The 144,179-nt window shown below is 36.4% G+C and overlaps 1 protein-coding gene and 1 pseudogene across 1 annotated transcript; one reads left to right on the forward strand and one right to left on the reverse strand.

Annotated features, from left to right (window-relative positions):
* Positions 1-35,853: 35,853 nt before the first annotated feature.
* LOC149144763 (NAC domain-containing protein 75-like) lies at positions 35,854-87,567 on the reverse strand (annotated as a pseudogene).
* A 28,601-nt stretch (positions 87,568-116,168) lies between these two features.
* Positions 116,169-116,588, forward strand: LOC149144764 (uncharacterized). Its single transcript, XM_089452264.1, has one exon. It carries the CDS (start codon positions 116,169-116,171, stop codon positions 116,586-116,588), a length of 420 nt encoding a protein of 139 aa, XP_089308390.1.
* Positions 116,589-144,179: the final 27,591 nt, after the last annotated feature.

The following is a 144,179-nucleotide window of genomic DNA, read 5'->3' on the forward strand; positions in this document are numbered from 1 at the left end:
CCAGACCCAAACTTTCTGATCTAATACCTCTCGCTTTGAGTAATGACATATTTGCTACCAAGCCTGAAATTATGTCATTATTGGTGACACCCTTTACCTTCATGGTATCAATACGATCTTACGAAGGTTCCTCACACTTGAGTAGGCCAAGAAAGTCTTAAATGAATGCCACTCGAGGGCATGTGGCGGAAATTTATCTAGTTATGCTACTGCCCAAGAAACTTTTAGGTGTTGGTTACTTCTAGCCTACCATCTTTTGATATTGCATCCTTTTTGTCCAAAAATTTCATGCATGCCACATATATTATCGTAAGACCCATGCTCTACCCACTCCATTTGATCTCGTTATCATTGTTGGTCCCTTTACGAAATGGGGTATCGACTTCGTGACATGTAACTCTCACTCGACCGAGTGGAATGGTTATATTATTATCGATGTTGAATACTTAAATAAGTGGGCCAAGGCGATGCCTAAATTTAACAACACTAGAGAAATGACTACATACTTATTTTTCAACCACGTCATCGCATGAATTGGTGTTCCACAAGCAATAGTTGTGGATCAAGGAAAAAAATTCTAGAATCATATGATGACCAAACTAACTGCTAAGTGGGGATTTTCCCATGAAATTTTCACTTACTATCGTTAGGCTAATGTATAGGTTGATGCCATCAACAAAGTTCTTAAGATGATTCTTCAACACATGATAGGGGTCAGCAAATCGGACTAGAATTTACTCATTTACGCTACTTTGTGGGCATACCAAACCTCAATCAGGATGGCTACCGGATTTACAACCTTTCATTTGTTATATGGTCTGGAAGTTATCCTATGAATTGAAAGCAAAATTCCTTCATTGAAGCTAGCTATCAATCTTCTTCCTACCATTTACGTAGAGGAGGAGTGTCTTTTACATCGGAATCATTTAGATGAAACTCAAAGCGATGTTGCTATAGCTAACGAAGCTCACAAAAGACGCATCAAAGCGTAGTATGTCAAGAGTGTCAAGCCTTGTGTATTCTTGGAAGGATACCTTTTCCTATTATATGACCAAGAATCTGATAAAGTAGGTTTTGGAAACTTTCAACCCATGTGGTTAGGTCCATACACTGTCAATCGAGTCCTTGCAAAAGGGGTCTATGAGTTAGTATATTTTGATGAAGTTCCATTTGCGCAACCTAGAAATGGGTTGTACCTTAAGAAATACCATGCTTGATCTCATGTGTAGTTTTCACTATGTACACACTATCTATAGGTGTGCTGAGTGTGTTTGCAGTGTGTCTTTTCAGAGTTTTACATGGTTTTTTTTGATTTCCTTTTACGTTTGGTTTTCAGATGTCGGTATCTCTTAAAAATTTCATCGGTTATCCTGATGGTGCCAGTCGTAGCACTCGGAACTTATCTTCCGCAACATGGGCTATCTTTGCTCCAAATGGCGAGTTAATGAGTCTGCAAGGGATCTGTATTAGTCGCTCCACCAGCAACATCATTGAGTATAACGCAGTGGTAGAGCTACTATCTGATGCTATTAAACATGGTATCCATCGTTTAATTGTCATACGTGACTCACAACTCGTAGTACTACAACTTGTTAGTGTCTATTCAATTAGAATTCCCACCATCTTATGCATGGTTTTAAGAGTTTTCCTTCTAGATATACATTTCAATTTCATACAATATGAAGACATTTCTAGAAATCTAAACACATTGACAGATGCCCTAGCTAGTCATGTTTTAGATAGACGTTTGTAACGAATGTAATTAATTTTCAATTCACATCACATCATATTGAAAATACAATAGAAACAAAAAAAAAATTGAATATATATATATATATATATATATATATATATATATCAGTTTGGTTTTACAAAAATTCATACCTGAGATACTTATGGCATACATCGCCCATATAAAAAACTACATGCAAGATCTAAGTAGACAAATCAAAGGTGCTCATGATAGAATGACATTGCATGAGCCATCTTGCATAGTAGTCAACAGATATGAGTAGGCACTCCTATGGTTTATCGCTGAAGTCATAGTGGAAATTAGTCGACCGCAGTATCATCAATTCCATGTGTCAACCCTTCCATGTCAAGCTCCACCTCTGATAGGACCTATGCTACATCTGGATCCCATAGCATATCTCGTCCCACTACAACAATCCGTGCTAGTTCTACTACCTCCTCCTATTGTCATTCCTCTGCACAATGGAGATATGAAGCACCAATAGGTAAAAATGGTCCCACATTTGCATGAAATGTCAATGGTTTAGTCTCAAAAACATAAAAAACACAAAAAATGTTAAAGTTTCAAAACTTAAAATGTTGAAATTTCTTACCTGCAGCACCACATTCCTCACCCTTAGGAAGCATGAGCTCAGGATCATCACGGAAATCCATGCCTATGTAAGGATAGTCGTTGATCATGATAAACTGTCTGCACCATCCGAAGAAGGCTGGTGAGAAGTTGATTGCCGACAGCCCTTCATGTTAGGACATGTAATCTATCTACCTCCTCATCCATGGTACCCTCATATTGATAGGCTCAAGTGTGATATGCTGAGGCTGAAGTAATGGAACCTACTCTAAGGCAAAGGAAACTAAGATCACATCGTATCCAAAGTTCTTTAGTTTTTCTTATTTTGCTTTAGTCAATTGTTCTTTCATATTGACCAGAACACCCTCGCTCTAGTTGAAGAGTGTTGGCTCCAAACACTCCAATCCATATTGCATATATGATATGCTTGCCACATGCAATGTGGAGCTACCTGCCAATCTTGTGATAATGAATAGGATCATTCTCAAAGGTAACTGGGTCACATCTTTTATATTGATATTTCCATCCTTTGTTGGTTGGGCTCAAGGTCTAAAATAGTTGTTGATATATTCTTTCATTGTCTCCCTACCACTTCTCCCACCTAGGAGAGATATGGGGGCACCCCTCATGGACAGTCCTGTCAGAAAGTAGATATCCTCTATATTTATCTGGAGTATATGCTCCCCAAACCTGAACACTTGTGCATGAACATCCCATGAATGGACAAGGTATTTCAACAACTCCATTTGTTGCCTCATACTAGGAAGCCAAAAGAATTTTAGTAAACCATATTTCTTTAATGCCTGGATGGTAGGAGGATCATTTGCTACATTTAAATCCTATTCCTCATGTTCTCTTTCTCTTCATATGGAAGCCAATTTGTTTTATGAAACCCTAAAAAATCAACAAGATATTCATTAGGATCCTTTTCATGCAAAACACTTGTCAAATTTTAAGGGAAAACTAATAAACAAGCTTTAGATTTGCGTCCAACGCACCCTAGAAGAGAAAACCAGAGTGTTCAACCTATGTCTATAGTACATGAATACCTAGGTGCAATGCACTTTTCGACCCTCTAGGCCTACGTTGGTCCTATGGAAAAAATTGGGAACCCCAGGGCCCTCAAAAGCTCATAAATTTTCCCTGAAATCACAAAATGGGACGACTGAAAGAAATAGAAAGGTTTTAGATCCTACCTAGAAGCGATAGTACTCGAAATCATCCACTGGATTAGATGTAATCAACTGCAAAAGATTGAGGGAAAAAGTACTCAAAACACTCATTGTTAGAGGTAAATGTGAAATCGTAAAAATGAATGGTAATTTTGAGTATATATGGTCATATTGTTAATTGTTTTATTCATATATAATATTTTGACCTAGTGATGATTCATTTTTACTATGAAATATGTATGTTTAATAATTTTGTGTTGTTCTGAGTAGGTCGACAGTTGTTAACAAATTTTGTTGTGCTTTACACAAGTGATTTTTGTTGAAAAATATGCAACAAGAAATGTTAAATTTAGAATGTGCTAAAAATAGGCCTGCTAAAAATAGCATGTCTAAAAATAGCAGTTTGGCTAGTGAGGTCATTGGCCACATTGGGTGAGAGGTGAAACTGCTAAAAATAGAAAGTTCTAAAAATAGCATTTCTGGGTCCCTTCCTATTTATAGTAGTCCCTAGTCTATCTATAGGAAGTAAAATTAATTTTGGTCTTACCAGTAGTTTGGAATATTAATTAATTAATTCTCCATGAGTTAATTAGTTAAGGAAAAGCAAACTTGAAGTCTTTGTGAGAACATGCAATTATTTCTCCACTAATTGGGGAATGTGTCCTTGATTTGCTCCATTGATTGAGGAATTAAGGATGAGTTCTATATTGAGAGGATCAATTGACTTAGTTTAACTTAGTCAAGTTCAGTTAGATTAATTTAACAAGTTGTTAAAATAATAAAATATAGTTTGTTAATGCTTGCATGCATGTGAAAACTATTATTTTAGATAATTGAGAATTCACTCATGGATAACTGTTGCATATTAGTTCTGTCAAAGACCCAGTTGAGATCAGATGTGGGACATTGTACTATTAGATGCTTGGATATTTCTAGTAAGTATTCCTTGCATGGAGAAGGATCTATTATAGGAGATTGGAGGACTTGTGGCCTATATATTGAGGCCTAGGTAGCCCATGATTTTTATCTTCTGATTGAAGAGCATTAGAGTACAGAGAGAGCAGGATAGCTTGAGAGCTGATTCGTTTTGTATTGTGAAGAGGATTTCCACTTGATTGATAATACATGGTTGGGGTTTTATGCTAGTGCTTTCCCCTGGATATATCTTGTGTTATGTGTGATTAATTCTCTTGATCAGTTATGCATGTTTCTACTTGATGTTGCTCATGAATTTGATTATGCTTCCGCTTAATGTTTTGTAGAAGTAGAACAAGTATTATGCTTTAGGACATTGCATATATCATTTTGTTATACAGGTGAAATTTCTACGGTATCAAAGCTAGCTGATTTGCAGAAAAATTCTACGGAATTTCTACAATTTTGACCAAAAAGTACACTTTTATCTCTTTTTCAGGCTCCTAAACCTATGAAAAAGGAACCCCTTGGAGTCCTCTTTCAACCCTTTTCATATTCCCAAAACATGAAAAGATTGTCGAGCACTTTTCTTTTCGAACTCGTAAAAGCAAATGAAAAGATGTCTACGCAGTATAAGCTTACCCCTTTTCTAGACTGAGATATACTAACTAAGAAAAAGGAATACCTTAGTCGAACATGTCTAAGAGGTTCTCTTGGGTATTGTTTTCTTCCTTTTCAGACCTAAGGGACTACCTACAAAAAGGGACATCTGGAGTTTTATTTTTTGCCTCTTTGTCAAACTCTCTAAACATGAAAAAGATGTCGAGTTTTACCTTCGCTACACTCGTTAAAACATCAAACAACGATGGACTTGTCGAACATGAAAAGACCGAACCACTCCTTCTCTAGGTTTGTTAAATATACTCAGATGGATTCATCCAAAGGATGGACTTGCAAATCAAGCATATGTTATCATGCTCAATCTTGTTAAAAAATAAAGAAAAACTGACCAGCATGTTTGGGGAAATTGGGAAAATAGGGTACTCCATTTGTTAATGGCAATGAGTAGGTCTCAAACACGAAACTCTTCCACTTCATCTCCATGGTTGTTGGGTTAGCTAATCTTCTTGTCTTTTGGTTCATCATACCTTCACAAAACATCCATTTTGGTTTTGGGTCAATGCTTCCAACTCCATTTCAGTGTCACCGATGTGTTCAAGAGAAGTCATTTAGTTGATATCTGTTACAATACTCTTAAGCCTTCATTCCATGTTTATCTTTCCTAATCTAGTTCCATATTAGCATCATTCGTTGATGGGGGATACATCAAGGCCCTCTTGCGATGGGTCTTTTCTTGTTGACATCAACACATTATCCAGGAATTTGACTGAGAAACACCCATTAATACCTTGGTGCTTTCATACATCAATGGCAAGTAACCTCAATCTCGATGAAAGGTTTACATAATTGGCCTTCGATTGAAAGATTTTGTGTGGTGTTCGACATGAACTCATTTATTCACACCATATGGATTGTACTTGAGTACATTGAGAGCCATTAACATCATCGGTGGTTTCTCTCATGTTTGTTAATGGATTACATCATTGGTTGGTAATCATATGGTGTCTACCGTGTTCGACTTCATCACATTGATTCACATGATTAGACTTGTACATTGGTTAGTCATGTGGACGATATAGATTAGCCTGGATCTAGTTTCTGCCATCCAAGCTACGATTTCAGGATTATACAAAGATCACTATGTATGATGGCTATGATCATACTAATAGTCATCCAGTCATGGGTCCACCATTAGTCATCAGTGGACACGTATTTTGATCATTGTACATGTTATGTACTCAGTATGGTTATGCCTCGCTCAATAAAAGAATGTCATGATGTAAATGTGTTGTGACAAAAGGCGATCCCACCAGTTGTTCTTGATCCCAACTTGTCACAAGTTAAAGAACTTTATTCATCAGTCATCATCTCTAACTTTTCACTTTAGGGAGAAATTTTTTATTGGATATTTTGTCTTATCTGATCAGTAAGCCTCCTAATGGGATCATTCACATCATATTCCCCCTTTACATCATCATTTCATAAGCCCTATGCATGACTCTCTCATCCCCACATTTTCTGCCATGAATTGCATCATCTGAACCAGTTTTAGGACCAACGCACCCTAGACTCTTGTTGGACAGTGTTCACCTACAAGTTTCTCCAATGTGGCATGTGTTGATCACCTATAGGTTTCTCTCCTTGCACCTGTGTTGGTTCTAGAAATTTAGGAAAAAGAGAGAGAATCCCAAAGCCTCCATTTCCAAAAGCTTTTAGGATCTGTTGTAACCATTTACCTCAAATAAAAATTTTGAATGTTATCCTATCTTACATTGGAGTTTCCATCCCTTATCCTTATATCTCATCCTCCCATCAAGAGTGGATCTCAATACCAAGATTGGTAAAAGGATAAGAACTCCCAATTGACCTCACTCCTCTATATATTTACAGCCTTCCATATGTAAGGGGTTGGATTTTGGTGAGTGATTCTACCCTTATGTTGTTGTTGTGAGAGTTATCCTTTCATGCATTTAGGGTGATTAGAGGCATAGTTTCTGACAAAGGAAGAACAATTCAACAACTTGGAAGAGCTCCTCTACAAGATCGACAACTATTTATGGTTGTAACTCACTCAATTTATATCAATACAAAGAGTTCTTTTGTTTTCCTATATGTGATGTCATTATTTCATGTATTTCAATACCATGTTGATCTGTTGAATGAAGTAGATAGATGATGCTACATAAATCTCATAGTTTATTGGCTTGTGTTGTCTAGTTGTGCAGGTTCTAATTTTGTGCAGGTTCTAGGATTGGAGCATTCAAGCCAAAGAAGGAGCAAAACATATGATAGATTCGAAGTAGGTTTCTTCCCCTCATATACTTACTTTAAGGAAAACATTGGGTCCTTTGTCATTATGTTATTCTTGGTTTGCCACCAAACCTAGGGGAGATATTTATGTCTGCAGTTATAAATCCCGCATAACACCCCTGATCCATAGGAATATGGTTGGATAAGACCTAGAATCCAATGATGAAAGGAAACATTACACTGTGTGCGTGCAGAAACAAAATATTTTCTTTCCTATTTAAATAAGACGAGGATAAAGATGTTATCTTCTGAAATGGACATTATTTCTTTGTATTTTGTGGTAGGTACCTAAACAGATGGTCCTTGGATTTTGAGCTAGATGAATATATTCCAAATGTAGTCCCTATATGGGTTAAACTCCCTCGATTATCACTATCTTGTTGGAGCAATGATTGTATGTGATCAATTAGAAATGGAGTAGAAAATTACTTAGATAGGGTTGAACCAAAAGGATCTCAGTTTGCATGTGCTAATATCTTTGTGAATGTAGATTTGGAGAAGGGTTTGCCTTCATAAATAGATCTGACTCAGGGAGGATGGATTCATTATGAGAGCCTTGATTATAAGTGGATCCCATTCAAATGTTTAATATTCCATGAATATCACCATTTTGCATGAGATTGCAAAAAGGCCCAAGCAAATAAGGGATCAGACCAGACTACTGGACAAGAGGAGAAATGGAAAACTCAAAAGAGAGGATGGAATAAGGGAAAATTAGTAGCAATTAAACCCCAAAATGCACAAGGGAAAAATGGTGCATCAAATTCAACAAATAAATTCAATGTCATGCAGAACTAAATAGAAAATGACCAGGAGAAAAAAAATACAAGCAAGAAGAAAGGTGCTTCTGGGGAAGAAATCATAAATCTAAAAGAATGGGAAGGGGAGATAAAAAATATGTAGAGGAGATGTCAAATAAAGAGGACAAATCAAAACTGTAAACCTTAGATTTGACCCTTGTTGAGATTCAAAATGCACTAGAAATCAATATTGCTAGCTTGTTTCCCACACATGGTATTGAAGAAGGATGTTTATCTCGTAAGTTCAAAGGACATCCTTTGAGGATGATAAGAAATAACATGACACAAACCCTAAGCTGGGTAGATGAGGTCAACAGTCAAGAGATATAAAGTAATAAGAAAAATAAGGGAGGCCTTTCAAAAACTGCTCATGATTTCATTAGAGAAATTTTGAGGTCTAAAATGGACCTCCTAAGGAATATTATAAAATAACAGTGGAAATAATAAAATAAGGTTAGATTATAGCATCAAATTTTAGAGGGAAAAAAGAAAAAAAAAATATTTTTCAACTCGTATTTTCAACTTATCTCCCTACGATTTTACTCAAATTTCAAGAAAGAGCACTCATTGTATTCATAATTTAATTCCTCATCCAAGGATTACCCATGTTTCATACTTTTGATGGTCCCTGCTACACGAAGAATGAGAAATACATGAAAAAACATGATTGCAATCATGTTATTCATGTATTTCTCGGTCTTCATGTAGCATGGTCCATTGAAAGTATGAAACATGGGTACTCCTTGGACAAGGATTTAAATCCTGCATCCAACAAGTGCTCCCACTCAAAATTTGAGTAAATGTGTAGGAAGATAAGTTGAAAAAATAGTTTTTTCTTTTAACTCTTTCTACTTTTTTACTTGAAAAATGGTGAATCATCCCCCATGGTTGACATCAACATCTTGAATCATATTGGTTCTTGTAAATTTGATTTTGGTTGTACTTTTTTGTTTTGAGACCCATTTTAGACCTCAAAATTTCTCTTATGAGAAGTAGAGCAAAATAAAAAGTTGGGCAATCACCTAGAAATCACAAAGATTATTAAACCAATGGCATCTAAAGGACCAGAATTAGTACAAGAAGGAGGAATTATCCACCAAAACCCTCATAAAAAAGGATGAAAATCTTATCTTGGAATATCAGGGGTTTTGGAAGCCCCATAAAATCCCTATCAGTTAAGGATATGTTGAAATGGGAGTAGTCTTGGATTCTCCTCATTTAAGAAACTAAGCTCAAGGAAAGGGAAGTTACGAATGAAACTAATACTTTCTAACAAGATATAATTGGAGTTGCTCAATATTCTAGATGAGCCTTTAGTAGAATAGGTATGTTTTGGTCAAGTTCCTATTTTAACTTGATAGATTGCATTAAATAACATTTTTGGATGATGGTACTTTTAGAAATAAAATACATGGGTGATCAAATACCCATTATCAATGTATATGCATCAATGTTGTATGGGGAGAAACCATAATTTATGGATTCACTCAACACTCTTAAAGAGAGATTACGACAAAATAATTGTATTATAGGGGGGATTTCAACACAATTCTCAAGTCCTTAGAGAAGAGAGGGGGAACCTAGTTCGTGATCCAGTAGGAGAGAAAATCGAAGATCTATCCTCTGAATGGGATTTAGTGGATATCCTCCCTAAAATAGGTAAATACACCTGGTTGAATTGAAGGAATGGGGATAATCATATTGCTAATCAACTAGATCATCTTTTTATTCATAGTAGTTGGCTTATAAAGGGGATGGATTGCACTTCATCAATCTTATCACATGGCGAGTCCAATCACCACCCAATATCCTTGGTTATGGACACATGGAAGATCTAGGACCAATTCCATTCCAATTAAACTTTGCATAGTTAAAGAAGGATGGAGAAGTGGAGCTAATCAAGAAGACATGCATGGATCCAATTAATGGATCTCCTTCCTATGTTTGGGAACCCAAATTGAAAGTAGTAAAGAAGGTGTTAAGAAGATGGTTGAAGGATACTTATGAGCCCCCTAGGGAAAAAAGGATGGAATTACTTAAACAATTAGAAGCTCACTAGAGTCTGATTGAAAGTAGTCAAGTGGAGACTTGGAATATTACAAAAGAAAAGGAATTAGTGAGGCAAATATTTTCAACAAGTAGGCAGGAAGAAGAATTGTGGATATTAAAGTCGTGGAGCTTGTGGCTTCAAGTTGGAGATAAAAAAACTTCCTATTTTCACAAGAAACAAAAGGCTCGGGAGGTTTGAAACAGAATAAAGGAGATAGCTTATGAAGGAAGGCCGAGATTGACTGCATTTTAGGATATTGAGCAAGAATCATTCCTCCATTTCAAATCTCAATATCAAGAGGATAGAGAAGTAGACATGGTGAAAAATCAAAAGTTTCTTCATTGTATTCCCTCTATTGTTTCATAATTGGCCAATCATCTCCTTGTTAAAGAAAAAGAGGAAGAAGAGGTAATGGAAGCTATTTGGGACGTGGATCTAGATAAATCCCCTAGACTGAATGGATTTTCTATAAGTTTCTATATAGCTTTATGGAACTTGATTAAAAATGATATGTTACACATGTTGAATGCAACGATAAGTAAAGAGAATATTGGGGGAAGCACAAGCTCCTCCTTTCTCACCCTTATTCCTAAGGGGTCAAATCTTGTAAAATTCTTATGATTTAGACGTATTTCTCTTTGTAATTTTTTTTACAAAATTATCACTTAAATCATAGCTTCAAGATTGAAGTAACTCTTGCCCAAGTTCATCTCCAAGAACTAAGAGGTCTTTATGTAGCAGAGACAAATTTTGGATAATATAATATTAGTATAGGAGGCCATTCACTCTAGAAAGCAAGTGGGATAATCTAGCATAGTCATTGAAATGGACATGAGAAATGCATATGATTGGGTAAGGCACTCTTTTCTTTACTCAATGATATAAAAATTGGTATTTTGCAATGAATTTACTGGATGCATAAAATCTTGTATTGGGTCCCCATGGATTTTGTCGCTTGTAAATGGTCATCCCATTGGTTTTTTGTTGTTTCAAGGGATCTTAAGCATGGTTTCCCCATGTTCCCTTTGTTATATATTATAGTAGCTAAAATCTTAACCAAGAATCTAGAAAAGGAAAGGTAGGAAGGAAATCTAGTTGGTTTAAGTATAGCAAGGAATGTTAAAGGGTTGAATCATTTACAGTTTGCAGATGACACCGTACTCATTGTACATGCCTCCAAAATAATTATGAACCACTTCAAAAGAATATTGAATTCATACCTTAGCATGTCCGAAGGAGTGGTCAATAAAAAGAAAAGTCAAGTTTTGTAGGTTTTAACCCCGTACAGACATTACCTGCATACGAATTCTAAAAACAAAAAATAAACAATGGCAAGAGCATAAACCATAAAATATATATACATAGAGATTTTCCCCTAGATCCCAAAACCAGGACTACTAGATTGATTTTTCATTATATTCCTTTCAATGTTACAATACATATATATACATGTTGAAGCATCCATAAACCCAAATCAATTAACCCTGGATTAGAACATAATTGTAGTTCCGTTGACCGGATCTACAAAATACCATGGGCAAAAAACCATCATGCCCAAAACCATGTGCAAAAACCATGCATAAAACCATAGGTAGGTCCACCCACCTAATATAGGGTCCAAAAAAATTTCCAAGGGGCGCTTCCCTAGACCCTGTAGAGGGGGGCTACCGCCCCCCTCAAACCCCCCTGCTGCACCTAGTGCAACGAACAGGGAGGGCTATCGCCCTCCCCCCCCCCCGTGCATGGGGCTAGTCATGGAAAGAATATAAAACACACCCAACATTCTCCCACTTGTTGTTTTCTTTCCATGGGGGGCCACAAGAGAGCTTAGTCATTGGTCCAGCCCTACAATGCCCATTGTTTCTCTACACCAAGAAAAATTCTCAGTGCTCACAGACTTCGTCAATGCATCTGCAACATTCTTCAAAGTGTCCACCTTTACCAGCAACACCTTTTTGTCCTCAACCATATCCCTTATAAAGTGATACTGAACATCAATGTGCTTTGTCTTTGAATGATAAGCAGGGTTCTTTGCCAAGAAAATTGCACTTTGGCTGTCACAGTCTATCCTTATAGCTCATTGTACCAACCCCATATTTGAACACAGTCCTTGCAACCAAACTACATCCTTTCTTGCAAGAATGGTTTCCATGCATTCTACCTTTGTAGTTGAAAGTGCCACTACAGACTGTCTCTTTCTCATCCAATTGACTGCACCTCCAAACAGGTTAAATACATACCCAGATGTAGATCTTCTATGATCCAGATCTCCAACCCAATATGCATCAACAAATCCATGGATGTCCAAAATTTTATCCAATCATGGCCTTCCTTGGTAACACAGACCATAATCACTAGTGCTACGCAAATACCTAAAAACCCACTTCACTATTATCCAATGCTCCTTCCTTGGTTTTTACATAAACCTACTCAATACTCCCATTGCATGTGAAATGTCTGGTCTAATATAGACCATTGCATACATCAGGTTATTGACTACACTTGCATAAGGAACACGAGACATGTCATCTTCCTCTTCTTGTGTCTTGGGACACTATTCAGGAGATAACTTTAAACCTATAGGACTAGGAACCTTCACTGGTTTACTATCCTGCATATTAAACCTCTGCAGTATTGTCTTAACATACTTTCTCAGGTTTGGCCAGAGCTTCCTCTTTGTCTGATCTCATTTAATTTCCATGCCCAAAATATAGTTTGCAGCACTAAGATCTTTCATGTCCAATTCAGAGGACAATTGCGTCTTCAGGTCGTGCATAATTTCTTTGTTATTTCTATTAAACAACATATCATCCACATACAAGACCAAATAAATAACACGGTCACTAATTAATTTAAAATACACACACTGATCTGATTTTCTTCTGGTGAAGCCAAGTCCTCGCATATACGTATCAAATTTCTGATACCACACTCTTGGTGATTGTTTTAACCCATAAAAAGACGTTTTTAACCTGCATGCCAGTTCTTTCTTACGCTTCATTGCAAAGCCTTCAGTTTGCTTCATGTAGATCTCTTCTTCCAGAACACCATGAAGAAATGATGTCTTCACATCCATTTGTTCTACCTCAAAATCAAAAGCAGCAACAACAAATAAAATTAATCTAATAGAAGCTACCTTGGCAACAGGAGAAAAAAATATCACCAATATCAATTCCAAGCACCTGGGAATAACCTTTTGCTACCATCCGAGTTTTGTATTTCTCCACCTTTTCTTCTGCATTCATCTTCTTCTTAAACACTCATTTTCTTCCAATGGGTTTCCTTCCAACCAGCAACTCCAGCAGATCCCAAGCCTCATTTCTGCGCAAAGATGCCATTTCATCAACCGTGGCCTCTTTCCAAAGTTTTTGACCCTCTGAATCTACTGCTTCCCTGACAATTCTGGCATCATCATTAGTTACAGTAGATAAAGAAAATTTTGAACAGAAATTAGTTGAACTATACATTTTTGGTTGTCTTCTTTCTCGAACTAATCTTCTCATAGCTAGAGTTTGTGGCTCTTCATCTTCTAATTCCTCTTATATGTAGAGTCATATTCCTCATCCTTTAGCTCAAACTCTATCTTCTCAGGTTCCTTTGGTAGGACTTCATGTTTAATAACATTTTTCACCTCTCTAAACACCACATTGTGGTTGTACACAACCTTCCTTGTTTCTGGGTTCCAAAGTTTATAACCTTTTAAACCATCCTTATATCCAATAAAGATGCACCTTTCAAATTTACTATCCAACTTGGTTCTTTTCTCCTTTGGAATATGTACATATGCATCACATCCAAATACCCTCAGATGTGAAAGAGATGGTTTCTTACCAGTCCATACCTCTTGTGGAGTCTTATCCTCCAACATTGATGAAGGTGATATGTTGACCAGGTAACATGCAATCTCCACTGGCTCTGTCCAAAATTCTTGTCCTAACCTGACACCACTGAGCATGCTTCTTGCCTTTTCCATCAACGTTCTGTTCATTCTTTCTGCAACTTCGTTTTTCTGATGTGTGTATGGAGTAGTCTTCTGCCGTGATATACCACACTTCTTACAGAACTCTTCAAATTACTTCTTACAAAAATCTCCACCGTTATCTCTCCTCAGCACCTTTATCTTCTTCTCTATCTAGTTTTCCACCAAAGCCTTAAATTCTTTAAGCCTATAAAAGACATCATATTTCTTGCTGAGGAAATATATACATGTATTCCTTGAGAAGTCATCTATAAATGATACATAGTACATAGACTTACCCAGTGATGGAACTGACACAGATCCAAACACATCATTGTGCATAAGCTCTAATATTTGTTTTGCCCTGTTAACACCAAAGGGGAAACTCACACGATTCTACTGCCCATATACACAATTTTCACAGAACTCAAAATCCAAAGAGAAATTAGATATACCTTCTATCATACCATTACCATGAAGTATGGGAAGGCCCTTCTCTACAATATTTCCAAGCCTTTGATGCCATAGCATGGTATTTTCTCTAGAGACCACTAGATTTTATGCTCCACTTTCAGGAACCACAGAACTGTTGCACTCATCAATAACAATGCTACCCTGAAGCTTGCACATGGTTCCAATCCAAACTCCTTGCATCAATACCAGTGCTCCCCGAACCATATTGCAAGTATCATTCCTAAACACTATTTTTACACTAGCATCATCTAGCTTGCTTACATAGATCAGATTTCTAGCCAATGTAGGAATACACAGAACACACAAAAGTGTTCTAATATTTCCACCTTACAACTTCAACTTGACTTTTCTGTAACCAACAATTCTAGCTTTCCTATCATCCCCTAAGAAGACATCATTTCCATCATATTTATCATACTCACATAACCACTCGCTTTGGGGAGTGAAGTGAAATGATGCACCTGATTCAATCAACCATGCCTCATGATCTACATGTGTACTTGAAGACGAAGACAAGTACACATCCCCACCTTCATCTGAGGTGGTTTTCTCCTCTACAGAAGGAGCATCATTAGATCCATTTCCTTTCTTAGGAGATTTAGATCTATAGTCCTTTTTGAAGTGCCCTTCCTTTATACATTTCCATCACACCTTTACAGGTTTTCCTAGAGATTTAGATCTCGTTCTAGATTTAGATCTCCCACTTGAGGATTTATTTTGTTTCTATTCTGGGACCATCCTTGTACATACAAGGCATCACCATTCTAGCCCTCCGTATTTTTCCATCTCATCTCCTCCGAGAGCAACGATGAGATTATTTCATCAAACTACAAAGCAGATGCATTGCTACCTATTGTAACAACCAGACTATCCCATGAATCTGGTAGAGAACACAACAACTGATGCACTGATATTCATTTGAAATTTTCATATCAACAAATAACAACTGGCTTACCATAGTATTAAAGGCGTTCAGATTCTCTATCATCGAGTCTCCATCCTTCATCCTTAGGTTATACATATTTTTCCATAGGAATAATTTATTCACTAAAGACTTAGATTGGTACAAAGTCCCTAACTTGTCCCACAAAGCCTTCGTTGAAGCCTCCCCTGATACATTCAACAATATTGAATATAAGATACACAACCATATTGTTCCCTTTTCCTTCCGATCCAACTTCGCCCAATTTTCAGCTGATATTGTCATTGGTTTAGTACCCGGATCTATTGCGATCCATTGATCTTTATCCACCAACAAATCCTCCATTTTGAGTTTCCACAACTCAAAACTCTAACCATTAAATTTATTGATCTCTATCTTTCCACTGCTTGCCATCTTCTTTCACCACAAGAATCCATCCCGCAAATCTCCCACTGAACAGGGTCTACCACAAGCCCAAGAAAAACTCCTCAATAGCAAAGGCATCCCCTTGAAGCCAAAATAGCTTTGATACCAAATGTAGGTTTTAACCTTGTACAAACATTACCTACATACGAATTCTAAACACATAAAATAAACAATGGCAAGAAAATAAAACATAAAACATATATACATAGAGATTTTCCCTTGGATCCCAAAACCAGGACTACCAAATTGATTCTTCATTATATTCCTTTCAATGTTACAATACACATATATACATGCCGAAGCATCCATAAACCCCAATCCATTAACCCTAGATTAGAGCATAACCGTAGATCCCTTGACCAGATCTACAAAATACCATGGGTAGAAAACCGTCATGCCCAAAACCATGTGAAAAAACCATGCACAAAACCATAGGTAGGTCCACCCACCTAATATAGAGTCCAAAAAAAAAATACCTGGGGTGCTACCCCAAACCCCGTAGAGGGGGACTACCGCCCCCCTCAAAGCCGTCGGTAGGGGGGCTGCCTCCCCCCCTGCTGCACCCAGCGCAACGAACAAGAAGAGCTATCACCTCCCCTGTGACCCCCCTCCCCCCCCGTGCGTGGGGCTAGTCATGGAAAGAATATAACCCACACCCAACAAATTTATGGATGGAATTGTTCAATTGCAATGTTAGATGAGATCTCAAATATATTAGAATTTCCAGCTGCAAATGACTAGAGATTTTTTAAATATCTAGGTTTTCCAATATCTCTTAGTTACTTAAATGCCAAAGAATGGGAAGAGTTTCTGCAAAAACTGAAAAAATAATTCAATCTTAAGGGTGCAATGGTTGAATGTTATGGGAAAGGTTGTTTTGATTAAGATTGTATTTTCATCTCTTCATGTTTGCATGGGATCAGTTCTGCTCACTCTAAAAGGGGTAATACATCAAATCAGTAGCCTTATCTGAAAGTTTTTCTAGCAAGGAGGTAAATAAATGAGAACATGTTTCATTTAGTGAATTGGAGCACAGTTCAACTTTCCAAATTTTGTGGTGGATTAGAGATCAAAACTCCCTTGTTACTGAATCTTGCCTTGGGAGCGAAAATTGTGTGGCACCTTCTTTCATACTCGAAAGAGTGGTAGAAGCAAGCCTTTGTTCGAAAATATTTTCATAAAAATAAGATTGTTAGAACTAAGAAAGAAACATGGCTAGAGAAAGGCTGAAAATCCTTGAAATTGTGCAAAAGGGTGGCGCTTATCATACTATACCAACTAGGGTGGAAATATGGAAATATGGTATGCATCAAGATCTAGGAAGATTAACTTCCATCTGCATTATTGACAGCTAAGAATGAGGGAGTTAAGGAGCTCATGTGATCCAAATAGGATCCTAGAACACTCTCTAAGTTTTCATGAACTCTATAAAATTCATGCCAAAGTTTCAAAGTCTTATAAAGATCAAGCTATTAGAGATATCCTCGTAACAGTTGCAATTTGTGGTTAGCGCGAAACAACGAGGACCCTCGGTCAAGCGCGCAAACCGTTGGCCCATGGTAACGCGCGCTATCACAAATTAGCAAAACTAGAGGCCAATTCGAGAAATGGGGGCAATTTCTAATATGCGATTAGCGACAAGTCGCTAATCCCATATCGCAGGGAAAACCCCTTTAAGAAGGAAGGGGCGTAAGCCCCCGGACCCGAAAAATCATACAGTGTAATGGATATCGTTCCGATTCCGTCAGAAGCAGGGTCCCACAAAAACTGGCAGAATATCGGAAGGGCTTCAAGTGATAAGCAGTTTCAACTGAGTCCCGCCCGATGCCACACAATGGGTGCCACGCATTCGGTGGAAGAGAGAGAAAACTGCTCACATCAAATAGGTAACCTTCATGTTACTTAACTGCCCGATGTGGATGATGACCGTAGGATTTGGAGGCTCCAGGTCAACGGCGGAGATGTGTTCCAATGGATGATCGGACCTAATGAGGTAAACAGACAGAGTTGTATAGGATTTGAAGTCTGATATGGACGATGCATTAGCAAAAGGTCGTGTTTTGTGGGCATTCTTGTAGAAGAAATGTATAGAGAATTTAAGAAAGGTAGAGATGAATATTCATCAAACTCCAAACAAGATAAAGGAGCAGAAGAATCTCTCCTCCATGACCATTCTAAAGGCAAAGGGAAAGAAGAAAAGCTTCCCACACCTCCTAATAGCTCTGAAAATAAAAAGAAAACATCTTTGATTAAATTAGATGTTAAATTTGATTTTCCAATATATGATGGAGCGTTGAATGTAGAGAAGCTGGATAACTGGATTAGACAGATGGATGTGTATTGCAGGGTGCAGAGCATTGATTCAGACAAAAGTAAGATTTAGCTGGCCAGCTTACACCTTGGAGGCACTGCCTTGGTATGGTGGGAAGGCAGGACACAAGCTGACATGAAGAAGCATGGTAAAATTCTTTTTGCCTAGAGTGAATTTGTTTCTGCAATTAAAAAGAAATTCTATCCACTAGCTTATATGTAGCAAGCCATGATGAGCTAGCAAACTCTTCACCAATTAAAAGGGCAAAGCGTACAAGGCTACACTCAAGAATTTAGAAAAAGAGCTTTGATTCTAGGAATTTTTTTAGACTCACCTGAAACTTTGCTAAAGTATATAGGTGGTCTACACAGCTATTTAAAGCACATCATTATCATGTTTAATCCCACTAGCATATATGAGGTATCTATTCAGGCTACACATCTAGAGGCTAGAGGAAAGAATGTGAACCCGGAAGTTGGGGGATCATCAAAACCACTGCAAGTAAGAACAAGGAAAAGAGAAAGCAGAAATGGAAAGAGAGGAAGACAAATGTTGTACAAAAGACAAAACCTTCATGCACTCACTGCAAGAAGGATGGGCATGATGATGAACACTGCTGGATTCTGCATCTAGAGCCGAGACCCAAGAAGTTCGATGGAAAAAAGAAGAAGACTATTGTAGCTATTCAAAAAGATTTGGGGTCAGACTCAGGGGATGAAACAACAATCGCAACACAGGTATAAAAGGTAAAAATTTTGAAGCATCTACTAGTAATTCTGCACAATCTACTGATAATGAAGAAAATGGGAGGAAAAGACATGAGCTTTTTCATATTCGAGTTATTTCCAAGCATCAAGATTGATACTTTGTTTAATAGTGGCTCACAAGTAAATTTAATTTCTGAAGCAATTGTAAAGAAGCTGGGATTACTAACCACACCTCACAAGAAGCCATATCCATTAAGATGGTTATGTGACAAAGAAAAGCTACAAGTGACTAGACAATGTAAACTTAGGTTTTCTTTTCTGTCACCATTTATAGATGAGGTTGAGTTAGATATAGTTCCTTTGGATATATGTGGAATTGTTTTAGGAAGTCCTTACTTGTATGATAGGAAAGCCATTTTCTATAGAGCTGAAAACAAGTATCAACTCATTAAAGATGGAATCGAATATATTGTAAGAGCTCATAAACTCAAGAATAATTATACTCTCATAAACTCAAGGCAGATGAAAAGAATTTTAAATTCATGCAAACAATTTTTACTAATGGTTGTAAAGGAAAAGAAACCTGATAAAACCAATATATTTGAGGGTTGTAATGCTAAACAACAAGCTGATTTAGAAAAAGTTGTTTCAAAATATGATATACTATTTCAAGAACCTAAAAGTCTGCCACCCCAAAACGAAATAGTACATGATATTAATTTGTAGAAAGATGCTCCATTACCTTACATCGGAATATATAGGTTGTTTGCTTTAGAGAATGAAGAAATCAAGAAGCAGGTACAGGAGTTGCTCGAGAAAGGGTTCATAAGACCTAGCACATCACCATGTGGGTCTCCAATTGTCTTGGTGAGAAAGAAAGATGGCTCATGGAGAATGTGCATTGATTACCGAGCACTGAATAAGATAATGATCAAAAATCATCATCCCCTTCCTCGCATAGATGATATACTAGATCAGCTGAAAGAAGCTGTTTACTTTTCCAAGTTGGACTTGCATAGTGGCTACCATCAAGTTAGAGTTGCAGAGCAAGATGCATGGAAAACTGCTTTTAAAACAAAGCAGGGATTGTATGAGTGGTTAGTTATGCCTTTTGGCTTAACTAATGCTCCTCCTACTTTCATGAGAGTAATGAATGATGTACTCAGGCATTTTATTGATGATTTTTTCATTGTATATTTAGATGACATTCTTATATTTAGTAAAACATGGGAAGAACATTTGAAGCATGTCAAGCAGACTCTAGATGTTTTGAAAAGATAAAATCTCTATGTTAAGCTATCGAAATGTGAATTTGGCAAAACATCTTTGAATTATTTGGGTCATATTGTAGGGGGTGGTGAATTGAAAATAGATCCCTCTAAGGTTGCAGTCACTGTAAACTGGCCTAAACCCAAATATACTATAGATTTTAGAAGCGTCCTAGGAGTAGCACAGTATTGGAGAAAGTTTATTGCTAACTTTTCCTTGATTGCAGCTCCCTTACATGCTTTAACAGGATTGAACAAGGTGTTTCAGTGGGGAGGAAAACAGCAAAAAGCCTTTGACACCTTAAAAGAAAAGATTAGTACAGCACCAATACTAGCACTGCCCGATCTTCAAAGACCCTTTGAGATTGAAACGGATGCCAGTGACTATGTCATGGGAGCAGTGTTGATGCAACATGGTAAACCCATATGTTATCATTCTAAGACATTTAATTCTGCGGTAGTTAATTATCCCACATATGATAAGGAATTGTATGCATTAGTACAGAGTGTGAAAAAGTGGAAACATTATTTAATGAGCAAAGGGACAGTTATACATACTCATCATCAACCACTTCAATATTTACACTCCTAAACTAAGTTGCAGCAATCAAGACACTATAGGTGGATGGGTTTTCAACAACAGTTTCATCTTGTCATCAGATATAAAAAGGGAATACACAATAAAGTTGCAGAAATGTTGTCCAGACCAATCATAAATGCATCTACTATACTTAAACATAATTCTTTATTGCATGAAGGCTACATTGAACAGTATGCTCAAGATATGGATTTTAAAGATGTATATGCAACTTTAAGTCATGGCAAACAAGTAGAAGAATTGGATAATCATGTTAAGGACCAACTCTTGTATCATTTTGGAAAGTTATGCATTCCACAAACTGAAAGGGTAAAGATAATTCGAGAAGCACACACTTCTCTAATATCGTGTCACTTTGGTGTAAGTAAAACAGTTGCACAACTGCAAAGATTTTGTTATTGGCCAAAAATGAATGAGACGGTTTCTAGATATGTAAGAGGGTGTACTATGTGTGCTAAAAGCAAGCCCAGAAATAGAAAAGTAGGCTTGTAAACTCCATGACTAGTTCCTTCTCATCCTTGGGAAAGTATTTCCATGGACTTTGTTGGGGGACTGCCTAAATCTAGAATAGGTCATGACTATTTATATGTTATTGTGGATAGGTTCAGCAAAATGTGTATTTTAATACCTTGTAACAAACAGATTACAGCTAAACAAACAACAAAGTTGTTCTTTCAGTATGTATGGGTTCATTTTAGATTACCCACTTCCATTGTATCTGATCGAGATTCCCGATTTGTTGGGAATTTTTGGTCGAGTCTTTGGGAATTGATGGACACCAGACTCAAGAAGAGTGCAGCCTTTCATCCACAAACAGATGGCCAAACAAAAGTGGTCAATAGGACAGTGATCCAGTTGCTCAAAGGCTATTGCAACAAGCATCCCAAGCTTTTGGATGAACATTTGTGTTATGTGCAACATGCTTACAACTGTGCTAAACATTCTTCTACACAAAGATCTCCTTTTGAGACCTGTTTTGGTTTCACACCAAGGTCTCCCTTGGATTTTGTCTTTGGTAAAGACATAGCAGTTGATGGACACAGTGATGTGGACAAGGAAACCAAGTTCATTGAACAAATCCAAGAGATTCACCAGGCAGTACAGGAACAACTAGAAAAGAGCCAAGCCAAGTACAAGGCAAGGCATGATAAGCATCGGATTGAGCATAGTTTCCAAGTTGGTGATCAAGTCTGGCTGTATATCAGCAAAGACAGAATGCAAGGTGAAGGTAAGAAGTTGAAGCCAATAAGGTATGGACCTTTCAAGATACTTGAGAAAATTGGTGAGAATGCTTTTCGCCTTGATTTGCCAGCTTACATGCACATCTATTCGGTAGTTAATGTAGAAAGATTGAGACTATTTGAACCTTCATTGATTGAAGATCCCGAAGAGCAGAGTCAATTGCCTTCTATTAATGATCTGTTACCTGAATATTTCAATGAATTTCAAGAAGATACAATTCTGGACAGGAAGGTGAGAACTACATGCAGAGGGGATGTTGAGTACCTCAGGATTGGACTCAAAGGTTCAAAACCAAGCAGTGCAAAATGGATAGAAATTGGGCAAGCGATGAATTTTTACCCTCACTTGATTGATGCTTAAAAACCAAATTTTGTTGGTCCAAAATCTTTTTCAGTGGGAAGGTCGTGATCCAAATTGGATCCTAGAACACTCTCTAAGTTTTCATGAACTCTGTAAAATTCATGCCAAAGTTTCAAAGTCTTATAAATATCAAGCTATATGAGATATCCTCATAGCAGTTGCAATTTGTGATCGACGTGGAGCAACGAGGACCCTCGGTCAAGCACGCAGACCGTCAGCCCATGGTAACGGGTGCTATCACAAATTAGAAAAACCAGAGGCCAGTTCGATAAACGGGGGTACTTTCTAATATGCGATTAATCGCATATCGCGGGACAAACCCCTCAAAGAAGGAAGGGTCATAAGCCCCCGAACCCAAAAAACCATAAAGTGTAATGGATATCGTTCTGATTCCATCAGAAGCGGGGTCCCACAAAAACCGGCAAAATATCAGAAGGGCTTCGAGCAGTAAGTGGTTTCAACTAAATCTTGCCCGATGCCACACAATGGGTGCCACGCGTCCAGCAGAAGAGAGAGAAAACCGCTCACATCGGATGGTAACCGTCAAGTTACTTATCTGCCTGATATGGACGATGACCGTAGGATTTGGAGGCTCCAGGTCAACGGTGGATATGCGTTCCGATGGATGACCAGACCTGACAAGGTAAACAGACAGAGTTGTATAGGATTTGAAGTCCGATATGGACGATGGGTTGGCAGAAGGTTGTGTTTCACAGGAATTCTTGGAGAAACAGAATAAACAACCATGTCCAAGAGAACTGACACTCATTCATTATGGAATAGGTGGCCACCTCCCTGTGAAGCGTTATACAATGACTGATGACGCAGGACAGGGGAATTCGAACAGACAGAGGCAGGGGAACCAAAAAGCCAGGAAGCGGAAACGAATAGTCAGAAAGCAGACTGGCTTTAAAGCCACGAACTGACAGAGAGAGGGAAGCAAGTTAAGAAAACTAAGAGTAGAGAATAGAGAGAGAAGAAGTCAAGCTGACCTGCAGAAGCAAAGGCAGCATCGAGACAGAGACAGAGAGAGTCAGAGAGTCTGTGTACTCCAGAAAGGGCTTGAGAGGTTCAAGCGAACTCCTCTGTATATGCTTGTCATGTATTGAGTCTCAGATTGGACTCATACCATTGTGACCAATAGAGGTCGTGATTCAGTAAGGAGAGTCTGTATACTCCAAAGACTTTGGGGATCTAGGTAGGGTCTTGCTAATTTATGTTTGTTGAGTGAGACTCAAATTGAGCTCACTGTTGTAAAAAAAATCTGCTTTGAAAACATAATAGAGAGGCCACCACTGAAGGCTGGACCTGGAGATGTAGCCCAGGAGTATTGGGTGAACTCCTTATTAAACTTGTTGTGTCTATATGTTTGCCTATTTTGTTTTCTTTAACTGCTTCAGTGTCTGTGTATTTCCCAATCTTATCGATCCGTTGCATAAAATAACATGGACACATCCATGCACATGAGTTTGTAATACCTTATTAATTGGCTTGGATCAATTCCAAATCATCATGAATTGTATGAAGTTCAATGGATATAATATACTAGTTGGTATCTCGCAACAGGATGTTAATGGATATTGGAATGGGTGACATTACCAAGATCTTCCTGTGAATTTCCAATCCCATTGGATTTCACTAGTTAATTCATTAAAAGGATATTCTCTAGTTGAAGTCTCTAGATCAGATCGGAGAACATGGATAGGAAACAAGAAATGATTTTACACAGCCAATGTGGGATATGAATTGTTGGTTCAAAATTTGCTTCACCCTCCCCTAGATAAGATATGGGGCATAATATGGCACAAGGATGGCCTACCAAAAATCAATACATTTTGTTGGGAGTTAGTCCATGAGAATATCTTAATGGTGGAGAACCTTAGAAAAGGAAACATACTAGGGTCATCTAGGTGTGCCCTATGTGAGACGATAGAAGAAGACATCCTTCATATGTTTTGAGCATGCAAATTTACACTATAGGTATGGAAAAAATCATTAGGAAATATCATGGATATAGAAAATATCTCAAACAAATGATCCAACATGTTCGTCATTTGGAAAGATAAATTCCCATGGCATGGAAATTCCAATTTTGTCTCCATGCATTGTTGGATGGCTCCTCGCAATTTCTTTTGTTGTGTAGTCTGGCCAGAGCATAACAAAGCAATTTTTGAAGGAATATTTCCAAATGAAACCATTGTGGCCATCAAAGTGATGAATTTACTCTTTGAATCTATAACATCCCATGGATATGACTTGGGAGAATTGGACGAATTGATGCTGAGTGAAAAGAATGGATCAAAATTGGTAAACAACCACATCAGGCTAGCAACTTCAATTGTAAACCATCAATTAAGAAACCCTTTTGTATAACAATGGATCCTAAAGAATTTCGATATTGGAGGATCAATAAAGGGAAATTATCTCTCTTTTTTGATGGAGCATCAAAAGGTAATCCAAGGGAGGCTTGGGCAAGAGGGGTTATCTATCATGTCGATGAAGAAATGGAGTTACAATATTCATGGGGGTTGGTGAATGCTTATAACAATCAAGCTGAATTTTTAGCATTGTGGCATGGAAATTCCAATTTTGTCTCCATGCATTGTTGGATGGCTCCTCGCAATTTCTTTTGTTGTGTAGTCTAGCCAGAGCATAACAAAGCAATTTTTGAAGGAATATTTCCAAATGAAACCACTGCGGCCATCAAAGTGATGAATTTACTCTTTGAATCTATAACATCCCATGGATATGACCTGGGAGAATTAGAAAAATTGATGCTGAGTGAACAGAATGGATCAAAATTGGTAAACAACCACATCAGGCTAGCAACTTCAATTGCAAACCATCAATTAAGAAACCCTTTTGTATAACAATGGATCCTAAAGAATTCCGATATTGGAGGATCAATAAAGGGAAATTATCTCTCTTTTTTTATGGAGCATCAAAAGGTAATCCAAGGGAGGCTTGGGCAAGAGGGGTTATCTATCATGTCGATGAAGAAATGGAGTTACAATATTCATGGGGGTTGGTGAATGCTTCTAACAATCAAGCTGAATTTTTAGCATTGTGGCAAGGATTGGAGTTAGTTATCTCAATGAATATCCGACAACTAATGGTATTTGTGCATTCTATGATAATCATTCAATAGGTTTTCAAGCTCTAAGAGAATGTTAATGAAGTTAACCCCGCTATGTTACAAAGAGTAAACATACAATTGGGAAATTTTGAGAATTTAATTTTATCATATCAAAAGGCATCTAAACTCAAAGGAGGATGCATTGTCAAATAACAGAGCAATATTAGAACAAGGAATATTGATTAAGGATGAAATTATTGGTTCTTATTCTCCTATACCATGATCCTAGTAATCAATAATCAAAGATCTAGAGATTTATTTGAATTAAATGTTCGTAAAGGAGGATTGATGGGGTAGGTGGCCCAATGTCCTAGCGTCATCCCACTCCCATGCTTTGAGAAACATCAATATAATTGCCTTCCCAAATGTTGGCTCTATTCTCTTGTTGGGATTTGGACAAATGTAAGAAAGATCATATTGTTAATAAATGTGAGGAGGTATGTTTTGATATCCTCATAATTGAGGAATTTTATTCATGTTTTAGGTAAATAGACTTAATGGAGATCAGCGAGCTTTGTAGTGAAATCAACTTCGAAATTGAGTGTTTGGTCAAATGGAGGTACGTCACAGGTGAACACACTGAAGTTGAAGAGAAAATAAATGGCTTGACTATGGAACTTTGGTCTGGATGTAAGGCATGATGGTGTATCAACTTCTTGACTGCAATGGGAATTTGGTTGTTCAATCGTAGGGCGGAGGGAACAGTTAATTGGGAGGTTGTAACCATGGGAATGTCATCGACGATGGAGAAAGAGGAATTTAGTAGCCATATGGATTATCTCATGGCTACAACAGAACATGTTTTGTCTCTTTTGAATAAAAAAGGGGATACATCAATGTCCCTTGATCTTCAGATCTTGCAAGTGGCTCGACCTCAACACATCCATTCGCACTTCGCAAGATGTACTCGGGTACCTTGGCACTCATTGACATCAATGGTGAGTTGCCTCGCATTGGTTAATGGCATACATCAATGGCTAGTAATTCAATGATTTCTATTCATGCTCGACATCGACACATTGTAGGATTGGAGGTAAATGCCCAACTAAACATGTTGATCCAAAAGATTAATATGCTCCAGAGAAAACTTGAGAGGCTTCAGTTGCACTGATTTGTTGGATCTCCGACTTGCTAAGTTAAAATTTGTGGGAGGAAAAGCCTCAGAGGAGAGCAATTCATGAGAGAAAGGAGGAATACCAATCAAGGTGAGCCAATCAATAGATTCAGAACAGGTAGGAAACGCAAAAGTGTTGGCGGATGTGCCCCAAGATCTAGATCCAAGTCAATCTAGTCAAGCAAACATGGGAAAGGCCCCAAGATCTAGATCCAAGTCAATCTAGTCAAGCAAACATGGGAAATCTTGAAATCAACATGGCAATTGGAGAGGTCAATGTAGAATTATCCATATATAAATTATGCACTGCAAATATGTTTTAATTTTTGGAGTTTTCTAGAGGGTATATATAGAAGATATCAGTTTAGAATTTTTGTATGTAGGAAGTGCATTAAGAATTACAATGGTTTTTTGGACATCTTTGAGCTTAATAAATGAAAATCTAATTGCAAATGTAAAATGTTTTGGCTTTAAAACAACTCCAAATTAATATAAAAAAATAATTTCCATTTAAATAATAATAATAATAATCATAGCCTCAAGAGTTAGCTCAATCGGTCAAAATCAGTGCCTCACCAATCGGGTGGTCATAGGGTCAATTCCCGAAATCTCTTGGGCTCAGCTCTAAATATAGGCCGAGGGGTGTGATCCCATTCGGGTCGATCTACCCAGGTGTGATCCCCTTCGGGTTGATACCCAGTTCTTACCGTGGACGTAGCGGCTACCAAGCAACCATGGGTATCCATGAACCACACGTGAAAGAAAATAATAATAATAATAATAATTAATTTTAAAGTCAAAGAAAATAGATGTTAATTTAATATGACACCACTTTAATATGACACCACTTTGTAGAATAAGTGACTCCTTTTATATAGTAATTTAAGAAGTTGTCTTTAGTGACTTTTTGGAGTTTCCCGTGTCAGAATCTAGCGTTTAAATTTGTGGTGAAATCTTGACTTGTGTTATTTAAACTAGTTTTTTTAGTGTATATATGGATTCAGCACCCTGAAATCTTGATTTTAGAGAAATTAGACCAAAAAAATCCACCAGAAAAACTTCCAAACACTCACATTAAAAACAACTACATAATCTAACTCTTAACCTAACTTAGGTCTTTCAAATTTAAACTTATATTAAACTTTATTTCTTAAACAAAATAAACATAGCTTACCCCTGATGAATTTAAAACTATACTAACCTTTCAAAAAAAACTTTATTCTGGTTACTTTAATCAGAATAGAGAACAGTAGGTTCCAGAAACTTTATTTCTTAAACAAAATAAACATAGCTTACCCCTGATGAATTTAAAACTATACTAACCTTTCAAAAAAATAAAACTTTATTCTGGTTACTTCAATCAGAATAGAGAACAGTAGGTTCCAGAAAAGTTCTGAAACTACCAGACTTGTATCTCTAGCTCCAAAAAGTACAAAAGTTTAATATCGAAAACAACAAAAAGAAGCCGTACTGTCATGTTTTCAGTGCAGTGTTACCTGAGAATACTAAAATGGTGTTTTCATTCTATGTTAGGCGCACTGCTGTCTGACTTTGCGTTTGGGAAAGGTTTGGAATCCCTAGCATGCAAGTTATTCTTGCCTTTCTTTACAGAAAAATACAGGAGATAAATAAGAGAACTGAATAAATCACCTTTTTTTTCTTTCTAAATCAAATTTCAACCAATAATGTCAGAAGCTCTGGTTTAACGGTCTCTCCCATCAGAAGATTACACGTTAATTTGATATTAGCAGCAGACTGCCAATAAACGATATCAGTCAGAAGGAACCACTGACTCTGCGATAAAGCTTCCTGCACCTGCACGCAATGATAATATATTTAATTATTGATCATGTCCCAGGAGGAATAATTGCCCTCTGCCAAATATATAATTTATAATACTAATCCTGTTCAACTATCATACCTATTTTGTCACGGAATTCCAGAAGATTTCCGCGCATTATTTTTTCCTGTAAACCCAACTCTACTGCTTGGGCGTTCAAGTCGAGGCTCCCACGACGTTGAAATTTTGCGTTGGAATAAAGAGTAGAATGTTGAAATAATAATTAATCTATTTGAAAGAAAATACTGATTTAGATGGCAGGGATTTAAATTTTAATAAATATTATTTCATTTATAATAATATTATTTTCTGTTATTGGGATGAATTTGTATGATTTTTTATGTAGTGAAAAAATTATCATAATTTAATTGTCAAATCAGCAGTCAGGATAATTGATATCTGTGAATGCTAGCTAATTCATCATCCTTATTCAAGGAAAACTAGTCTATCAGGAATGGCCTACTGGTGGTCCTTAAGGGGCAGGTTTTCATTCTTCCATATGGTCTTGGACCATTAACCTGTTTCCTTAGGGTAGAGGAAGAAGCGCTTTTAAGCAAGTAAAAACAATTAATAAAATAAAATAAGGTCCTGCTGGTGGTCTTTAGGGTCGAGGAAGAAGAGCTTTTAGCCAAGCAAACACAATTAATAAAAATAAAATAAGGACCTGCTGGTGGTCCCTTAAGGGCAGGTTTTCACTCCTCCATATGGTCTTGGACCATTAACCTGTCTCCCTAAAGTCTAGAAAAAAGAGCTTTTAGCCAAACAAAAACAATTAATAAAATAAAATAAGTACCTGCCTATTGTCCTTAAGAAGCCAGGTTTTCACTCTTCCATATGGTCTTGCACCATTAACCTGGTTCCCTAAATTGAAAAAAAAAAAAAAACTTTTAACCAAATATAAATAATTAAATAAATAAAATAAAAATAAAAGTATTTATTATAAGAAGAAATTTCTGCGTAAATTAGATTCAGAGAATCGACTCGTTTCGAACCAACCAGTGTGGTTCATCGTAGGACCAGTTGAAAAATCAGATCTATCTTTGCCAATTAAATACTTTGAGCAGAGCTTCCAACGGCTAACTAGGACAACGTCTAAATTTGATTAGAGACCAGGGTCAAACAAATGAGTGATAAATTACAAGTAAACAAAAGACCTATATAAAAAATTAATAATAATAAATGTTAAATAAGATAAATAAAAAATATAAATATAAGTATATAATTATTAAAATTATAAATTATTTATTTAATTATTTAATATTTATTATTATTATTATTATTATTATTATAATAATAATCATAATAATAATAAATAGAAAATATAAATATTAGTATATAACTATTAAAATTATAAATTATTTATTATTATTATTATATATAGAGGTACCTTGTTTACTTGTAATTTATAACTGATTTGTTTGACCTTGGTCCCTATTCAAATTTAGGCATTGTCCTAGTTAGCCGTTGGAAGCTCTGCTCAAAGTATTTAATTGGCAAAGATAGATCTGATTTTTCAACTGGTCCTAACGATGAACCACACAGTGGTTGGTTGGTTCGAAACGCGTCCGCAATGATTTTCTGAATCTGATTTACGCCGAAATTTCTTCTTATAATTGTTATAGATCACATAAGCCTCCATTCAACCAAAAATATTTATTTTTATGATTTTTTTTCTAAAATTTATGCCTATTTACATCTACTCACCATTTAATATAACCAGTACTAATATTATTATTGTGATTACAAAGTTTAACTGACTCAGATACTTTTATTGCGATGCAAGTCAACTATTGCATCGACAAAAACTAAGAGTGCAACGGGTGCTTTGAGGGTTCTCTGACTATGATTCCCTGTCGAGCACGACTGTGGCGCAAATGAGATGAATTGAAAAAGCCTGAACTTTCAACTGAACAGGTGTTCTATGTTACCAGAAATGGGAAAGGCTTCGATGCGGATATTTTTTTTTTTTTTTTTTCTTTCCATATATAAATGAAACCGTCTTCCACGGCAGTTTATCCGTCAATTGCATTAATGTTTTCAGTAATATACTGACCATTTCAAAATGAGCTGTCTGCTTCAATTTTCACCAAGAGATCAGACTTTTTAACAATCCCTTTAAATAAATTAAAAAAATCTAATTGTTTTTAATGAGTATTTTTGATTTAATTATAAAAATTTATTGAAATCACAAATTTGATAAGTAATCTTCTTACAATAAAAATGTCCTAAATTTTTTCATTATGCTAAATCTATATATACCATAAAAAAAACTAATTTAAATAACACCAATCAAAATTTCTTTCAAATTATTAGACATTAAAAACTTCAAAAAAATTACACTAAAAACAACTAGCATCAAAATATATAACCCAATTATATTTGAAATCCAAACTCTTTAATAATCTTTTAAATTTAAAAAAAAAATATTGCACCTATTGATATTAGAAAATATAGATGAAATGAGCAATTTTGACAAATCGTCAAAATTTACTGCTGAATTGGTCAAGGCACGTATACACTTCGGGGATTAGATTGCCGTGTCGTTTAATCTACTTGGGATCAGTAAGCTGGATCAATGGTTCAAGTAATCTTTGATTCTAAAAAACCGTTTAGTTTAGAAAAATTAATAAGTTATTAAAGACTATGTTTTTTTTAAGATAATTATGAAAGAATGAGTTTCAACATCAAATAAATTTTTGGAAAAATTAACTTGAGTCTATCTTATGGAAAAATTAAATTGAGCCTATCATTTGTAATCTATGCAAGAAGATTGGTGAATTAAATATTTATTTTTTAGAATGTTTATTTAGGTCTAAGAGGATCACTTATAGATGAGAATTTCTTTATTAACTATTTTTAAATTTACTTCACTAAAGAATCACTAAAATATTGCGTCTTAGTTATTCTAGTTCTCTGAAAAAATTGAGGGATAAACACAATTTTAGAATCTTTGAAGATGCTCTCTAGCCCACATTCAATATATCATAATGTTGACCGTTATTTCTTATTATAAGTCCAAGACCTTATTAGTGGAAGACATTCCTATTTCTTATTATAAGTCCAAGACCTTATTAGTAGAAGACATTCCTATAAATAAACTGATGTCTAGGAGCTTTTTTGAAGTGACTAGTTAGAGGAATTGGATTTTGTTTTGCATTTCTTGAACTTTCACTATGAGATTGAATTCAATCATTATGTGCTTTTTAAAATGCGTTATTAACTTATTTTTGTAAGTTTATGAGGACTCCAAGTTAACAATTAAACAGACCACTCTTTCATGAATTGTTTAACTTGGGTCTACTTCATATAACACAACAATTGAAAATGTGCTATTAACTTATTTTTGTAATTTTATGAGGACTCCAAGTTAACAATTAAACGAACCACTCTTTCATGAATTGTTTAACTTGGGTCTACTTCATATAACACAACAATTGAAGACAATCTCATTACAATTTCAAAGCATACTTCATATAACACAACAATTGAAGACAATGTCATTACAATTTCAAAGCATTACATTCAAGCACATTTTCCATGAACGAAACATTAATGTTGATATTCTATCCAATGATGCATTACTCATTGATATTATACAAACAATCATTAATATTATATAAAAAAGTTAATTCGATAGAGATTTTGATGAAACATTAATGTTGATATTCTATCAAATGATGCATTACTCATTGATATTATATAAACAAATTAATTCGATAGGGATTTTGATGAAGGACAATTGTTCCATAGGAGGGAGAGACAATTATGGGATGCTATTGTTATTTAAGGTCATTCTACATTATAGCTTTGGTTATAAGCTTTTTCGTCACTTTGAATAGAACAAAATGCCTAAAAAATATACTTATATATTTTCGAAATAAAAATATTTTTTGAGATAGAAAAAAATACAAAAAAATTATATACATTTTACAATTAAAAATTACTAATATCATTAATAACACAATTGTAAAAATAATACTTACTAATAAATCAATTAAAAATCTCATTTCATTTTTATAATGAAAAATTATTAATAATATTATTAATAATATAAAATATTAAAGTATCAATCAATTATACATGTAAATCAAATCATAATCCAAATCAGTGATGCATATTTAAAAATAATACTTACTAATAAATCAATTAGAAATCCCATTTCATTTTTATAAATAAAATTATTAATAATATAAAATATTAAAATGTAAATCAATTATACATATATCATAATGCAAATCAGTGATGCATATATCATAATGTTAAAATTAATTAGCTTTAATTTATATTAGTAATAATATCATATAACAATACCAATATAAAAATGTTTATTAAGTTTCTTAAATAATAAACTCATTACATACGATTTATATATTTATAATTAATTTTTTTAATTTAATTATATATTTTTTATTATTTAAATTTTATTTTAAATAAATTATAATTATATATATATATATATATATATATATATATATATATATATAACTAACTTAAACATAAAAATGTTTATTAAGTTTCTTAAATAATAAACTCATTACATACTATTTATATATTTATAATTAATTTTTTTTAATTTAATTATATATTTTTTATTATTTAAATTTTATTTTAAATCAATTATAATTATATATATATATAACTTAAACATAATTTTTTTTAGCGAAACTTAAATAAAATTTATTAAAAAAAATTAATAATATTGACCAAATTAAAAATAAATAAATAAATATGGACCAAATTAATAATATTATGATTTCATACATTGACATTTTCTTAAAGATTCCTTACGAATGTATTGACCAAATTAATAATATTATGACCGCCTTTGCAGCATTTCGCCCAAAATAATAATATTATGAATTACTTTGTAATATAAGTTCTTACGTGCCGCTTCAAAGCTAGCCCATCGTCATCTGAGTGATCACTGTAAACACATATCTAATTGGGTTAAAAAATGGTTAAAATTTGAGTAAACAAATAAAATCTTGATTTGAGTCAGAAGACATCAAATCTTAAATGTTTTGCAATGTACCAGAAGGCCCAGAAACCTGGTTTGGCTGAAAAAAATCCCCAAATTTTAAGCAAATCTCAAGGCTTTTCTCAGTTACAAAAAGGATTTTTCCCATAAAGGAATCTCCATTCCAATCTTTTACCCGAATGAAGATCAAATAATCAAAACAGAAAACTCACAAACTTTTATTAATCTATTTGTTCAATTACATCACACTTATATAGGAATAACACCTAACCACTCATAACTAATTCTGTTCAACCACCTACAACTAATTCAGTTCAACCACTCATAACTAAATCTATTTCTGCATTATTCTCACATCCTCCCTTAATGGAGAAATGGATTTTCTACAATACCTAACTGACTTCTAGAACTTGTACTTTGAACATCTGCTGTATTCTCTAGATTGATCTAACTTTCTCTAGATTGATCTAACTACTGCATTAACAGAGGGTAGTTGGAATTAATACCTTCCTACCACTCCCCCTTAATTCCAACTATATATACTATAACACGATATATAAGAAACTATATTCTTAATCATGACGACTTAAACTTTAACTTGCCTGCTGGTCTAAGTCTCAGCTAGGCTTACAACAAAACATTTCATTTTTGCCTTCTTATTAAAAGGTCCATGCTTGTTCCTTTTCCATTGCGGGTGCAGTTTCGTCTTCACCTTTTTGGGTTTCCTTATGAAATTCTTTTGCTCCTTGCTTACATACTTAACGTCAACAACCTCTTTTGGATTGAGAGGCAATGCAAGATCTCGAACGAGGTAATTTAATTCATGTTCTCCCCACTTTCCATGGGGAACCAACGAAGGAGTCACCAAAATGCAGTCATCTTTGAAAGTAGATCCAATAAAACTTCTAACAACCGGGCAAGTTTTAATCTCAGTGATTTCTTCAACAGTGTGATCCTCAACAACATGAGTGATTTCTTCAGAGACATGATCTTCAACAACATGAAACTCTTTGTCAATGGACTCAAAAACACTGCTAATCCCAAATGGGTTCATGAGAAAATGATCATTAAAAAGATCATTGTCTAAAATAATAGACATATCAGTTAGCTTTATCACCTGTCACAAACGGTGCTCACTAACAGCACTCTCTTGAACAAGACCCACTTACACGATTTTTGCAACAAAACAAAGAAAACCGGGCCGACTGAAAAAGAATATGACCACGGCACAACAGTTTCTGCAAAGAACACAACAGTTTCTGCAAAGAATCACAGATGGTATCTATTGGAAGTTTCGTTAATGAAACCACAGCAACGCACAACGGCACAACGGTTCTCTCTTCACAATGGCGGCAGCGGACAGCCTCTTCACAGCAATTCGCAGGCTCTGTGCCTTTCTTTTTCTGTTTTAACACCGCAGGTCTCAGTTTTAACACCGCAGGTCTCAGGGAGGAGGTCCTTATCCTCACGCAATCACGCAGCAAGTCTTTATTGTTTTAACACGCAGCGAAGAACAAAAAAAACGGACGCAGGGGAGGTCGCCTTTCACGCAGGGCTGACCCTTGGTACTCGAGCTGAGAGAAATAAAGAAAATACCTCTATTCCGACAAAGTGGAATACAAACAAGATTCCACAGAGAAGTACCGTAAGAGAAGTACCGTAAGAGGGCCACAGTACTCCAACCGAAGCCAATCATGAAGATTCCAGAGCTCTTGTACGAGGTTCAAAGGGCTCACGTCTGACAGTGGACTTTCAAACAAACAAGAAGACGGTGGATGAGATTGGCCGCATTCCAACTAAGCAACTCAGAAACAAAATCGCTGGCTATTCAACTCATTTAATGAAACGTATTCAGAAATGTAAACAGGCACATAAGGATTCAAACGATCCCAAATAAACAGGCACATAAGCTGGCAGCACGCGAACGGTTCTTGATACACACTACAGCAACTGCTACCCGAGTTCTTGACTGGGGTCTTGGCAGCACATACGCACAACAGCGCAGATCTTGCCTCACGCAGACACCACTCGGCCTTCCTCACCTGCGCTCTCACCCCAGCTCAAACGCTGAGCTCTGATACCAAATCAAAACAGAAAACTCACAAACTTTTATTAATCTATTTGTTCAATTACATCACACTTATATAGGAATAACACCTAACCACTCATAACTAATTCTGTTCAACCACCTACAACTAATTCAGTTCAACCACTCATAACTAGATCTATTTCTGCATTATTCTCACGCAAATCATGGAGGTGGTATCATTATTTAAGATTTTGGAATGCTTTTCTACCAAAAACCAGTCTCCTTAGGTGCTGTTTCTGGTTTTCAGGGTTAAGTTATTCAGTAATGCTCACCCGATCACTATTTTCTAATCTGGATTGGCCTAGAGATAAATCATAGGAACAGTGGGTGATTTTCGTTTGTTGTTCCAAGTGATTATAAATATGCCTGGCAGTGGAACTAACAGTTTCTACAGCTGTGCATCTCTCTGAAACTTGAGTTGCTTCTGTGACACTAACCATGTGCGTATCCCCGCCATCTGTAACCTTTTCCCAATTGCATTGCCTCGGCTGTGTCTGATAGAAGATCTTGGAAACCACCAGCTCCCCTTCCTTCTCTTCTTCCTGTGAACCCAAATGATATTGATGCATCACCCAATTTGTTTTCTCGGGTTTCTTGTGCTTCCCAAAGTTAGTGTACAGTACTAAGATTTTCTTGCACCCTTTCTGCTTGCCATTAACCAGCACTGGTCTGGTTTTACCAGTCTTGTGCCATCTTGTTTCGCCTTCACTGCTCTCATCGCGGGCTGTTTGTATCTTTCTCCCATATTGATTTTCAAAATGTTTATCTGCAATTATCACTTCTGAACTGATAAGAATTTGTTCTGAAAGAAAGGATGTTTTACTTGTTCTTTTGCATCCTGACTAGCAATGCTGCAAAGAGAAAATGGCGGTACTGGTACTAGGCTACAAATGATGATATTCTCCTTTCCTTTTTAATGACATCTTCTTCTCATGTCTTGAAATGTGTTATTGCTATTCATGTCCATCATTTAGGCACTCAAATTCTATAACCCATTTTTCCATCCATTTGGAAACATATTTGGTGTGATTTTTGGTTGTAGAGTCTGATGATTCTGAGCACTACTAGCTGCTAAAACGGGTTTATTTCCTAGTTTTTGAATGATGGATTTATGGCTTAAAGTATTTGTTGAATGTTTTTTCCTTTCTCGGTATCTGCAAAATAGAGCAGGGCATTATTTCCTTAAATTTTATAATGTGAACTCAATTTGCTCAATCTTCAAGACCATTTAACTGCAAATCTTAGCTAAATGACACTGAAAGTTATCTGACCATGACACCCTATGGGATGTGGCCTTTTCTAGGGTAAACATTTATGGCGTGGAACCTTTTTCCAGTATATTTTAAATGCATATACTTTGTGATGTCCAAGATCTGATTCATTAATTTTATGCTTAAAATCCAAGTATGTCGAGTCAAGACATTGTAAGTATTGTTCTAACAAATTTTTTATTTTTGGTTTGGGCTGACGGCAGCCTTCTTTATCATTCTTCCTGATAAAATAACCACACTTAGAAACCCCATTGGTATTCAGTCCAATCGTAGAACATGTCATGCCAACAACAATGTTCATCCAGAAGGAAAAACTAAAATATCACATATGGGTATTATTGCAAGAACACCAAGAAGTTATGTAAGGGTTACAACATGGAGGTACCTCACATGTTATTTTCATTTAAATCCAAGGAAGAATAATGCTCCCCTGTCTCTTGCAAATAGAGAAAAGAGATGAAGCTTCTACTCATCGTGTCTCATCTTGTCTCGAGAAACGAAAAACTAGACACTAATGCAAGCTATGGCAGATATGATGGGATATTGCCCAATAAACAAATTCTATTTTATGGTAGGGTCACATGGATCAGTCTTCAAGTGTGGAAAAACGAAAAACTAGACACTAATGCAAGGTATGGCAGATATGATGGGATATTGCCCAATAAACAAATTCTATTTTATGGTAAGGTCACATGGATCAGTCTTCAAGTGTGGAATCTAAAGTGATGGTTGCTCTAGATTTGGCAATGACTGAGCAAACTTCATCCAGATTGGCTGACATGAATAATCTTCAAAAGTGGGAGTCCTCCAAGATTTTACGACGAAGCTATCATCACAACACAACACAACATAACAATGGAGATTTTGTATGCCTTGTGTCTCAGACATTTTGTTCAAGCCAAATCAAAGCAGGGGTAGTCTCACGAGAAAATTAATTGATCATTTGTGACCTTAAATCCAGAGACTCAAAGTGCTTTATTCTGAAATTTTTTCCTAGTTTCTTTTGTAATTTCTTACTTCCAATGATGGTGCTTCATTTCATGCACTTATTTTCATTGTAATCTGATTCTCGCTTGTAAACAAAAATTGCTCATTTGAATTAGATATTGGATTGGTTTATCATTTTAATTGCTTTTTTCTAATAATCACTCTTCACATAGGATAACAAATATGAATTCGTAATGGCCTGTAATTACACCACACAGGTTGTTTGAGATTGGTGTACTTATGTGATCCTAGGTCACATCTCATGCATTTACTTCCAAGAGAGTTTCTACAACTATGCCAAGTATCTAGGATGTTAACTCTCATTGTTTTATTAAATAGATTTTGTTAGTGTAACAGTTGTGTTCTTCAAATTAAATTTTCAGCTTTGTACTGTTGGAACATGTACAGTGAAAAATACCCTTTCTAATTTTATCTTCATTTAAGCAATAGGGTAGGTCCTTTGGGATCAAACTAAAGATATTATTTTGTCATATATTTAGGTTTTGTTTAATGTTTTTGTGAGAAACACTATGGGCATTCGTTTGGAAGTTTTTGGAAATTTAATGTTTTCGAAGTGAAATTTCTCTGTGAAATTAATACAACAAAATGGGAAGTTGTTTCATTTGGCTGTTGAAACTTTAACGACCTGCATCCTTGTCTTCTTCTTAAGACTTAAATATTATGTAAAAATGTCGGATGAGCCAAAGTTGTCAAGTACATTCACAAAATATAACTCTTAATTAGTGTTATCAGTGTGGTCCAATGATCCACAACCCAACCTTTGAGTTTGCAAACGGGGATTGTGGAGGGGCTAGGAAAGTGGAAACACAATTTGGGAAGAGTAATTCTTAAAGCTATGATAAAATGAAGAAAGAATATTAGATCTTATGCAAAAGAAACAAAGGTGTTTCATCACTATCACTATAGTGATGGTTTTCATTTTTTCAATAACAAAGAAACTTATAATACCAATGTATTGCAATGTTATTATGTAAAACAGTATGTGAAACAATTTGGATGACGACAATACCATAGTAATAATGGTTTAATTTTAAGGTCATAGCTATTCGAGATACCAAATTGGTGTATGAGACTCTTTTGTTTATCGAATAAGGGGATTGTCTCTTCACGGTGATTTGACTACTAAAGTCTATGAAAATGTACATATTATACCCCACTCTAGATTTGAGCCTATGACCTTTCAAGAAGAAACATGTATTATTAACCATTAAGTCCACTAAATTTGTAAAATGGTAAGAGTACCAAGACGTATTAAATTAGAGTTGAACATGTGTATAATCTCACTCAATTATATGAATACAAACCCAAACTTGAGCCATAAAAGATTGGGCAAGTTGAGTGGGGACTGTGAAAGAGAAATTGTAACATGATCAACATGGAACAATAGATTTTTTTTTTATCAACAAGAAAAACATATGCCTAGAGAGAGTTTTCTCCAAGTAGTGGAACCCCCTCTCTTATCTCCCTATGGTGCAAAAACAAATCCAAATAGATTCTAAGAAACAATTTCATGTTGAAGGTAGGACAATATGTCAGATGCATAGAAATGTACTAATGGAGTTCTCTTTATATGGTCCTAACGTTATGGAATACAATAGAACAATACAAACTAATCTAACCATTTCATGTTGAAGGTAGGACAATATGTCAGATGCATAGAAGGCCCAACAATCTCAATAGAGATGATGGCTGGAAGATCAGTAGCTATTGGATCCCTACCCTTTCATGCTAGTCTTTCGTTTCCTCCCCCCCATTTTTTTATCTTTTTCAAGCTTTCGTTGCTCCCCCTGGAACCTTCCTTCCTCCTAGGATTTATCCTTCTTGCTCTGTGGTTTTTATTGGCTTTTTCCTGTCCTTCTCCTTTTTTTTTTTTTACTTGTATTTTTATCATTATTTATTTATTTATTTATTCTTAATTTTATTTATTTATTTTATTTATTTATTTATTCTTTAATTATTTAGTTATTTATTTATTTTATTTTATTTTATTTTTATTTATTTATTTATTTTATTTATTTATTGATTTTTTTTTAAACTAACTTTTACCTTTAATAGCTAAGTTCTTAATTAAATTTATTTATTTATATTTTTATATATTTATATATTTATTTATTTATTTATTATTATTATTATTATTATTTATTTTTATTTTTATTTGTTTTCGTTATAATATATATTTATTCTGAGTAACTATTATCTTAAAAGTACCTTATATATATTTTTATTGAAAGAAAGGTCTTCCATATAACTAAATCCTATTTAATTTCAATTTTTAATTATTAAATGATAACTTTTTAATTAACTATTAACTTAAGCACCAATTTAAATTATTTTATTTATTAAAAAAAAAATATTTATATTAAGGGTATGGTCACCGAATATAACTAACTTTCTTTAAACTATATATTTGACTTTATGACTCTGGTCCCTTAGTCAAAATTAGTCGTTGGTCTAGATAGCCGTTGGAGGCTCTGCTCTGACTATTTAACATGCAAAGCTGAATCTGTTTCTTCAACTTGTCCTGACGATGAACCACACTGGTTGACAAAGGTCTTTCTACATGTGATTTACGCTGAAGTTCTTCTTACAACTTTTATGGATCACAGAAGCCTCAATTCAACAATGCATAGAAACGTACTAACAAAGTTCTCTTTATATGGTCCTAATGTTATGGAATACAATAGAACAGTACAAACTAGTCTTTCTCGAGTGGACCACACAAAAAAAATCAATATTGAAGGCAAAAATGTATATATATGGCCATAAAACATGTAAAAATAGGACAAAATAGAACAAGCCAGTGTCAATAACTGTAAGATCTAGGTCAGGCGAGCAAACAAACTAAATCTGCAGCCTAATCAGAAAAGAAATAGAGTCAAATGTGGGGGCAAGAGATAGCAATAATACAGAGACTTGGACCAAGTCTGAGAAAAACGTGTTACAACCATAATAACAAAATTGGATGTTTTGTTTACAGGGGCCAGTTTTTTTCGCTCCAAACCTCAAACTAGGGCTAGAATCAATTGTCTTAATGCCTGTAATATTCGATAAACTCATAACTATCTTTATTTCATAGTTACTATTAACAAGGCTATAGGGTGGACATTATGTGTGTTACACCTCATATTGTATGGATTTTCACACTGTTGTTTATCAAATTGATGCAGATTTTTAGCTGGTTTCTTGGAGCATTGGAACAACCTAACGGGATACATCTTCATAGAGCTCTTTCTCTACATGGCTTGGATCATTTGATGGATGTTTTTAGTTTCATTTAGCCTAGCTTCTCCTAGCACCTGCTTGGACATAAACCTTTTTGAAATCAATCAGTTGCTTATTTGGGGCATGGGCTGTAGAGAAGAGAAACAATACATGCCTGACATCTCTGTTACCAACGTTATTACATCAACAACAACTTGCAAGGACATGTTCTCACATTTAGTGTTAGTCATGCTGACAGTCTCACAGGATTCTGGTTTTGTGGGAGAACATTTGTATTTTCCATCTAGATGAACAAAGATAAGTTTGGGTGCATGGACTATAGTGATGTTGAAGCTTATGTAGCTCATTCCATCTCTCAAGGTGAAGACAATTTGTCCACTTGGGCTTGAAACACTGAACTTGAGGGTACACATAATGGATGCCATGAGAGGTGGAGACATTAGTTCAATGAGCATGTCCATGCCCAATTTTTCTTTAGTTTCATCATCAGATTTTGATACAGAGGTAATTTGACGAGATCAATTTTGGATTTTTCTATGAATATGCATTTGGAACTTTCAGGTTGAATTTGCCTACAAAATGTTTGAATTCTGGAGAGAGATTGACTGGCATGTTTCTAGAGTAGAATAGTTGTATACTGTTCAATGTTTTGAAGACAATTCAGGATTAAACTTAACTGCAATGATTATTATGAACCTACATTGCCCTGGGTATGGATATTTGATCATTACTTCCCATCCAATTCTTATTTCCTTTAGTTCTCTATCAGGTTATAATTTGTCTCTTAGCCATATAGATCCTTGTGTATTGATAAGTCTAAGGACTATTTTTATTTTCGTTGGGTAGGGTTTATTTGTCATTCAGTGCATGCAGAGAAGAATTAATGGAATTTTATTATTAAGTGCCCTTAGAGCCGCGGTGATTTAAAGAGTTTCCTGGGTCACTAGTACAGTTGTGACCGAAATATTTTAGAAGCACATGTAGACCTCCCAAGGCACAATAAGAACATGGGTGTCCACTAAGTTGAAGCCTTGAACTTGACCATCTCAAACTCAAAGTCAAACCTGTATGTTGCAAATCATAGTATCATGAACTTCATTGGAATTGAATATTTAACATCATATCATTCTAATTGGTTTATTGGACATGGTACAAATAATCTATCTTGCATTAAAAGGTTCAATTTCCTTCCAAGTGTGAGGATTTTTATAATGAATTTCTACTGTGTATTGGTTTTTTAAGTGTCAAGCATTTTTTAGCTTACGGGATGTGTGATACAAGTATGTTTTCTCTAGTTTCGTCATATGTTAAATATCTCCTTATTGTATGTTGTTGATACTCAAAATTTACTTGAGTCACAATATTCACAAATCATTTTCTCCCATATTGTTTTTCAAAATGTCTATCTGCAATTATCACTTCTGAACTGGTAAGAATTTGTTCTAAAAGCAAGGATGTTTTACTTGTTCTTCTACATCCTGACTAGCAAGTTTGCAAAGAGAACATCACAGTACTGGTACTAGGATGCAATTGATGATATTCTCCTTTCCTTTTTAATGGAATCTTCTTCTCATGTATTGAAATGTGCTATTGTTATTCCATGTCCATCATTTAGGCACTCCAATTCTATAACCCATTTTTCCATCCATTTGGAAACATCTTTGGTGTGATTTTTGGTTGTAGGGTCTGATGATTCTGAGCACTCCTAGCTGCTAAAATTATTTTATTTCATATTTTTTGAGTGATGGATTTATTGCTTAAAGTATTTGTTGAATGTTTTTTCTTTTGCCTGTATATGAAAAATAGAGCAGGGAATTATTTCTTTAAATTTTATATTGTGAACTCAATCTACTCAATCTTCAAGACCATTTAATTGCAATTCTTAGCTAAATGACACTGAAATTTATCTAACCATGACACCCTGTGGGATGTGGCCTTTTTTAGGGTCAACATTTATGGCGTGGACCCTTTTTCCAATATAGTTTAAATGCATATACTTTGTGGTGTCCAAGATCTAATTCATTAATTTTATGCTTAAAATCCAACTATGTGCAAGTCCAGACATTTTAAGTATTGTTCTAGAAATTTTTTTATTTTTGGTCTAGGCTGGTGGCAGTCTTCTTTATCATTATTCCTTTGGTATCTGGTCCAATCGCATAACACGTCATGCCAATGACAATGTTCATCGAGAAGGAAAAACTAAAATCTCATGGATGGGTATTATTGGAAGAAAACCAAGAAGTTATTGAAGGGTGACAACATGGAAGTCCCTCACAGGTTGTTTGTCTTTAACTCCAAGGTAGAATAATAGTCCACCTAGCTCAATTGATGCAGTAGCCTCAAGCATCAACATCCTCTCAGGCCGTCTCTCAGCAACCTGCCCAACCTGCTCAACCCTCTCAGCAGTCACAACTTGCACCAGAATGGTTACAACAGCAAGCATAGCTTCAGCAACAATTTCAAATACAGCCAAGACCTCGACAGCCTACTACAATGTAGCAAGGATCTCAAAGAGACAATAGATAATATAAAATACATCAGCAAAGGCAGCATGGAAGATAAAAGACGATTCACTAAAGGACAAAGTAAGAGGCAACTTTCCTAATACATTTTGTTTCAAAATTCTTTGTTGTTTTAATGTAAAAAAGGGCTAATTGGCCTATATAAGGACCAATTCGACTCATTGTTAGGGTTGATCATTTGGAGGAGCGAAAAAAATTGTCTCTTAAAAGTAGGAAACCACTGTGTATTGTAATTTAGGGTTTTTGAAATAATAGATTTGTGCTTATTATTTGTAAGGAAGTAAGGCCTTGGTAGATTAGCATCTTAGCAATTTCAATAGTTCTATCATAAATCTTAGATTCTGATAGCCATTGGGTTCTTGTTCGAGTTCTAAAGGATACCCATCCTACCTCAATTTCGACATCTTCCATAAACAACTCCCGCAGCAATCTAGATGATCACTATATTATGCAATAGGGCTAGAATCAATTGTCTCAATCCCTATAATATTCCATAAACTTAGAACTGTCCTTATTTCACACTTATAAGGCTATAGGCTGGAGATTATGTGTGTTACACCTCATATTGTATGGATTTTCACACTGATGGAGATTTTTAGCAGGTTTCTTGGAGCATTGGAACAACTTGAGAGGATACATCTTCATAGATCCCTTTCTCTTCATGGCATTGGATCATTTGATGGATGTTCTTGGTTTCATTGACTTTGGCTTCTTCGGGCACTTTCTTGGACATAAACCTTTTTGAGATGAATTAGTTGCTTCTTTGGGGGATGGGTTGTAGAGAATAGAAGCAATACATGTATGTCATCTATGTTACCAACGTTATTACATCAACATCAACTTGCAGGGACATGTTCTCACATTTATTGTTAGTCACGCTGACAGCCTCATAAGATTCATGTTTTTTGGGAGAACATTTGTATTTTCCATCCAGAGGAATAGAGATGAGTTAGGGTGCATGGACTACAGTGATTCGAAGCTTGTGTAGCTCATTCCATCTTTGAAGGCGAAGGAAATTTGTCCTGTATAGAATCTATAAGTCCTGCCAGGGTAACTTATGGTAGGATCTGCCCTCATGGTCATGTTGGTCATGTTAACATTGTCAACAAACTCATCTGGATACCAAGTCACAAGCAATCTACCACCTACAGCAGTGTAAGCCTCTTGGACTACAGGTTGCAATTACGCATGCCCACCAAATATTCTATGAATTTTGTACTATGATCAGATGACACTGACCTAGACGGTATTTCGGGCATAGTTATTTAAGGTTGTGTGTAGAATATTTCAAGAGAAGCTATGCATGACAAATTTGATTTGTTCAATGTAAAGATATTAATATTTTTCAAATACAATGAGCTCACAATATTTTTGGAGTTGGCATTTTCCTTCTGGTCTAGAGGCCATAGTAAGTCTATATTTATTGGACAAACTTCTGAAGCATGTTATTTATGAGATCTATAAGTTCCTACTATTTGGGAGGTTCATTTTCCATTGAAGCATCTATTTGTGGTTACCTTATTGTTAGTACAAAGCTCCTCTAGTTAACAAATGTACCTAGTTGTGAATGTTGTCAGTATTAGCAGAATTGTGGAATTATTCCCAGTATAAAAATTAGAGATTGATCTAAACTCTAGGTCCATGGAAGCAACTAGAATCGTCTCAGATTCGTTTTTTGAGTAAATTCAAAAATGACGCTTATTTTTGGTGAATCTAGCTCGCTAGAATTTCCTTGGAAAAGTTAGGGAAGATGTATTATACAATATTAAACGTGAAGAAACCTAACTGCAGATGGTGATTACCCATGTTCTTATTTAATGGCCATGCCCTCATTTCTGAATCACCATGTTCTTCTTTCTTCTTATCATGTTGTAGCTTGAAGTTGGGTGGAATTCATTGTTAAGTTCAACCAATGGAGGTGTTCTACAACTTTGTTGAAGGTTGTTATCCTGAGTAGCTTGATTCTCAAGGACAAGGCTATAGGTCAGGAGATTATGTGTGCTACACCTCATATTGTATGGATTTTTACACTCATTTTTATCACATTGATGGAGATTTTTAGCTGGTTTCTTGCAGCATTAGAACAACTTGAGGGGATACATCTTCATAGAGCCCTTTCTCTTCATGGAATTGAATCATTTGATGGATGTTCTTGGTTTCAGTGAGTCTAGCTTCTCCTGGCACCTACTTGGACATAGACCTTTTTCAAATCAATTAGTTGCTTCTTTATATGTCACAATTTTTCTCGAATTTATACCTTATGGTGTTTCCATTGCAACATTTGGTGCAATTGCTAGTCATAATACTGTGTGTAGTTCAATAACTGAGAGACGTTGTCGTAACGTTATATTTATAAATAATAAAGTAATACTTATATTAACAAATTAAAAGTATAAATAACCAAAAAATTGATGTGGACCATAAATAAAATACTTTAATTTCCACCTTAATTTCACATTAACTTTGTATAAAGAGATAAATTAATTGAAAGTAGAAAAAGTAATTTACTTTTTAGAATAAGGGAGAAATGTACTTTCTTCACTATTTAATATGGAATTGACGGAAAATAATATTATTGATTTTCTTCACTATTTAATATGGAATTGATGGAAAATAATATTATTGATATTATATGATGTTTAATTCATTTTACATTTAGTTTAAATATATATATATATATATATATATATATATAGATTATGTTGATTTCTCAAGTTATCAAGTGAGTTCATTAGTTAGGATGAATAGGTTCTCAAATTCTCAAGCTTCTAAATATTACTTGAATATTTTAAATGCAAAGAACTTCCTTGTAACTCACTTGTACTATTACTGGAAAAAGAATCAAAGATGGCGAAGGTAGGTTTTGATCCGGGAACCCTAGGCCCTAGGCCTAGGTGATGCAGGATTCTGCAGAATGACACGCAGGTACGGGGTTTGCAGCGCTGGCGGACTCATCGAGCTTTGGTTACTTTCGTGGGTCAAACGGGTTAGTGACGGTTGGGTTAAGGAAACTTTTCTTTCAGGCTGGCGGTTTTCCTGTCTCGGTCGAGGGTTTGTGAGAGCGGTTTCCTGAATTTTAAGCCCGTGAAACTTCCTTGGAGTCTTGCTGTCCCGGTCTAGTTGCATAGCCTGCCTCCTTTGTCTGCAGGCGGTTTTTCAGCGTTTTTTCTCGGGTAACGGTTGCGAGGAGGCATTGCTATTTACGGACTTTTAGCTTTTTACCATGGTAATTGCAAATGAGTCGGTGGAGCTTGACCCATCTCCTGAAGACTTACTCACGGTATGGGGGAAGGAAATTAATGCGCAGAACCTTGGTGAGCTATTTGGAAAGCCTGATGGTCATGGAACTGTTTCGGTCTCGGCTGGTGTTTCAAGAGTTTCAAGTTTTGCAAAAGGTCTATTGGACGAGAGTTGGGACCTGTCAGGCAACCTAGGCATCACTTGCAAGGGCCCTGAGAAGGAAAACCCTAAAGCAGAGCTGAGCACTTGGGGAGACAAGGGTTTCGCTTCGTCGATTGGTAAGTCATTATCCCCATCTAAAATTTTCTGTCCGTCCGGAGGTTTAGAGGATATCATCAATTCAGTGCATAACATAGGGGTATGGAGGCCTGTAGGGGGACTCAAAGATTCAGGGAATGAGGCCAAGGGAAGTTCTCACCTGTTGGCTGTTAACAGAGGACTTTTCTCTAAGGACTCTACTCAGAGTATCGTAGGGTCGGAGGGTTTGGTTATCGAATCTGGTAGGCAAGCAAAGCAGGGGTTTGTATCTTCATCTCTTGGGGCAGGTAAAGGACTAGAGAAGGGCCCCTCGGAGGAAGGGGAGGTGGGCAGTCCAATCGAAGGGCTGGTAGAAACCCCGACAAGTAATGGGGGTGAACATGCAGCAGGGCCTGAAGATGGGGCGCAAAGGGGACCTGGAGAACAAATCCCAGATCTCGGTGACAAGAATGCAGAGCCGGAGTTGAGAAGGACAGGGGAAAAAAGAAAGAAGACAAAACCTCTGAAGACAAAGCGCTTTTCGGAACTGGTTCTGGGTATGGATGTGCAGGTGGAAGACGTTCTGGGGGTGGCTGAGGTCACGCTCGTGGGCAGGATCAGAGGGCGGCCTGTATCAGGCAAAGCCCTCAGGCAGTGGGCGGAGAGTCAATGGTTGGGTACCCCAGCGGCCTCTTTCAAAACAAACTCTCTGGTTAAAGGATGGTTCATGGCCAGTTTCGACAGTAAGGAGGCATTGGAATGGGTCGAGGGGCAGAATTGGGAGTACGGGAACCGGCCGGTCTTCTTCAAAAGATGGACACCGCTCTTCGATGCCGCCAAAGAAAAGGTCGACGAGTTCCCTGTCTGGGTTAGGGCTCCAAGCTTACCTCCATTCCTCTGGGCGGATTCTGTCTTCAAGTCTATAGGGAACTTGTTGGGTACCTATCTGGATGCCGATAGGTCGTATCTTCATACTTATGAGAAAGCAGTGGCAAGAATAGTGATGAGACTCAACCCCAAGGATGGCCTGGCAAAATCTATAACTTTGCGCTATAAGGAGTATGTCGTAGAACAGCCTTTGGATTATGAACTCCTTCCGTTCCGCTGCCATCGATGCCATGAGTATGGGCATCTGGCGAGGGACTGCTCGTTGGGAAGGAGAACGAGGAGGACTCAAAGAGATGAAGAGGAGTGGGAAGGGCCTAGGAGGCATGTTGAGAGCCTGCTGGAGGAGTCTATTCCATTTGGGACTGCTGCGGAAGAGCACCTGCATCAGTCAGAGGAAGGAAAGCCCAAGGAGGATGGAGGCCCACTGGTTTCTTCCGATGAACAACCGATGTTGGATCCTCCTACTCCTGTTCCGGCCGCCGTCAACGAAGATGAACAAACGGGTATGCAGTCCTCTCAAAAAAATCCTGCCTTTATATCTGTATCTATTATCGGGGGTAGTTCTCTGTTAAATAATTGTAAGGATGTTATGCAAAATATTGATAATCTCTCTGCCGAAATGCCCTCCTTAAATCTGAACTGTGAGGATTTTCCCCCATTGGGTAAGGGTGCTGGGCCTTCTTCTACTGCTCGCCATTATAATCTTAGATCACTCAGCAAAAAGTCAGTTTGTTCAAATGAGATTATGGAGCCTGTAGGTGGGTTAGGGGCTGAGACTCCTAAGACTTTTTCTAAGAAGGGTAGAGGGCGAAAATCCCTGCTTTCAAAAACTCAAGCTAAAGCCATTTATGATGTAGCTGATGGGAAACATATGACAATTCCTGGGGTGCTTAGAGCAGCAAAACCCCCTGAGATGGTTATTAAATGATCTGTTTTTCTTGGAATTGCAGGGGTTTAGCTAGTAAACCCAAAAAACTAGCTCTAAAAGACCTAATTTCGCGTAATAACCCGGATATAGTTTTTCTTCAAGAAACATTGGGCAAAAGTATGGATATTGAATCGTCTCTCTGTTCTATCTTACCGGGTTGGGTCTTCATAGCTGCTAATGCTTCAGGTCACTCGGGAGGGCTTGCCATGGGTTTTAAGAAAGGAAGACTGAAGGTGTTAAATTCCTGGGGATTACCAAATGTTTTGGGATTGGAGGTTGTTTCCCCTGATTTTGATATCCCTTTGTTGTTCGTTAATGTTTACGGCCCTTGTCAGGGAAGGGTTTCTTTTTGGAATGATCTCCTCTCAAAAGGTCTGATTAAAGATAAAAATCTAATAATTGGGGGAGACCTTAATTTTTCTTTGGGGATCGCCGAAGCTTGGGGGCCTCTTGCGAGGGAGGATCCCCTGACAGATTTCTTTTCAAATGCCCTTCTTTCTCATCAGCTGATTGATGTAAATATCATAAAAGCAAAACCAACCTGGAGGAACAGAAGAACGGGGGATGATAGAATTTCGAAAAGATTGGACCGGTTTCTTATCAGTGAAAGGTTGGCGTCCAATATTCCTTTGTTTCGGCAATGGGTGGGTGAAGGTGGAAACTCGGACCACTTCCCCATCCTGCTGGAATTCTCAAAACCCCCTCCAAAACCGGCCGCTCCTTTCAAATTCAATGCCTCTTGGCTTCAGGAGGACTCTTTCATAAAACTTTTCAATGAAACTCGGAGACATTCGGGTTCGGAGCAATCAGAGAATAAAGCAGGTCGCTTCATGGATAATCTTAAAAGACTTAAGAAAGCAGCGATTGAATGGGCTTCAGCTAGAAGGAAAAAACAATTTGAAGAGCTAGTCAGCATTGATGAGGCTCTGGGGGTTCTTGAAGACCCAGAGACTGATGCTTATGCATCTCAGGAATCAAAAGAAAGAATTATGGCTCTGGAAAAGAGAAGAGCGAAGATCTTATTGGATAGAGAAGAGGAGTGGAGATTGAAAAGCAGAGCTATTTGGTTGAAAGCAGGGGATGAAAATACAAAAATTTTTCATAATTATGCAAAAGGGCGGAGGAATGCAAATACTATCTGGAAGCTGAGGGACTCTGAAGGCAGGGAGGCCTCATCATTTGAAGATCTGTCTTCTATGGGAAAGAATCGTTTCCAGTCTCTCTTCTCCGATCCTGGGGGGATATCATTGCCTGAAATAATCAGAACTGCCCAGGCTTTTCCTCAGTTTGTGGAGGAGGAAGAAGCTGAAGATCTTTTTAGAGAAGTGACAAAGGAGGAAGTAGAAAGTGTAATAAAGTCTATGGCGAAAGATAAAAGCCCAGGGCCCGATGGATGGACCATAGAACTCTTTACACACTTTTTTGATTCTATCGGGGCAGAAATTACTGAAGTTGTGGAGGAATCTAGAGTGAAAGGAGAAATCTATGGTCCATTCAATGCAACCTTCATAGCCCTTATTCCAAAAAAAGAATACCCTGGTTCTTTCGAAGATTTCAGGCCTATCTCTCTGTGCAATACCATCTACAAGATTATAGCAAAGATCATTGCGGTTCGCCTGAAACCCATCTTATCTTGGTGTATTTCAAAGGAGCAATTTGGTTTCCTGGACGGGCGACAAATCCATGAAGCTATCGGGGTAGCTCAAGAAACTATTCACAGTATCAGGCAAGCAAACAAAAAGGGGGTAGTGCTCAAAATAGATCTATCCAAAGCCTATGATAGGGTCAGTTGGACGTATTTAAAGTTGCTCTTGACACATCTGGGCTTCCAGGTGGGCTTCATAAATTGGATCATGGGATGTATCACAAATGTAAATTTTGTTGTCCTGATAAACGGAGCTGCTTCTCAATTCTTTAAAAGTCAAAGAGGGCTGCGTCAAGGGTGTCCGCTCTCCCCCCTGCTTTTCCTTCTTGCTGCAGAAGGCTTGAGCAGACTTTTTGCAAAGGCAAAAAGTTCAGGTTTGGTAAAAGGTTTGGAAGTTGCTGTTAATCTGTTCATTACACACCTGCTTTTTGTCGATGATATTCTTTTGTTTTCAAATGGGAACTTAAATGAAATTTTAGAGATTAAGCGCATTCTTGATCAGTTCCTGAAAGCTACAGGGCTTCAATTAAATGAAAGGAAGTCTCAATTAATCTTTGAAGGCTTCAATAGACAAGAGGAGACTATGATTGTTGCTCACCTGCCCTTTGGAACCTGTAATATGGAGCAGCCGTTCAAATATCTTGGTTTTTGGCTTAAACCATCCTCTTACAAAAAGCAGGACTGGAATTGGCTAATAGCGAAGATTGAACAAAAAATATCCCATTGGAGTTTCAAGTGGCTTTCTAGGGCAGGAAGACTTACCTTGGTAAATTCAGTCCTTCAGGCTATACCAATTTTTTGGGCAGCATTGACCTGGATCCCAAAAGGGATTCTCCACAAAATAAAGCAGATTTCCAGTAGGTTTCTGTGGTCTGGGTCCAAAGAGGAATCTGTCCTCCCCTGGGTGGCATGGGATAAGATCGCAAGACCAAAAGACTGGGGTGGATGGGGTTTGAAAAGTCCCACTGACTTCAGCCTAGCCTTAGCAGCTAAATCAGGTTGGAGAATCATTTCCATGGAGAATCTCTGGACGAAGGTAGTTAAAAGAAAGTACATTGACCCTACTCCACTCGAATATTGGATTAGAACCCTAAACAAAAAAGGAAGAAACTGTTCTGTCATCTGGAAAGCCACTGTTGAGGCTTTTAAGGTAATTGAACAAGGTCTGGCTTGGCGGGTTGGAAATGGAGAAAGTTTGAGGATCGGTAGGGATCCGTGGGTAGGGTGTAGTGAGGGCTTTGCTCTTTCTCCTGGAATGCTCACTCACCTGGATGATATAGGAATAAGAAGCTTAAGGCAGATTGCAAATATGGAGCAGTCATCTATATGGGGGCAGGCTTGGAAGTCTGAAGCCAATCTAGGAATAGATCTCACCTGGAGAAATGAATGGCAGCTATTCCTTCAGGAGCTTAGAAGATCTAATGTAAGAATAAAGGACAGGCCGGATTCTCTGGTTTGGGCACATGCTGAGACAGGGCTATATTCTCCAAAGGCTGGCTACAATTTCTTGATGAAGAATAAAGGCTGGAATCCTCCTGTTTGGTGGTCAAAGCCTTTGTTCAAACTTAAGTGTCCTAAAAAAGCTAGAATCTTTTTTTGGTGCGCCTTAAATCATAAGATTCCTACATGGGAAATTCTACAAGCCCGATTTAAGCAGGGACCTGGAAGATGCCCTCTGTGTTTTGCTGATTCAGAATCCATTCACCATCTTTTCCTATCATGCCCTTTTACAAAGCAGGTCTGGAATGAAGCGGAAAGGCTCTTAAATGTAAAATTAAGGTGGGAGGGAGATAGTATGACCACAGCTTGGGAATATTGGTGGAACCATTTTCAAGAGAGGAACCTGAGGAATTTGCCTCCCATCATTTGCTGGGGTATTTGGATTGCAAGGAATCCTAGTATTTTTAGAGAAATGTCGACCCCTGTGGCTGCTATTGCCATTCAAAGCAATGCCATTCTTGATAGCATTCCTGTAAAGGAGGATCCTGCAAAAATTGATCTGCGGAAGGAGCTTCGCATTAGAGATGGGATACCGTGGGCTTTCTTTGACGGGGCAGCCCAAAACAATTCCACGGGTGCTGGGTTGTGCATACATCTTAGTGATTCTCACTCACTAAAGGCCTCTGTGGGAATCGGGATGGGAACAAATAACTTTGCTGAACTCACTGCCTTAGAGCTGCTCCTTTGTTGGCTCATCCACAAAAATATTCTTACAGTTCAGATTTATGGAGATTCGATGAATGTTGTTAACTGGGTTAATGGGAAATATAGATGCCAGCACTACATGTTGATGCCTTTACTAGAAGAAATACAAACCTTAAAACAACAGTTTAATGTTTTTTCTATTGACCACATCTACAGGGATTGCAACGAGGAGGCAGATCAGCTTTCTAAAGAAGGTCTGCAGCAAGCTATGGGCACTTGGAGAGTAACAGAACAGTTTCAGGATCAGATCCGTGTGTCGGATCTCCCTCCAAATATATAATGTTTTTTTTTCCACTTATATGCACTAGATTATCTGTGTTTCATAAGATATCGGTGGCATATGTCAAATGTGTTTTTTCCTTTTATATACTGTTATGCTCTGGATTGATAGAGCGGATTGTGAACTGTTTACTATATGGGTTTTTTCTGGGTTGTTTTCCTCATGAAAGGAGACCCAGGAGACACTGTGGACTTCAGCTCTTTTTTGGTTATGGCTTTTCAGGCCGAGTACAGGAGACTTTGTTTAGCGCTCTGTAGGGGTGCTGATGATCTTTCTCAGAGGAGCCTTTGCTCCTTATCAGGCAGTTTTTTGCAGAATGTTAACTCATATGCTTTGTAACTTTTTTATTCCTTATAAAAAAGTTCGCTTTTTTTCCTTGGAAATATATATATATATATATATATATATATATATATATATATATATATATATAATCAAAAGAATTATTATCAATCATAAACAAAATATTTCAATGTCCATATTAAAGAAAAACAAAGTAATTTAAGTTAAAAAAATTCTTATATATCACACTTCCGACTACTAAGGAGACTTGTAATTTATTTCAATTTTAAGATGGAGTTGATATATAAGATTTTAAAAATAAAAATAATAAAGAAAAGTTTAATAAGGGTTATACATCAAATATTTCAATATGTGTGTTGAGTAAAACATTTTAACATGAGACATATATAGTGAGAGAAAGAGTGAGAATTATTATTCCATAAATAGGTGCTTTCTAATTCAAAGTATGAGGGAGATTTAAAATTTTGTAAACAAGTTGACTATCGTGTTTACTTCTTCCATGTTGACTGGAATCAATGCTTGAAGTTGCATTGACAAAATGAAATGTCTTGGAGTTTAAAATACATAATAATATTGAGATTTGTGACCTCAATATGAAGTTTTGTTAGAATTTGTGACTCTAACAAATGACAGGGAAGTTTTGTATATTTTTTTTTTTGGTAAAAAGTGTAAAATGAATTATTGACCAATGTAACAGAATCCAAAATAGTGATTCTTGGCATCAGAAACCCTTGAACATGTCACTATTTTGATTGTGTTTACATATTGTTATGGTTAGTTGTTCTTGGCGCTCGAAAACCCCTGAACAATGGCTAGAGGGTATAATATGAAATCCTTGTGTGTTAGACAAGTCAAGTTTTAATGGATAACTGAAAGTGAAATATCCAACAAATGGTGGTAGGTCCATAGAGTGGTTCATTACTTGACATATTTTATCGTGGAAGCCTTGATGAGCTGAGTATGTCAATATTGTTGATCTTACAAGTTCCTCAATGATGGTCGAAGACAATTGCATCTTAAATGAGTCAATTGGGAAGCTTGAAGATTGTGGTGGAAAAAGAGCACGTTCTGTGAGATTTCAGGGTAGAAGTTCCATTGAGACCATATCAGACAAATGTGACTTATATGTGAAATGTAATTTGCGATTCTTTGTAATTGCTCCAAGAAGCGCTCTACAACCGAGTATAGAGTAGATGTGTAGTGTAATGTAAGTATGTAAATAATTCTAAATGTTAGCTTAATTAAAAAAACTAAAATTAAAAGTCAACCCAGTATAGAGTAGATGTGTAGGTGTAATGTAAGTACGTAAACAAAATTAAAAGTGAACCGAGTATAGAGTATGTGTAGGTGTAATGTAAGTACGTAAACAATTCTAAATGTTGGTTTAATTAAAAAAAAAAAAACAATTCTAAAGGTTGGTTTAATTAAAAAAAAAAAAGTGATGGGCGATGAATTCAAACATTTAAAAGTTGGGTCAATTAATAATATAAAGTAAAGTAACAGAAATAATAAAATTCAATTAAATGTTGGGTGAATCAATAATGTAAGGTAAACTAATAAAAATAATAAAATTCAATTTGTTATATTTTGACTTTTTTATTAACTTGTGAATAGGCCTTGTTACACTATAAAATGGCTTATCAATACCGCATGCCCAAAAACCATAACTTATTTCACAACCAAAATATTTTATAACAATAAGACATGATTCTTAAATATTCACCCCCACTTTATCGTGGATATTATTAACTTATAAAAATAAGGCTTTGTTTCAATACCATGGGCCAATACCATGGCTTATCAATACCACATGCCCAAAAAACATAATTTATTTCACAATCAAAATATTTTATAACAATATAACAAGATTCTTAATCATGGATATTTACCCCCACTTTACCATTGATATTATGAACTTGTGAATAGACTTTGTTACAATAGCATGGGCTAATATCATGGTTTATCAATACCACATGCCAACAAATGATAACTTATTTCACAATCACAATATTTTATAACAATATGACAATATTCTTAACCATAGATATTCACCACCACTTTACCACGGATATTATTAACTTGTAAATAGATTTTGTTACAATACCATGTGCTAATACCATGGCATATTAATACAACTTGTGCAAAACCATAACTTATTTCACAATAAAAATATTTTATTTTATTTTAATTTTATAACATTTTTTTAATTTAAGTAAAAAGGGCAAAATTTATAATTAGTTTTGACATATATCTAAACCCTCTTTTCTACTTTGCGAATTTTTTGGATGGTCATTGTTTTACCGCACCTTTGTTCGAGATGAACAATCTGGTTTACTTTTTAGAGCAGGCTAGCTTGTTCTCTTCAACATTCGCAGTTATCAACAACCAGGCTTCGGCATGATTTAGTGCAGATCGAAATATGTCATTTTAAGATTAAACGTGAATCTTTACCGCACCTTTGTTCCAGATGAACAATCTAGTTTTTTCCACACCTTTTACTTTTTAGAGCAAGTTAGCTTGTTCTCTTCAACCCTCGCAGTTATCAACAACCGGGCTTCGGCATGATTTAGTGCAGATCGGAATCTAGCTTGGAATATGTCATTTTAAGATTAAACATGGAATTTGGGATTCACTCTCCTTTTAGTTATGCGCTACATTTGGAACTTTTCAAAGCTAGGCAAACTTCGAGATTACAATACTGCCCAGATCGGTAATATTTGGACTAATTTAAGGGTTTTTTTTATTATCTATTTAGGGTCGAAGTAGGGTTTTGACCATTGACACTTTGAATGCAAAGATCTTGTTTTTGATTTATTGTTATTTTAAGTGGGCATCTCCGGATCGAGTGGTCAGCTTGGGATAGAGTGATATTTTCTTTTTGTTTGAAGCGAAAGTCGGTGATTTATTTTTTATCTGGAGCAGGATTTGATTCTCGGTACTAAAAGCAAGATTTTTCCTATTAGGGTTTCTCGCAAATTAAAAGGTTTACTGAGATTTTGTGACTGGGTTCTAGATCTAATCTTCTGTGGCTAGATCTAGATCTAATCTTCTATGGCTAGATCTAGATCTAATCTTTTGCCTTATTTCTCTATGGCTAGGTCTTGACTCCCACGCTGTGTTTCGGCACTCTCCGTTGTCTCACACTGTGGGGTTATCAAAGGCAACAACCAATTTCATAGACGAACCACCTATTCAATCTTCTGCGGCTAGATCTAGATCTAATCTTCTGCTTTATTTCTCTGTGGCTGGGTTCTACAGGCAAGTAAAATATGGCTTCCAGCTTCACGAAAATAGCCGCTAGCTCAGTTCCGGCCGCTTCTAGAGGGCAAGCTCCTGTCCATATCATCAGTGAAACCCCAGCTTCCACTGTCCAGGTGGTCCAGGCCTCACTCGATGAGGCATTGAAGTTTTCCAAAAGTACCATAATCTATCGATTCAATGGTTTTTGGCCGTTGCTGACAACTCTCCACAATTGGATCTCGAAGGTATAGAAGCTTGTCATTTCTGATGAAATTAACATCTACCCCTGTGCTAGGGGTTTCTTTGTAGTAGATTTTGAAAATCCTGAAAGCAGACAACGTATTCTAAATTCCAGCCCTTGGTTTTGGGAAAAGTCAGGCCTATTCATGAAGCCATGGAACTCATCATTCGATCCCTCAATAGCATTCATAACCTCAGCATCAGTTTGGGTGAGATTGCCAAGCCTACCCTTGCATCTCTAGAATCTCTCCTCACTAAAAGCCATTGGAAATGCAATTGGGAAATTTTACTGCAGGTGCTCAGAAATAGAGGAATATGCCAGAACCACCTATGCACGCATCTGTGTGGAAATGGACGTCAGTGCCGGATTCCCAACTAAAATAAACCTAACAAGTAAAGACTATGTGTGGAACCAGAAACTCGATTATGAAAGTGTCCTCTTCAGATTTCGATCCTGCTTTGAGACAAGTCATCTAGCCAAAAATTACCCAAAAGCCTCCCAAAAAAATCTTGCTAGAAAAAACCACCATAGATCTACATGGTGGGAAGGAGCACAAAAAAAACACTACACTGTCATCAAAGAAGAATACTCTAGAGAAAACTCAAAATCACAAGAAATCGGGCAAGAAACAACTCTCAAGACAAGCAGGGAGAAAGCCCCACCCAACAACAAAAAAGTGAACTCGACAACCCCTCAAGCATCAATAGTTATGAGAATTCGAATACCGCACAAAATAAATCTTCATTTAATAGCAAAGCAGATCTCCTAGACCAAACTTCTTCTGCAACTATCTTCAAAAGGACGAACACAACAGATCGCGAAGCTAAGACACCAATGTCTCAAGAACCAGAAGAGATGGAGATGTAAGATAAAGGAAGTTGGAAGACCGTAGAGAAAAAAAGAAAGCTACAACACCAATATCACCAAGAAAGAAGAAGAGCCAGACAATTAAAAACAAAGAAAGTTATAGGTCTGATAGACCAATTTGGTCTCAGTGGATGTTAACCACTATCATCATCAAGACTACTAAAAATATTTCCATAGAAATTAAGTTAAGGTTTAAATAAAATTAAAAATGAGAATACTTTTATCTTTAAAGATGTGAAATTTATATAATATAACAAGTATTAGTAAGAATCAATATAGATCCATCTTAAGTAAGGATCCAAGCAATGACAACAAGCAAAGTGAAGGGAAGAGAGAAGGAGGGGGATATTGACAAAACTAGAGGGTGGAGAGAAAGAAGCAAAGTGAAGGGAAGAGAGAAGGAGGGGGATATTGACAAAACTAGAGGGTGGAGAGAAAGAGAAAGTGTCATGGGGGGACGCTGAGAGAGAGAGAGAGAGAGAGAAAGTTGGAAGGAGAAAGAGAGAGAGGAAAGAATAAAGACATATAGAGATAGAGGTGGAGAGATAGGGGGAGTGACAAGGGAGAGATGAAGAGAGAGTGAGCGAGAGAAGAGAGAAGAGAGAGAATAGGAGGAGAGAGAGATAGGGAGAGAAGGGCAAGAGAGAGAGAGAGAGAGAGGCACACAAATGTAGGGGAGCAAGAGGGAGATAATGATAGACTTGGAGGGAAGAGAGAGAGAGAGAGTGATGGTATGGAGAAACACAGGGAGGTGGGAGAAAAAGAGAGACAGAAGGAGAGAGATAGAGTTGTAGGGGGGGAGAGGGAAGGAAGAAGAAATAAAGGGAGAAAGGTAGAAAGAGAGAGGGAATGACGAGGGAGTGATAGAGAGAGAGTGAGGAAGGGAGGGGAGTGGAAGGAAAGAGAGAGAGCAGGAGAGAAGGAGAAGAAAGAGAGGGAGAAGGGGAAGAGAGAGAGGCACAGAGGAAGAGGGAGGGAGAGAGAGAGTGTGTGTATGTTTCCAGGGTGAGATAGAGAGAGGGAATAAGAAAAAGACACATGGATACAAATATAGAGATTATATAGTATGATATAACTAGCCTAGATCCATGCTAACTCGGATCTATCAAGGGTAGAAGAGATCAAATCTCTAGAGGTGCAAACATTTCCTCGAGTTTACACTCAAAAAAGAGGTTGGCACCTAGATATTGGATCTCTCTTGGCGCTTGATAGATCCCAGGTTGAGTTGGATCTAAGGTGATATTAATCATGTAAAGTAAGCATTAAGGAAAAGAGTTAAATTTAAGTATTAAGAGAAAGAGTTAGAAATAATGCATACAAGTAGAATTGGTTCGTTACTTGAGATATTTTTTCAACATACAAACAATGTACTTGTTTGGAATCTATTTTCAACCAACCAACAATCTACTGGTTGGAATCTGTTGAATTTCATAAACACTATATATGTCACCTAATTATAAATTTTATGGTGAAATAGAAAAATAATTTTGTGTGTAACCAGCTCACTATGTTTGCTCCTCTAATTTCTTCGTTCAATCGTAATTGAGAACAACAGCTCGTTCGCATTTGAATGAGAAAATTTCAGAAACTACCAAACTTGCATCAAGGTCCACAAAAGTTTAATATCGAAAGCAACAAAAAGAAGCCAATTTGTCATGAAAATGCAGTGTTACCTGAGAATACTAAAGTGGTGTTTTCATTCTATGTTAAACGCACTGCTGTCTGACTTTGAGTTTGGGAAAGGTTGGAATCCCTAGCATGCAAGTTATTCTTGCCTTTCTTTATAGAAAAATACAGGAGATAAATAAGAGAACTGAATAAATCACTCTTTTTCATTCTAAATCCAATTTCAACGAGTAATGCCAGAAGCTCTGATTTAATACAGTCACTCCCATCAGAAGATTACAAAGTAATTTAATATTATCAGCAATCTGCGAATAAAACGATAACAGTCAGAAGGAACCACTGAGTGTGCTATAAAGTTTCCTGCACCTGTACGCCAATGATAATATATTTAATTATTGATCATGCCCCACGAGGAATAATTGCCCTCCGACGAATATGTAATTTATAATAGTAATCCTGTTTACGGAAAGTGTAAATCCAATTCTGCTGCTTGGTCGGCTCCCATGAGGTTGAAATTTTGCATTGGAATTAAGAGGAGAAGGTATCTAATTTTTTTAATAATATTTTAACGAAGTTATTTTTTGCCTTGAAAGTTATGGAAATTCCAGTCATATTTTGAAAAAATCTTTGTAAATCCAAATTATAGTTGTTAAACGTCAAAATTTTAGGTGCCTTATACGTTTTTGATGGCGCTGAATCTATTTCCACCATCAAAAACACAATTTAGACGCTGTCTCTACAAATTTTTTTGCCCACATTCCAACCAATTTTTTGAAATTTATTTTTTTGCCCACATTCCAACCAATTTTTTGAAATTTTTTTCCCAGATTCCGACCAAATTCCTCCCCCCATGGACGACTCCATTTTTTTCAAAAATAATTTTTTATAGAATATTATTTATTATTTTTTCATAAAAAAATGAGATGAATATAAAATAGGATAAACTAGTACAATATTTTTAATGTGGTTGACATAGGCGAAGGCTTCATAAATATAATCAAAAAAATTATTGCAACATGAAGAATGTCTTACTAATGCATACATTTCCCCGATTAACATGTATAAAAAAAAATTATGGGTCACCTTTAACTTAAAAAAAAATAAATAAATGATAAATGAAAGTTATAAATTCCAAACTTATCATGGAAGACTTATTAGAATTGGAATAATCTCAAATCCCTAAGAAATTGGTGGGGAGCCACATGGCACAATCTATTTTTTTTAATTTATTAAAAGAATGTACCATTTTACTAGATAAAATCTGATTATATATAAATGAATGTTATAAATAATAATGAGGAATGAGGAACTTATTAGAATTGGAATAATCTCAAATCCCTAGGAAAAGTGAATCTAATTTTTTAGATTTATTAAAAGTCAATGCAACCTAATAAACTCAACTCTTTAATACACTAGAGTCCTTGATAAACATTAACACGAAGCATATGTTGAGCATATTCCCTTGAGAATCAATTTAAACCTTTAATTAAAAAAAAAAAAATCAACAAATCCTCATCCACCTTAAATTGACATAAGAATAATTCTTTAGATTTATTAAAAGTCACTGCGACTTAAGAACTTAACTTTTTAATACATTTTGATAAACATTTAGACTAGGTATATATTGAACATAATCCTTTGAAAATCAATTTAAATCCTCAATTAAAAAAAAAACAGAAAAACAAAAAAGAAAAAGAAATAATCAAATCTTCATTTACCTTAAATTAAAATAAAAAACTTTAAACAATTAATTAATTTTTATAATTTTTCATAATTTTAACAATAACACATATATTATAATATTATTTTTTTATACTTATTTACATTTACTAACCATTTACTTCGTATAACTCGAATTATTATGATTACTAAGTTTAACTAATTTAGATACTTTATTGCAATGCAGGTCAACTATTCCATAAACTAGGAGTGCAACGGGTGCTTTCAGGGCTCTCTGACTATCGATTCCCTGCCGAGCACGACTGTGATGTAAATGAGACTAAATGGAAAGGCCTTAACATTTAACTAGGCTACGTTGGGATTTTCATTTTTCCTTTTTTGTAAGAATGAAACCTTCTTCCACGGCAGTTATCCGTCAATTGCATTTCATGTTTTCGTTATACCGACTATTTCAAAATGACCTGTCCGTTTCCAAGTTTCAATCCTTTAACAATCCTTTCAAACTTTTAAAAAATTTTGCAACTCATTTATATTTATATTCTTTATCCAAACTGTTTAAGATTCCTTTTAATTAATTAATTCGTTTCAAGTTTACTTCACTAAGGGATTCTAAAAACACTATGTCTTACCTATTATAGTCACATGGGAAATTTGGCAGAAGGAGATTTCTATAAATAAAGTGATGTTTTGGGTCTTTCTGACTACTTATGTGAGTTGGTTTTTTTTCAACACTATGTCTTACATATTATAGTCACATGGGAAATTTGGCACAAGGAGATTTCTATAAATAAAGTGATGTCTTGGGTTTTTCTAGTAGGGACTACTTATGTGAGTTGGATTTTTTTTTGCATTCTACTCTCAGTGTATCTCAAGAAAATTTTGGGTCATGATATCAATAAAGAAGTCGAATTTAATGCATCTTGACAGACATAAGCTATAATTGTAGGTTTTTGAGGACTCTATTTTAACTATTAAATAGACCATTGTTGATCACTACGTTCTTAACTTGGATTTGCTTCATAACACAAGAATTGAAAACAATATCATCCCAATTTCAGTGTATTAGCTTCAAGCACATTTTCCATTAAGTAAGCATTAATGTTGATAGCATATCCAATAATGTATTTCTCATTAATGTAAACAAGTTAATTATGGAGGATTTTGATGAGGGACAATTGCTCCACATAAAAGAGAGATAATTATGAGAGGTATATGTGTTTTTACTAATAGTGGTGATTGACATGTGTTGGTTGAATATGTGTCTTTACTAGTAGTGGTGATTGACATGTGTTGGTTATATATGTATCTTTACTAATAGTGGTGATTGACATGTGTTGGCTATATATGTGTCTTTACTAATAGTGGTGATTGACATGTGTTGGTTATATGTGTCTTTACTAATAGTGGTGATTGACATGTGTTGGTTAATTTGCTGCTTTTTTTTAAGGACCTGCATCATTGTTATTAATTTTTCGTGTTTAGGATATGTTCATTTTATGTATCACTTTCGGTTGGTTCTAGTGTTGTTTAGATTGGCGATCATTACAGAGCACTATTGCCATTTATGTTCATCCTATCTTATAGTTTTGGTTATGAGTCCTTTTTACACTTTCAATAGTACAAAATGCCTAAAAAATATATTTATATTTATTTTGAAATCAAATATCTTTTTCCATGAAAATAATAACAAAAATAAAAAATTATATACATTTGACAATTACACCAATTAAGAAAATAAATAATATCATTGAATTTAGGCTTCTATGATCCATATTATGAAAAGTAAGAAAAAATTTGGTAAAAATCACATCATCATATTTGTAATATCACATTTCCAATTACTAAACTAACTATTGATAATAAATGAGTTCATAGTTTTAAAAACCAATTTCATTTTTATTTTCATAACGTAAATTCCTTAATAATATCAAAATGTTAACCAATGATGCATATATCATAACACTAAAATTAGTTAGCATTAGTTCATATTGATAACATTATCATATAATGATATCAATAAAAAAAATTGTTTTATTGAGTTTATGGAAAGATAAATTGATTAGATACCATTTTTTTAATATAATATTTGCAATGGTCAAAATAATTATGAACAATAAAATCAATTGATAATTTTGAAATCCTATTTCTTTTCATTTTCATACTATAAAATGACTAATAATACCAAAATATTAATGAATTAAATATATATAATAATATTAAAATTAGTTAGTATTAATTTGATAATATATCATAAACTAAAATTAGTTAATATTAATTTATATTAATAACAATATCATAATGAAAAATGTTTCCCGTTAACTTTCTTGAATTCTCAACTAATTAGATACCTTTACTTAACATGCAGAATAATTATTTTTTTTTTTAAATTTAATTATATATTTTTGTATTTTCCTAAAGATATTTTTAAATAACTAAATTTAAAACTTTAAAATACACTTAATTTATATAAATTCAATAACTTAAATATACCATTTTCAATTTAAATAAAACTCATTAAAAATATAATTTAAAAAAATATTAAAACCATAACGTTTTGAATACATCCCTTTTCACAGATTGACTTTTTCATAAAGATTCTTTAGAGAATATTTTGACATCATAAATAGCATTATGACTCACTTTTGTAACATTTCGACTAGATTAATAATATTATGAGTTACTTTTTAGTATAGGTTCTTACCAGCTAAACCATCTTAGTGGTCACTCCCATAATCTCTTGGTTGAAAAAAAGCTCCAAGATTTAATCAAATCTCAAAGTAAACTTTTCACCATAAAGGAATACCCATTCCAATCTTTACTCACATGAAGATCAAATCAGGGAGATGATATTATTATTTAAGATTTTGGAATTGCTTTCTGCCAAAAACAACCTCCTTGAGTGTTGTTTTTGGTTTTTAAGGTTAAGTTATTTAGAAATGCTTACGTTAACACTACTTTCTAATCTAGATTGGGCTAGAGATAAATCGTAGGAACTGTGGGTGATTTTTGTTGGTTGTTCCAGGTAATTATACGCACTGTAAATATGCCTGGCAGTGGAACTAACAGTTTCTCCAACTATTCATCTCTCTAAAACTTGAGTTGCTTCAGTGACACTGGCCCTGCGGGCATCCCTGACATCTATAACCTCTTCCCAATTGCATTGCCTTCGCTGTGTTTGATAGAAGATCTTGGATACCACGATCTTCCCTTCCTTCTCTTCTTCCTATGAACCCAAATGATATTGATGTATCAACCAATTTGTTTCTCGGGTTTCTTGTGCTTCCCAAAGTTTGTTTATAGTACTGAGATTTTCTTACAACGCTTCTGATTGCCATTAACCAACACTGGTCTCATTTTACCACGCATGTGCCATCTCGTTTTTCCTTCATTGCTCTTAGCACGGGCTGCCTGTAACTTTCTCTCTTTTTTGGTGCTTGTTGTGTATGCTTTCGAAGATCAATGGAAAAAATGCCTTATCAGGCCATCACAAGATATTCCTATAATGAAAAGATAAACTCACAGTTTAAGTAGGAATAACATGCAATAACAATGCAAAATAATTGGACGAGAAGAATAATTGGTAGTTTAACAAAGAATAATAGGGAATAATGTAGTTGTAGATAAATAAATGCATAAGATTATCAATCAACATGCTTATTAAAGGAACTGATCGTGCTTATTAGATTAATTAAAAAAAAGTAGTCTATTTGTTCTACTTTTTGGAGTTTTTTAGGTATATTTTTGGTCTAATTTGTCTAGAATCCTGTAGGGATTTCTTGGAATCACAAGTTTGAGTTGTAAACTCTCCATAATCCCAGTTCTCTAGAGGTTTTTCATGGTGTTGAATCTATATAGTCAAAACCCCATTTTAAAAAACAAAAATTAAGAGTTGGCCAAAAAAAGCCGAGATACTTCTTGTTTGAAGGTTTATGTAATTGGGTTTGTCAGAATGTTACATTGGAGATTGATGCATAGTGTGCATTTTTTTTCAGCCAGACTGATCATCAAAACACCTAGTTTGTAACTCTAAATGTCTACTATAAAGATGTACATTGTGGATCAATCTATGATGCAACATTCTAACAAATTAGATAACTATGTTTAAGAATAATACATACCCTGAATTTTTCTTTTGAGAATAATACACACCTAGAAAATTTTTTCCGAATGTGAATAGCAGATCCCATCTTCTACTCCAATTGTAGGAATGAACTCATCAATCAAAGGATGAGGGACAGAATTATCAAATTCGACCTTTCCTTGTAGATGTTCTGTCAACTCTCGATCTATAGGGTTAAATTTTACACCACAAGGAAGCCCAAGCCAATCTTGAAGAACCTGTAACAAACAAACATCTCGTTATGAGCACAATCATATAATTTTAGGGGTAAACATTGTATGCTCTCCTCCCTTATTTTGAATAGAGCCAAAATAACAGCTGAGATTGTTAGCTATAAAGGTCTAAAGGGTTAACTCAATTTGATTTCACTTGATCTTATTAAGCATTTCATTAATTAAAATGAATATTGTGAGTGTAAAGATTTTTTGCAAGTGAGTGAAAGTCCCTTACTAAAGTTGTAGGTGACTTATAACCCTAACAACAAAATATGGTCATGTCTATGCTTCAAATATGCAACAAAATGTTAGAAAAACTCTGTAGAAAAAGATTATATACAAATAGAAACATATAGCAGTAGAAATAAAAGTGTAGCAACCCAATGGATAATATGAATAAGCAATTTTATTAATCAAAATGATAAACCTGGTGAGGAGAACTTATAAACTTGGGTCTATAGATCCCCCTCCATGGGATGGGTCTTTCTTGATCTTATGCTTCAACAACGTGCTTCTCTCTCTCAATATGTGATATGCAATGGGAGAAAAAAGGATGTTTGAACTCAAGTGGGAGCTCAAATGTTATGAGACGATAATGGGGACGATGAAAATGGTCATGGTGAAGAATGGAGAGAAAACCCTCTATTTATAACAAAATATTGGAATAGATTGAGAATTAGAAAATAATAAAATATTATTGGCTAGATCATAATCTAGCCTTTGTAGATATTTTATTATACTTTTTTGAGAGGGAAAAGATATTCAAAATGGTAAAATATTTTTATTAAGAAAGCGGTTAAAGTAATTAACAAATAAAAATGATTTATTAATCACTTTGTGAGGAATTAGTCAAATATGAATTTGAAATAATCATTAGATAACGATTTATAATTATCTCAAAAAGAAAAATGGGAATAAATGAGGAATAATAAATAAATAATGGTTTATTTAATTATTCCAAAGTGATTAAGTCAAAAATGATAAGAAATAGTTATCAAATAATGATTTAATAATTATTTCTAGAGAATTTTAACTAAATAATGATTTATTTAATTATTTTCATGGGGTTTTTTTTAATTTTAATGATAAATAATTTAGAAAAATGGTTTACTAAATTATGTCTTATAGTGAAAGTGGGTTTTACCATGGTAAAATTAATCCTACACGGTGTATTTTGATCCACCTTGGGTAATAACAAATTGTTCCCCAATGTAAGAGTGTCAAGAGCAAACCATATGACAGAAATATGTTGTAGGTTGCACTTTCATGAGACGCCGAAGGGGAGAGAGAGAGAGAGAGAGAGAGAGAGAGAGAGAGTTGAAGCAAGGTAAGGAAGAATTGAGAATGGATGGGGTGAGACCTTATTTAATAGAAGTCTCCTTCTATTGGTAAGTACATAATCTCAAATGAGGCTAGGGAGGCATACCCATACCCGCCAACATAACTGAGTACAAATAATTATGATATGCCCAGTAATGTGGGTCTAAGAAAAAAAGTACATGATACATGATATGCTGGCATCAATAGGCCAGAAAGTGATACAATGATATAATGAGTCTCATATACATAATGTGCCTGAAAAACAGAGGTCAAGACTGGATATAATAACATCTGCTAATCTGAGTACATGAGACATAATGCCCCCCCAAACTAAGAGGAGGGGGTATATCATAACCAAATAAGCATTGTTGAACAGGAAAGGGCTCTGAATATCTAAATGGACTATTTGAAGGAGACATGGATGTTGTGGGCTCTACAAGAGGTGAAAATTGAACCAGTCAAATCTACGGAACTACATCTGAGGCTGGATCATGACTTGTTGTCATCTAGGCATATGGGGGGCTACCTATAGGGCCACCACCTCATGAGGTTTGGAACATCTCACACACACCCAGGGAAATGATGGTACAATCTACTAGATCATTGGACCATCAAGTGCACAATTCTTGATCATGTGATAATGAGTTGAAGTCGAGCACACAAGAAACAACCAATTCAAATGGAAATAATGATTCCATTTTCTTGATCTGAGGTTCCTAACAATGATGAAGGCTAAAACCAAGGTACACCACCCTATAAACTACTCTCGTGAAATAAATGTGCTAAAGTCGACCGAAGACAGCTCGCCAAAGTTGAGGCAATGAGGATTCCTCAATAAAGGTGTGACGATCATAGAAATGTGACTAATATATTGACACTAGGGATGATGATGGAGGAATAAGATGAGTAATGGACTGACGACTTCCCTTGTCAGAGAATAATATGCATGGTTGACCTCGCAGTGACTGACTCAATTACAGAGGGGGTGGTCAATTACTCATATGGAGGCTTTTTAAAGATAGGTCAGAATAGCTGGAGGATGAATGTGAACGAAATGGGATGAATGTAATGCAAATATGGATGATGTATTATAAAAATACTTAATGGGACTCTAAACAAACTCCATGGATACAAGGGTGACTCATCTCTGATGCTCTGAGCAAGGGTGGCTCTATGGTGTTTCCACATGGGAAAGACCCAAAGGGGACCATAAAAACATGAGTAAATAATGGTTACTCACAACAAAACTCGACGCCTAATTCGACAGGTGGAAAGGTGAAGTGTTGACGGAGTACAAGTGACTCATATGAAGAGATTTGGTTTTGATAAGTGGCAAAAAATGAGACGTCATGGAAAGAATGGCTTTCTAACGAAGTTTCAAATTACCAAAAGCAAAGAGAGACCCATTATATTGCTCGGTGAGAGGTTTCCAATGGTGAGGATAGTTTGTCAAACTGAGCTACGGTTTGCTCATAATGGTCAATCGAAAATATATGGTTTTTCCTATAAAATGGCTTATTGTCCCCAAATTCAATTCATTTGCATATTAATTTGTTTAATAATTTGGAGAGGAGGAGGAGGAGGCTCTAAATCATGGCGATCTCATAGTGGACAAACTGACCATTGGAATTTGGATTTGTGACTTTTAGGTAGGTGGCCTAAACTTACTCATCATTTTTAGTGGATTAGATTTTTATAGATTAGGGCTTCATTAGGCTAAGGGAAACCCTTTCCCTTCCTCATAGTCGCAGTGCAATGGTTGGGCCTTTTTCTACATTCTGGTGCATAGAAAAGAGGATGAAAAGTGCGCCCAGTGCAATTTTTGGAGGAAAAATTGCACCCAAGACCTAAGGGAAGCATAGTGCTAGGGGTTTCCATGAATTTAAAGCTAAGCTTTGAAAATTTATGTAATGAATCTGAACTAACAAAACCTGATCGTATTTTATAGATATGATAGAGTTAAATTTGGTATCATGAGAATGAGACTTTGATGATCTTCCCACTAGATTCAAGGGAATCAAGTTGTCAAAGGGGCTCTAGCATGGTATGAGCTACTCAAGTTCTTGGACAACCCATTGATGAGGGTGGGTGAGCCACTTTTATCTCAAATTGTGAGCTATTAGGACCTAGATCAGGAGGTGTTTTTGATACAGGGACTTAGGATCGAGATCACTATCCAGGACATATACTTTTTGATAGGTTTTCCACCCTTGGGGGTGGTGGGAGAGATCCATACAGTGCTACCTTGTGGGAATCATATTGGAGATTTTATGGATCGTCATTGAGTACTAGGTACTCAGGTAAAGGAAACAAGTATCCAAATACAAGATTTGGAGAGACTAGAGACATGGGCTACAGTTGTAGCCATGGTGCGAATATTCGGTAGCCATGCCTTCCACTATGTCACTAAAGGACAGTTAGTGCTAGCAGAGAGTGTATAGGGAGAGAAGTATTATGGATGGGCCCAAATGTTGTTGACGAGATTGATACGTCATTTGGGTTTATGCAGGTAGCAAACTAGGGATAACTGTTCATTTGGGACAATTTTGTGTTCATTCTTCTTTGAGAATATCCTCATCATCTGACCAATTTTTTATGGGGACCCACAAGATCTCAAGATGCGCCACTAGGGGCGGATACTAAGAAGGGCTAGAGGGGGAGGATTCAGACATGTGTTCTGACCTGAGTTTTTTGCTCATTGGGATCAAATTCCACTCTACATAGACAAGTATCCATATAGTGGTATGAAATTTTAGGGGGATCTTGATCTACCACTTCCACAATGGCAAGCATGGGGACTAGATGGTAAGTGATAGTTGTTATATTTTTCTTTCATGTATAGTTTAGAAAATATATGTATGTGTTACTTATTTTCAAACTTTTGGCATGCATATATAGCACCGATAAAATCGACAAGATATACGGGATGAGTTGCAACATCTGGGGCTACAGATAAGAGGGGATCAACATCAAAGCAAGGCCAGATAGTGATGCATTATTGGAGCATCTCTATCAAAGGTTTGACTTGATGTTGATTCATGTGATAGAGCATGGGTGGCACAAGCTGGAAGATCAGTACACAGAGGCGTGTACAAGTCTTCTCTCTAAGTGGTGAGCTATCCTGAGGTGCACAACAATGGCTAGTCAAGAATTCAGAGACTTATGAGCTAGGGGATAAACCTTATTGGCATGAGACCCACTAGAGGATAGTGATTAGGCATAGGGGCATAGGTGCACCCATTTTTGTATGTAGCATGTTATGGGCACACCAGATGTATTTAGAGTAGTGGACTCCAAACACTATATGATGGATATTATGACACATAATATGGTTATGCATATTTTTGACAATGTGGTTCACCATTTGTTTATTATATGGATGTCTTCTAGTATATGCATGTGATAAATGCCAATATATAATGTTCTTTGCAATGGTATCTACATAGTTATTTTGTTCTCTAAGAGAATGATTGAATAAAATGGATTCAAATTAACATGCCAAAACCTTAACTTGTAGATATTTTCTAAATAGGAATGATTATGCACATGATAAATGTCATTCAATTGCATGATGAGTAGCAAGGAATCAAGAAAAACGTGAAGGTGAAGGATGCAATGATCAAGGGAATCAGCTAACAAACATATCACTGCATCATATTCAGCCTAATTATTGGTGGCATATCATATGCAAATGTTATTAGAGTGGGATAACAAATGCTAAGGGGATAAAATGGCACAAGCTACCGAGGATAGATTCCTGGAGAAGTGACTCACACCATCAACATAACTGATATATCATGTGGATGAAGGATCCATTTGAAAGGCACAAGAAGAAAACAAATGAAATGATTGGAGATGTGAGCTACCTATATGAAAAAAAGAACAAACAACATGCATTTCAATGGGAAATGTTTTAGGTAGAATTTCTTCAAGTAGAGTTCATTGCGAGGGTTGGGGAGAATATCTCCCTCTAGACCCTCTAAAAGGTATGTCCCATTTCCCAATGCTTTGAACTTCCCATGCCCCAGGACATCATGAGCTTGGTCATATATAAGAATAAACTCGCCTTCATGAAAGATATAAGGATGTATTTTACAATCATACTGGACTTTGGTGGGATTTTTACTTGCTTCAATGGTTTGCAATGTAACATGATGGTCTTCATTGGTGTGTTGAAGCATGATGAGTCTTTTTTCTAAAGGTTTGGTGTCTGGGAAGAGTTCGACAACAAGGTGGAGGGGGGGGATTTCACACTCGATTGGTAAGACTGCTTCCTGTCCATAGAAAAGGTGGAAAGGAGTGAACCTGGTGGCGATTTTGATAGAATTTCTATAAGCCCACAACATACGAAAGATAATTAGATGTCATTTGGTCTTGTGTTTATTCACCATCCACTGAAGCATAGTTTTAAGGATTTTATTGACAGCTTCAACTTGTCCATTTCCTTAAGGGTAATAAGGCGATGAATATTGGTGTTCAAAACCCAACAGTGAGGATAGCCCATACTAGATCTCATCTTCAATGTATCATCCATGGCTGGAAACTAATTATTTTGGATCCCCAAATAGAGTGACAAAATGGTTAAAGAAAAACAGGGTTGTAGTAATTGTGGTGTTATTGAACGTGGGCATGAGTTCTTCCCATTTTGTAAAATAGTCGATGACCATGATAATATACTTATGGTTATTAGCAAATGGGGGTCCACACTCCATAAATTTAATGGCCCATTTACAAAAAGGACTAGTTGCGATGACAGGATGGAGGGGAGCAGGTGGAGCTTGCACCTTCGGGGCATGTAATGGGAAATTGGGACAATGTTTAACTATCTCAATGCAATCGCTAAAGAGAGAAGGCCAAAAGTATTTGACATGCATGATTTTATAGGCAATGGCCATTTCAGAGAGATGTCCCCCATAAGTGCCACTATGACAGGCATTGAGCACTTTCTCAACTTCAGTATGGGTGAGACAATGACGAAGGACAGTGTCGATACCATGACAATAAAGGTCATCACCAATGAGGAGGTAGCTAGGGGCTTGATGTTGAATGTATCATAGATGATCACAAGTAAGATGGGGGTTGAATTTCTGGGTTCACAAATAAGTGAGGATGTTGCCATACTAGGGATCATCAAATGTTATAATGAACAAGTGTTCATCTGTAAGGACATCATTTATCGATGGATCTCGCGCACCAGTAGGAAATTCAGATATGAATTCAGCAAGGGCCAATCCTTTCTTACTCTTGGGCATGACAAATTCCAAATCAAATTCTTGGAGGATAATGATCTAATGGACATACTTTCCATTGATGATCTTTCGACTTAACAAGATTGCCATGGGATTGGAATTAGTCACAACCTTGGTCATATGCATAAGGATATAATGACTGAGTTTTTGAAAAGAGAACACAATAGCCAAGACCAACTTTTCTTTATGGGAGTAGGACATAGGGGGTATACTAAGGTTCTTACTAACATAATAAATTATGTTCTCATTTCCAGTTCCATCTTCTTGTATTAAGACCCCGACAACTGAATAGGTGGATGTTAAAACATACAAGATGAAGTCCCTTTTAAAGTTAGTTTTGGGTGACAGAATTGAAATTCAAATGCTCAACACTTAATTATTGAACCAGGGCTTCGTAAGCTTCGAGACATAGCATAAGTAATGCCATGGGTTTTGGGTTCACTCTGTAAATTCTATCTCTTATCCCTACAATCAAATCACTTAGGTTCAAAAGAACAACTTTAAAGAAATCCTTTTAATTATATTCTTGCACTGTTAACACAATGACATCATACCACTCTAGAGACTAGACACTCACTCAAAAAATAACAATCAAAGACTTTGGAAATTGTTTCAAAAGAAAACAAACTAAGGATATGTTTCAAAAGAAAACAAACCGAGGATTCATTCCAATCCATGCAAGATCAATCATTTCGAAACTAACTTGTTCTTGCACTGAAAATATTTTCAAAACAAATCTATTCCTACACTCAGTTATTGTACTAGAAAAGACAAAACAAATTTGTTCCCGTACTATGTTCCTCTACTTGGAAAATATAAAAACTTTGTTCTTGCACTCAACAATCCTTTGTTCCTATACTAAAAATAATATTCTGCAACAAGCCTGGACTCAATTGATGCAAAAAGAAACCTTGCTTGAATCAAGATAAAATTGACAAATAAATCTGAAGATAAGATGAAGAATTTATCAAATAACAGAGAAAATATTAAACTTTTGTGCACAAATAAAGAGATCGCCTCATAAATATAGTTTCATTTATACCTTGTTATGGTTTGATTAATATTGTATCCGAGATTCATCCCATGGGGCTTTGGATTGATGGTGAATGGGTGCATTGTTAAGGCACTCCTTGCGATAGGTCATTGGTTCAAATCCCCCATGGGTCCTTACCTACCAAAACAAAAAAAAAATATTGTATCCGAGATGAAATTCTGCATTTATTAGAGATCCAAAACATTAATTCACAAGGAATATTCAACTAATAACTTCAAACAAAAATATTCAGTTCATGTACCGGAGAAACCCAAGTAGGAAAATGATAATATGAATTCAACAGGACCAAAAGTACAATGTAACATTGAAATCATAAAGTTCTCAGAAGAAACAAACAAGTCCACTCTCACAGTAAAACTATCACATAATAACATTCACCAGAACGGAGGTTTTCACTTGTGTTCTGCATATAAACAATCTAAAATATATATATCAGTCACCAAGCAAGATCTAATGAATAATCTCCTTTCAACCCTGCAAATATTCACTCAAAATAACTGTACACACCATAGAGTAGATATCAAACTCTCAACTGAAGATGTGACTTTGAAAATAAAAAAGAACTTTCCAGATCCAAATTCTTACTGCATCTTACAATAAACATAAATATTTCTTCAATATTAAAATTTAAGAAGTAAAACCAAATGTGAATGCAAGAGTTCATATCTAAGCCTCTATTACCTTTTTCAAAAGGAATGCACAAGGGTTTATCTAGTCATACACACATGTTACATGCAACCTTCACACACAGATAACAGACACGCCATTTACTTATCACACAATAAAATAAATAGAGGGAGAACGAGTTTGGTTGGTTATGCCCTAGCCAACCAACTCGTTTCCCTTTTTAAGGAAATAAGTTAATCTACAAGAAAATATGTATCATCACAATAAATAGACGAAACAGATGAATGAATCTAGAATTAGTCCTATTTTATTAAATAACAAAAGTCTTTGCTTAGTACATATCATATAATGCTAGATCCAGTCCCAGAGAGGTTGTGTAGATACAATATTCTTACAATATCAACACCAAAAATTGTTCACAATATCTCTAGCTTACATTCTAATCTAACATGACATATATACAAATTACATTCGCTCATGACCATATCAATTTGATAAAAAAATATGAAGTTGTTTTCAACTAATCCCTAACTTTAGAAACCCTCAAATACTCCTAGCCATTTACAAGAAGATAGGAACAAAAATTCAAGAGTGAATGCATGCCATTCTCTTTGAAATTTGAGACCGACTCCTAGTCAGACTTCTCAAATCAGTGGCTTTCTAGATCTAGTGCGGGACTCGAAATAAGTGTAGGAATCTCGAGATCTTCTTGTACCATAACCACTTTGATTTCAAATTAGTGAACATGTATTTCAAAAGTCATAAGGTAATGTAAATGGTAAGTTAGATAGAAAAATATTGACCTATTTGACCTTTAATTAAGATAAGCATACATTCTCCATTTACCCAAAGAATCTTTAAAAGAAACAAAAAATACTTGCAGTGAGGTCTTATTTGAGTTGTGAAATAGAGGCTAAGGTAGGCTAATTTAGCTAAAATGTAAGACAATTATGACAACCAACATTCCCCCAACCTCATCTTGCTGTGTGTCCTCACACAACCACTAATCTCTGCAAAAACAAATATTGGAAAACCCTTACTTCTCATTTATGGATCTGGATATTGATTCTTGAACCCTTTGCTTTAACCTTCTTCACTCCAGCCTTCCTCATAAGTCTTTCCAAATTCTTAACACAAGTTCTTATATGTGCCGCATGGAATCTCCACTTTCTAACCAACTTCTTCAATTCAGCCATCACTACTAACAAATCTCCATTCCTAGTCTTTAATGTTGCATTCTAAGTTTCCACACACCTATTCAAGACCTCAAGCTCGTGAATCTGTTGTTTCAAATTTTGAGTTTTATTTACCTTCTTCCCAGGAGAAGAGTCCTTCAATTCCTCCTTTTCCTTTTGTTCTTCCTGTATATTCATTTTTTCCACCATGGATGCAAGAGGAACATCATCCTCATGCTCTTATTCTTTCTTCTGCTCTTGAACTCCTTCTTGTTCCACCTCTTTCTCATGGGTCACCTTCCATCTTTTGGCCTTCTTCATCAAATATTCCAAAGGAACATCATTGTCATCCTCCTTCTCCTTGTTCTCTTGACTCGTGACAGGGGTTTCCATTACTACTACTCCTTCCAAGAGAGAGAGAATATCTTTCACATATATATTTTCCATGGGGATATCCAATGGAGGTTCTTAAGGAGAAACACAATCTCTCCTAGATGACTCAGAGTCCTCAATGACCTTGACCTCAGATGGAGTCATAGGTTTCAATGTCTTCTTGCTAGAAGAAAACCCTCATGTTATTCTTTGGGGTGGTTCTGGCACCACAATCTTGACTTTCACACTCTTCTTTACCTTTTGGCCTTTCCTTTCCTACTGCTTTATTTTCTGAGGCCGAGTAGTCCTAGGTTTTTTATCATCTTTACCTCCTTACTTTTTTTCCTTTATGATGTTGGATACCCTTAGGTTTTATAGTTTTCTTACGCTTCCCTCCTTGTTGACTTTTTATGCTAACAACCTTCACAACACCTTCACTTTGATACAATTCCAAAAATGCTTCCCAAGTAGATCCCCTGTTTTTCAATTCCTCGCTAACCAAAATATTTATTAGCCCATAATGACATAGTTTAGAACCTACTTTATTCTTCTGGGATTTCTGCACACTTATAGACATCTTATCCAAGATTTTTAACAGAAAGTGTGGGAATTTAATCAACTTATCAAACTGAAAGTGCGTAAGGAGTCAAATATGGTACAGGTATGCCAGGAAGTATCTTCCTTCACAAGTAAGGAGTTTCTGTAAAATATATAGTAGACATCACTATTTCTCAACCATCTCGCTCCTCAACACTCCTTTCTTCCAATCAACTATGTAATCAACTTTTGCCAAAAACTTACACCATGCACCTTTTGCTACTTCACATTTATTAAACCATTTCTCCCCAGTAGCAAGAAGCTTCGTGGCTTGCGAAATGAACTTCTCTGTCACTTCAAACTTCAACAAGCCTATAGTAACTGCATTCCCATCGAAATTGTGTGAAAAAACATGGGTAATGGCTAAATCTTAGTCATTAAACTTATACAAGAAGGGAAGAAAGTCTACTTCCTATAAAATAGGAAAACTCATTTCATATTCCACTGTCACCTCCATCTCTTTGACAAAGCCTAGTTCCATCCACAATTGTGCCATATCGTATGTAGTATTGTTAGATCTAAGACTTTTGTGATCCATAATGTAGAACACAAAGTCTTTCGGATTAATCACATAGTTAGGATTTGGTCGACGTTCAGTATGTAGTATTGTTGCAACCTCCTGTCCTTCAACTGTTCAAAACTTCAAACTTCTTCAAGGACATGATATGAACTAACATGTTTCCGAATGAGTGTTTGGTACAGGAATCGTGTGATGATTAAAGAAAATCATTCCTGCGTTGACACCATCACGTTTAAACTCCACTTCACCCAACAAAGTAGTTACCTTCCTTGAAGTACGAAATTTGGTTAACAGATTCAATAACATTTTTAAAACAGGAAAAGCAATGATAATTAGGAGTGGTGATTAGACCAACTACACTTTCGAGGGATTAGATGGTAAAAACTAGCCAGCCTACACATGGTGGGAGGAAAAGTCAATTAATGGTGGTGTGAATTTGAATATAATGATGAGGAATTTGAATGAAACGACCTCCATACATGCATTTATCCCTCATAATGACATTCTATGGGGATGGTTGTTTCTTATTATGACAAAGGCCGCCTAGATCTAATGTTAATTCCTGCACTTAAACATTCATTTACCTTTAGACGTAACAATAATGGTCACTAGTACAAATAAGAATATGGCTACTTATTTTATAACAAAGCCATGATTCTTACACATCGCTACCATACTTTTTTAAAAATAATTGACCCATAAAGACAAGAAGCTCGAAATCAATTCATAATGAATCCTTGTACTGACATAAAAACTCTATGACAAAAAATTTCTCACACTGTAATAGGAGGGATTCTTGCATTGTTTTGACTGAGATTCCCACACTGTAACAGGAGGATTCCTGCACTGAACAAAAAAAATTCCTATACCATGATGAAAAAATAAAGGCATCTTGTACTAAAATAACCAATCAAGTTGCCTTTGGAAAATTCAGGTTGGATTGTATGTAAATGGATTGTGGATTTTGAGGAGATTTTTTTATCACTAGCTTCAGGTGCCATCATGCTTTCAATCTTGGATAGACAAGATTTCACCTGAAAATTATGAGGCAGGAAAAGAATCGGGATAGGGATATTATAAATAAAGGGAAGGAAAATCATTAGGGACACTTAGAATAAGGTGAATTAATACATAGAGGGATATAGGAAAATGGGGCAAGGCAAAAAAAATTAGGGGTACAAGAGGGAAGAAATATAAATGGGGATAGGAAATTTTTGTAGAAGAATAGGAGGGGCATTTAATATATTAAGGAACAAAGACAAGTTTAGAGGGAAAATTTCAAAAAAGGGAAAAGAAGAAAGACTGAGTATTCACCTTGGATGGTTAATGCCTCCGTCAGATAATGTTGTGACCTATTTGAATCAATTAATTGCAACAAGACTTTTCGTGTCACTTGTATAAAATTTTACCATGTTGCTTGCTCTAAACTTTTATAAGGGCTTAGTTTTTGTTGGTTGTTTTTTATTGGTCCCACGAAAAATTTCGTAGAAACCTGCTTCTTCTCAAAATAGGTTAGACATGCATTCCAATTCAAGTGACATCCCATTTTATTAAAAAGGAACCTGCCTGCCAATAATCTGGTTTTCAAGCAGATCCCCACATAAATGTGCCAACAAGCTTATTTTCACAACCATGTGTTATTTTTTATTTTTTTATTTCTTTTCATTAATTTCTTATTTTTTATTATTTTATTATTTTTATTTTAGGAAAATATTAAATCAAGAGATACTCACAGTATGTTTGTATTCTCTCCCTCCTACGATCTTCAAATCTAACTTTTGTTGTACTTGTTGTATGAAATCTTCCTTAGTGATGGGCTAAAAATACGTGTTAAGCTTGTGCCCATTCACCAAGAAAACAACTCCCTATCCATCAATGGTTTTTATCTCCACTACTCCATTCTCAAAAACATTAACCAATTCGTAAGGCCCTAACTAGCATGTATGAATCTTCCCCTTAAAAATTTTAAACTTTTAATCATAGAGGAGCACCCAATTACCTAGCTGGAGCTGATTTTTCTTAATTAACCTATCATGCCATTTATTGTGTTCTCATTGCATCAAGGTAGTTTTTTGAACAACATCCCTTCTCATTTCATCAAATTCATTTAGTTACAAAAGGTGTTGTTGTTGTGCTTCTGAGAGATCCAATCCCAACTAGACTGCAGTTCTAAGGGTTTTAATTTGGAATTCGATTGGCAATAATACTTGTTTTTTGTACACCAACTCATAAGATCTATGACTTGTGTTATTGTTCCAAGTAGTTCTATAAGCCCATAATGTCTCTGGTAATCTATTTTCCCAAGAAGATTTATTGTTTTTGTAAGGATGGATTTGATCACCTTGTTTGTAGATTCTACTTGGCCATTTTCCTGTGGGTGGTATGGTGTAGACTTCCTGTGTCGAATCTTGTAATGATCTATAATTTCTTTCAAATTATAAACAAATTGAGGTCCATTGTCAGTAACAATTTCTCTTAGAACACAAAATCAAGTAAAAAAACCATTAAATAAAAAATCAACAACAACTCTTTCAGTAGCATAAGGAACAACTCTAGCTTCTACCCATTTCGTTACAAAATATGTACAAACCAAGATATGTATTTTATTTAAATATGTTGGGGCTATAGGTCCCACAATGTCAATGGCCCATTTTTCAAAGGGATCTAACATTACTTGAGGGCATAAAGGCATCTCATCGTCTTAACAAAGTTAGACCATTCACTGACAACTATCACAATGCTTAACATATTATTTGGCATCCTTGAACAAGGAAGGCCAAAAGTAGCCAGTGCGGAGAATTTTATATGTTGTTCTATTTTCAAAAAAATGGCCCCCACAAGGCTCATCATGGGCAGCTCTCAAGATATCAAACACTTCCTCTTCTCTTACACACATATATATAATAAGGTTAGGTCCAGTATAGAAGAGTTCTCCTTGGATTCAGAAGTATGAAGTACTTTTTTTAATAATCCTCCACCTTTCTCTAGCGGATAGGTGTGGTAGTTTTCTTCCTGTGAAAACATAGTTATCTATGTCAGCAAACCAAGGAGAATTTGTTGAAACAACAAAAATATGCTCATCAAGAAATGAATCATCTACATGAATTACTTCACCGGGATTATTCAATCTAGAAAGATAATCAGCTACTACATTTGATTTTCCTGACCTATCAATTATAGTAACATTGAATTCCTCTAGTAAAAGCAACCACCTAGTTATCCTACCACTAGTTAAGTTTTTATTCATCAAATATTTTATGGCAGAGTGATCTGTATGTATAAACACTTCATAACCTGTAATATAGCAAAAACCACAGCTAGAAACTCTTTCTTTGTTACTGTATAGTTAAGTTTAGAAAATGACAAATTCTTACTAATGAAGTAAATAGCATAGGGTTGTTGATTTTATTCCTGTCCCAATGTTGCACCAATGGCAGTATCTGAGGCATCAGAGGAGATATGAAATGGAAGGGACCAATTAGGTCCCCTCAAGACTAGTGCATGTACTAATTTTTCCTTCATATTTGCAAAATATCATTGCTAAGATTCGGTCCAAGAGAAATCACTATCCTTAACTAATAATCGAAAAACAGGTGCAGTTATAGAAAATTTCTCAATGAATCTTCTATAGTAACCCACATGTCCCAGGAATCCTCTCACTTCCCTTTGTGTTTTTGGTGCAGGAAGGTGTATAATAACATCTACTTTGGTCAGATCTACGTGGATACCCTTATCATAAATAAGATGGCCAAGGACCACCCCTGCTTTGCACATCAATCTACATTTCTTATCACTCTAAGCAAGGGAGCCTATTGACACCTATTGAGTAATTTCTTTAAATTTTGAAGGGCTTCCCAAAAAGAATCACCAAATACTGAAAATTCATCCATATAAACCTCTACACACTCAAGGTTAGTAAAAATAGCCAAGACTTCCCTTTGAAAAGTAGTGGGAGCATTACAAAGTCCAAAGGGAAGCACTCGATAAGTGAATGTCCCCCATGGACAAGTAAAGGTAGTATTGTCCTGATCCTCAGGTGAGATTTGTATTTAGTTATACCCATTGAAGCCATCTAAAAATGAAAAGTACTTTTTACCTGCATGGGTATCTACAACCTCATTGATGAAGGGAAGGGGCAAGTAATCCTTGAGAGTGGCTTTATTTAATTCTCTATAATCAATACAAATGTGCCATCTCCCATCCTTTTTCGGGACTACTACTAGTGGAGAGACCCACTGACTATCGGATATAGGATAGATAAAAACAACATCTAAGAGCTTTTGAAGTTCTTCTTTAACAACCATTCTTAGTGCAAGGTTCATTTGCCTTTTGGGTTATCAGACAGGTCAGGCACCCTCCTAAATATAGGTATGATGAGTGCCAGTTTCAGGAGGGATGTCTTTCATGTCCTCATAACTCCATGTAAAGGCATCAAGATGATCTCACAACGAGCTCACAAGATGCTCCTGCTGGGATGGGTCTAGGTCTAAACTGATGTGTAAATATTTTCCTGGACTGACCTGAACAAGAGTAGTGTCAAGATTTCGAAAACTTGTGGTACATACTAAAATGTGTAATGATGAGGATGAGGCTTGGGGATCACATTTTTCCTGGAAAATTAGACTAAAAATTTGATAAAGTGATTCAAAATCGTGCATGGTGTCTGGGTTATCAAAAGAATCTTAGATCACACCCTCCTCAGTCAACTCAGTATATTGATGAAACATAGAAAGGTACTGAGGTTCCTCATCAATACTATCATAATCCAACCACAAGGTATCATGAAGCTCCTGAATAGATCTAGCAGGTGAGTACAAGGTGACCTTTTTCCTAGCATCCCCGTGGGAAATACACATGTCATTGGAGTGACACCCTATATAGGCATCTGTTGTGGCAAGCCATGGTCATCCCAAAATTAAAGGGTGCCCCAATAGGAATATTTGGTTGTAACACAATGAAATCTGCAAGGTACTCCTATGAATCAATCGAGACAACCGCATCACCTAACTCACCCTCTAGCTTGATTTTATATCTATCAGCAAGTTCAAGCACAGTGGGGGTAAGACAAATGTGGATCAACCGAAGTTGTTCCATGGTTTTCCTATTCATAATATTAATAGCCACTCCAAGATCTATTAACACAATGGGAACAAAGATATCACCTATCTGAACATAGAAAATTGGGCTTCCAAGATCAATATATTTCTCAACTTGAGCATGTCCTGTCATCAACTCGGTCGCTTTCACAACAAAATGGATAGTGTGAGGTTTAAATATCTTCCTCCCTGGCTTTTTAAGACAGATTTCCCAAACAATTTTAGTACATATATGAATCTCTTTTCATTAGTGGAATTTTGACGTCTAAAATGGGCCTCCTAAGGAAATTATAAAATAATAGTAGAAATAATAAAATAAGATTACATTGCATCATCAAATTTTAGAGGGAAAGAAGAAAAAACTATTTTTCAACTCATATTTCCAACTTATCTCCCTATGGGTTTACTCAAATTTCGAGAAGAAACACTCATTGGATGCATAATTTTGATTCTTCATTCAAGGAGTACCCATATTGCATACTTTAGATGGACCCTGCTACACGAAAAATGAGAAATACATGAAAAACATGATTGCAGTCATGTTTTTTCATATATTTCTCATTTTTTGTGTAGCAGGGTCCATTGAAAGTATGCAAAATGGGTACTCCTTGGATGAGGAATTAAATATTACATCCAACGAGTACTCTCGCTTGAAATTTGAGTAAAACCTTAGGGAGATAAGTTGAAAATACGAGTTGAAATAGTAGTTTTATTATTTTATTATTTTTTAATCTTTTTACTTTTTTACTCCAAAAATGGTGAATCATCCCCCATGGTTGACATCATTGTCTTAAATCTTATTGGTTCTTATAAATTTTATATTGGTTGTACATTTTTTTGAGGAGGCCCATTTTAGACCTCAAAATTCCCCTAATGATAGCTTGCAATAGAGGTACCTTTATACAAAGATTCCTCAACTTGAAAGCTAGGTCATACTCAGGGGTGGTGTCAACTTTCTCCACAACCAACCTCTGTAGAAAGGGAGATTGGTTCAATGAAGAAGGTAAGGATTCTGAGTGTATGGGAACAGGTTGAACAGTGGTATCATTGTTTGAAAAATTAGGAGTTTCCTCAGTGATTACTACAGGTTGTTTTCGTTTTTGTTCTTGTTTTTCCAAGTTTATTACCCTTCCTGATCTTAGTTGGAAGTCATTGACCCCAACTGGCATGGAATGATAAATAAGTAAATGGAGCGGTCCAATAGAATGAATCATTTGTATCGCTTTATTACTTGAGTTGGGCACTGGCTCTACTAGCAACTGAGGTGGTTAGAATGGTGGTGGAAATGGTAGTGGTGGTGGCATGGGTTGGGTTTGTTGAGGTAATGTAGCTGGTATTGTAGGTTGTGTCATAGGAAGGTGCATATGATGTGGGATATGACTGTGTAGGAATGGGATAGGAATAATGAGAGTGTGGTTTTCCCCTCCATCCCTTTCTTCAAGGGGGAGTAGGAGACTACCCATACTAAGAATGATACACATTCTACCAAGACTGAGGATAATTCATGTTTTAATAGGAATATTGTGGTGAATTATAATGAGGCAAATATGGTGCAGGTTTAGAAATCATACTTGTACTTACCCGTGGCCATGAATTTTGTGCCCCCATAGCATGCAATGGATCAGGTACTGAATGTGCTCATTCAAATGTTGATTTGAATCCTACTATGGATGGGTATTCCTCTACAGGATGCTTCCCTACACATATTACACAACTATTAGCACTTTTAACATGTTATGTAACCAAATAAAAAAGAGATAGATCAATGACTTCAAAATTAACCTCTTTTTACATCACATAAATGAACAATTCTTGAATGATAGAAATGACAACGCCTCCTTTCTATATATAGGAGTCTAAGGGGTCCCAATATAATTAGATCCTACATAACAATAATAATGTAAGGGTACAACAATAACAATAGTGGGCTTCTATGGGGACTACATGGGCATAATATTAACAATAAGGGGCTACACTAGTAGTATAGGGACCTAACATGCCCCTCTCCTTCAAAGAAGTGTGTCCTCAACGCTTTAGTAGTTTCAGATGCTTATGTATAAAATTCTCATCCTCCCATGTGGAATCTTCAGCAAGTAAGTTCTTCCACTTGATGAGATACTCTGAAATTGATTGATTCCATAGTTGTCAGGTTCTTACTTCCGTGACTTCTTCAGGTTCCAATATTAGTTTCCTTCCTCATCAACTTCTGGAAATATTTTTTGAACTAGTATCTTGTCACCTGTAACCTTCTTTAAGCATAAACATGGAAAACTAGGTGCACTGAGGAAGATGCAAGAAGCTCCAATTTATATGCCATATTACCAATCTTTTACAACACCTTTTAAGGACCATAGTACTTTGGTGATAATTTATTATCCTTCTTAGCTTTCTTGAGGGAAATTTGTTTGTATGGTTGTAGCCGTAAAAATACCCAGACACCTACATCAAAACTTCTTTCGTTGAGATGTTGATCTGCCTGTTGTTTCATTTGATTATGTGCCAAACTAAGGTTATCCTTTAAGAGTTGGAGAACTTGTTTTTGATGCTCAATGTGATCTTCCAGTACTTGAACCTTAGAATTTTTTCTAAAAGATGATGTGATGGATGGCGGATGATATCCATAAAGTTCCAGAAATGGGGTCTTTTTTGTTGCAGTATGGAAGGAAGTGTTATACCACCATTTAGCCAGAGGTAACCACTTGACCCATTGTGTTTGTTTATCGGATACAAAGCAATGAAAATACACTTCCAAAAAATTGTTCACTGTCTTAGTTTTCCCATCATATTGAGTATGATAATATGAGCTATGAGCTAATTGAGTACCCAGACAAGAAAATAATTTCGTCTATAAATTTCCAATGAAAATGTGATCTTTGTCACTTACAATAATCTTTGGGTTTCCATGTAGCTTTTGAATTGTTTCCATAAATGTAGTGGCAATTGTACTCACTTTAAATGGATGAGATAATGCACAAAAAGGTGCATACTTGGTAATTCTATCCACTACCACCATAATGAAACTCTTTCTTTCGGACTTGGGTAAACCTGTGATAAAATCCATTGAAACCTCCTACCAATGTTGACTTGGAATGGCTAAAGGTTGTAACAGACCTAGGGTCTTAATTGTCTCAACTTTATTTTGATGGAAAACGTAACATTCCACCACAAACTTTTCAATATCATATTTAAGGCCCTCTGAAAAAAATCATTCTTGACCCTGTGGTAAGTTTTAAAAAATATTGAGTGTCCTCCTAAGGCAAAGGTATACAATTCCAAAAGAATATTTTGTTTAAGTTGAGAATTCTTACAAAGATATAAATTATTTTTGTACCATAATGAATCATTTTTCCATCTAAATGTATCAGACATATCGGGATCATGATGTAACTTTTGAATGAGCATCTACACTTCTTCGTCATTCTTCCATTCATACCTTGCTTTGGTTATCCAATTTGGTTGGATAATAGAAATGGCACAAAGAAATACTTCCACATCCTCATCCTTTTTTTAGGGTACATCTGCAACAAGATTTTTCTTCCCTCTTTTGTAGATGATTTCAAAGTCATAACCCAACATCTTTGTGACCCATTTTTTCTACTCTTCAAAAGATAATCTTTGTTCCAAAAAGTATTTAAGACTATCATGATTTGTTTTTACCTTGAAGTATCTTCCCATTAGGTAAGGTCGCCATTTCTTTAGTGCATGTAGTATTTCCAAAATTTCCTTCTCATAAATAGGTTTGTGTAAATACTTTCCTTTGATTGGAAAACTTTCAAAAGCAATAAGGTCTTCCTTCTTACATTAAAATAACACCAATTCCATATCCTGAGGCATCACATTCCACAATCAAGGTTTTTGTGAAGTCTGGCATAGTTAATACTAGTGCTTGGCACATTGCCTCTTTAAGGTGTTCAAAGGCCTTAGTTGCTTCTGGAGTCCAAGAAAATGCATCTTTCTTCAGTAATTTTTTAGAGGTGCTGTTATTCTCTCATAATTCTTAACAAACTTGTGATAATACCCAGTCAACTTGAGAAATACTCAAAGATGCTTTATGGTTGTGGGGATTTTCCATTCCTTAATGGATTTAATTTTGTTAGGGTCTACCTTAACACCCTCATGAGATACAATATGATCGAGATATTCCACTTCCTATACTCCAAAGAAAAATTTCGAGGTTTTTGCATATAATTGTTATATGGAATTTGCATCTACGGATAAACATATTTTCCCTAAGTGGGTAGCTACACTTAGAATGACAGAAAAAAGTAGTTTAACCTTTTCCTATAATAGAGAGATCAGATGAAGGAACTTACTTGTAGTCTTTCACTTCCTTGATCCCCTTTGAATCGCTTCCGTCGCTCCCACCTGAACTGAATCTGCTCAATTGGTACCTGTGTCAACAGAAACAGAAACAACAACGATCAAAACATACATGATCTATCTACCATAAAAGAATGGAATTGAAGACATTAAAACACATAATCATCACTGATATGAACACAAATATGAGAAAAGGAATAAAGAGCTTTATTAATGTAGAAGGAATAGTTCCACCCAATGCATTTCGATCCCATGTCACTCCTCCAGCTTCAGTCCTACCCTCGTCACACCAAAATAACACCAATACAGCAGCATAACGTTACTTGACATGAACTCAAATCTCAAACCAACAGTATTTCCTTACAATCTTCAAACTCTAGCCCCCTTTATAGGGAAATGGAGGTGGTTTTGTCATAAATGGTGGTATTTAATGGCCTTCCAAACTTGGAATTAGTTTCCATGGAGAAAGGGATGAAAGGATAAGAGGTTAATTGATCCTTAGCCTATCCAAATTTGAGCTCATATGATGAGATAAGGGATGGGATCCTTCTAGAATGATCTATAATCAAGGAATATTCCCACAACCCTATGCAACTTTCGCTCAATCTCACCTAGCACAGGTCAAAGAGGGTCTAAGTGCACTGCAGTGCAAGCCTAAATGGACCTACTTGCTTTGCCGCGCAGTTACCCCTAACCAAGGTTGCACTAGTATCCCAAGGAGGCTTTTTAGCAAGGTATCAGGCTAGGAAACTTTCATGGATGAAAGCATTCAATGAGATGACTTGTCTAGGGAATGTAACAACTAAATTAGGGTTTGATGAGCCCTAATTGTACTGATCTGAATGTCGGGATTGATGTGGCCAAAAAGACCTGTAAAAATAATTGTTTCTCCTCCAATACTTTGAGAACCCTATCAACATGTTGAACATGATCCTTCCAATGTTGTTGTAGATTAGTATATCATCAAAAAATACTAACACAAATTTTCTAAGGGTTTGAAAATGGAATTCATCAAACCTTGAAATGTAGAAGGTGCGTTGGTAAGGCCAAAAGGCATGAACGAAAATTCATAATGACCCTCATGAGTTCTAAATGTTGTTTTCAGAATGTCTTCAGTCTTCATTCTAATTGGATGATATCTTGAACGAAGATCCAACTTGGTGAAGTAAATTTCTCCATGTAATTCATCCAACAATTCATCAATGACAAGAACAGGAAATTTATCTTTAATAGTGAGCTTGTTGAGCTCCCTATAATCCGTACACATGTACCATGATCCATCCTTCTTATGCACCAATACTACTAGAGAAGAGAAATAACTTTTGACTAGGTTGAATTATACGGCCTCTAACATTTATGCAACCATACATTCAATTTCACTCTTTTGGGCATACAGATATCTATAAGGCCTGATGTCTGGAGGAGCACTTCTTGGAATCAAATGAATAGCATGATCATGATCACGACTAGGTGAGAGGCCTTTGGGAATCTCAAATAACTTGGAATGATTTTCCAAGACTTTTTGGAGATCTGGAGAAATAGATGATTTCGATGTTTGAATCTCTAGTGAGCATAATTATGCAATTGTGCCCCATTGTTCTTTATTTAGAAGTTTTTTCATGCCATTAGAGTTGATTATCTTTCTTGGTTTCCCTGCAATACCCCTTAATTCAACTTCCTTTCCTTCCCAAAAAAAATTGAAGAAAAAATCATGAAAATTAAAAGCTATCGTAACCAAAGATTGTAACTGTTAGACTCCTAGTACAACATCAGGACCACCCATTGGAATGGAAATCATTGGAATATTCAATAAATATTCCCCCATGGTTAGCTTGATATTATGACACTTTCGAGATAAATTTATAGTTCCTCCACTTACAGCCATCGCTTGACACTCTAGTGCTAGATATAGAAACAAAATCAATTCCTTGGCTATCTTATAATGCATAAAATTATGGGTACTATGTGAATCAATCAACACTATTAACTTTTTATTCTTGATATGTCCTTCTATCTTGAGAGTTTGAGGAGTGGTAATTCATGCCAATGCATTACCAGATATGTTCATATTCATTTCTTCTTTCTCTAGGGTACTTTCCTAGTGTATATCCTATTCTTTTGAAATTTCGTGTTCATTTTCTTCCTCCTCTTCACAATCTATGTAAAATAATTTATTCTCAGAAAATCCTTTTTTCTTATAGTTGTGAGTGGTAGACTTCCTTGTCGCCATAATTTTGCTTTCAACCTTTCTTGCCACCCTAAATGCCTTCTCCAATGAATCAGGTTCCCCAAGGCGAACCTCATGGTGGATGTTATCCTTTAATGTCCCTATGAAGGCATCAATTGTATTTTCCTCTGGAATATCATTTACCCTTATATTCAATTTTTGGAAGTCCTGAATGTGCTTCTCCATTGAACCCTTTTGTTTGAGATTTATCAATTGGCTAAAGAAGGTCTTACTCTTTGTTATATCCTCATAATGTGTTATCATTTCCTTCATAAAAATTAACCAAGTGACAATTGGTTTACAAGAAAAAAACCATCAATACCATTCAAATTTATTAGGTTCTAAATATAAAGTTGCAATGTGTACCTTTTGTGTGTGTTGCACATTATGGAGATCCAAATACTGCTCCATCTGAAGTATCCATGTTATCGGATCCTTTCCATCAAACTTCCTCATATGGATCTTTGGAATATGGTGGGTCTTTAATCCAACAATAGAATCTATGAAATCATGATTAAAATATACTTTTTCTCATTATGAGTTTCATCTAATATCTTTTCGCCATTAGGAAGCATTTCTTCTAGCAACTTTGTCAAACCTTATTTCAAACCTTCCATGTCTTCTTTTAAACCATCCTTCAAACCTTCCATGTATGTTTTTAATCCATCCTTCAAATCTTCCATGTTTTATTTTAAACCATTCTTCAAACAATCCATCTTAGCTTCCATTTCATTTTTGGTTACTCTTTGCGAGAGAGAAATTTGTTGCACTTGGACTTGTAATTTTGATATATCATGTTGCATTTCTTCCTCTTCTTCATGCGTCGTAGAAGAAATTTCTAGTTGCTTACTAGGTGTGTCCATGTTATTGTTTTCATGAATTTTAAAATCAAACAATGATATCTATGTTTCACTATGCCATTTGAATCACTTAAAACTGATTTTTCAAACAAAAGTTATGCAAAATTTTAAAAATGCACACCTTTTTCTTCTTTTTACGAGCTAGATATTGCAGCTATTTTATATTTTTAATTTTGAATCTCCAAGATCTAAAATTTCATCTTGTAGTATCCCTCTGAGTCTTCTTTCCAACCCAATAAGTCAAACCAAGATTGGATTCTTCAATAAATCATTATGCCCAATCTCCCACCACAACCTGATTATAGACTCGTTTAGTAGAGCGAAATTGTACAAAGTTCCACGTGTCACTTTTTCCACCTTCGGCCCTGAAAATGATATCCAAAAAACTACAGTTCATCATATTTTCGTCACTTTTTATGAAATTCAAGTCTGATGCTCAGAGAGAAATTTATGACGATTTTCCCTAGGTCACATGTTTGAGATGGAATTATTGAGCTTGCAAAGACTCTAACTTCCTCAGATCATAACTCCGAAAATATAGCGAGACAATATCTGAAATTCATACATGAAGCTCATCAATATTTTATCTCCATGTGGTAGAAATTTTAGATTCTAAAACTTCTTAGAAAAATGTTATAGCGAAAATGCGTTATGGCCCGTTTGAAGCAGTGAAACCCTAGAATCCAAAGTTCTCATACCAAATGTTATGTAACCAGATCAAAAAAGAGATAGATCAACCACTTCAAAACTATCCTCTTTGAGGGGGAAACATCCTTTACATCACATAAATGAACAATTCTTGAATGATACAAAGGACAAGACCTCCTTTCTATATATAGGAGTGTGAGGGGTCACAATATAATTAGATCCTACATAATAATAATAATAAAAATGTAAGGGCACAACAATAACAATAGTGGGCTTCTATGGGGCACAATAATAAAAATATGGGGACTACATGGGAACAACAATAACAATAAGGGGCTACACTAGTAGTATATAGACCTAGCATAACATCTGCATGACACTCATGGAAAAAATGTTTTTTTCGACATTTTGGACAATAAATGGATAATGTTTCTTATTCTTCAACTTGATTCTACTAAAATTTTAAAGAATATATTTGTTTACCAATAGTCTTCATAATTTTAGTTTTCATATTATCCATTTTATTTTCCAAACCAATGATCATAGCATCTATAGATCCAAATATGTTGTTTCTAGAATTGCTCCTAATCCCTTACCAAATCCGGATTGGTTTCGTGAGAATTTCCTACACGGGTCACAAATTTGATCAAAAACGTTTTGAGAAATGTCTCCTTGTGCTAGAAAAATCTAATTATTTCTAGAATCATCATAAATCCCTCATACAAATAAGGTTCTTACAGTGCTCATGTCAAACTTATGCTTTGACCTTTGAAGAATATATAAGAATCTCTCCAAATAGTTTTCCAATATCTCATCATCACCCTGTGCAATGGTAAAAACCTCATCCTACATTTGTCATGTTTTGCAATATTCCTGATATTTATTCAAGAAAACCCTCTTCATTTTCTCCCAATAAGTTAAAGTATTCCCTCCCAACCCCATGAACCAGCATAAAGTTGAGTCCTTAAGAGTTATAGGGAAAGTCTTTAGCTTATGGGCATCATAGAATAATCATAACTCCTACACAAATATCAAACTAAAAAAGAAAAGAATCAGGATCTTCATGCACTTTACCATGAAAATGTTGAAGAATGGAGGTTGGAGTATTCTTCATTTGAACCAATGTATGTGGGTCCACAATTGGAAACCAAGAAGTGGTCTGTTGGTCGGTTGTGTGGTTCTCACCGACCCCTTCACCATGCACTTCTTCATTATTTTCCATATTTCCTCCTCCAAACAGACCACTTCCTGCAAACTATGAAGCATTACCATTATTCAGATTTAACTTTTTAGTCCAAACAGTATCCTTCTTCCCTTATATTGGCTGGGAGATTCTTGAACTATTGTCCCCAAAGTCCAGGCAAAAAGTCTTCTTATAGTTTTGGCCTACAACATAAGCCACAACGTGAGAAAATATTTCTGATTTATCAATATTTCCTCTACCCTACTTCGGCTTCAAACCCCTACCTCCTCTAGTAATGCATTTTAAAAGAAATCAAACCAGAAATAATCAACATAACTGTAAAAGAATTCTTACTAGAACAAATCAATTTGAAATCAAATACTACTGCTATTTCCAAAAATATACCTACAACACATAGTTAATACAAAAGAAACTCCTTCAAGAAATAGAAGCACACTGCAATTTTTTTAAAAACAAAGCAGACTTACCTCTACTACATAAAATAAAAATCAGAACTTTACCAGAATTCGTTTCAATGCCTCCCCGACAATGACGCCAAAATGTTGGGTGACAAAATTGAAATTCAATTCCTCAAAACTTAATTATTGAACTAGGGCTTTGTAAGCTTCAAGGAGTAGAACAAGTAATGCCAAGGGTTCTGGGTTCACTCTGTAAATCCTATCTCTTATCCCTGCAATTAAATCACTCATGTTCAAAAGAACAACTTTAAACAAATCCTTTTAATTCTATTCCTGCACTATTAACTCAATGACACCACACCACTCTAGAGACTGGACCCTCACTCAAAAAATAAAAATCAGATACCTTGGAAAATGTTTCAAAAGAAAACAAACTCAAGATTCATTACAAACCATGCAAGCTCAATCATTTCGAAACAAACTTGTTCTTGTAGTGAAAAACCTTTCAAAACAAATCTATTCCTACACTCAGTTCATGTACTAGGAAATACAAAACAACTATGTTCATGTACTCAGTTCCTGTACTATGAAAATATAACAAAATCGTTCATGCATTCAACAATCCTCTATTCCTATACTAAAAAAATTATTGTGCAACAAGCCTGAACTCAACTAATGTGGAAAGAAACCTTTCTTGAATCAAGATAAACTAGACGCATAAATCTCAAAATAAGATGAAGACTTTATCAAATAACAGAGAAAATATTAAACTCCTGTGAACAAATAAAGAGATCGCCTCACAAATATAGTTTCCTTTATACCCTATTCTGGCTTGATTAATATTGTATTCTAGATGAAGTTATATGTTTATTAGAAATGTGTAGCATTACTTCACAAGGAAGATTCAACTGATAACTTCAGACAACAATATTATGTTTCTGTACCGAAGAAACCCAAGTAGTTAGATGATAATCTAAATTCAACATGACCAAAAGTACGATGTAACATTTAAATCATAAATTTCTCAGGAGAAACAAACAAGTCCACTCTCACAATGACACTATCACATAATAGCAATCATCAAAAACAAAGGTTTTCACTTGCATTCTACACATAAGCAATCTAATATATATATATATATATATATATATATATATATATATATATATATATATATATATATATATATATATATATATATAGATATATATATATATATATATATATATATATATAGATAGATATCTATATATATCTATATATATATATATATATATATATATATATATATATATCACCAAGCAAGATCTAAATAATCTCCTTTCAACCCTGCAAATCTTCACTCAAAAGAACTCTACACACCATAGAGTAGATCTTAAACCCTCAACTGAAGAGGTGACTTTGAAAACAAAACAAAAATTTTCAGATCCAAATCCTTACTGTGTCTTACAATAAACATAAATATTTCTTCAATATTAAACTTTAAGAAGAAAACCAAAATATGAATGCAAGAGTTCAGATCTGAACCTCTATTACGTTTTTCAAAAAGATTGCACAAGGGTTTATCTAGTCATGCACAACTATTACAAGAAACCTTCACACATAGATAACAACCAAACCATTTACTTATCACACAATACAATAAATAGAGGGAGAATGAGTTAGGTTGGCTGGGCCCTAGCCAACCTACTCGTTTCCCTTTTTAAGGAAAGAGGTTAATCTATAAGAACAAATTTATCATCATAGGAAATAGACAAATTGAATGAATGAATATGGAATTAGCCCTCTTTTATTAAATAACAAAAGTCCCTGCTCAGTACATATCATATAATGATAGATCCATCCCCAAAGAGTTTGTGGTGATACAATCTTCTTAGAATATCAACAACAAAAATTATTCACAGTATCACTATCTTACACTCTAATCTAACTTGACATATATATAGATTACATCGGCTCATGTCCATATCAAGTTGAAAACAAAAGATGAAGTTGTTGGCAGCGAATCCCTAACTTTAGAAACCCTTAAACACTCCAAGCCATTTATAGGAAGACAGGAACAAAACTTCAGGAGTGATGTTGTGTAGCAATCCTTTCTGTAGACAGAAACAATCCATCTAGTCCTATGGGAGGATCTAGCAACAAACAAAGTCAAATATGTGCAAACTTTCCTAGTTTATACCAGAGAAAACAAAGGAGGATAGATGACCTACCTCACTCTGATGTTAAGATCCATTGATGCCATCCTTGATTCTCTTGCTTCCAAGCTCAATATCCTCTTCACTGATGGGAATGAATACCTGAAAGGAAAATCTGTTGGAGACAAAAAAACGTATACATATAAAAAACCATGCCAATATAAACTATATAACAGATTAATGAGTATTATACTAAAAGAGCAATGATAGACACATTTACTAAAAACAATGTATTATTTATAGATGGTTAATGGAATCATTACAACCACTTAAGCCTTGATTTTGGAAGCCTCCTTTAGGTGAGTTTCCAAGTCCTAGCCTTAACCTTCAAGCACTCCTTCTCCTTAGCAAAAATGGCATCATTTAGCCATAGTTTGGCACTAGGAGGGAAACCAAGCAATAACCAACCAGTTGTGGATAGTAGGGATCTCATTTATAGGGAAGGTGATGGAGTTAAGGATCCATAAAAGGAGGGAGAGGTTCCATAACTCAAGCGAAAGATCCATGAAAGTAGGAGCAAGGACCAAGAATGGGAGATCTTGCTCTAATTTGTATTCACCTGTAACCAACATGTCGTTCTTGAGAATTCTAGTAAGAGAAGCTTCTCCTCAACTTTAGGAAAAGTTGCCTGAAGAGGTTCGGCATGGGTTTTCCTAATATAATCTGCGCTGACAGCGCTAGGTTAGTATAGTGCAACAAGTTACCAGCATGGGTCACTAGTGGTGCAAAAGATGTTGATCTTGAAAACAAGTTTTTTTTACAAGTTTTCTCAAAACTCTTTTTGGCAAAGTTTTCTTTTGTTATTTAGGGATTCTCCTCAACATGTTCCATGGTAAATATATTAACAGTTTTCGTCATTTTTATGCTTTGGGATATGAGATGGGAAGCATGAAAAAATACCATGTAACAGATGCACCTACAGCATGAAGGCAAAACGTGAAGTGTTGGGTGAAATTCTTTACAAGTCAAGGTAAGGACCCGGAGAAACATCGCCAGGAGACCTACAAATCAAGAATGGTACAAGATATCTGACATCTTTGATGGAAGTATGCCTAATAATACATCTCTAAGTAGGCATCTAACAATACATGAATCCATGGAATGGAAACAACCATAAGAATAGAAGGGAGCATGTGTATGGATCCACGCCATGGATGCAAGCATCCGAATAGAAGGGATCATGTCTACTATCATGAATATCTAATACCTCTATGCAACCTAGATTTATCAAATGAAACCCAAGGTCTTCATCTCTGTCTCGATCCAACCAAAGTAAGAATCCCACCATGAGAATAGATGTGTCATAGTCGAACATGGTAGAAATCCACCTAATTACAGGTCAATGATGTAAACCATTAACAAGTATGAGAGAAACCACCAATAATGACGATGGATCTCAAGGTACAACAACACAATCAATGAGTGTGAACAATGAAGTTGAATTCGAACACTCGCAGAATGATCCGATCGAAGGCCAATGTTGTGAACCTATCATCAAATGTGAAGAACTTGTCATTGAGGCATGCAAGCTCCAAGGTACTAAAAGGGAGTTTCTAGACCATCTTCTTGGATAATGACTTGAAGTAGACAAGAAGTGATCCGTCGAAGGAAGGCCATAATTTTCCCCACATCATCGACACGAAAAATAGGATTTTGCAGAGTTGCAAGAGTGATTTAGGATTGATGCAGAAAAAGTCAAACAAAGTTTAGGTGGTTTGAATTGCATATGGGACTTCCATTTTGTTGTGTAGGAAACCATTTTTTCCAATACAAACAATCCCTCTAGTCCTATGGGAGGATCACAAATAAAGATAAATATGTGCAAACTTTTCTATTTTATACCAAAAAACACAGAGGATAGATGACCTACCCCACTATGTTAAAATTTGTTCGTGTCGTCCTTGATACTCTCGATTCCAACCTCAATATCCCTTCACCAATGGGAATGAATACCTCAAAGGAAAATCATGTGGAGATAACAAATGTATACATAGAAAAAACCATTCCAATATAAACCATATAACAGATAAAGGAGTATTATACTAAATGAGAAATGATTGACACATTTATGGAAAGAAAACACATAATGTATTATTAATAGATGGTAAAGGGAAGAACTACAACCACTTAAGCCTTAATGTTGGAAGCCTCCTTTAGGTGAGTTTCCAAGTCCTAGCCTTAACCTTCAAGCACTCCTTTATCCTTAGCAAAATGGGCAACATTTGGGCATAGTTTATCACTAGGAAGGCAACCAAACAATAGCCAACCAATTGTGGATAGTAGGGATCTCATTTATAGTGAAGGAGAGGGATTTAAGGATCCATAAAAGGAGGGAGACGTTCCACATCTTAAGGGAAATATCCATGAAACTATGATCAAGGACCAAGAATGGGAGATCTTAATCCAATCCTTATTCACCTGTAACCAGCTCATTGTTCTTGAGGCTTCTAGTAAGAGAAGCTTCTCCTTCACTTTAGGAAACACTTCCTGAAGAGGTTCAACGCAGGTTTTCCTGACAAAATTCATGCTGACAGTGCTTGGACAGTATGGTGGAACAATGTACCATCATGGGTCCCTAGTGATGCAAAAAGTGTTGATCCTGGAAACAAGGTTTTTTATAAGTTTCTTCAGAATTCTTTCAAGGTGAGTTTTCTCTTTTCTTTTAGGGATGCTTCTGAACATGTTTCATGGTGAATACACTAACAGCTTTTGTCATTTTGACACTTCAAGATACGAGACGAGGAGTATGAAAAAATATTGTATAATAGATTCCCCCTAAATCATGAAGGCAAAATGGGAAGTGATGGTTGAACTTCTTTACAAGTCAAGGCAAGGACTAGGAGAAACATTGTCAAGAGACCTGGAAATCAAACATGATACAAGATATTTGACATCTCTAAGTTGTAAGTATGCATAATAATACATATTTGAGTGGGCATCTAATAATACATGAATCCACGGCATGGAGGCATCCATCCAAATAGAAAGGATCATGTGTATGGATCCATGACATAGACACAACCATCCGAATAGACAGGATCATGTGTACAATCATGAATATATAATAACTCCACACATCCTGGATTTATCATATGAAACGCAGGGTCTTCATCTCCGTCTTGATCCATCCAAAGTACGAATCTAACTATGTGAATAAATGTGTTAGAGTTGAACATGGTAGAAACTACATGATTACCGGTCAATGATGTAAATCCTTAACAGGCACAAGAGAAACCACCAATGATGACGATGGATCTCAAGGTACAACAGCACAATCCACGAATGTGAACAATGTAACTGAAGTCGAACACTCGGAGAATCATTTGATTGAAGGCCAATGATGTGAACCTATCGTTGAATGAGGAATGCAAGCTTCATTCCATGATTTCATCACCTTAGCCACAACCTTACTCATGCATTTCTAGTTACCTATCAGATACAAAACTGGAATGGAACTTTTAACCAACTTCAAACAATATGATTCCACTCACATTTCGGATCACATTCATGAATGGAAGTGTCATCGGTGGTTGGTCAAAACTTATGTTCTTGATCAATTGCTCGTGAAATGGTTTATAAAATCTCTACTAGCACCCATAACAGAAGATGTGGCTAAAGGTGGAGTCATGACTGAAGAGCAAGTAATTTCTCATGTGAAATATTTAGATTTGGTTTATACCCAATATGGCATGCTCTATGATAAGATACCAAACGCTCCAAGACCTTCAAATATTGTTCCTCCTCTTATGCCTGGTAAATAATCTCATGTTGCTGATGGAATTATTGGTTCTACTAGCAGGTAGATGGTGAGTAAACCATCTAGTATTTCTCCACCCACGTCTACTCAAAACCCCCAACCCCACCCTCCTGCGACTTCTATGTCTTAGATGAATATCATTTCATCTGATAAAGGAAAGTCTCAACAGAAACCTGGAAGTAAGAAGAAAGGAAAAGGTAAGAAGAAGAAATATCCCTCTCCGCATGATAAACAAACAAATCAGTCTTCTGATGAGAAATGGAAGCCTCAATATCCTTTCTTGATTTGCAACAAGTATCACTTTATATATGATTGTCCTCATCGTGCTGAAATGAATCAATTTCGTCCTCCACTTCTCCTACAGTGTTCACCAACCCATTTCCTAATCAAGAGACTCATATGGTTGCTTGGGACCCGTCTTCCTCTAACACGGTTTTGTTGCTTTCCTCTTCAAAGATGAGATCTGATGTTTTGGTAGCTACTCAGAACAAGGATTATGGTAATGAAAATCTACCGAGCAATCAGGCTACTGATCAACCTACCATTTCGGCGCCATCCTCATTATATCCCACTCCTCCATCTATTCCTACCAAATTGACTATTAAACCTTGAAATGGCGTTATTCATAAGTCAACTTTCAACCCCTCATGCAAGAGTCACTCAGAATTATAACGTAGTTGAATAACTGCCTCACTCTCCATCAGCTATGTCGACTCTTGAGGTGTTGCAGAACTGCCCTACCCAAAAGAGGGCTTTACTTTTAGCTATCGAATGTGTGGATCCATCGGACTCCAACCTTGTTGTTTTCTCTCATGAAAACTATACCCCTCGGCTTCCATCTCAATTAGATTTTATAATCCAAGTCATCATATGTGGTAAGAAAATTCATCATTCTATCATGGATGAGGAAGCCTCAACCTACACTATGTCCATGTCTTTCTAGAAGGCGATTGGTTCTCCTCAACTGAGTCAGTGACCTACTACATTGAAGGTCTTTGATGTGAGAACATATAAAGCTTGTGGGATTTTGAACTCCCTGCAAGTTGAATTAGGAAAAACCTATGTCCATAGAAGTCGAATTTATTGATGGACCTCTCGATTACAATCTTATATTAGGACGTATGTGGATTTATGCCATGGCTGTGGTTGTCTCAAATTACTTTCCTATGATCACCTTTCCTCATAAAGGCGAGATTGTAGCCATAGACCAACTCACATTTTTCGCCTATGATTCATATATTACTGGAAGTGTCCCTCTTGTAGTGGAAACTCTAAATTCATATCAGCATGTTAGAGTTAGATTGTTGAAGGATTCTTTTCTTATGGGTACCATTTCACTCCCTCCTCCTCTCCTTCCTGATAGCTCATCTTCGGTAGCCTATATCAACATGATATTATCTTCTACTATCCTAGTTGATCCATTGATTGTACCAGATGAAACTGACATCCAAAAGTTCGGCGACCGAATGTCACTAATCCCTATTGAGATAGATTACGAAGCCATTTATTCAGCTTGTGATATTTCCTCTTCTTATTTTCTTAATTGGGTAGACAGATCGTTGGACTATGGTACATCTTCTAATCCTTTCTCGCGTATATTCCCTACGAATGAAAGCATCATAGAAATCATGATGTCAGATGATGTGTCATGGGATGAACATCACCATCGTTCCTCCTTACTTGATTCCATTGAGGATAGTCTCAATGATGTATACTCGCCCAATTCTATCGATCTTTTTACGAATTTTGTGTCTATTCATGAGGTCTATTAGGAAAAGAACCTTTCGAATATTGAAGATATGATATCTGTTGACATTTCCATCAAGCCAAGTGTTGTAGAAAATCTACACATTGGAGCATCTCATCCTCCATCTGAGATCAAGAATTATCAAGCCCTTTTTCATGAGTTCTGAGATGCCTTTTCTTGGACCTACAAGGAGATGCCAGGTATTGACCCAAATATAGTTGTACATGAAATTAAGACGTATCTTGACACCAAAATAGTATGGTAGCGCCTCCATCTGGTCCATCTCAAGAAGGCTGTTGGTATTAAGGTTGAAGTTGAAATGCTTCTTTGAGCTGGTTTCATATACCATGTTCCTTCAACTGATTGGGTGTCGAATGTAGTTCATGTCATGAAGAAATAGGGAACCATTTGAGTGTGCATCAATTATCAGGATATGAATCATGCATGTTTGAAGGACAATTATTCCACCCCTGTCATTGACCATATTGTTGATGACTACGCTGGCTGCAAAATTTATTCATTTATGGATGGATTTTCGGGCTATAATCAAATCAACATTCTCCTAGTGGACCAACCTAAAACTTATTTTATTTGTCCCTAGGGTACTTTCACCTATAGGAAACTCCCATTTGGTTTAAAGAATTTTCGGGCCACGTTTCAATGTGCAATCGATTGCACCTTTCATGATATCAAACACATCATTCAACCATATTTGGATGACCTCCCTGTTCATTCAAAACATCAGACTAATTGCCTGATGCATCTTCGAGTTATTTTTCTTCATTATAGACATTATAATATTTGAATTAACCCAAACAAATGTGTATTTTGTGTTATTTTTGGTCTAATTATAGGTTTCATTATATAGAAACAAGGAATTTGTATCGATCCACTGAAAGTAAATGAAATTGTCGATTTTCCTGCAACTTCTTCACTAGTTCAGCTTCAACGACTTCAATGGAAAGCTAACTCCCTATGAAGATTCATCCCTAATTATGCTAAATTGACTAAATGATTCACTCACTTTCTAAAAAAAGGGGTTCCCTTACATTGGGATGGCATATCTCAGAAAGTGTTTGATTCCCTAAAAGATGTACTAGTTCGGGCATCTCTTCTATACCCCTTGACTATCAGCAAAATTACTTCCCGTATCTTGTCGCTGTCATTTCTACTATAGCAATGGTATTTGTCCAAGAATATGATTTAGGGACTGAACATCCCATTTACTATCTGAGTCAGAATCTTAACGATACTGAAACTCAATATTACCATGTAGAAAAGTTGGCTTTGGTGGTCATTCAAGTTGTCCAAATATTTCGCCATTACATCTTGCTTCGGAAAAATATGGTAGTTTCGGATTGCAACCCTATAACATACATTTTTTCACGTTGTTATGAAACCAATTCACAAAAATAGAAGAAAAGATAGGTCAACGACTTCAAAATCAGCCTCATTGAGGGGGCAACCTCCTTTACATTACACAAATGAATACTTGGATCATTCAAATGACAAAACCTCATTTCTATGTATAGGAGTCTAAGGGGTCACAATATAATCAGAGTCGACATAACAATAATAATGTAAGGGCACAATAATAACAATAGTGGGCTTCTATGGGGCATAATAATAACAATATGGGGACAACATGGGCATAACAATAATAATAAGGGGCTACAATGACAATAATAATACACTAGTATTATAGGGACCTAACATGCCCCTCTCCTTCAAAAAAGTGTTTTCCTCAATGCTTGAGTAGTTTTGGATGCTTCTACATAAAATTCTCATCCTCCCATGTGGAATCTTCAGCGGGTAAGTTCTTCCACTTGATGAGATACTCTGAAATTGATCAATTTCGTAGCTGTCGATTTCTTTTTTCTATGACTGCTTCAGGTTCCAATTTGATTTTTCCTTCCTCTTCAAATTCTGGAAATATTGTTTGAACTGGGAGCTTGTCACCTATAACATTCTTTAAGCATGACACATGGAAAACTGGGTACACTCGAGAAGATGCAGGAAGCTCCAATTTGTATGTCATAGTACCAATCTTTTGTAACACCTTGTACGGACCATAATACATTGGTGATAATTTATTATCCTTCTTAGCTTTCTTGACGGACATTTGTTTGTATGGTTGTAGTCATAGAAATACCCAGTCACCTACATCAAAACTTCTTTCGCTGTAATTTTGATCTGCCTATTCTTTCATTCTATTCTACACCAAAGTGAGGTTATCCTTTAAGAGTTGGAGAACTTGTTGTTGATGCTCGATGTAATCTTCCACTACTTGAACCTTAGAATTTTCTCTTAAACATGATGTGATAGATAATGGATGATATCCATAAAGTGCCATAAATGGGGTCATTTATTTTCAGTATGGAAGGAAGTGTTATACCACCATTCAACCAGAGGCAACCACTTGACCCATTGTGTATGTTTATCATATACAAAGAAACGAAGATATCCTTCCAAACATTTGTTCACTATCTCAGTTTTCCCATTAGATTAGGGATGATAACATGAGCTATGAGCTAATTGAGTACCCAAAGAAAAAAATAATTATGTCCAAACATTTCCAGTGAAAATGGTATTTCTGTTGATTACAATAATTCATGAGTTTCTATATAACTTTTGAATTGTTTCCATAAAAGCAGTAGCAATTGTACTGGCATTAAATGGATAAGATAATGCACAAAAGTGTGCATACTTGGTAATTCTATCAACTACCACCATGATCACACTCTTTCCTTCAGACTTGGGTAAACCTATGATAAAATCCATTGAAACCTCCTCCCGTCATTGACTTGGAATGGATAAAGGTTGTAATAGACCTGGGGTCTTAATTGTCTCAACTTTATTTTGTTGGCAAACCAAACATTCCGTCACAAACTTTTGAATGTCAGATTTAAGGCCATCCCAAAAAAATCTCTCTTAACCCTGTGGTAAGTTTAAAAATATCCTGAGTGACCTCCTAAGGGAGAGGTGTGCAATGCCAGAAGAATATTTTGTTTGAGTTGGAATTCCTATAGAGGTATAATCAATCTTTGTACCATAACGAATCATTTTTCCAGCTAAATGTATTAGATGTACTCGGATCTTGCTGCAACTTTTGAATGAGTACCCACACTTCTTCATCATTCTTCCATTCATCCCTTGCTTTGTTTATCCAATTTGGTTGGATAATATAAATAGCACAAAACAATGCTTCCATATCCTCATCCTTTCTTGAGAGTGCATATGCAACAACATTTTTCTTCCCTTTTTTTTAGATGATTTCAAAGTCATAACCTAAAATCTTTGTCACCCATTTTTGTTGCTCTTCTGAAGATAATATTTTTTCTAAAAATTATTTAAGACTATCATGATCTATTTTTACCTTGAGGTGTCTTCCCATTAGGTAAGGTTTCCATTTCTTAAGTGCGTGTAGTATTGCAAAAATTTCCTTTTCATAAATAGCTTTGTGTAAATACTTTCGTTTGATTGGACGACTTTTAAAATAAATGGGTCTTCCTTCTTGTATTAAAATGACACCAATTCCATTTCCCGAGGCATCACATTCCAGAATAAAGGTTTCTATGAACTCTGGCATAGCTAAGATGATGTTTGGCACATTGCCTCTTTAGGATGTTCAAAGGCCTTCGTTTCTTCAGGAGTCCAAGAAAACACATCTTTCTTCATTAATGTTGTTAGAGGTGCTAATATTCTCCCATAATTCTTAACAAACTTGCGATAATACCCTATCAACCTGGGAAATCCTTGCTTATGCTTTATGGAAGTGGGTATTTTCCATTACTTAATGGCTTTCATTTTGCTAGGGTCTACCTTAACAACTTCATGAGATACAATATGACCAAGATATTCCACCTCTTGTACTCCAAAGAAACATTTGGAGGATTTTCATATAATTTTTTCTCCTCCAATAGTTTGAGTACCCTATCAACATGTTGAACATGATCCTTCCAAGACTTACTATAGATTAGTATATCATAAAAAAATGCTAACACAAATTTTCTAAGGAAGGGTTTGAAAATGGAATTCATCAAACCTTGAAATGTAGAAGGTGCATTGGTAAGGCCAAAAGGCATGACCAAAAATTCATAATTACCCTCATGAATACTAAATGTTTTTTTCAGAATGTCTTCAGTCTTCATTCTAATTTGATGATATCCTGAATGAAGATCTAACTTGGTCAAGTAAATTTCTCCATGTAATTCATCAAATAATTCATCAATGATAGGAATGGGAAATTTATCTTTAATAATCAGTTTGTTGAGTTCCCTATAATCTAGACACATGCACCATGATCCATCCTTCTTGTGCACCAATACTACTGGAGAAGAGAAAGAACTTTGACTAGGTTGAATTATACCAACCTCTAGCATTTCTGCAACCATACGTTTAATTTCACTCTTTTGGGCATATGGATATATGTAAGGCCTAATGTTTGGAGGAACACTTCCTGGAATCAAATGAATAGCATGATCATGATCATGAATAGGTGGTAGGCCTTTGGGAGTCTCAAATACCTTGGAATGATTGGCCAAAACATTTTGGAGATCTGAAGAAATAGATGATTTCAATGTGGCAACCTCCAGTGAACATAATTGTGCAATTACACCCTATTGTTATTTCTTTGGAAGCTTTGTCATGCTGTTAGAGATGATTATATTTCCTTGTTTCCTTGCAATACCCCTTAATTCAACTTCCTTTCCTTTCGAAAAAAATTTCAAGAAAAGTTCTTCAAAATTAAAAGCTATCGTACCTAAAGATTGTAGCCATTGGACTCCTACTGCAACATCAACAACACCCATTGGAATGGAAAGAATTCAACTATTCAATACATATTCTCCCATGGATAGCTTGATATTATGGCACTTTCTAGAGAAAATTATGGTTCCTCCATTTGCAACCATCACTTGACACTCTGGCGATGGATATAGGAATAAATTCAATTCCATGGCTATCTTACAATGAATAAAATTATGGGTACTACCCGAATCAATCAACAATATTGCCATTTTCTTCTTGATATGTCCTTCTATCTTGAGGGTTTGAGGAGTGATAGTTCCTTCCAATGCATTACAAGATATTGTCAAATTCATTTCTTCTTTCTCTAGGGTTGGTTCCTAGTGTATATCCTCTTCTTTTGACTTTTCTTGTTCCTTTTCTTCCTCCTCTTCACAATCTGCGTAAAATAATTTCTTCTCAGCACACTTATGACCTTTAGTATATTTTATATCACAACTATAAGAAATCCCTTTTTCTATTTTTTCTTCCAATTGTTGTGGTGTCAACCTTGTAGGTTGTGGAAGGCAAGGGGTAAAAACACTTCCATATTTATAGTTGTGAGTGGTAGGCTTCCTTGTTGCCATAATTTTTCTTTGAATTTTTCTTGCCAACCTGAATGCCTTCTCCAATGAATCAGAATCCCAAAGGCAAACCTCATGTTGGATTTTATCCTTTAAAGTCCCTATGAACACATAAATCCTATGCTCCTCTTGAATATCTTTTACCCTTATATTCATTTTTTGGAACTCCTTAATGCGCTCCACCATTGAACCCTTTTGATTGAGATTTATCAATTGGCTAAAGAAGGTGTTTCTTTTTGTATCCTCATAATGTGCTATCATTTCCTCCATAAAAATTTACCAAGTGACAATCTGTTTATGAGAGAAAATCCATCGATACCATAAAAACTTATTGGGTTATAAATATAAAGTTGCAATGCGTACATTTTTTTGTGTTTTGCACATTATGGAAATCGAAATATTGCTCCATATGTAGTATCCATGTTATAGGATCCTTTCCATCAAACTTCCTCATATCGATCTTTGGAACATGGTGAGTATTCAATCCAATGTTATATTCTATGAAATCATGATTAACATTTCTTTTGTTCTCATCATGAGTTTCCTCTACTATCTTTTTGCCATTAGGAAGCGTTTCTTGAAGCAACTTGGCCAAACCTCCTTTCAAATCTTCCATGTCTCTCTTCAAATCTTCAATGTTTCCTTTCAATTTTGCTTCTAAACCATCCATCTTAGTTTCCACACCATCCATTATGCCTTTATTTCAACAATCCATCTTAGCTTCTGTTATTTTTTGTGAGAGTGAAATTTGTTGCACTTCATCTCATAATTTTGATATATCATGTTGCATTTCTTCCTCTTCTTCATGAGTCATGGTAGAGATTTCAGGTTGCTTACGAGGTGTTTCCATTTTATTTCTTCGGGCATCAATTAATAATAAGTATGCTTCACTATGACCTTTGAATCACTTCAAACTAATTTTTCAAACCAAACTTATGCAAATTTTTAAAAAGACTACACACCTTGTTTTACTTTGTAGGAGCTCGATATTGAATCTATTTTATCTCTGTAATTTCAGATATATAAGGTCTAAAATTGCATCTTGTGGTATCAATCTTAGTCCTCTTTCACACCCCACAAGTCTGATCAAGATTGGATTATTAAATAAAGAGTTATGCAAAATCTCCAATGATGACCTGATTATAGACTGGTTCAGTAGAGTGAACTTGTATGATGTGCCATGTATCAATGTTTCGACCTTCATGTTAGCACACAAATCTGCCTCAGGCTGAGGAAGGCAAAACTCGAGGCCACATCAAACCACGCTCAACCTCGTAGCTAGCCCTACGAGGACAGGAGAGGGCTCTCTCCAGGTCTATCTCGGCAAAAGATCTTCAAAAAGGCTGAGATGACTCACAAATAATACTGATTTTAGGCTAGTAAAGAGATAAGAAAGTTTGTTTTAGATTTTTGAGTTTTTTGTTGGAGAAATGGGAAAACCAATTTTGGGTGCGGGGATTGAGGTCAGATCTTTGCAGAAATCGAGTTGAGGCAAGGTAGGCAATAGTCTTGATGCCTTTGATCATGTGTATGGACGGATCAGAATGACAAGGAGCTGAAGAGGGCAAAGGAGAACATGTATCCTCTCCAAACTGACGAAAACATGTAAAACTAAAAAAATTTTAAAGGAAGAGCACTGTGAACAATGAATTCAACCTCATTTACTCATTCATTTAGTTTCAAAAGCATAAGAAGGAATGGCATACATGTAAACATGAATAAACTTACAATAACTAAGAAAAAACACCATCAGGAGCTGAAAGCCACAAGAATCCCAACAGGTGCTGCAAAATCTCTGATCTTTCCTTAGCCAAAATATGAAAAATATGTACAATAGTGTGCCAAAATCTTCCCAAGAGTCCAACCTGTGCTACTGAATGAAAATTTACATATATAGATCAAGCTAACCTCATTCCCTAACCTCTAGGGGTCGAGCTCCTCCTTCTAGGAGCAGTTTGAACAAATTCTAAACATGGAGCAAGAATCTAGGTGACCAAAACAACTTGCCTCTAAAAAGAAGGAAACTGATTCATTACATTAATTTCTTGCTAATTTGTGAATGAATCATCTAGAAGAAGGTAGACAAGTGCCATGTTACCTTACATACATAAAATTACATCATGTTGAGTCAAAAATCACATCAAGGAGTGAAATTGGTGAAAACTGGCCGAAATTATGAGCTGGAAGGTGAAAAATTGGCCAAAATCCTCTATGCGCAGCTCCCTGATCTCTATGCGTAGGGCATTTTCAGGCTGATTTTGAGGCACTTCCCGGCATTCAAATTGAGCTCACGATAGCTCGTTGGAAAGCCCTGGATGTCTACTTTCAAACCCAAGTGGAATTTTTCAATTTAGAGCTCATTTTACCTCTCAAAACTTCATTCTCCCAGAGGTACTTCCTGCTGTTGCAAAAGGTGGCAGCAAGGTGGTTTTCATGGTGTTTTTAGGCCTTTTGATCATCCAAAACTTGATGAAATGCCTTGGAAATAACTGAGCATGTGTAATTCACCATGAAAAACCCAAAAATATAAGGTTTTTCTCCAGCAAGTGCCCCAATCAAAAGCGAGCGCGCTGGCGCGCTGCGCGTACAACCAAAAAACCTGTTTTTGGGGACCAAAATTTTCAAAATGACAAAATTTTCTTCGAATTCGCTCAAATTTGGAGTGAAGGCCCTCCATCATGTGTCATGCTTAGCCAGTGAAGCCTCGGCCAAAACTCGAAGTGGATCTAGCCTCTTTCGCCGTTTTAGTGCTTTGCTCAACCTCCTTTGCAAAATCTTCATTTTTGCTTTGCCAACATGCATGCGAGCCCAATAATGATTTTTCATGTGACGAAGCATGTCATTGTCTCTATTGGCCTTTTCCAACAACTCCTCCAGATGTCGATTGACTTTCTCAAGCCAAAATTGCCGCTCAATAGGTGTCAAATCACCAGGTCTTTTTCGGGCTAGCCTGCGGTCCTCACGGATTTGTCGCAGCTCTATAAGTGTGTTCTCATCCTCTAACTGTTTATTGCGCTGCTCCAAGTATTTTATTAGACATTCTGCCTTCAGAAACTTCTCGTTCAAGCTATCAATCTCGGTCTTTTGCTCTTGGATGATCTCTTTAAGCTTCAAGCTAGGAGAGCTCCTATCGACATCACCCAATGCAACATCAACATCATGACCACTTGAATGGCCCTCCTCATAAATTGGCCTCTTGCCTCTGTCCTGAACCTGTACCTGCACTAAAGAAGAAAGCGAGACCCCTTCCACACCATGTGGAGATAGTACTCGTCGTGTAGCTGCAAATAAGACCCTGTGGCCTTGCTGATATGTCACATATGCTGGAGCATTGACATGCTCGGTCTCAGGAATGTCAAACTGATGTGAAAGCCCTCCCTCATCATGAACTATCTTGGGAGGTGGCTGTGGCACTGTGAAAAAGTCACGAGAAATAAAATACTCCCAAGTAATGCCTTGTTGTGCCAACTGATGAACCACTACGATCTTGATCAACGCATAATGATAAATACTCCTATGCTGCTGTGCTAGGGTCTTCCTTTGTACTAAAACAACCATCCTCTCTATGTTGCGAAACATGAAGTATGGAATGTTCATCAGACGTACCCTTGCAAAATGCATTAACAAACGAACATGGTATGCATAAATACGGGAGAATCTGCCCTCACAATTGAAATATCGAATGATGAGTTTCATCAAAGGTGCAAACTGATCATTCAGGTATTGGAAAGGAAAAACCCTGCTCAAGTGCCTCATATACCCAGGTTTGATGTATGGCTCATAATGGGACTTCTCTAGTTGCTGACGCTTATTCCATTGCTCTCCAATATTTGGTATCCCATGGCCTCTGCAATAGTCTCTAGTGACAAAATGAAATTAACTCCGGCGAGGTTTACATGGCCATCATGTAAATGTAGAACAAACAAGCAAGCTAATTCACGATGATGCTGAATTTGTGAAATTAGCTCACAATAGTGATAGCATGACTGACGACGAAAACAATCCATTGCAAGCGAGCAAGCCTGCAATTGAACCAAAGAAATAGGCTCTTCCCTGAGAGGCTTACCACCTTTGCCACCTCTGTGAGACCTTCGTGGCACATTACCCTCTGCTTTAGAATCACTGTCATACCGCTGCTCATACTCTAACTCCGTGTCTTACATGTCTTTTTAAAATTGTCAAGATGTCTATGATATGTATAGTGATATAGGTGTGGTGGAGTCAAATTTCAATGTATACTCAAAACTCTACTATGTTTACCAAAGCATCATACAAACTATGCCATAATAATAATGCTCTATTTTCAATGAACTAGCACAAAACAGTCACTGCTTGACAAATGAACAAAAATATAATGTGTGCCCTTTAGAATGTTGACTAAGGTTTACAAATGAGCATGGAGCTGGTTTTCATCAATGGAGGATGAGAAATGTTCACCAAACCACCCACATATCTTTAAAAAACCCTTTAAGAATGATTTTATCATGAACCTAGGGTTTCATTTTCCAAGACCCAATACATCAAATTCCCATTTTTGAAACACACTTCAAACATCCTAACATTGACTAAGCAGCAATAAAATACCTACTTGCAAGCTTGGAGTGGATTTGGTATGATCTGGGCGCATGTACCAAGTTTTCTTCTTGCTGCTACCCAATGCGCAGCGTGCAAACCCAATGCGCAGCGCACCCTTCTATGCGCAGCGCCCTTGTAAATATACACTGGCCAGTGAGGCCCAATGCGTAGCGCACCACCCAATGCGTAGCGCACACTTCCTATGCACAGCGCACACCTCCAACGCTGTCCACGGATATGCAATCATAGTTTCAGCCTTCAAACACTTGAACACGATCTTGCTTTGGGAATTTGTGAACAAATAGACTTGTTTTCCCTTTTATATACAAACAAAATATCTCACCAAATCTGATTTGATTTAAATTGATTCAATAACCCACCTTGTAATGTTTGGCACTTTTTCACTTTTAGTCTTTTAATACAATACTGCTTTTTGATTTTCTCATGCTTTTCTGAGGTTTGAACTAATCATATTTTGTTGATTTTTGCAGGGATCTAGCATTTTGGCTTTGGAGAAGATCAGAGGCTTGCTTTGAAACCCTTTGAAATAAAACAAATATAATTTCTTACAATAACAATTTTTAGTTCCAAAACAGAGTTCTGGACCTAAAATGTTTTTAAATGCTTTCTGAGGAAACATATTAAGTGAAAATCTTGCGAAACCAACCTCATGGCCTGCGGTCTTTTATTATGTGTATGCACGGGACTCAAAACCCTAGACTCAGGACTAAAGACCCTTTTTTAACAAAAGTAATCATGTATGACAATGAATGAAATGACCATGTACTTTGGTGATTTTTTAAAGAAATTTTTTACTAACCCTGCAGGGACAAGCATGAGGGAACACAAGACAACCAGACCCCCTCGTCAATCAATGGCATGCCCCTAACGAAATGCAATGAACTGGAATGAGTGAGACACCTAAAATGATATGCAAAAGCGAAAAGATCTCTGACGGAGGGCTGTAAGGACCGACTCTAACATTGGCTCCAATGGGGATGGTGGCTCCTTGGAGACGCCAAGAACGGCAGATCTCTGGAAAGTAGACAGTGCCTCTTCCATTGGGCATGGATGGTCAAACAACTGCAAACCCAAAACAACTCATACCAATCCAAAAACATATACATGCTACAACATGTACATAAACAAATACCGCAAACTGAAATGCTGCCTTGGGCAGCTTATTTATGTACAAATCTAACCTACTTTGCTGCAAAATTGATAGATCAAGTAATGTTGTAATGCCATATCAACCAATCAAGTAAATCTGAGAATAATGCTGCTTGAGAGTGCGTCAACCAGATCACAAATGCAATTGCTTGTAGCCCTACACGCACATAACGAGTCTGGTTGTGTAAAAGACAATTTGATCTATCATTCAAACTGAAAAAAATTTCCATGTATGTTGCAATAGGATCAAAGTAACCAGACTCTTTTTGATGCCCTAATTCCTCAACATAGACCTCCAACTGCAAACTGTCAATGCAAACATCTACGGGCAGCTCTATTGTTTCTTGTTTTGAAGGAGGAAGAGTTTCCAAGAACTTTCTGGGATCTCGGAAATCATATGATTGGATCTGATCATTTAAACACTGAATCTCCTTCTTAATTCTTTCAACAATTAACTCACAGACACCCATTTTAGCTTCAAGAGGAAACTTCCGAGATTTTAAACATTGAAGCACAACAATGAAAAATCTTTCATCAATTTCAAAATCTGCTAACTGATCTATAATTTCTTTTACAACTTCACAAAGTGCAGGGTTTTCCACATACCCTACCATTTCATGAGTGGATCAGCGAGCACTGGAATCTCTGGATCGAGTTGAAGTTGCCAAGTGAATGTTTCAGCCTTCATATGTGTCTGACCGTTGTCCACCATCAACAATCAGATCTGAACTTGATACATTTACTAGGGCAATTAACAAGTTAGATGTCATGATTACAAGCTAGACCGGAGATTGACTGAAGCAGCGTTTATCTACTTCCGCTATTGTAAAGCAAAAGCATTTCGAAGGCTACCTGGAATACCTTCAGGCTCCGTCTGTAGCTTGTAAAACAAATAACACTAACAAGCAAACCATTTTCTTCCCCAGTATGGTTGCCACTATGTTAGCACTCAAATCTACCTTAGGCTGAGGAAGGCAAAACTCGAGGCCACATCAAACCACGCCCAGCCTCGTAGCTAGCCCTACGAGGACAGGAGAGGGCTCTCTCCGAGTCTATCTCGGCAAAAGATCTTCAGAAAGGCTGAGATGACTCACAAATAATACTGATTTTAGGCTAGTAAAGAGATAATAAAGTTTGTTTTAGATTTTTGAGTTTTTTGTTGGAGAAATGGGAAAACCAATTTTGGGTGCGGGCATTGAGGTCAAATCTTTGCAGAAATCGAGTTGAGGCGAGGTAGGAAATAGTATTGATGCCTTTGATCATGTGTATGGACGGATCAGAATGACAAGGAGCTGTAGAGGGCAAAGGAGAAAATGGATCCTCTCCAAACTGACGAAAACATGTAAAACTAAAAAAATTTTAAAGGAAGAGCACTGTGAACTATGAATTCAACCTCATTTACTCATTCATTTAGTTTCAGAAGAATAAGAAGGAATGGAATACATGTAAACATGAATACACTTACAATAACTGAGAGAAAACACCATCAAGAGATTAAATCCACAAGAATCCCAACAGGTGCTGCAAAATTTTTGATCTTTCCTTAGCCAAAATATGAAAAATATGTACAATAGTGTGCCAAAATCTTCCCAGGAGTCCAACCTGTGATACTGAATGAAAATTTACATATATAGATCAAGCTAACCTCATTCCCTAACCTCTAGGGGTCAAGCTCCTCCTTCTAGGATTAGTTTGAACAAATTCTAAACATGGAGCAAGAATCTAGGTGACCAAAACAACCTACCTCTAAAAAGAAGGAAACTGATTCATTACATTAATTTCTTGCTAATTTGTGAATGAATCATCTAGAAGAAGGTAGACAAGTGCCATGTTACCTTACATACATCAAATTACATCATGTTGAGTCAAAAATCACATCAAGGAGTGAAACTGGTGAAAACTGGCCGAAATTCTGCGCTGGAAGGTGAAAAATTGGCCAAAATCCTCTATGTGCAGCGCCCTGATCTCTATGCGCAGCGCACATTTCAGGCTGATTTTGAGGCACTTCCCGGCATCCAAATTGAGCTCACGATAGCTCGTTGGAAAGCCCTAGATGTCTACTTTCCAACCCACGTGGAATTTTCAAATTTGAAGCTCATTTGGCCTCTCAAAACGGCATTCTCCCAGAGGTACTTCCTGCTGTTGCAAAAGGTGGCAGCTAGGTGGTTTTCATGGTGCTTTTACGCCTTTTGATCATCCAGAACTTGATGAAATGCCTTGGAAATAACTAAGCATGTATAATTCACCATGAAAAACCCAAAAATATAAGGTTTTTCTCCAGCAAGTGCCCCAATCAAAAGCGAGCGCGCTGGCGCGCTGCGCGTACAACCAAAAAACCTGTTTTTGGGGACCAAAATTTTCAAAATGAAAAAATTTTCTCCGAATTCGCTCAAATTCGGAGTGAAGACCCTCCATCATGTTTCATGCTCAGCTAGTGAAGCCTCGGCCAAAACTCGAAGTGGATCTAGCCTCTTTCGTCGTTTTAGTGCTTTGCTCAACCTCCTTTGCAAAATCTTCATTTTTGCTTTGCCAACATGCATGCGAGCCCAATAATGTTTTTTCATGTGACGAAGCATGTCTTTGTCTCTATTGGCCTTCGCCAACAACTCCTCCAGATGTCGATTGACTTTCTCAAGCCAAAATTGCCGCTCAATAGGTGTCAAATCACCAGGTCTTTTTCAGGCTAGCCTTCGGTCCTCACGGATTTGTCGCAGCTCTATAAGTGTGTGCTCATCCTCTAACTGTTTATTGCGATTCTCCAAGTATTTGATTAGACATTCTACCTTCAGCAACTTCTCATTCAAGCTATCAATCTCGGTCTTTTGCTCTTGGATGATCTCTTTCAGCTTCGAGCTAGGAGAGCTCTTATCCACATCACCAAATGCAACATCAACATCATGACCACCTGAATGGCCCTCCTCATAAATTGGCCTCTTACCTCTGTCTTGAACCTGTACCTGCACTAAAGAAGAAAGCGAGACCCCTTCCACACCATTTGGAGATAGTACTCGTCGTGTAGCTGCAAATAAGGCCCTGTGGCCTCGCTGATATGTCACATATGCTGGAGCATTGACATGCTCGGTCTCAGGAATGTCAAACTGATGTGAAGGCCCCCCCCATCATGAACTATCTCGGGAGGTGGCTGTGGCACTGTGAAAAAGTCACAAGAAATAAAATCCTCCCAAGTAATGCCCTGCTGTGCCAACTGATGAACCACTACGATCTTGATCAGCGCATAATGATAAATACTCCTATGCTGCTGTGCTGGGGTCTTCCTTTGTACTAAAACAACCATCCTCTCTATGTTGCGAAACATGAAGTATGGAATGTTCATCAGACGTACCCTTGTAAAATGCATCAATAAACGAACATGGTATGCATAAAAATGGAAGAATCTGCCCTCACAACTAAAATACCGAATGATGAGTTTCATCAAAGGTGCAAACTGATCATTCAGGTATTGGAAAGGAAAAACCCTGCTCAAGTGCCTCATATACCCAGGTTTGATGTATGGATCATAATAGGACTTCTCTAGCTGCTGACGCTTATTCCATTGCTCTCCAATATTTGGTATCCCAGTGGCCTCTGCAATAGTCTCTAGTGACAAAATGAAATTAACTCCGGCGAGGTTTACATGGCCATCATGTAAATGTAGAACAAACAAGCGAGCTAATTCACGATGATGCTGAATTTGTGAAATTAGCTCACAATAGTGATAGCATGACTGACGACGAAAACAATCCATGCAAGCGAGCAAGCCTGCAATTGAACCAAAGAAATAGGCTCTTCCCTGAGAGGCTTACCACCTTTGCCACCTCTACGAGACCTTCGTGGCACATTACCCTCTGTTGTAGAATCACTGTCATACTGCTGCTCATACTCTGACTCCGTGTCTGACATGTCTTTGGTGTCAAGCTGTCTGTGATATGTATAGTGATATAGGTGTGGTGGAGTCAAATTTCAATGTATACTCAAAACTCTACTATGTTGGTGCCATAATAATAATGCTCTGTTTTCAATGAACTGGCACAAAACAGTCACTGCTTGACAAATGAACAAAAATATAATGTGTGCCCTTTAGAATGTTGACTAAGGTTTACAAATGAGCATGGAGCTGGTTTTCATCAATGGAGGACGAGAAATGTTCACCAAACCACCCACATATCTTTAAAAAACCCTTTAAGAATGATTTTATCATGAACCTAGGGTTTCATTTTCAAAGACCCAATACATCAAATTCCCATTTTTGAAACACACTTCAAACATCCTAACATTGACTAAGCAGCAATAAAATACCTACTTGCAAGCTTGGAGTGGATTTGGTATGATCTGGGCGCATGTACCAAGTTTTTTTGTTGCTGCTACCCAATGCGCAGCGCGCAAACCCAATGCACAGCGCACCCTTCTATGCGCAGCGCCCTTGTAAATATACACTGGCCAGTGAGGCCCAATGCGCAACGCACCACCCAATGTGCAGTGCACACTTCCTATGCGCAGCGCACACCTCCAACGCTGTCCACGGATATGCAATCATAGTTTCGGCCTTCAAACACTTGAACACGATCTTGCTTTGGGAATTTGTGAACAAATAGACTTGTTTTCCCTTTTATATACAAACAAAATATCTCACCAAATCTGATTTGATTTAAATTGATTCAATAACCCACTTTGTAATGTTTGGCACATTTTCACTTTTAGTCTTTTAATACAATACTGCTTTTTTTATTTTCTCATGCTTTTCTGAGGTTTGAACTGATCATATTTTGTTGATTTTTGCAGGGATCTGGCATTTTGGCTTTGGAGAAGATCAGAGGCTTGCTCTGAAACCCTTTGAGATAAAACAAATATAATTTCTTACAATAACAATTTTTAGTTCCAAAATAGAGTTTTGGACCTAGAATGTTTTTAAATGCTTTCTGAGGAAACATATTAAGTGAAAATCTTGCGAAACCAACCTCATGGCCTGCGGGCTTTTATTATGTGTATGCACGGGACTCAAAACCCTAGACTCTAGGACTAAATACCCTTTTTTAACAAAACTAATCATGTATGACGATGAATGAAATGACCATGTACTTTGGTGATTTTTTTAAGAAATTTTTGACTAACCCTGCAGGGACAAGCATGAGGGAACACAAGACAACCAGACCCCCTCGTCAGTCAATGGCATGCCCCTAACGAAATGCAACGAACTGGAACGAGTGAGACACCTAAAATGATATGCAAAAGCGAAAAGATCTCTGACGGAGGGCTGTAAGGACCGACTCTAACACTTCAGACCTAAAAACTTGACACAGAAAACTAGATTCCATCCTATTTTTGTAAATTCTTATGACATTTCAATCTGATGCTTAGAGAGAAATTTATGATGATTTTCCCAAGGTCACGTGTTTGGGATGTAATTTGGGAGCCTGAAAAAACTCTAACTTCCTTGGACCATATTGCCGAAATTATAGCGAAACAAGATCTGAAATTCAGACCCGAGGTTCTTCAAGATTTCATCTCAAATGGGTTTTAATTTCATCTTCTGAACCTTCGTATAAAATACATTATATATAAAATTCCATGATGACTTGTTTGGAGCAGCGAAACCCTAGAATCCAAAGCTTTGATACCAAATGTTATGCAACCAACTCACAAAATAAAAGAAAAAATAGGTCAACCACTTAAAAGTCAGCCTCTTTGAGGGGGAAACCTCCTTTACATTACACAAATGAAAAACTCTTAGATGATTCAAATGAAAAAAAATCCTTTCTATATATAGGAGTCTAAGGGGTCACAATATAATCAGAGCCGACATAACAATAATAATGTAAGGGCACAATGATAACAATAGTGGGATTCTATGGGGCACAATAATAACAATATGGGGAAAACATGGGCACAACAATAATAATAAGGGGCTACAATGACAATAATAATACACTAGTATTATAGGGACCTAACACGCGTTAATTTTTGGGGGAAACTACTCAAAATGGATTTCCATCTTACATGAATTCGACCTGGAGTTCATCAAATTGAAATTGAAGAAATCCCTATTTTTCGCGGAACCAATGTGCAATCTTCGTTCCCCTGATTCAGAATCTACATCTGAAAATTCTATTATCGACAAGTCGTTGTTTCTGATCTCGTCATCTGACCCATGGTATGGATATTTCTTGATTTATCTACACACCCAAACTTTCTAGTCTAATACCTCTCACTTTCAGTAGTGACGTATTTTCTACCAAGCCTGAAATTATGTCATTATTGGTGACACTCTTTACCTTCATGGTATCGATACAATCTTACGAAGGTTCCTCACACTTGAGTAGGCCAAGAAAGTCTTAAATGAATGCCACTCGAGGGCATGTGGTGGACATTTATCTGGTTATGCTACCGCCTAAGAAACTTTTAGGTGTTCGTTACTTCTGGCCTACCATCTTTCGATACTGCATCCTTTTTGTCCAGAAGTGTCATGCATGCCACATATATTATCGTAAGACCCGTGCTCTACCTGCTCCATTTAATCCCGTTACCAATGTTGGTCCCTTTGCAAAATGGGGTATCGACTTCGTGACATGGAACCCTCACTCGACCGAGGGGAATGGTTATATTATTATCGATGTTGAATACTTGAATAAGTGGGCCAAGGCGATGCCTACATTTAACAACACTATAGAAATGACTACATACTTCTTTTTCAACCACGTCATCGCACGGATTGGTGTTCCACAAGGAATAGTTATGGATCACGGAAAAAAATTCTAGAATCATATGATGACCAAACTAACTACTAAGCGGGGATTTTCCCATGAAATTTTCACTTACTATCCTCAGGCTAATGTATAGGTTGAGGCCATCAACAAAGTTCTTAAGACGATGCTTCAACACATGATAGGGGTCAGCAAATCGGACTAGAATTTACTCATTTAAGCTGCTTTGTGGGCATACCGAACCTCAATTAGGATGACTACCAGATTTACAACCTTTCTGTTGTTATATGGTCTGGAAGTTATCCTATGAATTGATTGCAAAATTCCTTCATTGAAGCTAGCTATTGATCTTCTTCCTACCACTTACGTAGAGGATGAGTGCCTTTTACATCTGAATCATTTAGATGAAACTCAGAGTGATGCTGTTATAGCTAACGAAGCTCACAAAATACGCATCAAAGCATAGTATGTCAAGAGTGTCAAGCCTCATGTATTCTTGAAAGGAGACCTTGTCCTATTATATGACCAATAATCTGATAAAGTAGGTTTTGGGAAGTTTCAACCCATGTGGTTAGGTCCATACATTGTCAAGCGAGTACTTGCAAAAGGGGCCTACGAGTTAGTATATTTTGATGAAGTTCCCTTTGCGCAACCTACAAATGGGTCGTACCTTAAAAAATATTATGCTTGATCTCATGTGTAGTTTTCACTATGTACACACTGTCTATAGGTGTGCTGAGTGTGTTTGCAATGTGTCTTTTCAGAGTTTTACATGGTTTTTGTTGATTCCCTTTTACATTTGGTTTCCAGATGTCGGTATCTCTTAAAACTTTCATCGGTTATCCTGATGGTGCCAGTGGTAGTACTCGGAACTTATCTTCTGCAACATGGGCTATCTTTGCTCCAAATGGTGAGTTAATGAGTCTATAAGGGATTTGTATTGGTCACTCCACCAGCAACATCATTGACTATAATGCAATGGTTGAGCTACTGTCTAATTCTATTACACATGGTATCCGTCGTTTAGTTGTCATACTTGACTCACAACTCGTAGTACTACAAATTGCTAGTGTCTATTCAATTAGAATTCCTGCCATCTTATGCATGGTTTTAAGAGTTTTCCTTCTAAAAATACATTTCAATTTCATACAATATGAACAGGTTTCTAGAAATCTAAACACATTAACAGATTCCCTATCTAGTCATGTTTTAGATAGACATTTGTAACAAATGTAATTAATTTTCAATTCATGTCGGCCGGATAAGTCGTTCTTGCGGACAAGACCAACCTCCCTAGTATCTAATGATATCTAGCGACAATCAAACTAAACAAATTCTATCTTTCTCTAAATATGCAATTTATAAATAAAGGCAAACAAGTGTTTTAGGCCTACCTTGGGTCCAATGCAAGTTCGTGGAAGCCTCGCTCCATTGATCCAAATGAGCTCCCTTATAGAGAATCTGCAAACGCAAACAAGCGCACACATTAAATAGCACCTGAAAAGACAATATAATAAAGCATACTTATCATGATGATCAAGGAATTCATGAAACAAATCACATAAGACAATTTGTTGGGAAAAATGAATCTGATTGTATTAACTTTAATCAAAGAAGAACTTTACAACCTTGGTGCCTTGATGTTGTACAAGCTCCTCCGAGGGTCCAGCAAGAAGTCTCCTCTACTTTGACAAGTTTCACTCTCTTCCCAATGAAGCCAAAAGGTATGTAATCTCTCCTCTCAAGCTTAACTAGGAAGTCTCAATTCCAACAACATTTACCCTAAAAAATGTTCAGCTTCTAACCTCTCTAGCAACCAGCCCAATGCCTTAATTTATAGTGCAATGGAGGGAAGTTACTAGGTCCACCTTCAAAGGGATAAAACCGTCCTTCAAAGGGATAAGATCCTCTCATCAAGGGATTAGCTCCTTCAGTTTTGGGATGCATGAACCACCTAGGAGCGAACCATCCATGTCAAGATTCCTTCTAGAATCATCTAGAATTAACCCAAAGTGAGTTTTTAAGAATAAACTTGCGCCTTTTTGACTTTCACAGGGGTCCGCACCCACTCCTTTAGAGACAGAGCGGGCAGGTCCGCAGGTAACATGACCATGGGGTGTGGGACCGCAGGTAACAGTAAGAGAAAGTGCGGAAGTAGAGCTTTATTGATTTTTAAGGACTTTCTCTCATTTTCAAAGCTTGACATGAAGAGCTGAGGTTTTAGACTTTCTAAGGAGGATAGTATGAATGATGATAGACCCATACTGACTGCATATAGTCATGGTGACAATATTTTGTGTAACAGATTGCCCCCTAAAGTGCGAAGTCTGTAGTAGATGAGGATTTCATTTATCATCTAAGAAGAGTGAAGTACATTATCATTTCGAGGATCATCTTGTGGAGAGCCTGGTTGGAACCTGTAAAAACATTCAATACAAAATATATATATGAGATCATATCATTGCTGAGGTAGGCATTCCCATACTCAAATCAAAACTAACTAGAAAACTAACTACTGCTCTGATATAGGAATGATCTTGTAATACATCACAAGTATAGACACATGTAGACACAATATGGACGCAGCCATCTGTTTATGACTAGTCTATTATATAATGAATACAAAATTCCTCGCAGCCTGGATGGTGGAAACTAGATCGAGGGTCTTGATTTCTACTTCCCGAAATAGTACAATTTTATCCATGTGAATGAATGTGTCGAAGTCGAACATGGTAGAAACCACTTGATTACCAGTCAATGATGTAAACGGTTAACAAGTGTGAGAGAAACCACCAGTAATGTCAATGGCTCTCAAAGTACCCAGTACAATCCATGAGATGTGAATAGATGTGTTGATGTCGAACATGTCACGGAATCCTTTGATCGAAGGTCAATGATGCAACCTATCATCGAAGGCGAGGAACCTACCATTGAGGCATGCAGATCCCAAGGTACTGATGATTTCTAGATCATCTTTCTAGATAATGAGATGAAGTCGATAGAAAGCGATCCGTCGTAGGAAAGCCTACAACACGAAATCATATATCAAGTTTGAAGAAATTTAGTTGCAAGGACTGACTCAGGGATGGTCAAGATGGATGACAGATATTTTGCAGATGAATGGTTTATTTGCACTGACCTCTTGAACACATAACGACACAGCAGATGGTTTGCTGACAATTGACCCAAAGTTAATACCCAGAAACCGGCTGAAGACTTTCAATATGGTTTGATCAACTGTTAGGCAAACGATTTCCCAACCCAGGTGAACAAAAGTGTCATGTTCAAGAGTGGTTACAAAGTATGACAAACAGGCTCATTTTTCTCTATTTTCCCCCACCATTTCTGGAAAGTACCTCTTTATTTTTGACAAGCTTGAGGAGGATAACATTTGCTTGGTTATAAGCTCATCCTTCGGATGAGTCCAACTTAGTTTATATTCAAACCCTAAGAAAGAGTGGTACGTTCCTGTTTGTAATTGAATAGGTCCTTTACTGTTAAATTTTAACGAGTCCAGTATAGGCGAAACTCGGCGTTTTTCAATTTTAGGGAGTCTAAAAAAACTTAAGAAAACTCCATGGTTGTCCTTCTTCGTAAATTTGTGTCTCCCAAGCCCGAAAAAAGTATAAAATAATACTTGAGAGAACCGCTTGATCATTACAACCAAGGAGTACTTTTCATAATTAGTGTCTCTGATCCAAAAATGTAAAAAAGCGATCAATGACACGTCGTTTTTTAACCAATATCAAATTTGAAACGACAAAAATACGACAATCTATTCAGGTTTTTACGGTCAGAAAAGGGTTGTAAGTGGACCGTTTTTTTAATTCCATTTTAACGAGCTTAAAAAGAAAAACTCAACAATCTTTTCATATTTTAGGAGTCAGAAAAGAGCTTAAAGGTGACTCTAAGGTTTCACTTTTTCGTAAGTTTTAACGAGTTCGAAAAAATGATAAAAATGTACTCATCGTTTTCACTTTTTCGGAAGTTTTAATGAGTTCGAAAAAATGATAAAAATGTACTCATATGGCCGACTTTTCAATTTAACTTACGAGCAGGAAAAGACGGAAAGAACTCAGCATTTTCATTTGTTTTACGAGAATGAAAGATAGCAAAATAATCTCGGGATTTTCATGAGTTTAACGAGTCTTGAAAATAACTGAAATTGACTCGAGTTAGGTTTCATTTTTACAAAAGCTTGAAACAGAGAAAAACTATGCTTCAAAGTAGTTTCATTTTTACACAAGCTTGAAACAGAGAGAAAATTGTGCTTGATGCCCCCTAAGTGTAACTGCTAGAGCGCATGCCCCCTAGCTTCATTTCATTCAACTAAGTACACTGCTGGTAATTAATAGCTCGATGGAATGAAGGTTCATTTACGAGATCATATGAAAGACCCGACCTAAAACTGTAAGAAAATTATGCAAAAAACTGAAATAACTAACCTAAATATACAACTTAACATTTATGAGATCTAGTCAAACTCTCAACTCAATTAGAGGAAGATATGTTTCATTTTTTAACGAGCTTGACACAGGAAAAGAACTATGCTCAGATTTGGTTTCATGTTTACGCAAGCTTGAAACGAAAAACTATGCTTGTTATAAGTTCGCATGCCCCCAGCATAATGACGCAAATTGAGGTACATGCCCCCCAAGCTTCATTGCATTCAACCAGGTGGATAAAATGAAGGTTCACTTTCTAGACCTTGGAAAGACTCGAGGGCGTTCTTTCATTTTCTAATGAGGTTGACATAGGAAAAGAACTATCCTCAAAACCCTTGTTTCATTTTTTAAACGAGCTTGACACAAGATAAGGAACTATGCTCATGCCTCCTTGTTTCATTTTTTAACGAGCTTGACACAAGACAAGGAACTATGCTCATGACTACTCTCTACAATCTACCTAACAAGGAACTACGCTCTAAAATCCTTGATTCATTTTTTAACGAGCTTGACACAAGATAAGGAACTATGCTCATGACTCCTTGTTTCATTTTTTAACGAGCTTGACACAAGACAAGGAACTATGCTCATAACTACTCTCTACAATCTACCTAACAACCTATGACCCTTTGTTTCATTTTTTAACGAGCTTGACACAGGACAAGGAACTATGCTCATGACTCCTTGTTTCATTTTTTAACGAGCCTGACACAAGACAAGGAACTATGCTCATGACTACTCTCTACAATCTACCTATATAGCCTACTGATTCATTTTTTTTAATGAGGTTGACACAGGAAAAGAATTATCCTCATACCTAATTCATTTTTTAACGAGGTTGACTCAGTAACAGGAAATATCCTCTGACCAACTGATTCATTTTTTAACGAGGTTGACACAAGAAAAGAACTGTCCTCGTACTCACTAATTCATTTTTTAACGAGGTTGACTCAGTAATAGGAATTTTCCTCAAAACAGCCTATTTCATTTTTTGACGAGGTTGATACAGGAAAAAACTATCCTCGCTACTCACTGATCATGGCTTCCAACTGGAAGAAAGACATGTCAATGGACACACCTTGATCATGGTTTCCAAGAGGTCTTCATCAGAAGGAAGAATAGTTCTCTGGAAGGAACACATGTCAAGGGACTCAAAAGGGATAATAACATTGTGTTCATGTAATCCCATAGAGTTTTCCATGTCAATTACCGGATCTAAATCAAAGGAAGATGAGCAAACAGTGAGAGGCTCACGTACATCGGTAACTGAAAACATGGGACCAGTTGCCACATAATTAACCCGTGGCGGGGTATATACCACTTTAGAATCAGGAACATTTAGGGGCGTCATATTATTGGTAGTTGAAACAAGGCTAGGGAACGAAAGCTGGTCTACAGTCACAATATTTCCATTGTGAGGGAAAGACATCACGCGAAAGAGTGTCGATACGACAGCTTTATTGTATAAACATAGTCTCACCCAAGGAGTAAATTGAAATCCAAGGGACCTTGAACTACCATTAGATCAATATAGACAGTTTTACCTTCCAAGGTAATAGAAAACTTAGGAAGGATCCCTAAAGGTTCACTAATGGTTCTGTTAAAAACTTTCAGATTCTGTGTAATAAGCACAAGTTGAGGGGAACCCAAAGCTTTCCAAGCAGTTGAGGATAAAATACTAACAGAAGCACCTTCATCTACCCATGTGCGATGTATGTCCCTACCACCAACCTTGACAATGATTTGGAAAGGGATGGAGGAAGGAAGACGAGGTTCTGTCAGTCTATTCCAATCAAAGGAAAAGACCTCAGTACTTGGAGGGGGTTCTGCAGAAAGAGGTGAAATGCCCCCCGGCATAGAAGAATCTGATGTAACAAGAAGAACCTGAAGAGGTGAAATGCCCCCCAGCATAGAAGAATCTGATGTAACAAGAAGAACCTGAGTGGTATGAAGTTCACTCTCTAAAGGGAGAGTGGGATCGACTGAATGTGAAATTGAATTGACCACTTGATCAACTAATGGATCATCAACCTGAGTGATATGAGTTTCACTCTCCAATGGAAGAGTGGGATTGACTGTACTTGAGATTAGATCAATCACTCCGTCAGTTGATGGTAGGTTGGGAGAAAGTTTACGGTAACCAGTTGGAAATTCTTGTTGTGGAACAGTAAGGTTTTCCAACAATTTTGAGGCTTCACCCATGTGAGGGAAAATGTGAGTTTGATGACTCCATTTGCATAACTTACAAGGAAACCTAACTTTACCCTTTTTCCCAGGAACCTAACTATCATTGATCGATGAATCAATGGACAGTTGATGAGATTTTTCTGACCATACTTCCAAGACCTTTGGAATACCAGGACAATTGATAAGGAGGTGGTCACCCTTACAAATCTTGCAAGGGTATTTGGGTTTACGATGCATGTTGGAGGTTTCCTCAACACAACTAACACTTGCAGCCATGGTTGGTTGGTTGACTTCTTTCTTATCTTGCTTCTTCTTCTTATTCTTCTTCTTCTTCCCCTTCTTCTTCTTCTTAGCTACCTGGTTACTAGCGTCAAGGCTTTTACCAAGCGAAGAGGAAGAAATGGAGGAAGAAATGGAAGAAGAAAAATTAGGCAAAGAAGGTAAAGGGTCAACAGAAGGTTGGTGATGTTGAGATAGTGAACTCTGTTGAGGTAAAGCATTCGGTTGAGGTGGAACAATTGGAGTATTTGGGGCCAACGAAGTTGAAAATAACCATATCGGTAAACCTATTGTAAATCCAGGTAATGACAAAGTAGCCATATAAGGAGGAAGAACATTTCCAAAGTAAGGAAAAGTACTAGGATTCTCGTTATGAGGGGTTCCTTGGTTGGTAAATTCTGGAATAGTTGCCATTATATTCAACTTCAGTGAATTTTATTAACAATTTAAAACTAAAATTAATAATTCACAATTCACACCTAAAAATTAAAATTCACAATTCACACCTATGGTCTCTAAAAGTAAAAACAAACAAGTTAACGCGCACTATCAAATCTAGGAGTCAAACCACACACAAACAGTAACTTTCTGTACCAAAAACACTAGTTGGTGATGAAATTCAACCTCGCAGAATTCAATACAGAAATAGCGGTTGGAACAGTTACCCCAACAACTTGCTTAATTAATAGACTGGCACAAGTCTCTCCACTAAACCGTCTCGACTGAAGAGAACCCCCCAGAAAATCCAAGTGAGTCTAGCCGACGTCTGCTCCAGGTACAGTGATCTTCCCTCCACCTTCACCTTAGGAAAGAATCATATAGAATGTGGTCACTATGGTTACCAACAGAAACAAATATACCTTGGGGAACAGTCTGTGATCCGATACACACGCAAGGGCAGAGTAGCAAGCTCAATCCCCTTAAAGGCTCCTTGACATAATCCAAGGTTTACCAACAAGTGACCCCAGGCTCCTCAACAATGGTTAATCCGAGGTTTACCATTTTTAATACGTGTATATCTGCTATTGTTCCCAATGAGGAAGGATTGATTACCCCACTAGTTCGGATACGATCTCGTGCTTGACTCCTTTAAGAGGAGCTTCCCAAAGCATAGATGTAACAATTGGAATTTCTTTCCTACCACAAGATTGACTACTTTTTTGTTTTACTGTCTTGGAGAGTTAACTAAAACCTATTCCAAGACACTGGCCTAAGCTAAATTGGTGGAAAGAGCCTTAAAAATGTAAAAATTACTAGATGAATTTTAATTAAGCGTTGTGTTATTTAGGCTGTTATTACTCAAAAGGGGTAAATGGATATGAAACCAATGGTGTTATGGCCCGACCCAAAACTGAATGCAATCGAATATGATAATGTAATCTTTTCAATTCGATGAATCCTAACTAAAGTAAGGAGAGAGTTTCCATTCACTTCCAACAATGCCAAAAATTGATCACTAAGAGAAAATATAACGAATCTCTAATGCACTAATTTCATCAAGAAAAACTAATGCAAATCAATTCCAAAACAATTTTTATTTTTATTTTTGTGTGTTAAAAACAAGAATAAAAATATGTAAATTCAAATCAAAGAAAATTGATCTAAATCTACGATTGATTTTTCAGAATGTAAACTATGCAATTGTAATCTATGCACAATTCACTTGAAAAGTATGCAAATGTAATCTATGCACATTTTTCATTCATATTCTAAAAATGAGAATTCTAATTATGCAAATGTGATCTATGCAAAAGAATTCTCAAACACAAGATGATTCTAATGTAATCTAAGAATCAATCAAGTGCAAGTCAAGAAAATTGGGTGAGAGTTCCAAAGATCAAAAAATAAAAAACACTCAAAGGCGATTAACACTCATACACAATTTAGCCCCCCTCGGCTAATGAGGGGGAAATTTTTTTGCAAAAAAAAAAACAAAAAGATGCAAAATTGTGAAAAGACTGAGACAAACCTCCAAGTAATGACCAAAGGAAATCAAATTACAAATTTCTCAAAAAAGAGACTCAAAACACCCAATTAACTTAATGGAGATTGATGAGATGAGGAATTTGCTGAAAGGAACTCATAAACAAGGCTTTTTGATAGAACACATGCAGATTTGGGTAGAGGCTAAAAAGCATAAACAAATCCTAAGCTTAAAGAGATGAAAAGATTTTAGATTTTTCAAAAATTTGATAGGGTTCACAGGCCGCTGGTATAAACAAGTGTGGTACCGCACTGTGCAGCAAAGAAACAGTGCAGGGATGTCCGCACTGTGCTACAAATAGCATGTGCGGTCCTCTCTTAAAAACTTGAAAAAACAAAAAACAATTCAAAAACTAAAATCCTACCCAATTCCACACACATCAAGCAAAACACCAGAAACAGAGAAAAGTTTCTCAAGTCAAAGTAAAAGTAAAGGCACAAAACCAAAATTCAAGTCCCCAGTGGAGTCGCCAATTTTTCGGCTAGATAAGTCGTTCTTGCGGACAAGACCGACCTCCCTAGTATCTAATGATATCTAGCGACAAGCAAACTAAACAAATTCTATCTTTCTCTAAATATGCAATTTATAAATAAAGGCAAACAAGTGTTTTAGGCCTACCTTAGGTCCAATGCAAGTTTGTGGAAGCCTCGCTCCATTGATCCAAATGAGCTCCCTTGTAGAGAAACTGCAAACATAAACAAGCACACACATTAAATAGCACCTGAAAAGCCAATATAATAAAGCATACTTATCATGATGATCAAGGAATTCATGAAACAAATCACATAAGACAATTTATTAGGAAAAATGAATCTGATTGTATTAACTTTAATCAAAGAAGAACTTTACAACCTTGGTGCCTTGATGTTGTACAAGCTCCTCGCAAGGTCCAGCAAGAAGTGTCCTCTACTTTGACAAGTTTCACTCTCTTCCCAATGAAGCCAAAAGGTATGTAATCTCTCCTCTCAAGCTTAACTAGGAAGTCTCAATTCCAACGGCATTTACCCTTAAAAATGTTCAGCTTCTAACCTCTCTAGCAACCAGCCCAATGCCTTAATTTATAGTGCAATGGAGGGAATTTACTAGGTCCACCTTCAAAGGGATAAGCTCCTCCCATCAAGGGATTATCTCCTTCAGTTTTGGATGCATAAACCACCTAGGAGTGAACCATCCACGTCAAGATTCCTTCTAGAATCATCTAGAATTAACCCAAAGTGAGTTTTTAAGAATAAACTTGCGCCTTTTTGACTTTCACAGGGGTCCACACCCACTACTTTAGAGACAAAGCGGGCAGGTCCGCAGGTAACATGACCATGGGGTGCAGGACCGCAGGTAATAGTAAGAGAAAGTGTGGAACCAGAGCTTTATTGATTTTTAAGTACTTTCTCTCATTTTCAAAGCTTGACATGGAGAGCTGAGGTTTGAGACTTGCTAAGGAGGACAGTATGAATGATGATAGACCCATACTGACTGCAAATATTCATGGTGATAATATTTTGTGTAACAATTCGCATCACATCATATTGAAAATACAATAGAAACAAAAAAAAATTGAATATATATATATATATATATATATATATATATAAATAAGTTTGGTTTTACAAAAAAATTTACTCGAGACACATATGGCATACATCGCTCCTATAAAAAAATACATGCAAGATCTAAGTAGACAAATCAAAGGTGCTCATGATAGAATGACATTGCATGAGCCATCTTGCAGAGTAGTCAACAGATACGAGTAGGCACTACTATGGTTTATTGTTGAAGTCATAGTGGAAGTTGGTTGACCGCGGTATCATCAATTCCATGTGTCAACCCTTCCATGTCAAGCTCCACCTCTAATAGGACCTATGCTACATCTGGATCCTATATCATATCTCGTCCCACTACAACAACATGTGCTAGTTCTACTACCTCCTCCTGTTTTCGTTCCTCTGCACATCAGAGATATGAAGCACCAATAGGTCAAAATAGTCCCAAATTTGCATGAAATATCAATGGTTTAGTCTCAAAAACATAAAAAAAAAACACAAAAAATGTTAAAATTTCAAAACTTAAAACGTTGAAATTTCTTACCTGCAACACCACGTTCCTCACCCTTAGGAAGCATGAGCTCAGGATCATCACAAAAATCCATGCCTATGTAAGGATAGTCGTTGATCATGATAAATTGTTTGCACCATCCGAAGAAGGTTGGTGAGAAGTTGACTGCCGATGGCCCTTCATGGTAGGACATGTAATCTATCTACCTCCTCATCTATGGTACCCTCATATTAATAAGCTCAAGTATGATATGTTGAGGCTGAAGTAATGGAACCCACTCTAATGAAAAGGAAACTAAGATCATATCGAATCCAAATTTCTTTAGTTTTTCTTATTTTGCTTTAGTCAATTGTTCTTTCATATTGACCAGAACACCCTCACTCTAGTTGAAGAGTGTTGGCTCCAGACACTCGAATCCATATTTAATATATGATATGCTTGCCACAAGAAATGTGGAGCTACCTCCCAATCTTGAGATAATGAATAGGATCATTCTCAAAGGTAACTTGGTCACATCTTTCATGTTTATATTTCCATCCTTTGTTGGCTGGGCTCAAGTTCTAAAATAGTTGGTGATATATTCTTTCATTCTCTCCCCAACACTTCTCCCACCTAGGAGAGATATGTGGGCACCCCTCATGGACAGTCCTGTCAGAAAGTAGATATCCTCTAGATTTATCTCGAGCATATGTTCCCCAAACCTGAACACTTGTGCATGAACATCCCATGAACAAACAAGGTATTTCAACAACTCCATTTTTTGCCTCATACCAGGAAGCCAGAATAATTTCAATAATCCATATTTCTTTAATCCATGGATGGTAGCAGGATCATTTGCTACATTTAAATCCTATTCCTCATGTTCTCTTTCTCTCCATATGAAAGCCAATTTGTTTTATGAACCCCTAAAAAATCAACAAGATATTCATTAGGATCCTTTTCATGCAAAACACTTGTCAAATTTTGAGGGAAAACTAATAAACAAGCTTTAGATTTGCATCCAACACACCCTAGAAGAGAAAACCAGAGCTTTCAACCTATGTCTGCAGTGCATGAATACCTAGGTGCAATGCACTTTTTGACCCTCTAGGCCTACGTTGGTCTTAGGGAAAAATTTGGGAACCCCAGGGCCCTCAAAAACTCATAATTTTCCCTGAAATCACAAAATGGGATGACTGAAAGAAATATAAAGGTTTTAGCTCCTACCTCGAAGCAATAGTACTCGAAATTGTCCACTAGATTAGATGCAATAAACTGCAGAAGATTGAGGGAAAAAGTACTCAAAACACTCATTGTTAGAGGTAAATGTGAAATCGTAAAAATGAATGGTAATTTTGAGTATATATGGTCATATTGTTAATTTTTTTATTCATATATAATATTTTGACCTAGTGATGATTCATTTTGACTATGAAATAGGTATGTTTAATCCATTTTGTGTTGTTCTGAGTAGGTCAACAGTTGTTAACAGATTTTTTTGTGCTTTACACAGGTGATTTTGACCAAAGAGTACATTGTTATCTCTTTTTTAGGCTCTTAAACCTATGAAAAAGCAACCCCTTGGAGTCCTCTTTAAACCCTTTTCATATTCCCAAAACATGAAAAAATTGTTGAGTACTTTTCTTTTTGAACTCGTAAAAGCAAATGAAAAGATGTCTACGTAGTATAAGTTTACCCCTTTTCCAGACTGAGATATACTAACTAAGAAAAAGGAATACCTTAGTCAAACATGTCTAAGAGGTTCTCTTGGATATTTTTTTCTACCTTTTCAGACCTAAGGGACTACCTACAAAAAGGGACATCTGGAGTTTTCTTTTTCACCTCTTTTTCAAACTCTCTAAACATGAAAAAGATTTCAAGTTTTACCTTTGCTAGACTCGTTAAAACATCAAACAATGATGGACTTGTCAAACATGAAATGACTGAACCACTCCTTCTCTGGTTTTGTTAAATATACTCAGATGGATTCATCCAAAGGATGGATTTGCAAATCAAGCATATGTTATCATGCTCAAACTTGTTAAAAAATAAAGAAAAACTGACCAGCATGGTTGGGGAAATTTGGAAAATAGGGTACTCCATTTATTAATGGAAACAAGTAGCTCTTGAACACGAAACTCTTCCACTTCATCTCCATGGTTGTTGGGTTGGCTAATCTTCTTGTCTTTTGGTTCATCATACCTTCACAGAACATCCATTTCAGTTTTAGGTCTATGCTTCCAACTCCATTTCAGTGTCACCAATGTGTTCAAGAGAATTCATTTAATTGATATCTGTTACAATACTCTTAAGCCTTCATTCCATGTTTTCCTTTCCTGATCTAGTTCCATATTAGCATCATTCTGATCATTTTGTCTCAATCATCATACCCATTTCGTGTCGTTGATGGGGGATACATCAAGGCCCTCCTGCGATGGGTCGCTTCTTGTCGACATCAACATATTATCAAGGAAGTTGACTGAGAAACACCCATCAGTACGTTGGTGCTTTCATATATCAATGGCAAGTATCCTCACTCTCGATGAAAGGTTTACATCATTAGCCTTCGACTGAAAGATTTTGTGTGGTGTTCGACATGAACTCATTTATTCACACCATATGGATTGTACTTGAGTACATTAAGAGTCATTAACATCATCGGTGGTTTCTCTCATGTTTGTTAATGGATTACATCATTGGCCGGTAATCATATGGTGTCTGCCATGTTCAACTTCAACTCATTGATTCACATGATTAGACTTGTACATTGGTTAGTCATGTGGACGATATAGATTACCCCAGATCTAGTTTTCGCCATCCAAGCTACGATTTCAGGATTATACAAAGATCATTATGTATGATGGCTATGATCATACTAATAGTCATCCAATCATGGGTCCACCATTAGTCATCAGTGGACATGTATTTTGATCATTGTACATGTTATGTACTCAGCATGGTTATGCCTCGCTCAGCAAAAGAATGTCATGATGTAAATGTATTGTAACAAAAGGTGATCCCACCAGTTGTTCTTGATCCCAACTTGTCACAAGTTAAAGAACTTTACTCATCAGTCATCATCTCTAACTTTTCACTTTAGGGAGAACTTTTTTATTGGATATTTTGCATCATCTGATCAGTAAGCCTCCTAATGGGATCATTCACATCATATTCCCCCTTTACATCATCATTTCACAAAGCCCTATGCATGAGTCTCTCATCCCTGCATTTTCTGCCATGAATTGCATCATCTGAACCAGTTTTAGGACCAATGCACCCTGGCCTCTTGTTGGACAGCGTTCACCTACAAGTTTCTCCACTGTGGCATGTGTTGATCACCTATAGGTTGCTCTCCTTGCACCTGTGTTGGTTCTAGAAATTCAGGAAAAAGAGAGAGAATCCCAAAGCCTCCATTTCCAAAAGCTTCTAGGATCTGTTGTAACCATTTACCTCAGATAAAAATTTTGAATCTTATCCTATCCTACTTTGGAGTTTCCATCCCTTATCCTTATATCTCATCCTCCCATCAAGAGTGGATCTCAATACCAAGATTGAGTAAAAGGATAAGAACTCCCAACTGACCTCACTCCTCTATATATTTATAGCCTTCCATATGGAAGGGGTTGGATTTTGGCAAGTGATTCTAACCTTATGTTGTTGTTGTGAGAGTTATCCTTTCATGCATTTAGGGTGATTGTAGGTATAGTTTGTGACAAAGGAAGGACAATTCAACAACTTGGAAGAGTTCTTCTACAAGATTGACACTTATTTATGGTTGTAACTCAGTGAATTTATATCAATACAAAGAGTTCTTTTGTTTTCCTATATGTGATGTCATTATTTCATGTATTTCAATACCATGTTGATCTGTTGAATGAAGTAAATAGATGATGCTACATAAATTTCATAGTTTATTGGCTTGTGTTGTCTAGTTGTGCAGGTTCTAATTTTGGGAGTTGGAGCTAGGATTGGAGCATTCAAGCAGAAGGAGCAAAACATATGATAGATTCGAAGTAGGTTTCTTCCCCTCATCTACTTACTTTAAGGAAAACATTGGATCCTTTGTCATTATGTTGTTCTTGGTTTGCCACCAAACCTAGGGGAGATATTTATGTCTACAGTTATAAATCCCACAGAACACCCCTGATCCATGCAAATATGGTTGAATAAGACCTGGAATCCAATGATGAAAGGAAACATTGCACTGTATGCATGCAGAAACAAATTATTTTATTTCCTATTTAAATAAGAGGAGGATAAAGATGTTATCTTATAAAATGGACATTATTTCTTCGTATTTTGTGGTAGGTACCTAAACAAATGGTCCTTTGATTTCGAGCTAGATGAATATATTCCATATGTAGTCCTTGTATGGGTTAAACTCCCTCAATTATCACTATCTTGTTGGAGTAATGATTGCATGTGATCAATTAGAAATGGAGTAGAAAAGTACTTAGATAGGGTTGAACCAAAAGGATCTCAGTTTGCATGTGCTAATATCTTTGTGGAGGTAGATTTGGAGAATGGTTTGCCTTCATAAATAGATCTCACTCAAGGAGGATGGACTCATTATGAGAGCCTTGATTATAAGTAGATCCCATTCAAATGTTTAATATTCCATGAATATCACCATTTTGCATGAGATTGCAAAAAGGCCCAAGAAAATAAGGGATCAGACCAAACTACTGGACAAGAGGAGAAATGGAAAACACAAAAGAGAGGATGGAATAAGGGAAAATTAGTAGCAACTAAACCCCAAAATGCACAAGGGAAAACTAGTGCATCAACTTCAACAAATCAATTCAATGTCATGCAGAACCAAACAAAAAGTGACCATGAGAAAAAATACAAGCAAGAAGAAAGGTGCTTCTGGGGAAGGAATCATAAATCTAAAAGAATGGGAATGAGAGATAAAAAATATGTAGAGTAGATGTAAAATAAAGAGGAAAAATCAAAACTGTAAACCTTAGATTTGACCTTGTTGAGATTCAAAATGCACCAGAAAGCAATATTGCTAGCTTGTTTCCCACACATGGTACTGAAGAAGGATGTTTATCTCGTAAGGTCAAAGGAGATCCTTTGAGGATGATAAGAAATAACATGACACAAACCCTCAGCTGGGTAGATGAGGTCAACAATCAAGAGACATAAAGTAATAAGAAAAAGAAGGGAGGCCTTTCACAAAAACCGCTCATGATTTCATTAGAGAAATTTTGAGTTCTAAAATGGGCCTCCTAAGGAATATTATAAAATAATAGTGGAAATAATAAAATAAGGTTAAATTATAGCATCAAATTTTAGAGGGAAAAAAAATAAAAAATATATATTTTTCAACTCATATTTTCAACTTATCTTCCTATGGTTTTACTCAAATTTCAAGAAAGAGCACTCATTGTATGCATAATTTAATTCCTCATCCAAGGATTACCCATGTTTCATACTTTTGACGGTCCCTGCTACACGAAAAATGAGAAATACATGAAAAAATGTGATTGCAATCATGTTATTCAAGTTTTTCTCAGTCTTCATGTACCATGGTCCATTGAAAGTATGAAACATGGGTACTCCTTGGACAAGGAATTAAATCCTGCATCAAACGAGTGCATCCACTCAAAATTTGAATAAAAGTGTAGGGAGATAAGTTGAAAAAGTAGTTTTTTCTTTTAACTCTTTCTACTTTTTTACTCCAAAAATGGTGAATCATCCCCCATGGTTGACATCATCATCTTGAATCATATTGGTTCTTGTAAATTTGATTTTGGTTGTACTTTTTTGTTTTGAGACCCATTTTAGACCTCAAAATTTCTCTTATGAGAAGTAGAGAAAAACAAAAAATTGGGCAATCACCCAGAAATCACAAAGATTATTAAACCAATTGCGTCGAAAGGACCAAAATTAGTTGAAGAAGGAGGAATTATCCATCAAAACCCTCATAAAAAAGGATGAAAATATTATCTTGGAATATCAGGGGTTTTGGAAGCCCCATAAAATCCTTATCAGTTAAGGATATGCTGAAATGGGAATAGTCTTGGATTCTCCTCATTTAAGAAACGAAGCTCAAGGAAAGGGAAGTTACGAGTGCAACTAATACTTTCTAACAAGATAGAATTGGAGTTGCTCAATATTCTAGATGAGCCTTTTGTAGAATAGGTATGTTTTGGTCAAGTTCCTATTTTAACTTAATAGATTGCATTAAATAACATTTTTGGATGATGGTACTTTTAGAAAGAAAAGATATGGGTGATCAAATACCCATTATCAATGTATATGCATCAATGTTGTATGGGGAGAAACCATAATTTATGGATTCACTCAACACCCTTAAAGAGAGATTACGACAAAATAATTGTATTATAGTGGGGATTTCAACACAATTCTCAGGTCCTTAGAGAAGAGAGGGGGAAACCTAGTTCATGATCAACTAAGAGAGAAAATCGAAGATCTATCCTCTGAATGGGATTTAGTGGATATCCTCCCTAAAAGAGGTAAATACACCTGGTTGAATCGAAGGAATGGGGATAATCATATCACTACTCAACTAGATCATCTTTTTATTCATAGTAGTTGGCTTATAAAGGGGATGGATTGCACTTCATCAATCTTAGCACATGGCGAGTCCAATCACCACTCGATATCCTTAGTTATGGACACATCGAAGATCTAGGCCCAATTCCATTCCATTTAAACTCTACATAGTTAAAGAAAGATGGAGAAGTGGAGCTAATCAAGAAGATATGCATGGATCCAGTTAATGGATCTCCTTCCTATGTATGGGAATCTAAATTGAAAGTAGTAAAGAAGGTGTTAAGAAGATGGTTGAAGGATACTTATGAGCCCCCTAGGGAAAAAAAGGATGGAATTACTTAAACAATTAGAAGCTCAATAGAGTCTGATTGAAATTAGTCAAGTGGAGACTTGGAATATTAAAAAAGAAAAGGAATTAGCGAGGCAAATATTTTCAAAAAGTAGGAAGGAAGAAGAATTGTGGAGATTAAAGTCGTCGAGCTTGTGGCTTCAAGTTGGAGATAAAAAGACTTCCTATTTTCACAAGAAACAAAAGGCTCAAGAAGTTTGAAACAGAGTAAAGGATATAGCTTATGAAGGAAGGCCGAGATTGACTGCATTTTAGGATATTGAGCAAGAATCATTCCTCCATTTCAAATCTCAATATCAAGAGGATAGAGAAGTAGAGATGGTGAAAACTCAAGAGTTTCTTCATTGTATTCCCTCTATTGTTTCATAATGGGCCAATCATCTCCTTCTTATAGAAATAGAAGAAGAATAGGTAATGGAAGCTAATTAGGACTTGGATCCAAATAAAGCCCCTAGACTGAATGGATTTTCTATAAGTTTCTATATAGCTTTATGGAACTTGATTAAAAATGATATGTTACACATGTTGAATGCAATGATAAGGAAAGATAATATTGGGGGAAGCACAAGCTCCTCCTTTCTCACCCTTATTCCTAAGGGGTCAAATCTTGTAAAATTCTTATGATTTAGACGTATTTCTCCTTGTAATGTTTTTACAAAATTATCACATAAATCATAGCTTCAAGATTGAAGTAACTCTTGCCCAAGTTCATCTCCAAGAACCAGGAAGGCTTTATGTAGTAGAGACAAATTTTGGATAATATAATATTAGTACAAGAGGCCATTCACTCTAGAAAGCAAGTGGGATAATCTAGCATAGTCATTGAGATGGACATGGGCAATGAATATGAATGGGTTAGGCACTTTTATAAAAATTGGGATTTTGCAATGAATTTACTAGATGCATAAAATCTTGTATTGGGTCCCCATGGATTCTGTCGCTTGTAAATGGTCATCCCATTGCTTTTTTTGTTGTTTCAAGGGATCTTAAGAATGGTTTCCCCATGTGCCCTTTGTTATATATTACAGTAGTTAAAATCTTGACCAAGAATCTAGAAAAGGAAAGGCTGGAAGGAAATCTAGTTGGTTTAAGTATAGCAAGGAACGTAAAAGGGTTGAATCATTTATAGTTTGCAGATGACATCGTACTCCTTGTACATGCCTCCAAAATAATTGTGAATCACTTCAAAAGAATATTGAATTCATACCTCGACATGTCCGAAGGAGTGGTCAATAAAAATAAAAGTCAAATTTTGTAGGTTTTAACCCCGTATAGACATTACCTGCATAGGAATTCTAAAAACAGAAAATAAACAACGGCGAGAGCATAAAACATAAAATAGATATACATAGAGATTTTCCCCTGGATCCCAAAACTAGGACTACTAGATTTATTTTTCATTATATTCCTTTCAATGTTACAATACATATATATACATGTTGAAGCATCCATAAACCCAAATCCATTAACCCTGGATTAGAACATAATTGTAGTTCCCTTGACCGGATCTACAAAATACCATGGGCAGAAAACCATCATGCCCAAAACCATGTGCAAAAACCATGCATAAAACCATAGGTAGGTCCACCCACCTAATATAGGGTCCAAAAAAATTTTCCAATGGGCGCTTCCCTGGACCCCGTAGAGGGGGGCTACCGCCCCCCCTCAAACCCCCCTGCTACACCCGGTGCAATGAACAGGGAGTGTTATCACCCCTTGTACGTGGGGCTAGTCATGGAAAGAATATAAAACACACCCAACATTCTCCCACTTGTTGTTTTCTTTCCATGGGGGCCCACAGGAGAGCTTAGTCATTGGTCCAACCCTACAATGCCCATTGTTTCTCTACACCAAGAAAAATTCTCAATGCTCATAGACTTCGTCAATGCATATGCAACATTCTTCAAAGTGTCCACGTTTACGAGCAACACCTTTTTGTCCTCAACCATATCCCTTACAAAGTGATGCTAAACATAAATGTGCTTTGTCTCTGAATGATAAGCAGGGTTCTTTGCCAAGAAAATTGCACTTTGGCTATCACAGTCTATCCTTATAGCTCGTTGTACCAACCCCACATTGAACATAGTCCCTGCAACCAAACTGCGTCATTTCTTGCAAGAATGGTTTCCATGCATTCTGCCTTTGTAGTTGAAAGTGCCACTACAGACCGTCTCTTTCTCATCCAACTGACTACACCTCCAAATAGGTTAAATACGTACCCAGTTGTAGATCTTCTATGATCCAGATGCATCAACAAATCCACGGATGTCCAAAATTTTATCAAATCATGGCCTTCCTTGGTAGCACAGACCATAATCACTAGTGCTATGCAAATACCTGAAAACCCGCTTCACTATTGTCCAATGCTCCTTCCTTACTTTTTACATAAACCTACTCAATACTCCCACTGCATGTGAAATGTCTAGTTTAGTACAGACCATTACATACATCAGGCTATTGACTACACTTGCATAAGGAATACGAGACATGTCATCTTCCTCTTCTTCTGTCTTGGGACACTATTCAGGAGACAACTTTAAACCTATAGGACTAGGAACCTTCATTATTTTACTATCCTACATATTAAACCTCTACAGTATTGTCTCGACATACTTCCTCAGGTTTAGCTAAAGTTTCCTCTTTGCCTGATCTCATTTAATTTCCATGCCCAAAATATAGTTTGTAGCACTGAGATCTTTCATGTCCAATTCAAAGGACAATTGGGTCTTCAGGGCCTGCATAATTTCTTTGTTATTTCCATTAAACAACATATCATCCACATACAAGACCAAATAAATAACACAGTCACCAATTAATTTAAAATACACACAGTGATCTTCTTTTCTTCTGGTGAAGCCAAGTCCCCATATATATGTATCAAATTTCTGATACCACATCCTTGGTGATTGTTTTAACCCATACAAAGACGTTTTTAACTTGCATACTAGTTCTTTCTTACCCTTCACCGCAAAGCCTTCAGGTTGCTTCATGTAGATCTCTTCTTCCAAATCCCCGTGAAGAAATGATGCCTTCACATCCATTTTTTCTACCTCAAAATCAAAAGCAACAACAACAAATAAAATTAATCTAATAGAAGCTACCTTGGCAATAGGAGAAAAAATATCACCAATATCAATTCCAAGCACCTGGGAATAACCCTTTGCTACCAACTGAGCTTTGTATTTCTCCACCTTTTCTTCTGCATTCATCTTCTTCTTAAAACTCATTTTCTTCCAATGGGTTTCCTTCCAGCCATCAACTCCAACAGATCCCAAGCCTCATTTTTTTGCAAAGATGCCATTTCATCAACCGTGGCCTCTTTCTAGAGTTTTTCATCCTCTGAATCTACTGCTTCCCTCACAATTCTGGCATCATCATCAGTTACAATAGATAAAGAAAATTTTGAACAGAAATTAGTTGGACTATACATTTCTGGTTGTCTTCTTTCTCGAATTGATCTTCTCATAGCTAGAGTTTGTGGCTTTTCATTTTCTGATTCCTCTTATGTTGTAGAGTCGTATTCCTCCTCCTTTAGCTCAAACTTTATCTTCTCAGGTTCCTTTGGTAGGACTTCATGTTTAATAACATCTTTCACCTCTATAAACACCACATCGTGGTTGTACACAACCTTCCTTGTTTCTGGGTTCCAAAGTTTATAACCTTTTAAACCATCCTTATATCCAATAAAGATGCACCTTTCAAATTTACTATCCAACTTGGTTCTTTTATCCTTTGGAACATGTACATATGCATCACATCCAAATACCCTCAGATGTGAAAGAGAGGGTTTCTTACCAATCCGTACCTCTTGTGGAGTCTTATCCTCCAACTTTGATGAAGGTGATATCTTGACCAGGTAACATGCAATCTCCACTGCCTCTGCCCAAAATTCTTGTCCTAACCTGACACCACTGAGCATGCTTCTTTCCTTTTGATCAACGTTCTGTTCATTCTTTCTACAACTCCATTTTTCTGAGGTGTTTATGGAGTAGTCTCAGCACCTTTATCTTCTTCTCTTTCTGGTTTTCCACCAAAGCCTTAAATTCTTTAAGCCTGTGAGAGACATCATATTTCTTCTTGAGGAAATATATACATGTATTCCTTGAGAAGTTATCTATAAATGATACATAGTACACAAACTTACCCAGTGATGGAACCAACACAGACCCAAACAAATCACTGTGCACAAGCTCTAATATTTTTTTCGCCCTCTTAGCCCCAGAGGGGAAACTAACCCAATTCTACTTCCCATATACACAATTTTCACATAAATCAAAATCCAGAGAGACATTAGACATACCTTCTATAATACCATTACCATGAACTATGGGAAGGCCCTTCTCTACAATATTTCCAAGCCTTTGATGCCATAGCATGGTATTTTCTCCAAAGACCACTAGATTTTATGCTCCACTTTCATGAACCACAAAACTGCTGCACCCATCAATAACAGTGCTACCCTGAAGCTTGTACATAGTTCCAATCTGAACTCCCCGCATCAATACCAGTGCTCCCCGAACCATCTTGCAGGTATCTTTCTTAAACACTATTTTTACACCAGCATCATCTAGCTTGCTTACATAAACCAGATTTCTAGCCAATGCGGGAATACACAGAACACACAAAAGTGTTCTAATCCTTCCACCTTGCAACTTCAACTTTACTTTTCTGTAACCAACAATTCTAGCCTTCCTGTCATCCCCTAAGAAGACATCACCGCCGTCATATTTATCATACTCACAGAACCACTCACTTTGGGGAGTGAAGTGAAAGGATGCACCTGAGTCAATCAACCATGCCTCATGATCTACATGCGTACTTGAAGAAGAAGACAAGTACACATCCCCACCTTCATTTGAGGTGGTTTCCACCTCTACAGAAGGAGCATCATCAGATCCCTTTCCTTTCTCATGAGATTTATATCTACAATCCTTTTTGAAGTTCCCTTCCTTTCTACATTTCCGTCACACCTTTACAAGTTTTCTTGGAGATTTAGATCTCGTTCTAGATTTAGATCTCCCACTTGAGGATTTATTTTGTTTCTATTCTGGGACCATCCTTGTACATACAAGGCATCACCATTCTAGCCCTCTGTATTTTTCCGTCTCATCTCCTCCAAGAGCAATGATGAGATTATTTCATCAAACTGCAAAGCAGATGCATTGCTACCTATTGCAACAACCAGACTAGCCCACGAATCTAGTAGAGAACACAACAACTGATGCACTGATATTCATTTGAAATTTTTATATCAACATATAACAATTTGCTTACCATAGTATTGAAGGCATTCAGATTCTCCGTCATCGAGTCTCCATCCTTCATCCTTAGGTTATATATATTTTTCCGTAGGAACAATTTAATCACTAGAGACTTAGATTGGTACAAAGTCCATAACTTGTCCCACAAAGCCTTCGCTGAAGTCTCCCCTGATACATTCAACAATATTGAATATAAAATACACAACCATATTGTTCTCTTTTCCTTCTGATCCAACTTCTCCCAGTTTTCAGCTGATATTGTCATTGATTTAGTACCCAGATTTATCACGATCCACTGATCTTTATCCACCAACAAATCCTCCATTTTGAGTTTCCACAACTCAAAACTCTAACCATTAAATTTATCAATCTCTATCTTTCCACTGCTCGCCATCTTCTTTCACCACAAGAATCCATCCCGCAGATCTTCCACTAAACAGGGTCTACCACAGGCCCAAGCAAAACCCCTCAACAATAAAGGCATCTGCTTGAAGCCAAAATAGCTTTGATACCAAATGTAGGTTTTAACCATGTACAAACATTACCTACATACGAATTCTAAAAACATAAAATAAACAATGGCAAGAACATAAAACATAAAACATATATACACAAAGATTTTCCCCTAAATCCCAAAACCAGGACTACCAAATTGATTTTTCATTATATTCTTTTCAATGTTACAATATATATATATATATATATATATATATATATATATATATATATATATATATATATATATATGCCGAAGCATCCATAAACCCCAATCCATTAACCCTAGATTAGAACATAACCATAGATCCCTTGACCGGATCTACAAAATGCCATGGATAGAAAACAATAATGCCCAAGACCATGTGCAAAGACTATGCACAAAACCATAGGTAAGTCTGCCCACCTAATATAGGGTCCAAAAAAAAATTCCCGGGGCGCTACCCCAGACCCCGTAGAGGGGGACTACCGCCCCCCTCAAATCCCCCGACAAGGGGGCTGCCTCACCCCTTGTTGCGCCCGGTGCAATGAACAGGAAGAGCTATCACCTCCCCTGTGACCTCCCCCCCACTAACCCCCTGTGTGTGGGGCTAGTCATGGAAAGAATATAACCCACACCCAACAAATTTATGGATGGAATTGTTCAATTGCAACGTTAAATGAGATCTCAAAGTTATTAGAATTTCTAGTTGCAAATGACTAGAGATTTTTTAAATATCTAGGTATTCCAATATCTCTCAGTTCCTTAAATGCCAAAGAATGGGAAGAGGTTCTTCAAAAACTCAAAAAAATAATTCAATCTTAAGGGTGCAATGGTTGAATGATATGGGAAAGGTTGTTTTGATTAAGATTGTATTTTCATCTCTTCATGTTTGCATGGGATCAGGTTTGCTCACTCCAAAAGGGGTAATACATCAAATCAATAGCCTTATCCAAAAGTTTCTCTAGCAAGGAGGTAAAATAAATGAGAACATGTTTCATTTAGTGAATTGGAGCACAGTTCAACTTTCCAAATGTTGTGGTGGATTAGGGATCAAAACTCCCTTGTTCCTAAATCTTGCCTTAGGAGCGAAAATTGTGTGGCACCTTCTTTCATACTCGAAAGGGTGGTAGAAGCAAGCCTTTGTTCGAAAATATTTTCATAAAAATAAGATTGTTAGAACTAAGAAAGAAACATGGCTAGAGAAAGGCGGGGGTGGCGCTTATCATACTATACCAACTAGGGTGGCAATATGGAAATAGGGTATGCATCAAGATCTAGGAAGATTAAGTTCCATCTGCATTATCGATGGCTGAGAATGAGGGAGTTAAGGAGCTCGCGAATTGTATGAAGTTCAATGGATATAATATACTAGTTGGTATCTCGCAACAGGATTTTAATGGATATTGGAATGGGTGACATTGCCAAGATCTTCCTGTCAATTTCCAATCCCATTGGATTTCACTAGTTAATTCATTAAAAGGATATTCTCTAGTTGAAGTCTCTAGATCAGATCGAAGAACATGGATGGGAAACAAGAAATGATTTTACACAGCCAATGTGGGATATGAATTGTTGGTTCAAAATTTGCCTCACCCTCCCCTAGATAAGATATGGGGCATAATATAGCACAAGGATGGCCTACCAAAAATCAATACATTTTGTTGGGAGTTAGTCCATGAGAATATCTTAATGGTGGAGAACCTTAGAAAAGGAAACATACTAGGGTCATCCAGGTGTGCCTTGTGTGAGACGATAGAAGAAGACATCCCTCATATGTTTTGAGCATGCAAATTTACACTATAGGTATGGAAAAAAGCATTAGGAAATATCATGGATATAGCAAATCTCTCAGACAAATGATCCGACATGTTCGTCATTTAGAAAGATAAATTCCCATGGCATGGAAATTCCAATTTTGTCTCCATGCATTGTAGGATGGCTCCTCGCAATTTCTTTTGTTGTGTAGTCTAGCCAGAGCATAACAAAGCAATTTTTGAAGGAATATTTCCAATTGAAATCACTGCGGCCATCAAAGTGATGAATTTACTCTTTGAATCTATAACAACCCATGGATATGACCTGGGAGAATTGGACGAATTGATGCTAAGTGAAAAGAATGGATCAAAATTGGTAAACAACCACATCAGGCTAGCAACTTCAATTGTAAACCATCAATTAAGAAACCCTTTTGTATAACAATGGATCCTAAAGAATTCCGATATTGGAGGATTAATAAAGGGAAATTATCTCTATTTTTTGATGGAGCATCCAAAGGTAATCCAAGGGAGGCTTGGGCAAGAGGGGTTATCTATCATGTCGATGAAGAAATGGAGTTACAATATTCATGGGGGTTGTTGAATGCTTCTAACAATCAAGATGAACTTTTAGCATTGTGGCAAGGATTGGAGTTAGTTATCTCAATGAATATCCGACAACTAATGGTATTTGTGCATTCTATGATAATCATTCAATAGGTTTTCAAGCTCCAAGAGAATGTTAATCAAGTTAACCCTGCTATGTTACAAAGAATAAATATACAATTAGGAAAAAATGAGAATTTAATTTTATCATATCAAAAGGCATCTAAACTCAAAGGAGAATGCATTGTCAAATAAAGGAGCAATATTAGGAGGAATATTGATTAAGGGTGAAATTATTGGTTCTTATTCTCCTATACAATGATCCTAGTAATCAGTAATAGAAGATCTGGATAGTTATTTGAATTAAATGTTAGTAGAGGAGGATTGACGGGGTAGGTGGCTCGATGTCCTAGCGTCATCCCACTCCCATGCTTTGAGAAACTTCATTATAATTGCCTTCCCAAATGTTGGCTCGATTCTCTTATTGGGATCTGGACAAATGTAAGAGAGATCTTATTATTAATAAATGTGAGGAGGTATGTTTTGATATCCTCATAATTGAGGAATTTTATTCATGTTTTAGGTATATAGACTTCATGGAGATCAATGAGCTTTGTAGTGAAATCAACAACGAACTTGAGCGTTCGGTCAAATGGATGTACATCACAGGTGAACGCATTGAAGTTGAAGAGAAAATAAATGGCTTGACCATGGAACTTTGGTCTAGATATAAGGCACGATGGTGTATAAACTTCTCGACTGCAATGGCAATTTGGTTGTTCAGGGTGGAGGGAACGGTTAATTGGGAGGTTGTAACCATGGCGATGCCATTGATGATGGAGAAAGAGGAATTTAGTAGCCATCTAGATTATCTCATGGCTACAACAAAACATGTTTTGTCTCTTTTGAATAAAGAGGGGGATATGTAGGATTGGAGGTAAAGGCCCAACTAAACATGTTGATGCAAAAGATTAGTATGCTCCAGACAAAACTTGAGAGGCTTTAGTTGCACACTGATTTGTTGGATCTCCACCTTGCTAAGTTAGAATTTGTGGGAGGAAAAGCCTCAGAGGAGAGAAATTCATGAGAGAAAGGTGGAATACAATCGAGGTGAGCCAATCAATAGATTCAGAACAGGTAGGAAAGGCAAATGTGTTGGCAGATGCACCCCAAGATCTAGATCCAAGTCAATCTAGTCAAGCAAACATGGGAAAGGCCCCAAGATCTAGATCCAAGTCAATCTAGTCAAGCAAACATGGGAAAGGCCCCAAGATCTAGATCCAAGTCAATCTAGTCAAGCAAACATGGGAAATGTTGAAATCAACATGGCAATTGGAAAGGTCAATGTAGAATGATCCATATATAAATTATGCAATGCAAATATGTTTTAATTTTTGGAGTTTCCTAGAGGGTATATAAAAGATATCAGTTTAGAATTTTTGTATGTAGGAAGTGCATTAAGAATTACAATGTTAGATGAAAATCTAATTGCAAATGTATAAAGTTTTGGCCCTGAAACAACTCCAAATTAATATAAAAAATAACAATTTTTTATAAATAATAACAATAATAATAATAATATTTAATTTTAAAGTCAAACAAAAATAGATGTTAATTTAATATGACACCATTTTAATATGACGCTACTTTGTAGAATAAGTGACTCTTTTTATATAATAATTTAAAGAGTTGTCTTTAGTACGATTTTTTGGAGTTTCAGGGGTCCGAATGTGGCATTTAAATTTGTGTT

Source organism: Pinus tabuliformis, chromosome X, assembly GCF_031772625.1.
Source record: "Pinus tabuliformis cultivar Carrire ecotype Pingquan chromosome X, CPIR1, whole genome shotgun sequence".
NCBI lineage: Eukaryota > Viridiplantae > Streptophyta > Pinopsida > Pinales > Pinaceae > Pinus > Pinus tabuliformis.

What these genes read in the sequence shown, in the direction of transcription:
- LOC149144764 (XM_089452264.1), top strand. Translation starts at nt 116,169, where the DNA reads ATGAATGCCACTCGAGGGCATGTGGTGGACATTTATCTGGTTATGCTA.